The sequence below is a fragment of the Lichenostomus cassidix genome, chromosome 2, assembly GCF_008360975.1.
Source record: "Lichenostomus cassidix isolate B80296 chromosome 2, HeHo_3.0, whole genome shotgun sequence".
Lineage (NCBI taxonomy): Eukaryota > Metazoa > Chordata > Aves > Passeriformes > Meliphagidae > Lichenostomus > Lichenostomus cassidix.
In genome coordinates, this window is record NC_139482.1 from 63,853,561 (window position 1) to 63,962,168 (window position 108,608).

Sequence of the window (108,608 nt, forward strand, 5' to 3'; positions counted from 1 at the left end):
GGGGAGATAAAGGGAGGGGGGAAACTCTTTCCACTTAGACAGGAAAATAGAATCGCAGGGCTCGTACACCGTACGGAGCTCCACACGCCGCTGCGCTCGCAGGTCAGAGGCAGCCGCCTCAGCGCTCGGCCATACCATCTTGTAGGGCGGGCGGGGGGAAGCCTGTTTCCCCCCGGCGCCGTGTTCTACTCGTCAGGCTCTTCCCCCCGCCCCTCCCCTGTAAGTGGGAGAGGCGAGGCGGGGCTGGTCCCTGGCGCACGCGCGGTGAACGCTCAGTGCCGCCGCGATGGAGGAGGTGGCGGAGCGCGGCCGGGCCGGCGCAGGGGCGGCGGCGATGGCGGAGGGCGGCAGCGCCGCCGAAGGGGAGGCAGCCGATGCCAGCGCCGCCAACGCCGCGTCCTCACCGCCGCCGCGCTCCCCCCCGGAGGGCGGCGGGCCGAAGCCACTGAGCGCGGCGGAGTACGCGCGGCGCGTACACCAGTGGCTGTGGGACTCGTACTGCGGGTACCTGGGCTGGCAGGGCTGCCCGCCCGCCCTCCTCGCCGCCGCCGCCGCAACCGCGCAGCCTCCCTCGCCCACCGCCGCTGCCTACTACAGCCCCTTCTACCTCTTCGCTCCGCCGCCCGCACACGCGGCCCCCGCCGGGACGGGGCCCCGAGCCCCCGCCGCCGCCACCCCAGCGTGGCCGGGAGCGGCGGGCGCCGTGTCCCCCCTGCCCAGGGCGGCCTCCAGCAGCACCGCCGGCACCAGCGGCAGCGGCGCCGCCAGGGACGCGGGGCGGCCGGCGGGTGAGTGGGGACGGGGCTGGGCCGCTCGGCCTGCGGAGGAAGAGGAGCCTGACGAGAGCCGCAGCTGCGGGAAGCGGGATCGGGAGAGGGAAGCTGGGCTGTGCGACGTTGGGAGTCGCTGCTCTTCCGTTGGCTGCGGCGCTGGGCATGTGGCTGTGCCGTGTGACACGGGGTGACAGCCGTCATACCGAGGGTGTAAATCCACAGCTTGGGCCGTGGGCAGGTTTAGGGGGTTGACTTGCGTATACAGGTTACAGCCTCAGTGCTTCTAAAGATGTTTTCGTGGATACGAAGGAGTTTTTTGCAGTCGAGCTTATTTTTCTGGTCACAAGTTTGTAATGCGTCTAGCTTTATGAGTAGCCCGTTTGGATGATGAAATCTGAACTCACTTTGCCAGTTTTAGTGGGCTCTTGGTGCTCAAATAAAATAATTTAGTGAAATAGAAGCAGAGAAGCGGAAACATGCTGACATTGAACAAGCTTAGGCGGCAGGACCCGAGATAAACACGCTTCTGTTGCAGCTGTAAACATTGAAGGCAGTGCACAGCAGGCCTTCTGTTTATATTCGTCCAGGAGTAAAACAAACTCACTCTGATCACATCAGAGGGAAAACCTGGAGCAGCAACAATTCCTCACAAGTCGAGGAGCGCCTAGGTCACATTCCTTGAATGTTCCGTACCGCTGTGAGCAGTGGTAGAAAATGAGGAGAGCACTGCTGAAGGACTTTGGAAAAAAGCCCGATCTCCTTTCTCTGTGCAGGACAAAGTACGACATTGCTTATCTGTAACATTGTTTATAAGCTTAGTGGCTGCATGTGTGTGGAAGACATTTTTCGTTCCTTTTTCCTCCTTTTCAAGGGAAAGGAACCTAGCTTCTGAGCTTGCGTCTTTCTTAGGTTATTGAGCAAATGTTGCTTAAACGTGATTAGAACACAAAATAGTATTTTCTGTAACTATGCCCTGCTTGTGAACTGATATTGCCAGTCATTAAAAGGAGGATTGGACAAAGGCTAGCCTGATAGGACTTTGGGATTTTAACGTAGTTTTTCAAAAGCTAATTCCATATATTAAAGGTAATTTAGGGCATGAATAGTATTTCATGCTGCTGAACATGATTGTTCTGAATATTGCATACTATTGCAACACCTGGCCTTTTTAAGGGACTCTGCATGTGATACAGTGATACAATGCAGTTATAAACAAAGACTCTTGTGCTGGTGCTTTGGCTTCAGATTGCAAATGGATGTATCTGGAACAGCTAGAGTGATTATGGCTTCTTCTTTCCTGCTGTAGATTATTGCCCACACAGCAGGCTTGGCAGGGCAGGTCATGTGTGTCCCTGTGCCAATGCAGTTTACAGCCTGTGTGCTTACATAAGCTGAAATAAGTGACAGCTTATGTTAATGTTGCAGATTTTAAACTGGGATGTCAAAAGGTGGGATTGTGAACTGCCTCTGCCACTTCATTGTGTTTGCAGGAGTGTGCCAGAGCACCAGTATTAACAGCACCCAGGGCAGTGGCAGGCTCTTTGTGGACAGTCACCATGATTGAAGACACTTCCTTGCCTTGTCCCTCCCTGCCTTACTGCGAGAGATTACTGCTCATCTGTTGGGAGCAGTAGGGCAAAAGGTGTATCCAAGCCTCAACTGTCCTGTGGCTGACTGGTTGGTGCAAATCCATGTTGAGCACCAGCTGGATGCAAGATCCTAGACATTGAGCTGGATGGATGTTGCATTTGGCTGTCCTTCCTGAAGAAATAGTAACCCTTGGCAAGAATGGATTTCTGATAGGAGGAACATCTTGAATCACTCCAATGAAACTATGCCAGTCTAAGGGTTGCCAAGGTTTCTTAATGTGATGGAGTGGAGCATAATTTGAATACTTACTTTCTTAGCCCCACTTAGCTTCTTCTTTATGCAGTCATTCAATTTAATTTATTCAATGGTGAATAAATCAATCTGCCACCAACTTCACCAAATGTGCTGCTTTTAACAGAGCAAATGAAAGCTTTCACCTGGTGCTGTATGCTCAGGCCAGGATTGGAAGACTGGCTATGTTCCCTCCTGCCTTTGCAGAAGAATCTTTAATTAGAATTTAACAGACAACTTGGACAAGCTTTGACAATGCCAGTGGAATCCGTTTTAGTGCTATACGTGTAAGTCATGCTACTTGATACTGTTGATGCAGAGCTATCAGTGCAGTAAGTATGAAATGAAACTGTATTAACCCAGCTGTGTTAAAATCACATATGGCTCCTGCCTGATCCCTGCCTGATTTTCCTTACCCTATTTAAAAGTACTGTGGGCTTTTGGCTTGGCTCACACAGCTCACAGGGCCATGACTGGCAGCATCAGTCTCAGCAGCAGAACTGGGGAGGCTTATTCTAAATGAAATTTGATTATGTTTTTTGAGATTAGAGAGTGGTATGATTTTCATTCCACTTTTGTCCTTTCTCTGTGTAGGGATAGGTATTCTCAGAAATAGTAACAAACCCAGTCACTATTTCCCTCGGGTTGCATCTGCTAGTAGTGGGGCATTTCTAAATGAAATTGTGATGTGAGTCGTTGCAGGTTTCATGTGAGAGTCTTGTTTGTTGTTTGGGAAATAGAGGAGTATCTGGGTCCAGATGAAATTGTTTTGCAACACTATTTCTTTCATTAAAGAATGTCTATTCTTTAATGTTTTCGCAGTTTAAATCACCTGAGCAACAAAAGCTTGTAAATGACTCCTTACTGGGTGCCCATTTGCAATTGGCCAAATAAGTAGGAGAAATGTGTTATGTTTTCTGGCTGGGGGTAGAGCAGTATGCTGTGTTTTAGTGTAAGTAGTCTGGAGAAATGTTTATGTCAAGTATGACTCTGATATTTTCATCCATTCCTGTTTGTGTCTGGGTGGAGACAAAATAGGCTGTGTTTTACTCTGAGAACTGGTACTTGGTGCACACGGAAGCCTTGGTGCTTGAGGGATAGAAAAGTTATTGTAAATCTGATGGGATTTTCTTTTTAATCTGACCTCTCAGATTTACATAAATCTGTTCTCTGAGGTTGTTCTAAACAAAAGAACACAAAAACTGATGCATCTTCAATGTACTCAGTTCTTTAGCCGAGTATGGTTTTCCTTGTGATCCTAATTATGAGGGAACTCGGAGTTCTGAAGGACTTAAAGTTCTTAAAGAAGATTCTTCTAATTCAACTTCATTCAGATTATTTTTTACATACATTTTTAGAAGTTTTCTTGAAGAACATGTGAGCCGAGGTCAAGCTCTTGATTATGTTCTTGCAGAGAAGTTAATGTGGGTTGTTCTTCAGATGTTAGTGTTAACTTTGTGTTAGTGCAGTAAAATGTGGGTAATGTGAACTATTTCTGTTGCAGGTCGGGAGTTCCTTATCCCTTCACTGGCACACAGGTTCATAGCAGAGATGGTGGATTTTTTTATTCTGTTCTTTATAAAGGCAACCATCATTTTAAGTATTATGCACCTCAGTGGAATAAAGTAAGTTGAACAATTTAAAGCTTTGCTACATACAGCTTTAAGCTTTTCATGCTCTTTGAGGTGTCAGGTTGTATTTATGGTATGTTTATGCATATGATATCATTAAATAACTGACAGAAGTTGAGGAAAAAGCAACACTAGGCTAACTTCCTTGTAAATAAATCCTGATTTTGGGTCAGCTGATGGAAATACAGAATTTGTACAGGTCTGTAGGCTCACAGACTCCCTACTAAGGAAAGGTTAGACTTGCACATTTATGGGGGTGGGGGAGGGGGCACAAGAGCAAAGTCCTTTATAATTATTCAAAGAAAAAGTCCTTTATAATTTTCAAAGAAAAAAGCATTGACAAATAAATTTTTAAACAGCCTTTAAAAATGTACTAGATTTGGCTGGGATGAAGTTACTTTTCCTTATAGCATCTTCTCTGGTGCTGTGTTTTAGATTTCTGACCTAAACAGTGCTAACCCACACCAAAATAAAATCTGATCAAACATATCAGATATGTATGTACTTTGAAAATACAGCCTGGTTGCTAGGAATGCTGCCACACTGTAGGCTTTACTGGGTGTAAATTTGGTTTCTTAAAAAGTGCAGGTAGACACAGTTGACAAACTGTACACTAGACTGAAAGATATGTCATTTCACATTTTTGTTCACAGAGATAGTAATTTACCTCAAAGACTTCCTTGTTTAACTGCTTCTTTAACTGTAGATATCTTATTCCTTAACTCAGTTACACTGAGATCTTGGTGTAGTCAATAATTCCACTATGTACAAACACATTTCAGAACCCAGGCTTTCTGCTGAAGAGCCTTTAAATGTTGCCTGACTGTAAAGTGATACTATACAGATAACATCTTCCAGACACCTTCAGCTGCATCTTGAAAGGGCCAAGGAGGAGGGTCAAATCCAAAACAATTAATGTGTCAATATAAATGATCAGTGGGTTTTGTTCAGATAAGCAGCAATTAAAATGCCAAATGTTCATTTCTGTTTAGTCGCCACATCTCACCACCTGTAACCTGACAGCTTGTGTTTCCATTTTGGCTTTAGTAGGTGGAGAATGATACAAAATGGAATACTGGAAAGATGAGGAACAACTATATGTATACTGCTTCTCTAAAGTGGTGAAAGAGTAACTTACAGCATTTTTAATATTAATAGTTTTGTGAGAGAGTCAGTTGCTTACAGGGGACTTCAGAGAAGCATTCGGCGGGTTTTCTGCCTGACAGATAGAGTGTGCTGGGATTAAGCTGAGGTGTCATGAAAAACATACGTCCTCACAGGCTCAAGAAAGACACTTCAGACCAAAGCTGTATTGAAGGAAAATGTGGATTGTGCTACACAGTTTTATTAATTCATGGGTTGTTAGGAGGTTTTTTCAGTCCTTAAGTCTGAATAAAGAGGAGGGCAAGTAGTACAAATATTAGATGGACTGTTTTGAAGTGGGACTGCACATTTTAATTTGAGTCTTAATTAGATGAATGAGTGAAAAATTCTTGCCTGAATGTGTTGCAAGTATGTCCATTCCAGGTATCAGATAAGAATGAAAATCTCTGGAGTTCACCTTATGAAAATATGCCATTAACTCCAAATGGATACTTTGCATAGCTCTGTTAGGCTAAAAACCACAAGGTTTAAATTGCTTTATGTTTAAATCTTCCTACTGCATACCAAGGTGCCTCCAGAAGCGTACGGTGAACAGTAAAGAATGAGAATGAGGAACCCTGATGAGAGCCCTGATCATGCGAAGGAGGAGATAGGGCTCCCTTGGTTCCTTAGGGAGACTTGCAACTTCTCCCTTGCCTTTGTAAAGAATAGTGCCCTTTTCTTTTCCTTGAGCATTTGTGTAAGAAAGATACTTGGAGACTTGGATGCCTTCCATTTATATCAAGTTAGATGATTACCTGCAGAATCTGTTTACCTCCTAAGAAGCGTGAGAATTTTCAGAACAATTCTGCAGCTCACTACCCACGGACACCATTGTGCAGAAGTGGTAATCAAGAAAGATCTTTTCTTAATGAAAAAGACAAAAGAAACTAGGCAGCAACTCAGAATGAAACTGAGTGTTCTGAATTTTAATGGCTTGTTTAGTATCAGAGAGGGTAAGGAGCTTTTGTTCTTTTATTATACCAGAACTGAGGGAGTGAATTCTGGTATTAAAGGGGCAACACTGGTATTGGGACAAGGATGGCTTTAAAGTTCCGTTTTATTTTGTGCAGGGACATCTCTAAATTTGCCATGCATTACATCATAGAAGAAATAGACGAAGATACGTCCATGGAAGATTTGCAGAAAATGATGATAGTAGCTCTCATCTACAGGTTATTAGTCTGCTTTTATGAGGTAACTACTCCTAAATATTAACTCCAACAATTATGAGTTGTGAGTTGTTGAAGAAATGGATTTAAAAAATTACGTTACCATTGACCAATAAAGTAAATCCTCTTTACAATATTTTGGATTATGTTGAAGCTTATGACATTCACATAGTTCTGAGGATAATCAACTTTGGAAGATCTATCAATTACATAGTGTTGTGTGGAATTGAAATAACCTTTCTTTTACAGATAATCTGTATTTGGGGAGCAGGTGGAGCAACCCCAGGGAAATTCTTACTTGGACTGCGAGTTGTGACGTGTGAAACATCTGTACTTATTGCACCCAGCCGTGTGTTAGTCATTCCATCCTCTAATGTCAGTATGACAACGTAAGTGCTCCTGGCTCAGTCATGTTGCATTCAGGTTAATAGTGTTGAAAGCGTGTGATGAGGAAGGAAATACATGATTGCTTTGTTGTTGACCTTTGCAATAATTAGACTGCAACAGCAATTGTCAGGTCCTGTGATCTAAGAATAAAATGGTAATTATTCAATCATATGGAGTATTTTTCAGGGTAGGTGGTTAAATCTCTAGAGCTTGACTTTTGTGCTGCGCAAAACTTGGACATTGAACTTGAAAGCTAACTACTAATGTAAGCGGGAAAGTGAAAGTAAGGCACTGAATGTTCTGTTCTGATTTCAGGTCCACAGTACGAGCTTTGATCAAAAATTTTTCTATTGCATCATTTTTTCCTGCGTTCATTACACTGCTGTTTTTCCAGCATAATAGAACAGCCTATGATATTGTAGCAGGAACTATTGTGGTCAGAAGAAATGGAGTCAGATGATACCAAAAGATGAGATTTCCGGACTGGTTCTAAACATCCCCTCCAAACCCCAGTGAATAAAGACCTACCCCAGAACTGAAATGGAGGTGTCTGTTGGAGTCTTTTGCCCTAACTAAATGGGAACTGATTCAGAAGCTAAAGAAAATGTATGCTTCCTGTATGATGCCAGCAACTACCTTCGAAGTATTGGAATTTTCATAGATGCCAAAGAAATTTGGGAACAGAATACATATTAAATCCAGGAGTATTAACCTCCGACTGGTGAGACAGAAACTGTCTGTTTTAATTGCAAAAAGGAGCTGTTCTGTTTGTCAGTCTGTGGAAGGCAGATCCCCAGAAATACTCCACCTTAAAGTAAATGTTACTTCTACATTTTCGGATATTGGCAGGTAACTAGAAAATAAAGCTGTTTTCCAGGCAGTTGCCTATCAAAGGATAAGGGGGGAAGAGACCTGCAAGTATTAGATGGCAAGGCAAATGATGTTAATTAAATTGCCATGTGTGCAGAAAGAGAGATCAGCAGTGGTTATCACCTTTTATTACTGCTTCACAGATTATATTCCCTTGCCTTTTGAGTATTTTCTCACAGCGTTGATGTGAAAAGTTTTTTTGCATGATTGTCTCAAGCACTGTCACTTACTTCACTTGTCCAAGCTAATGAAGAGGTGAAACAATAGCTGCTTTTTCCTCCGGGAAGGGTATGTAATACTGCAGTGTTAGTGATCTGGTAGGTGTAAGTAACTCTGGAGCCATGAACAGTACAGACCATGCTAATGAAACATAACTTTTTTGCTTCTGTTTGGAGTGAAAGCACTTGTCTGTTTCTTGCATATACTGCAGAGCAGAAGAACTGAATGTGTTTCAGGAGCATGCAGAAAACATTAACTGAAATGTGTTATGGGTATAAACCTGCAGATGTACAAATACTGGTTATTTTCACTTTATCATTCTGGCTACTTGTTTGTATATTCAGGATAACTTAAATACTGAATAAAGAAACCTAATATTTTGCATGACTATATAGCTTTGATGATTCATTTATTCTCATATTAGTATCTTGGGAAATTAATATAAGCAGTAATAATGTTTTACTGAAATTTGAGTCAGTTTGGAATTCTTCAATCCTAGTTTTTGTGTGTTCCTCCCTTCGGCCTAACATGCCACTCAGTGGCTGAAGTTCTCATCCAGCCTTCAGTTTTGGACAATTGCTTGGTGGACATTAGAAATGTTTGAGAGCTTGGTTATCGCTCTTATCTCCAGGTGTAATAACTCAGTAATGTGTTCCTATGCTGCAATATTTTTGACAAGTCATGTTCTTCTGTGTATGCCTGCACTGTGTATGCATTTTTATCTGCATTTGGAATGATTCAGGACTAGATCCAGTGCCTTAATAGTGGCAGAATGACATTTTGCCATCCATTATGTCTCCAGACTGAGGTCACTAACTTTAGATGATTACTTTTAAATATTCATTTTTTAAGCAAAAAATAACTTGTCTTGGCTCAAACACTGTTTTTAGAGTCTTTGCTCAATCATGTTTTTTTTTTTAATACTGCCAGGGGTAATGATGCCACTGCTTACATGGGCAGCTTCTTCCAATGCTTGACAGCCCTTTCATTAAAATTTTTCTCCCTGATGTCCAGTCTAAACCTCCTGGGGCCAACTTGAGGTAATTTCCTTGTCCTGCCTCTTTTTACCTGGGTTAAGAGACCAACCCCCACCCAGCTACACCCTCCTTTCAGGCAGTGGTAGAGAATAAGGTCACCCCTGAGCCTCCTTTCCTTCAGGCTGAACACCTGTAATTCCCTCAGCTGCTCCTCACAGGACTTGTGCTCTGTTCTTTCAAAGACTGTTGACTAAAGCACTGATTTCAAGCATGGTGATGGGCCTGATGAAAGCTAAAGCTGTCAGAACCAACTTTTAAAGTTCTTTCTAGGGTGAGTTTTGCCTATTCACAATTTCAGTATGAATATAGTAAGAACTTCTCTTTACTGCAGCAGTGACCTAAAAACTGGATTCAAAAGGGGAGGAAGGGAAAAGCAACACTGTTGGCTAAAACTTTATTACTACCAAACCAAGTATAAGGGAAGGTATCTCTTACCCTGGGGAAAAATACCACCCCTTCCATAGCAGGTAAAGAAAAAATTACAATGCAAGAGCACAGAACCTGTTCATGAAAATGTGTATACATCATGCTGTTGTGCTAGCTTTTAGTTTGTCTCTCATGCAAGCTGCATCCCAGATGCTGCTTGTTTCTGCTTGAAGGACGAGTACTTGGCAGGTGATTTATGGCTAAGGGGGAGAAAGTGGAAGTCTGTGGCATTTTCCACATTTAGACATCTGGAAACATTTAACTGCATCTAATGCTTTCATGGCTACAGTGGCATGATGTGACTGACTAAACAGCAGTGGGTACGTGTGTGGTTCTGAAGGCGAGTTGCTGAGTATTGTCTATTTCTAACAAGTGACTGGAGCTCTACATGTGTAAAAAGCAGTTAGCCTTGGACCTCATGTCATATCCAGCTCTTGCTCAGAATGGCATCTCCCCTTGTACCACCAGGAGCTGTAGCTGTAGGAGCAGGGAGTGGAGCTGGGGTGCATGGCAGCAGTGCCAGCCAAGGCCCTAGCAATGCCTCTGAAGACATTTACAGCATGGACAATGACGCAGGTCTGTGCCCTTCTAGCTGAGGGAAGAAACCATGGCTGAGTCAGAGACAGACTGCTGTGACTTGGTATGAGTTCAGCTGTGGGTGCCCAGATGAACAAGCATTTCCTCTGATTTTACTAATAATGATGTCTGTTCTCCAAGAAGCTCCTGTAACTGCTACAGAAGCAGAAACTCCCCCATTACTCATTTACAATCTTCCTCTTCAGTCAGAACAGTGGTGAATGTTTACAACATTAGGTTGGTTTTTTTAATAGCACTGTAATAAATTAACTGCAGTCAGCTGACACATTGATAAGCTGCTCCAAGCTTCAGTCTACAATAAAACTCTCCTTCCTCACAGGAGATCTCTAACTTATGTAAGATCCTCTAAAACCAGTGCAAAAAGCAGAGGTTGAAGACAGCATGTGACATTGCTCAGGTCAAGGGAACCACCTTACACAGTTACAGCTCCGGCTGCTTTTATGTAGAGTTAAAATTGACAGGTAATATTTCGCAGTTTTTATTGATGGCATTTATCCCATGGTTTAACATGTTAATTATACTGTAATAAACATGGCTTTAATATTAAACTTTTCCTTATTATCCAAAGTCACCACAGTCCATTTCAGTAAATATAAAAATATATACTTAATACTTTGTACAATACTGGTTTTTGGTCCAAACAAAAATGGATCAGAAAAGCCAATAAACTTACTTTAAGAATTCCCAATTTTAAAGATTTTCTAAATGGATTTAGGCAACTTTGAATAATGGGATTTACATAAAATCTGAGACAATACTAAACAAAAATGGCTGTAACACACAAAATTAAAATTTCAATTTCACAGATTTGTTATGCCAAAAAAGTACATAGAGAAACAAAATTGTATTTACACGTTTCATAATAAAATAACAAGGCGAGACAGGTGATAAAGGGCTGTAAGAATGAAAATATAGAAATAGCATATAATTATTAAATGAAGAACTACAGATCTAACAAGTCCTTAGCATGGATCATCCTTTAATCAGTCTTCCTCTATCAGAAAATTTTAGTGCACAATACACCCAAATTCATTCACTTCACACATACACCAGCACAAACTCAGCATAGAAATCATTCATTATCAACATTCTCTACTCTATACAGCATCCCTTGCTGCTATAATTACAATTTTGAGGCGTCAGTAAACGCAGATGAGCGCACATAGTGGTGCGGATGAAGAGGTATTGGACAAGCCATTCACTGTGCAGGCTCTACTCAGGGCTACAGCCAGACCATGCCAAGTCAGTGAAAGAAGTAACTTGAGACTTTTGCTTGAGAACAGCCTTGTTGCCAACTTTACTTGCTACCAAAGAAACGTAACAGGGAGAGGGGAGGGAAGGACAGGAAAGCTAAGTTTTATACTCCTTTAGGCAGATCTGACTTCCGACAAGCCAGCGTGAGGTACAATCCCAGTAACTTAACATTTCAGGGTAGTAGCTGAACATTTCAGGGTAGTAGCTGAACAATTCAGGATAGTAGTTGCTTCCAATGTTTTTGATGCTTTACCAATCAGGCGTCTACTTTCTACGTCTAACTGCAGTCTTTATCTTCCGACCAGCAACTGAAGATCCAGAGGCAGAGAAAACATTTTTCCCATTAGTCCTATTAAAAGAAATTAGTAGTTCAGAGTTTAGGACAGTGTAGCTGAAAATTCAGTAGCAGCACTGAGTAGATATTCCAGAACAACTGTTTCATAGTCTTGTCTCACTAGTTACCAGCTGGCAACAATCAGCAAAGGACGAACAGGAGGAAGAGAGTTCCAGAAACCAATTAAATCTCTCTTATTCAGAAGGTAAGCAGCAGCATAATGGATGGATACAAGTTCTACCTTTCAAGAACAAGACAATTTCACATGTGTTGATGTGTGACATTCCTGACAGCTAGGCTCCTTTACAGATACCGGTGCTTAGTTAGCCAGTCAGGCTAATAAAAGGAAGGATGCCAAATTTAGTTTCAAACTCCAAAGTTCATCTGAGCACCTCATGATTTAGCAACAGGTAGAGGCTGAACACTGTCCACTGATATTACCCAAAGCTCAAGGGAAATTCTGATACGGTCTCTTACCCCACTGTAAATGCCGGAGGCTGGCTGAACGGAAATCCTGAAGTGCCAGAAGGCGGTGCAGGAGCTGCTGGTGCAGGAGGATTTGCACCAAAAGTGAATATTCCTGGGGTATTTGGAAAGTTGAAATTAGTAGAATTACTTCCAAACTGGAATACAGAACCTGGGAAGATGGGTTGGAAGCAGAAGGAGGTAAGAAAGTTGAAATCTAAGTTCATCCTTTCCAGCAAAATCCTCATGTTCTTCCCCACTATCTTTAAAGACCTTTTTTTTACAGGTTGCTCAAGATGATGAAGTTGAGGGGGCTCACCAGAAATGTAAGATTACTACAGGAATAGTTTATTGAATTAATACCATTCACACGGGTTGAGGAATTTTTAAAGTAATACTGCTGGCACACTGATAATTAGTTTGTTGCCAACTTCTGTGCCACCATTAAATCTATACCTATGCATACTGAAGTTATTAGTAAAGTCTTAAATCATAAATTTATATTCAGGAAAACTTTCTGGTGTTCATGCAGTTCATCTGGGGACTTCCTTTCCTTTAATGTGCTCACTGAGGCTCATCTTAAAAAAACCCAAACATTCCAACCATCAAAGTAACTGATAAGCAACAAACACAATCCAGGGAGAACTTTATCCTTAAACTGCTACCTGATTAATGAAAGATCGACTGAGTAATGTGTTGTGCATTAATCTACTTGTACTAATCTACTTGTTAGTAGAGGAGGCTATTTTGTAAACTTATGAGAGGAAAAAAGGAGGCTTTTCCCTTTCAGTACTCGATGTGCTACTAAGTAAGACATTCCAGCAGTGTTTTTGTTTTTTAATTAATGCTAGTATAGAATAGGTATTTCTTACACTTAAATTATAAGGTTCATTCTCTGTCCCTTTCCCATGGTATTTTATACTTCATTAGTAAAAAGATCTTCAAATACAGTCTTAATCCATAAAAATGCTTTAAAAAACCCCAAAACAATTCTGACTGTATTTTATACTATCACACCTGTTGAAGTCAGATAACTAAGAATTACTCAAATAAAAAAATAACTATTTTGCAGTGCTTCTGCCCTTTTGTTTTGCACAATCTTACCAGTGATTACTCCATGGTTTTCAACAATTCCTTTTAATGATTAGGTTTCTAAAGAAAATAAAGCTCAACCTTTAATAGCAGAGTTGCAACCTCAATGTCTGGTAAGTCTTTTGCGGAGAAGGCTTACTGTGAAGCCAGATACCTGTGGCACATTGTGTCTCCACAGTCAGGACTGGGACATAAATGACAACCGTATACCCATTATTTTTATGGAGGGCAATTCCTACATTTAAGTACACAATGCCAAAGTTGTCTTTCTCCACATAATGCATGGCACACTTCATGAAAAACGAAGTAACATATATAATCTCTGAGACCAAAAGGGAACAGGATGGTTGGCACTCACCAGCACTGGGGGTACCAGAGCCAAAGGCTGGCTGTTGGGTTGCCTGCTGTCCGAACACAGAGGATGGAGTGCTGCTCGTCACTGAGCCGAAGGCAGAAGGAGCAGGCTGAGAGCCAGCAGAAAACAACGTTGTCGACAGAGATCCAAAACTTGGAGCTGCTGGCTGGCTGGACCCTTGGCTTGGGCCAAATGCTGGTGGCTGACCGGCACCAAAGGCTGGGCCAGCAGCAGGTGCTGGAGGCCCAGAGCCAAACAGGAATGAAGATGACGACCCTTGGGGGACAGAGAGAGACGTCAGTATGGGCCTTTTCCCTCCTGCCCTCAAGGACGAATCCAGAAACAAAAGGCTCTCAAGCCTCAGGTCTGGTAGCTGAATACTCAGTTTCAATGTACTTGTGTGAATATGTAAAATGGGTACTACCTCAGCCACAATAGGAATTGTACCTTTTTTTTCCCTTAGAGGTTCAATCTTATTTCCAGCATACCGCATGGCTCACAGGAAAACAACTAATTTGGAGAATTTAGTTTTGTGTCATGCATTCATTAATGCAATTCATGCAGTGGAGTAATGAACATTAAACATGAAGAAACTCTGTGTTTCTTATGCCATCTCCGCTAAATTGCTAGAAAATTAACCAACACTGGCCACGATTCCTAGTGGAAAGCAACCCTTAAGCAGTATTGATTGCATGTAGAGGTACTCCATTTATATATACTTGTGAGGGAAGGACTTGGCAAATCTTGACATTATTTCCAATAGTTCAGTTTTAGATATAGGAGAGAAACATTAGCAAAGTTGTAATTCACTGACTTCTAACTGTAAACACTGGACTGATAATGAAAAGAAAGAAATTACCATTCTCATGGTGAAAATCTCCTGTACAAATTGAAATCCAGTAAAGGTTTGTCATTTGCATAAAAAACAACTCTGGTGCCAGTTCATTACTAAACTATGTTTCGCACACTGAAGAAAAATAAGCCCAAATTTACATTTCTGAATACAAATAATCAGCATTTTTCTCTACTTCCATGCATTTAGCCTGCACATTTTCCAAAGTAAAATATTCATCAAACAGCATCTCCTTAGTTGACTAAATAATGACAAAGAAGAGAAAGTAAGATAAGCATCTATTTAAAATGTACCTGTTGAACTTGATGTAGTTGTGGCTCCAAAAGTAAATCCTGAATTTGCTGCATTGGTACTGTTCTCTCCTGAACCAAAGAGAAACGGAGTAAGAGTCGAGCCAGTGCTGGAAGATGTGGTTGCTGGTTTGTTTTCTTGAGAGAAACCAAATGACTGAGATGTTGCAGATTCTGCAGGATTGCCAAAAACAGAGCTGGTCACAGTGTTGCTGGGTTGTCCAAACACAAAGGGAGTGGGAACTGGCTGAGGGTTTGAGGAAGAGAGGGTGCTGCCAAATACACTGCTGCTGTTGGCTGAAGTGGTGGGTACAGCTGTGCTGGAGGAACTGGAGCTCAAGAAGATGAAGGATGCACCTTGATCTGAAAGGAAGAAACACATTTACTAAGTCACACAAATGGAATTTAACAACAGAGACCTTTTCACACAACAACCATCACTGAAAAACTTTAATCCTCCACTGCAAACTTTCAACAAATTAAAGGAATACAAAACAGTGCAGTATCTATGAAGTAGTTTTTGTACCTTTGCAGTAGTAGAGAAACTGCAGCACAGCTGCAAGTAGATGGAAATAAGATATTCCCTCTCTCCTTTCCCTTTCAATATAAAAAGCACTAGTATGAGGCCGCTATACTGCCATATTACAGATTTCATCACCAGCTAAGCCACTATTACTGGGACAATACAACTTTGTGTTTATACAAGCAGTGATACACGTTCCTTAAGATGTGACAATTTTTTTTGTCTAAATGTAGTGTTAAAACTCACTGAAATCTATAAAGAAATTGCCACATATTGTCTACACATCAACAACCGGAACTACAGACAGGTAGTATATAAATCCCATAGATTTTCTCCAGTACAGCCCCAGAGCTACTATTTAACAGACATGAGCAGAAAAGTGAAGGCAAAAGATGTTCTGTTTACCGCAAGTACTGGTTTGTGCTCCAAATGCAAAAGGTGCCTTTGCCTGCTCACTTTCCTTTTCTGATGGTTTACCAAAACTAAAATTGAATACAGGTTTTGCTGTGCTCTCCTCTTTGGTATGCTCAGCTGTCCCAGATGAAAAGATAGGTTGTGCCTTCAACTCTTCATTGTCAGCTTTCTTTCCAAATGCTAATTGGCCAGCAGAAGTGACAGAGTCCTGCTTCTCTTCTGCCCTTCCCAAAACAAACTGTGAGGCAGGTGCAGGCTCCACACTGCCAAAAGAGAAGCCTCCCTTCGTTGAAACAGTTTCATCCTTTTTCTCATCTAACTTCTTAAACGGCAAAGCAGGTGATGCTGCATCCTTTTCTGCCACAGTTCCGAAAGCGAAGCCACTGACCCCGGTTTTATTCTCAATAGTAGCTATGGAAGAAGCGGAACTTGTAGCAAAACCAAAACCTCCCAAAACTGGTTCCTCTTTCTTTTCCTGCTGTCCCAGACTCGTTGCTCCAAACTGAAATGTTGAAGGAGCTGGACTGCTTGTAGATGGAAGTCCAAAGGTAAAACTGTTACTTTTACTTTCTTTTTTACTGTCTTCTGATTTAGAGTCTGAGGAAGAAACACCAAATTTGAAGTTCCCTGAACCAGTAGGAAACTTAAATCCACCAGTCACAGTGTTAGACGATGCAGATTCAGATGCAATGCCGAACTTAAAGCTACTTTGTTCTCCAAATTTAAAATTTCCTGTGCTACCTAATGTTTGAGAAGATTCAGAGGACGATGATGGGACACCAAATGTAAATGATGGCATTGCAGCATTTGTAGACACAGTAGCAGTACCAAAACCTGCAGAAATAAGAAATAATGTCAGGTTTACAATATAGGATGTAACACATGCAGGCTTTAGCTACATGGCTGTGATTCTAGTCCTGAGCTCTCCCAGTCAAAACTGTTCAACAAAACACCCCTCACACATAAACAAGTAAGGAAACTCCACACTTCTTATCTTCACAAATCTTTTTGCAATGGTGCTCCTCTGTACAGCACCTGGCTTGGAAAAGCACACTGGTGAGCTGTTGGAAAGACCATGGTTTTAGTCTAAATTCCAAATGAACAACACATAAGGCTTGAAATAAGCAACTATATATGTCACTGACACAAGCTCTCCTCTAAAAAAAACATAATCTTTTTTCTGGAGAATGGGTGTGGAAACACAGGCGCATGGCAATATTCCTAACAACAAACAGACAGTTTTCCACACTCAAAGGAAAAATCATTGTACTTTAGAAATTTTTGCAGAATACACATCCTTGTTCTTCTCATTAAGTATTACCTTTGAGCTCTGCTTTAGTGCCTGGCTTTGCACTTTCACAGGCTATGCATTTTGTGGCTTCTGCTTTGTTTTGGACCATGCAGACCTCACATTCCCAGCTTCCTTCAGGCTTCTTGAATTTGTCTAAATCCAGAAAACTTCCAGAAGAAGCAGAAAATGCAGGAACACTGCTGCTACTGGTCACAGGCACTGAATTCCCTGAGAAGGAAGCAATATAGTTAACCATCCCACTTAAATCATAAAGTAAACATGAACTTTTAAAGAAATACTTGCTAAATTGCAAAGCACACCAGTGTAACAGTAAAAAGCCATCAAGCTATATGTTAATTTCAAACATAATCTGAGAATGTAAACAATAGAAACACCTGGATTCTTCTTTATAATCTATGTACAATTTCAAGCACAAACTGAACTAGTGACATTTAAACAGCAACTGCAGTTCATAAAATAGAGCAACACAGCCTATTTCAGATGTAAATTTCTAAAAGAATTTCTGGTGACACCAGCTACTGATAGTCAAACTTAGCATCACTCAAGTTAATGATCACTGTCAAGTGATGCAAGGCTAAGAATCTACTAGCATGATTCATCAGCAAGTCACAAAGACAGGACACATTCAAAACTACATAGTAACAAAAGAAAATAAAAGAGAGGAACTCAAAGCTTCGAAACCCACAGTTCTGTGTTCACCACACAAGCTACACTGCCTTCAGCAGCAGTAGAAACAGCTGCTGCTGCTGAGGCCTGAAAGTCAACGCTTGCCTTCTGACTTTTCTCCCCTGTAAAGTAAGAGATGTCACTTGATGCTGATGTCCCCAAGAGCAGACTTCAGCTCCACAAGTGTGAGGAGTGAAGCAGACATCCCAAAGGCACAAAAGTATCACATAACTATAATGTTCACCTACAGTGAACCATTGAGGGTGGCATTCAAGAGAGGCACAAGATTATTACTCAAATTCGAAGCAGTAACATTTCCTAGTCAGGAACAGCTCTTCTTTTCCACAGCATATCCATTTATATCCTCCCATCTTACTTGCTTTACTCGTCTCCTTGTCAAAAGTAATGTAACTGCAATTCTCTGTACCATGGTGGTCACAGCAAACCCCTCATTTCCAAAATTTCTTTCTTGCAATGGCCAGAGTCTTGGACAAAAGTGCCAGCTGACCACTCTGAAGATGGAAGTCCATGGGAACAAGCTTCCTTTAAATTGCATTAGCTTATCTGAAGAAATTCCACTCTTACTGAACACAATGATTGTAAAACCACAATCTAGTCCATCTATTTTTTCCCCCAGGATCTATCTGCAAAGATGCTTTTGATATTAAATGATGTTAAGAGCCAATAAAAATTAACACTAAAATAATTATTTGTGCTTTAGAAAAATAAACTCTCTCAGTTACAATCACATATAACAGGAAACAACCCAGAACTTAACTAGAGAAGTCATCCACCTCCTCAAGATCTCTAAGAACCCTGACTTTCCCAAACAAGGTTACCCGTATTCTGAAAAGCTACCACAGGCATAGCACAAGATAACTAGCTGAAGACTACACTGCCTCAGAATCTGGCTTCATACTTCTGCTCAATTACACACAAATGCTGATTGGAGACATTTTAAGCCACGTTGTGTAAACAGTGTTGAAAGAGGAAAACAAAAGCCCAACAAACCCGGTAGTTTTTAGCTCCTTGCATGGAGTTCATGTTTTTCCCCTATGAAAATTAGCCAACTGGTTTTAAGGCATCCATTTTAGTCATCTTTCCTCGCTAGCTGTAAAGCAGGGTATATTTGCTTCCATTCAGCTCTGCACAAATACATTTCATGATCAGTTCAACTCATGTGACAGGCTGGAATCTGGGCTGAGACCTCCACAGTGCCTGCAACCATTCCTGCAGAGTCACTAATCCATCCTGTCTGGCATACAGCCATGCTGCTGAAAATATTTTCATATGCAACATAGTTGTGTAAAAAATGCACATAGACTAAGATTGAAACAATGAAGAAGAAAAGAACAAACCTGGTTTCTCAGACTGACAAGCTACACATTTGCTGTCTTCTGCCTTATTTTGTACAAGGCACACTGAACAGTACCAAGAGCCTTTTGGCTGTTTAAATTTGTCTCCAAAGCCCAGAGTGACTGTTGTGCCAGTGCTGCTGGAGGTGGATGTCACTGTAACTGAGTTGTCTGTGACCACTGGCACTGTCAGAGCAGGCATCACTCCTGTTCCAGGCTTTGGTGTCTCACATGCTATACATTTTGTAGCTTCAGGTTTGTTCGGGACCAGGCAGGTATCACAATCCCACGTGTTGGGTGCTGGTTTAAATTTGTCTTCAAAGCCCATCGTCCCTGCTGTAGGGACTGTTGTCTTGGAGGAGACACATTGACTCACGCTTATCGTCTGTTTCGTACTCTCAACAGTGGACACTTTAGCAGCGTCACATGTTACACATTTGCCATCTGTGGTTTTGTTCTGCAGACAAGGGTCGTGTGTGTCAGACTGCCAAAAGGAGGATGCTTGTTTAGACGTGTCTTTACTTGCAGAAAAACTGCTTATTGCGGGCCTTGTATAGACCACTGTGCTTGTAACAGGCGGTGTGGATGAACAGGAGGGTGATTTCCCAGACATAAAGCCTAGTTTAAAAAAAAGTAAATTGAGAGATTTTATTAATAAAGCTGTACCCTGGCTGCATGAAGTTACTTATAGTAGTAGACAGAACAAATTTAAACCAAGTGCCAATGGTTACAACTATACATTCCAACTAAGTGCAAGAGGAAGTCCATGGAAATCTTATCTAAAGGGATGAAATTTCATATGCTATGCTGGGACACAACAGAACACTTATTTAAAGCTTGATTTAACTCTTCTCTTCCAAGAAAGTTTTAAATACAAATCTCATTTTTATCTGCCACTACACTGGTAGATATAAGTGTAAACAAACAGTACTGAAAGCTGATGATCTGTCACAGAATGAAAATAATCCAATTTCATTTTAAGACACCATGCCAAATCTAATCAAATTGCTAAAGCTATTTCTGCCATAGTAGATGACTCACATTTACTTTAGTAGCTGTACAACAGTTGGTACTTGGAGCAGCAATCCACACAGTATTCCCGCCCAAATACTGCGTAATAATTAAGCAATAAAAACTAAGACAACCAAACAATTTTTACCCACAATCTTTGTTCAAAATGCATTGGGAGCAGGAAAACTCCTTACTTAAAGGTGCAAACTTCTCAGAAAACAAGAACCACCAACATGGAAACATTAACAAAAATGCTACAGCAACACATCTTAAATATCAGCACAATTTAACTGTAAAGCTAAAATAAAAGAGTTTCTCTTTTTGTTGTTATGTTATTGCTTTGAGGGTTTTTTTTTAATATTAGAACTGGAATCTTCTAACAGTGTTGATTTAGAACCTGATTCTCTTAAACTGATGAAGAAAACTAATGCCACTTCATCCACAGGTCTTTCCTTAAACAAAACACATGGTGTATTTTTTCTCACTTAGCTCATTCCAATATAAATAGGCACTGCCTTCTTAAGTTGTAAATAGATAAGTCATTTCATAATAAAAAGTTCTGCTGCAACTCAATGCTTAACAGGAAAGATCAAATTCAATAAAGTCCTTTTTCCTAGAACAAAAAATCTAATTTACACACACACACTTTACTAAATAGTAGAAAACAATTGCAATGACTTAAAAACCGAATTTTTTTGAAGTAAGACAGCCCACAGCTACTCAAACTATACATCTGAATCCATATTAACTGTTATCATTTAAGGCCAAAAGATATGCAGCTTTTGAAACACCTTTAGCAATGAAGTTATCTTTACCATTCTTAATTTCTGGAGAAGGTGAAGGTGGGAGAGGAATGTTTGTAAAGCACTTTACAAACATTTTCTTTCCAATTACATATATTTTATTTATTTAAAACATTGATTATTTGACTAATTCTTTTTATACTTAAGTTCGAATTACAACCCAACATGTAAAGGAGAAGCAATGCATCTGGTTTGAAGTTTCACTTTTCCTTTCAGCAATGAAGGCTGCTTACAATAGAAGGGGCATCAAGCCTAACAGATGCAGCATTTTAATGTAATGTTCTCCTTGTCCATATTTATTGCTAACACTGCCTTAACTGTGGCAAATTGTCTTTTTTGTTTGGGGTTTTTTTTGTTGTTGCTGCTGTGGTGTTTTTTTTAAAAATCAATGCAGCTATATGCAAGTGTATTCTTTGCAAAATATTTTTTAAAAGAGTTCATTATCTCACCAGGGCTTTTTAGAATGTCTAACACACTTCCTTGCTTTAAGAACTTAGCAGGTTTGCAGAACCCATCATATTCTTCTTCCTCTTCCTTCTTATTGCTGGTGCTGTTTACAGTGGTGCTACCTTTAAAAATAAAACAAAAACCACCTTTTAGAAAGAAATCTGCTTAGAATATATTCACATTTGCTAGAAACAAGAATTTCTATGTTTAATTCTTATATAAGAATCTTCAAAATTCTACCTTATATTTGCAACAGTTTATAGTTACAATTTTATTAAAAGCAGATGTGTCACTAAAAACACGCTTTTCCTGGAATTTGTAAGATGCTTAGAAATGACAGATTAACTACTTCACGTACAAAAAAAAAAGAAAGAGAATTATCACTTTATGTCTGAAATGTTAGTATTTCTGTTACCTGGATTAAGGATGGATGTCACTGGTGTATCAGTGGATCCAGAAAGTTCTGATGACTTCACAACAGGAACACTAAATGTAAACTTAAACTGCTACAAAAAAGAGATTTTCTTTTTTAGATTGTAAGAAATTTCAATCAAGTTTCACACACAAATACTAATCTGAAATCCAGTCTTCAAACTTTAGGTGGATGCTGGCTGAAAAATTACAAGTCAGAAATCTATATATTTGTTTTCCCCCTCACCAGGGCCAATTCTGCTTTATTGTTCTGCAATATTCTACTAAAGCCTCGAGAAAACATTGGGATATTTTTTACTTACAGATGATGGAGGTAGCACTTCCACCTCAGTAGATTTCACAATTGGAGATGAAAATACAAACGTAGGACTGCCAACATTACTTGCTGGTTGTACCTGTATTTTCAAAAGAATTAAGGTTTGTATTGAAAAGAAAAACATCCAGGTACAACAACAGCAGCTACCTGAATCCACTAACAGACATTCTGCAGTGACGTTGGGAAATCTGACGTTTGGTATTTCTGATCCACAGCTAAGAGTTGTAATAAAAGAAAAAGCCTGCAATGAGTGTATAAGCCATATCAAAATATGTCTCCCTCCGTACCTCCCAATCAGAACACAACCCTGTTTTATTCAACAGGTTACAAACTCAGGCTGGTTAGTTTCATGAGCACCACAGAAAAAGTTAACATTCAGCAAGGAGGAGATATACTCATCCTGAGAAAGTATTCACAATATACAGCAAAATTTTACCTTGTTCATCACTGCTTTTGAAACAGTGCTGGGTGATGAGGAGACAGCACTACTGGCAGGGAAACTGAAGTTGAATGTCGGCAGCGATTCAGTACTGATGGGCAGAGGTACTTTGGGTAGTTCTTCTTGCTCCATCTCCTAGGTGCAAATTTTAAGTGTTAATTTAATTTTTCTTTAAAGAAGTTGCAAATTATAATTTTTCACTTTCCTTACAGAGGTTGTATATTTAAATTTTTCTCTTAAAATTTTTTCTCTTTTTCTTTAAAAATTTAAATTTTTCTCTTCCTTTTATTCTAAAAAACCAACCTTAATTTATTAACAAAGTTAAATGTAACAGAAAGATCTACAGACAAGGCAAGTTTTCAAAAGGAATCCTAACCTCCCTACATCAGTCTGTCACATTATTTTTATTTATGGCAGGCTGTTTCCCTGCAATACTACATTCATCATCTGTCCAGTCAGAATATTGAAAGTAAGCTCAAAATGGTTACTTTGCAGAAGAGAGAGTGGTGTATGTAAGATTTATTTTTGGCTTTTCTACTTTAGTTATTTAAGATCTAGAAAGACATAACCATTCCAGGACTCTATTATACCCTTATCTCTTTAATAAAGAACACAACTTCATAGCAAGTAAGAAAATGTTCCTCTTGAGGAATTATGCCAAAGTCTCTGAAGTCACTTGAACTTGGAAAAAGATAATATTTAAAGAACAATGTGGGCTCCTTTGAGTACCAAAACCCCCAAATCAAACCAAAGCACAGGTGGTCAAAAATGAAAGCCTGATGAATGACATAGAGGATGATACACTGGTAAATCTAGCCTATATCATATATTGGGATGAAAATTCAAAATTCAGAAATCAGTGTACCTGAAAAACTTCTGGTCTTATCCTTGTCTTTTAAGCTCTTTGATTAACAAGATCAGATTGGTTAGGACTTACATGGGAATAGTAAATCTGTTCACAATTTGGACAGTAGTACCAGTATCTACTCAGAAGTGACTAAGCAGAGATGCACGCTGCTACTACAGACATTCAATGTCCCCTACAGCTTACATATTTCAAAGTTCTGAAGAGTCTTTCACACTCTGACATTTAAGACCATTTTGATTACAGAAACATTTCCAGAATTTACTACTTCTTTATTTTGCATCAGCCAGAAGACCGAGTTAACCTCTTTAGATTTAAGATCCAGTTGGCAGCTTACATTACAGTCAGGAAGATAATCCTTGGGATAGTAACAACCATCATTTCATTAAATGGAGTTTTCCCATTAAAACAAGAAAAAAAACCCTCTCACAATGAGTTTGACTAAGTGCAAAAAATTATGAATCATCATTAGCAAACATGCAAAGTACTGTCTTCTGATTCAGGCTCTTGGCCCATACCTTTCTATGTGACTTAAATATAACATAACAAAATTTAAAAAACTGGGGTTTTTTTTACGTGGCACTTTCTAAAAACTCTACAAACCTCTACTAAATTTATTCATTCAACTGCTAGTAAGAAACTTTATTGTAGGAAACTTATTCAAGATAATGCAACTAAATATTTAAAAATATAAAACCAAAGTTGAGGCACTTGTACCTAAACTGGAGCCTGCTCTGAAACCCACAGCAAAACACCCGCAAAACTGAAGTGGCATTATTGTAAATTACTATGAGGCAATGAAGCTACTTATTTCAGTAATCTCAGTAAGATCAATTAACCTGAGAGACCCTTACCGGTTGTTGCTTTTGTACGGGTCTTGATGTGCAGTATCGTTCTCTTTCCCTTCTCATCTTGCCACAGGCACTGTCCATTCTTCCGCCCAGACCGTTGGATGCAGGAGTATCAGGTTTGGGGTAGGTCAAATTGCTGGCACAGAATAAAAATACATGGGTTGAGGAAGGTGGATAAAAAGAAAGCAGGAAAAAAAAAATCAACTTATCAACTAAATGTTTAAAGTTATTATAGCAACTAGTAATCCTAGAACTTCCAACTGGCATCAGAAAAAACTGTCCCACAAGTTGCTGAATGCTGGTAAATAGCTGGTGATCTAAACAGCAAAAGCTGAGTAAGTGCAGCAGTGAGAACAACATACATAAAAAACAGTCACAACATCCATAAAGGAATGATGACTAAGCCAGAAGACCCGAAATAGAAGAACTTATTTAGATTGTTATTTTCTAATGCTTGCTTTTAATAGTCCAGACAGCGGAAATTTTGACTGCCAGTTCTCTGATTCTGTGACGAGCATGTCGCTCTAAAGGGATATAAAAGAATAACTAAAAATATATGGGCAGGGGGTGGGGATGTGTGTGTGTGTGTGTGTGTGCGCGCACAAGAAGCGCTGCCAACAACTCCTATGGAATTGAGAGGCCTAAACTTGTGTGGCAAGAAAATATGACAGAAGCTTCATAAGCAACTCTGGCTTTCCTGAGGCCATCAGCAGAAGCAGCAGAGGTGTCTGGGTGTGCCAACATTCCAGAAGTCTTTTCAGACATGAATACAGATAGATCCTTTTTGTAAGGCATACAAAGGCGTTTCTCTGCTCATTACAAAAGCCTAGATCCAAACCAGAAATACTCCCTAATTCAAGTGGGAAGGGGAAAGAAAAAGTAAAACCAAAAGAAAATCCTCAAAACAAACAAACGCACACTCCCCCACCTACACACAAACCCCCCCCACAACAACAAACCAAATGAAACCAAACCCATGCCACATTCCAAAATAGAAGTGAACTAAGGAACAATAACAAGAAAAAGCAGTAAGCATTACCACAAAGAATCCCTGAAAAAAATTACTGTATCAAGCTTATCCTGCAGCCAAGCAGCCAGTCATTATAAAATACATTGGATGACACCAGGTCAAGTTTATAAAGGACTGAGGAAGAGAACTGGTCTAAACTTTTCAATAGTTGCAAACATCTGCTTAGCACTGCAACCACAGAGAGGAAGCCAGATCCTTAAAGCCATATGGTCAAACTTTTCCCTAATCAAAAGTGACAATCAATTTGAATTCTGAAATAAAATCTCATGTCAAAATAAAATCTTTTTTCAGACAATTATAGCATGTCTATGTTAACCCACATTCCTCTTTTCTGTTAACACCTGTCAGCTTCTAAGGGGCAAAGACAGCTCTGTCTTCAAGCAAGTCAGTCCAAGCTACAATTCTGACACTGGTTTGAAAACTAAACAGCCTTTGTTTGGCTGAACAGAGATGTACCAAAGTACTTCAGGTTAGCTGCATGAAAAGACTCTAGCCCATATCAGTTTTGTATTCCTACTCCATAATATGACAATCAGCAGACACTAGCTTTATAAAAGAGTTAAAATAAAAGGACCATCTACTCTAAAGTCAAAAGTAGAAACACAGCAGTAAAACTTGTGAAACAACTAAAAAGCAGTATCCGTTTCCTGGATCTCCCTTCTACATGGAGTAAGGAGTTGTACTGAAGAAAATTAAGAACAGTTTGAAAACCCACAACTAAAACCTAACATCTGTTTGCGCCTCTGCCAAAACCAAAGATGGTTCCTGTAAAGTCAAACTACTGAATGGTAAAACAAAGGGTTGGTTTTGGGGTTTTTTGCATGCCAAAGAATGCCCAAGGCAACATAAGAATTGTTTGGAAGATGAATACAGAGCCAACACATTAGTAGATTCCCTACTACTGTTCTTTGAAAGGGATGAATCCTCAGAGAAAGGATATCTTCTGAGCACACAGTGTCTTAAGCATTACCCAAAAGATGAGCTGCCCAGAAGGGAGAGCCATCAATATTATCTGAAGTCATTCTATGCCAAGTGAGCAGCATAATACAAGACAATCTCCTCATGAAGAAATACAATTATTAACTCTCCTGGAATTTTTTGTTTCAGAGACAAGTTGACATTTGTCTTCAGATGACTCTGAAGGGCTTCTGTTTTTCATGCAAATTCACATAGCAGAGAAGTGACTTTGTATGTAAAGAGCATTAGAAAAAAAACTTCCTCTAGATTTTTACTTAAACAAAGAAGAACACCTAAAACTGAATAGACTCTGGAACTGGAAGACATTTCACATTATAAAGAACTTTTCAGAAATAAATTCCTGTACGACAAAGCCTTCAGACTCCATGCAATTATTTAATTACCTGAACCTAACAGCTGCTCCCCTAATGAAGATCAAGATGCATATATGGTTAAATTCCCTCATAATACAATTTTTTCACTTTTTCTTTCACTTTTCACTCACTGCCTTTTACTGAGAACTGTTACTGCCCTTCCAAAAGGAGGCAAGCATGCAGACTGTACTGACAGAGGAGAGGGCTTTCTTATTTCAAGTGTTTTAAATTAATAGATTTGTCATACCTTTCAGATGATTTTACAGGCTCTTCTGCAGGAAAACTCTCCTCTATCATGTCCTGCAAAATAAGGTTTTTTTTATTTCTAGATTTATCTGACTATATTTATAAACAAAACACAAAGGGAAGGCAACCAAACACATTTTGTGCTGTTTTGTTGGCTTTTTTTAATTTATGCCACTAAATATACATCATCCACTTAAGCTTGTTCCGTAACTACTCTGACAATCCATTTCATCTCCAGCCCATTTTTAAATACCTGGTCATTTTTACATTCAGAGTAATACTGGACCCATTTATTTTTCTAAAAGAAATACCAGTATTGTTTTCTGAAAAGTTTATCATGGACTCCATCTACACCAAAGTGATCAGAATGGGTAATTAAGAAAGTTATCTGAACTGGTAATTGTTAGAAATCTCACTTGGAGGCTGCAGTTCACCTGAAACATTTTATAAATAGCATCAGCATGTTCCATCAACTTTTTGTACAGCACCATATCCAAAGGAAATTTTTGTTTCTGTATTTTAATATTTTTTTCACTGCAAACAGCCTGGCCCAACAGCACATCACCACATTCTGAAAATAAGCACCAGCCACTTAGTGTGCCAAAGATACCATTATGCCATAAAACCTCTATGCATCTCTTTCACAATGGTTCCCACTGTCTTAATGCTTACCTCAACTATACTCTTGGTACTCTTGCAAGAAAGAGCATCCTAGTAGATTGGTTAGACACATTCCAAGCTTGCAAAAAGCACACAAATTAGGACATGAAAATTTACTTACTTGGTGGTCTGTATCTACCCTTTGGTGAATTTTTCTGGAATTAGTAGCTGGTTTCAGAGATGGTTTAAAATACGTGATCCGACTCCCTGTCAGGGAGATTGGCTTTGGTGTCACAAGTTTCTGGACAGGTGGATGTTGCAAATCCATCTTTGAAAGGGAAGCAACAATCAATTCATTCTTGCACCCACCCAAATTACCACAGCATTTACTGATGATAAAAGTTACAGAACTATAAACTTCCCATCAATCTCAGCACCCAGTGAAAAATATGTGGAAGTGTTGAAAACATTTAGCTTGCAGAAGGAAATCACCAGAAAATCAGTTATAAAATCCAAAAAGCTACAGGAATAGTCAAAGTCTGACTGCATCCTGTGCCAAAAATTGGCAGTTACTTCACAGACAAAATAAACTCTATTGCTATAAGCAAAAAAACCTCCTGTTACAATAATATATATGTTCCCATCCTTTCCTCTCCTCTGCCTTGTAAAAGTTTTGCCTGAGTCTTCAAGTGTCCTGCCAACCATTTGTTTGCTTTAAGCAGGAAAACACATAACTCTCTTCTGGGCACATACAATCCTCTCCTCCATTCTCATCAAGGGCTACCCTTTCTCCCTGCCAAATTTTATGAATTCTAGCATTATGAGTAGACAATTCATCTATTTTAACCCAGTGACAGCTGTGTGCAACATTCACTTTCTGACTGATGTCAGGGTCTATGCTGCAAATGTGGTAGATCTTTTTTAATGCCTCATCACAGGTGTGGTTCTGCATTTTAACTGAGAATCCATATCAGCTTTGTTTTCAATTATTGGGATAATATTTAAGGTGGTAAAGAACTTCTGTGCTCTACTTTTCTACATTCTTGTAATTTATCATATAGCCAAAGACAGTACAGGAAACCTGAGATGTTTATAAACTCCTAAGTGACTGCAGAATTAATTATACTCCTAATCAAGCACTTAGCATAGAAACTTCCTGAGACATTCTGTCCAACTCCTCATTACAACAGCAGATGGAAAGTTTGCATGGAAGAAAAATGAGTTTTGTTTCTTTGGTTGCCTGAGCTAAAAGTGACCTTTTGTTGTTTTACAATTTAATAAATGTGATACTCCAATATTCTTTAAACAAAACCAAGGAAATAATGATTTACCACAGCAACTATTCAGTGCTACCTCCAAACAGGAACTTAGGAGCATAAATTCATAGAAGTGACAAAATATAACAATTTTCCAATTTTCTCCTTAATTGAGCAGTAATAAAAAAAGTATGTACTAATTTTTTTATTAAAATAAACATGTAAATCTGCACAAGATCTGAACAATCACTCAATCAATATTTTTCTTTTTCTGGTTATTTCTTCAAGAGAAAGCTTTCTTAAACAGGAATGATAACACACAACTTAACCCCAAGTTGAAGGACAAGATAAAACCACTTTGTGTGTTCTAGAGAAGTTGTTCTTGACGTATCAACAAACCACCACAAAAAGATAATAGAATTCTCCACCTGAGTAATCTTCACACTCCTTTCATCTAGCGTGGATAGAAAAGACATTTTTATCAATTTCCACACAGCTAAGGCAGCTATAACTCACATATGGCTAATATTAACTTGAATTCATGCGTATGCTGTCATTGAGGTTCATGACATTTCTTCTAAGCTCTGTAAAGCAGAGAAATTACTTATCTCAGCTTAACATGTTGCTGGTTCTTACCTGGTTTTGTCTGGATTGGAAGCTAGTCATATTCAGCACACTCCTGTCCACAGGCTAAGAGGGGGAAAAAGGCCTAGTGTTAGAGAATGTTTTTTTCCCTATGAGAGGGTTCCATCCAACAAAAACACGGGGGGTTGTGATCAACTTACAGAAGACAGAGGACTAGAAACAGAAGATGGAATCCTTTTAGCATCCTGTCAAAAAAACCAGGTGCAATAAACTGAGCTGGACATGACATTAAGTAACATCTTCATCCTATACTAGTACATTTACTGTTTTTCAAACACGTGGAATAAAACATTAAAAGGAGTGCCATTTACCGCCAAAGGGCTTGACATCTTCTCCAACGTCTGCAAGATGCGCCGTGCTGTGGAACTTGTCACACCATAGGATTGCACATTTGCTTGTTTAGCTTTCATTTGTCTTTTTATCGGTGGCTGAAAAATTAGCATTGCCAATGTTACAATGCTTGATTTTGAGTTAAACACATGTATTTTATGCCCTAAGGCTACACTGGTGATACAATCAACACTCTCATAATGATAAGAGAAAAATGCACTCACTGAGCATGCAAGCCATGAAGAAGAAAAATATCCTCCACTGACTTTACAGAAGTTTAAGTGGGGCCCTGCATATCTTGCACATGGGATAAAGCAACAAAAGAAATCCTTGAATGTAAAAGGTCATAAAAAGGAATATGCTAGGCTTGTAGGGTCTCTGAAGCAGTGACCAGGAAAACAGAATTGAAGCAAAGGCTTGTGCTGCAGAAAGTACTTCCAGTAGCAAAACAGATCTCAGAGTTTCATGATGCTGTAAGCATGGCATCTTAAAACCAGAGTATACAACCATCATTGGGAATTTCTAGTTCTACTTCTCTCATTTTCTCCCTTCCCCCAAGACTGCAGCTGACTGCAGATCTTTTTACTCTGTTCAGAAAGATAAAGACCTGATTTGCACTGTAACAGATCTAAATATAATACACTAAAAAAGTAAACGTTTTAGTTGTACCACATGACTGAACCTAATGAAAAAGGCTTCCATGTGACCATTTTTATAAAATTGTTACACTTCTCAAGTAACCACATCATGCTTACCACACGGCTAAGTGAAGACAGGAAGCAGATCACATAACACAAAGAACATGCAAGTGAGACTCGCTGTACACAGCAACGAACAAGCTTGTCTCTCCTTTAAAAACCTAGGATTTGCTTCCTCTTTTCAACATAATCCACAATTTTTTGTACAAAATAAAAATTGCTGAGCAAAGAGGACTTCTAGCTTACAGGAGTTTTAAACATGCTGAAGTTTGACTCAACACCAAGTCAGGAAAACACACAAGTTTCAAGGTTTCCCTGAATCAGGAAATTGTAGGTCCCCCTGTTCCATGGTAGAAACAGACTACCCGAACAGGTCCAGAAATCTTACTTTCAGTTCCTTAAAGTAACATTTGACTTTTTTTTAATAAAGGGCATTTTCATTTAAACAAATTACAACCGAATTAGATTTTACTCACTCGCTCTTATATTCAACTCTAGCTACTGAGAGTAGTCAGGATTTTTAATCTGCTGGTTCATTTTAGACCACAAAGGACACCTGGGGACAAGCAGCTCTTCTCAAGAGCCATCTGAATGACATCTGAGAGTACTTTATTGTTTATCTTGAGATAGCATGTAGGTCTGTGTGCCTCCTTGTAAGTAACAGAAGTGCAAAGGACAAGCAAAGTTGCCTCATAGACTACTATAATAAAGAATGAACAGTATGTTCATAGTTTGAGTGCAAACACGCTTGAGTAAGATCTACAGGCAAGTATCAGGCAGGTAACTTTTTGCTGCTATAAGCAAAGTTTTCAAAGTTATGCCATCATTGCAATTATTTACATGTTATTTTACCATAATACAGTCAGAGGCAGATAATGACAGAAAATGGAAATTTTTGAAAGATGTAACAGAGGGAACCCCTACTACAAGCAACTGCCCAGCAACTATGATGCTACTGTCATTCTCAAGCTTTATGATAAGCATTTGTACATAAAGCATTACACAAGAATTTAAAGAAAGATTGTAGGCTGAGTGAGCAAGATAGGAACTGTTGCCACATTTTTCAAGTTAAGTTCCCTGCTCACAGCTTTTTTGGCAGAGCTCCCTCTTCTGTATTTCAATAACGTTTTCCCCCATGCTGCAGTACTATTCTCATACCTGATAAGCAGAAATCTGCACTTTTGTGTGCCTCGCTGCTGCAGCTGCACCACCATAAGAGGTCTTCCCAGGGTAAAATGGAGAATCCCCAAGCTGTCTTGTCTTAAAGACAGAAGTGTTTCCAAGTGACTACAAAAAGGTATTATGGTAAGTGGTTAGTAAAACGGCTACAAATTCAACTTGACTAAAATTAATATTGTGCACTACTTACAGGAGAGGGAGATCCAAAAGCAGATAAATTGAACGCAGGTTTTTTAGAGCTAGAGGCAGGATGCTGTGAGAGGGAATGAGATCTTTCAGCCTCTGGGGACCAGAGCAGGGGTGCTGAAGTAATTTTTGAAACTGTGATATCTGCCAAAATGACAAATGCTATATGTAAATGCCTTGTGTACACAGAGAACTTTAATATTAAACACCACACAAACTACAGAGTTCTCTACAAAAAAGTCTTACAAAATGAAAAAGTCCCTTAACACTCATTTCTCCAGCACTCCAACCTTCAGAGTTCTTCAAACAGATTAATTTCACACATGGTATGAAACCCAAGTACCAACTCTGAACCTAAAATCTGTTCACAGAACTGCAAACACATGACCTTTCAGTAGTCTCTCAAAAGTATTCACAAGCTAATAACCTCCTAATACAACACAACTTTATTTTTTCTTCTTTCATGGTAAAATAAAAAGGAGCAGCATGAACACTGGTGTATCTGTAATGATACAATGTTTCTCCTGTGTTGGTAGAGGGCTGGAAACCAGCACAGGACAGAACTGGCCAGGTTTTAAATCTGAAAATTACCCCAAGGCAGAATTAACAGAGTTAACAACCTATTTCCCATATGTTTTATGGAGACACACCAGGAAGGTTCTAGCGAACTCAGGTTATATGGCTATGCCCTGGCAACAGCTACTCTGAATTGTCAAATTATGGTCTCCAGAGAACTGGCTGAGCATGCCTCCATCCTCCCCATTTATATGTGGGACTAGAGAAATTTGCAAACTTGCTGTTTGCCCTTTCTCAGTGAGACACCTAGGTTGCATTCTACATGAATACAATGTTTTGGGTGTTTTTTACTTTAAAATGATGTACATTCCTTACTGAATTTGGCAAAAAACCAAGGAAGTATTAACAAATTATGCCCTCTACCAAGAACAGCAAAAAACAAAAAAAGCAACCCAAACTTATTCAATCAGAATAGTTGCTTTATTGACTCCTGGTAAAAAATACATAATAATATCTTGTGGTTTTATTTGTCATCCATATTTACTCACACTTAACCAGCTGTGAGTAAGATATGCTGACCCACTCTTCCTTCTGGGCAATCAAGCTAGCTATCATGCTACAGCAAGTCACCTTTATCTCCTACTGTCCCTGTTCAAGATCTACAGATAATTGAGCTAAAATTGTATTTATTGCACTGACTCTTCAGAATATCAGGGACGTACAAATGTATTCCAAGCATGTTCATATTTAAAAGATAACAGGATTATATACTTCTAAAATACTAAAACCTAAATTTAAGTCTAACATCCAAAGCTGATATTCACCTACTTTACTTATTAAGGCAACGTGGAATATTAAAGAACACAAAGTACTTAATGTATTCAAACAAATCAGTTAGAGAATATAAAAGTTACCTTTATCAGATGCTCTAGAGGAGAAGCCACTGGTTGTTGAGATGTTATCGTCATCATGCTGAGAGGTAGAATCTTTTATTTCCTTTACAAGGGACAGCCCAGGACTGCCGATGCCAAGTGCGGAAGATGTGGAGGGCTGACAGTGTGGGACTGTGGAATCCAACACAGTGCAGTTCAAGTGGCTCCGGTGAAGAGACGGCCTGGTTAACACATCTGAGAAGTTCAGTGCAGACCTGCTCGTGGATGGTTCTAAGCAAGAACAGCGAGACAATCAGCTTCCTTACAGACAAGCTCACAGAAGCCAAAACCTGTTATCTATCAACAGCCATGCTTATTGCCAAGTTCTCAGCACAAAAATAGAGAAGCCGAATTTAACTTCCTCACTCAGATAGGGTTTCGTCTGTCTGATTACAACAGCAACACTGCTTGCAATACTAAGCATTAATGTCGCATTAAGAAGTGCTTAATGTGCTCAAGCGCTTTAACTGTGTCTTTCACTAAATCAAACATCTATAAATTCCTTCTGCAGATAATGCTTGCAATAAGCATTCCAAAATTTGAGATTACACGACAAGTTACAGACAACTCTGCAGTTTTTATCACCTTGTAACAAAGATTATGTTGGCCTGAATAAGTAATGTGAAAACATGTACTTGCAGAGATTTTTGGGGGTTTATTTGTTTTGGTGTCATCATCCTCCCTTCCAAATTCTACGGTATCAGGTCATGCTACAGGCAAATTATCTCCTACCCACTAATTTTTGAGATTTTGGCACAAAGGAGAAGTAAGCAATGTGGCCTCAGCTGTAAGATGGGCATTTTTTCCTCATGAAAAGGGTCTGTAAACATTGTCAGTGTCCTGCAGAAGGTGGTCTCACAGCCTCAACTTGCCATGTGAACAGAACAGTTATTAATGGCCATCTTGCCTGACATCCATGCAAATCTACAGTCCATCCCAGGATTTCTGCGTATGAACATAATTTTGAGACACTATCTTCCTTGACATTTCCACTGAGGCCTAAACTAGCTACTTCAATCTTCATAAGCACTGCAGTACTAGTAGTTAATTCTCCAAAGCACTGGTAGATTTTTAGGACTGTCTTGGTTTGAAAAGAAAGAAAGCATTATCAGACCAAAGGCAGGCCAAGCAGAGGAATACAGACTCTAGCACACTGGTACCCGAGAGCTGAAGAAGGCTTTCTAAAATAAAAATACCAGTAATAATAAGAAAATATTAACTATAGCAAGAAAGATTAGACTACAACATCCATGAACTGCCAACACAGGCTACTGAAGGTTCTAAGATGTCCCATCTGCTCCTGATTTCTTGGAGCTAGAAAGTTTGCTGTGCAGCTGTTCTCACTGAAAGGTCCTTTCACAGTTCTTCAGGAAAGCCAACACATGTTACTCATTCATGAAAACCTTCTCTATTCCTTTATACAGACTTATTCTCAAGCTACAGCTACACAGAAAACAATAAAGCTCATTATTTACAATTAGATGGCATTGGTGACAAAGGTATTTCCTCGTTATTTTTCATTCTGCCAACAACAGAAGCAACTAACTTTCCATACAGATGTTTATGTACATGTCCTCAGACAAAATTTCTCTCCTAATTAAAAACTGAGTTCCCAAAACAATTAATTTAAGAGAAACTCAAATGAGAGCATATGCAAATTCACAGAGTACTACAGAAACAGTCAGAGGCACAGATATGAGGCACAGATTAATTTTTATACAGTAAAAGGTTTGTAAACTTCTTTACCATGGGTCCAAATAATTTTCAAAGACCCCACACTAGGCATGCCACACCTTAATGTTACAAAATATTAAAAAAAAAAAAAAGTGTAAAAGTTTCCCAGATCTCCACTAAACTAACAAGGAAATTGAATAAATGGATTGAAGACATTAAAGGAAAATAAAAATCAGGACACATGGAGGAGTTTTCCTCTGGCATTCTAGCATCTGGGCTTTTGTTTTGAGGACAACAAAACAAATTAATGTTTCCACTACCTTAGGCAATTAGATAAACTTTAAGTCTAGATCCTTTAAAAAGAAAATGTAATTAATGAAGTTAACTGATGACTTCCAAGAGCTCTAAGTCAACTTCCAGTATGTTTTGCAATTATGTTTAAACTTTGAAGCTAAGGGAGTTCCAAAAACTGTGTTGCTTCGCTTTTTTGCTTTGTTTTTGCTTTGTATGCAGTTATTTTTGGTTGGGATTTTTGGTTAGTTGGTCATTTTGGTTTGGGTGTTACAGGGTTTTTTGTTGTCAGCTTTTTTTGTGTCCAAATGCTCCTTCCAGCCTCCCCTAGAAATGCAGATTCAAAACTAGAAATCTGTGAATAAATACAGATGGTCAGAATCCTAAACGATATTTCACATACCTTCTAAATTAATTCTTGCTGATTCAGGCGTGGCTCTCCCATCAATTGCCATGGCATCTTCATTTGCATAATCATGGTGATAGTTTACTGGATTCTCTTCCTCGCTTGCCGATTCATTTGTATCTACACATTTATCTTCCCTTTTATTGAAATACTTCTGTAACCATCCTGGTACAATGTTTTTCACCGATTCGGTCACTCTGCTAATGAGCCCCAGCTTGAAAGAAAAATACAGCATCACAGTCAGCAGCACACTCTGGGATGCAACCTTGCACAGACCTCAAAGACAGACATTAGGCAGCAATATTCAGCTCACTAAGGTAAGAGGGTGGTGGATCCTTGACACAGAATTCCTATACTTATGAAACATGTATGAAGAAAGTGCACCTAACATTGATTTGCTACTAACCCATCAATTTCCGCACTTCCCAGTGACCTTGGCAAAGCTTCCAAATTCTGAAACTACAGCCGAAGATCACCAAAGGCTTGTCAAGCCACATGGTCATCAAGAAATTCTATTTCTAAATAACTCCTGATGTACACACTTTTTTGAGGACTTCTCCTTGTAACACCTTCACTTGAAAAAGTGAAGCCCAGAAGCTCAGCAATTATCTACAGCAATAGTGATGAGCGTTAATAACTACTAAAATCAGTGAACTTAAATATTTCTTTTTCTAATACTGAACTGCAGGAACAACATGCCTCAAAAACCCCACCGTCATGCTCTGAAAAGTGAGGGTATCCTGAAAGGATCATGGAAGAAACAGTTACAGTTGAATAACAGACTCCTCACTAAAGGACTGTTAAATAGATTCAATTTGACCAAATTTCATTTCATGGTATGTTAAAGTTTTGTATCTATAAACCTTAATATTCGGCAGATACTGAATACATAAAAGCCATTTCCATTTTGACATTTACCAATTATTCGTAATGCTTACATGCTAGAAAGAAGCATTTATTTAACATTTTGTTTTAGGCAGTCACTTGTTCCCCATCATGTCCTCAAAATTTCAACATATCTTCCTGTCAAATCTCAACCCTGTGCAGCAGACTTGCAACATGGAGCTGCCCCTCTTACACTGACTGCAGCCACAGAACCAGCTGCTAACCTCTGTGAGCTGGAAGCAAGAAGCAAAGCTCCACAATTTCAACACTTTGGAAACTGAAAAGCATCAAGAGAATTAACAGATTTTTGTTAAACTTCACTGTCAGTTACTAACACATAAATCAAGGTACTTCGATATTTTTCTGGGTTTAGGCAACAAAATTTTCTAAACATTATTATTCATATGTAGAAAATTGAGAATATCCTTTGAATATGTACTAGTTAATCTAGTAAGTAACTCTGAAACAAGAATTCCATTGTATTCAACTTTCTTTAAAAAATCAGCATACGTAAAAGAAGCCGGTATCTGTCATTCACATCTTTCATACACAGTAACACAAACACCAACTTACAGGACACCCTTGAATCTGGAGTTAGGAGCGGGGCTGGCAAACAGGAGAAAGGAAAGGTAGAAAACAAAAGTCTTTTCACAGAAAGAAAGACATCTTAATTAACAATTTGACATTTTTCACAATGATCTGTAATTTCATCTTTTACTTGCACAAAGAATAACTATCTAGGGACGGCTGAAACCAGAGAGAATACAGCATAAAAAGTACATCTATCACAATTACCAAACTAAGATGCACACTAATATGCTGCGCTCAGGGTGTTGCTGCTGTTCTACATTAATACTAAGCCTCAGCTTTCCAGCAAAAAAACCACTGTGTGCAACGCCAGAGCTCACAAGCAGTTCAGTGCACAGCACCAGCAAAGAGACAGTCTGTACTCTGTTCCCATCCCTTCATTTTCACCTTTACTTATGACACACTGTCCCCCTTTAGGGGAGTGAGTATTTTGCTGCTATGAATAAAAGCGTATCAGGAACACAGAGGAGTCAAAACTGGCCAAAATAAGCAAATGGTCAGGACACAAACTATACCCAAGGCAATGGGCTTTCCAAAAAGCTGGACATTACTACATTCACGACTGCTAGAACATCTTTCCATTACAGAATGTCCTAGGTTACAATATAGATATATTTAGTATTCTATTACCACCAGGTGCGGGCCATTAGCTGTTATCACCTGCTTATGACCCACCCCAGATAATGGACCATCAAGAAACCACTGCATGACCCATGGACTTATCCCATTGTGAGATGCTCCGCCCAGGAGGGAGGAGCCAGGTGTTCCCACCTGGATATAACCTGGCTGTGGAGCTGCCTAAGCTAGCCCTGTCTACTGGGTTCCTAGAGGACAAGAGCTACCACTGGATCTTCAGCTGGAGACCAGACCTTCACAGGATCACCGCTTCAACTGAACTACTTAATTTGGACTGCTGCCAACTACCCTAACAGGGTGTTAGGTTGTATCTGACTTTATCAGTGTTTTTCCTTGTATTATTTCACTTATTTTTAATTTTTCCTATTAAATTTTAATCCTTACTTGTGATCTCCCACTGGTTTGTTTTCAAACTAATACACAGAATAAGACATTACTGGCCATATAACAGGCGCCAGTATGATTCTCTTACTGAGGAAACCCTCCCAGGACTGCAAGTTACCTGAGACTTAAGATGGAAGAAGTCATAGGCATCCAGAAGAGTAAACACCCAATCATTAGTAATCCAAATGAGTAACTGGAGAATGTAGCTAGACTAGTAATTAACCAAGATGACATTTTACCACCCATATCTGACACCAAACTGGTTTGACCTATTTTTACAAATGGCAGCATTGCTAGTGTTCTCTACATAATCAGCATTCCAAGCTGGGTAACATGGGGTAACTTCCCAAACCAAGCCAGGAGCTGGAACTCACTCAGCACAGCCATATTGCATCAAGTACTAATGGCCTGCTCCATCCGGCTTAGGCACAGTAGACAAGAAGCATGGTTTTATACTCCAGAATAACACTGGCTTCGTGACAAAGCAAGAGAAGGCAAAATACATGTCAAGCCACCTACATTTTCTATCTGAAAAATGTATTAAAGGCACTGTGAAAGAACTATGCAGGCATTATGTACAAACCATCATCAAACACAGATCCTGTTAAAAAAACAAACACTTTCCCCCTAAAAGTATATCACATGCCCGAGGTATGCCTATTCAAATACAAACAGACAAAAAAAAAATCTCCTTTCATCATCTCTTACCTGCCCATCAGAGCTGAAAGCTCATCAATAAAGCTCTGTAGTTGACTTACTTATCAAGTCGAACTGTTAGGGTCTCACTGACCAACTACATTTTTGAACATGCATACTCCTTATTCTTGCCAGAACAATTCAACAAGATGTCATGCCTTACACTGTCTTTAAAGCTGGCATTTTAATCTCACCCTAACTTGTAGTTTTCTTATTCTTCAACTTCAGCACAGGCTTTTGAATACCCTTTCCCACTCTCTGCACATGCAACACAAGCCAACCCTGTCAGCAGCAGAGCACACTCCCTCTACTACTCTTGTGTCACCAGCTCTGCACTTTGTTCATGCCATCTCCCCACACAGGAATCATTAACCCTTCAAGAATGCTGACAAGGATACTGCACATCTCACTGATGCCAACAGATCTTCTGAGATGAAATACAAACAACACAATGAAAGACAACTCTAGTAGGCTTATTCTCCAGCAAACTGCTCAGATCCCAATCTCCTTATACCACGATTATGAACCAGTCCCTTCCACAACACCTTCATTTCCTACAACTACTCTGAAAATGCTACTGCACAAAAACTGTTCTAGTTCCCAGTCTCGGGTTGGGAGCAGAGAAAGCAGCACTGGCATGAATCTTTAATGTTCATAACTTCTCATTTCTATAGCCCACACAGGTACCAAACTTAATATCATGGAAGGGTGGAAGAAGCAGTGGGGCAACCCCAACTGTGTGACTGCACTGTTTTATTCAGTGAACGTGTTTTACTCCTTATCTAACTGATTTCAGAAGCTTGAGCTGCTGTCAGTACCAACTGCTGTCTTTGCACCTCAAACACACTCATCCCAAAAAATATCAGCAGAAAAGCTGAACAAAATGAAAATCCACTGCAAAGACCCAGTAGCTTATGAATAAGTATTTACAACAGTTTTTCAAAATCTGTTTATCATCTCAAGTATCTGCAGCTCTGCTAGGTCTAAGTCTATGCATACAAACATCACAGCAACAGTAACTACAGTAACAGCTACTCCAAGGTACATTGACCTGACATCATGGAATCACTGAACTATTAAGGTTGGAAAAGACCTCCTAGATCATTGTGTCCAACTGTTACCCAAGAGTCCAAACCCTTCTTGTTTGGACACACTCATTTCTAAGTTCCAAGGCCTGTTCCTTAGGTCCCAAAACTCATCTGAAGGGCCCAGAGGATTATTCTGAAGGTCCAAGTATGATTTGGAAGGTCCAAAGCCTCATTTATAGAATTCAAAGTCCTCTTCATGGATGTGCCTTTACAAAGGCACATCTTCAGGTCCAAACCCCAGCTTCCAAAGCCTCCATCTCAGGAATCAAAGCCTTCTATTTAGTATTCATCCTCCAATCTAATGGGCTCAAAGCCTACCTCTATGCCTCCAAAGACCTATTTCTAGGGGGAAAGCCTTTAATCATGGTATTGAAGCATCCTTTGAGTGCACATAACCCAACAAAACCCAACCTCAGGGTTCAAACCCTCATTCTCACCTCCAAAAGCCCATTTTCAGGGCCCAAAGCCCTGTCTTGAAGACTCAAATCCTTCCCTGGAGTGTCCAAAGCCCTCTTTTCATGAGGTCATATAATCATTAAAGTTGGAAAACACCTTTAAGATCATCAAATCCAACTGTTAAGCCAACACTACCATCATGTTCACCATTAAACCTCAAGTGCCAGCTCTGCTGCCCTTCTCTGGACACTCCAGCACCTGAGTGCCTTCCTTGTCGTGAGCAGCCCAAATCTGAACACAGGATTCCAGGTGTGGCCTCACCAGTGCCAAGACCAGAGGGACAATCACTGCCCTGATCCTGCCGGTCACACTACTGCTGATACAGGCCAGGATGCCATTGGCCTTCTTGGCCACCTGGGCACATGCTGGATCCTGTTCAGCTGCTGTTGACCAGCATTACCAGGTCCTTTTCCGCCAGGCAGCTTTCCAGCCATCCTTATCGAAGTCTGTAGCACTGCAGGAGGTTGTTGTGACCCAAGTTCAGGGCTCTGTACTTTGTATTATTGAGCCTCATACAACTGGCCTTGGCCCATCTACACAGCCTTTCCAAATCCCTCTCTAGAGTGCTTCTGTCCTCCAGCAGATCAACACTCCTGCCCAGCTTGGTGTCATCGGCAAACTGGCTTAGGGTTTAACTGATCGCCTTCTCCAGGTCACTGATGAAGATGTTAAACAGCACTAGCCCTAACACTGAGCCCTGAAGAACATCATGTGTGACTGTCACCAGCTGGATGTAACTCCATTCACCATCACTCTCTGGACCCAGCCATCCAGATAGTTTTTTATTCAGCAAAGATCTCACCCTTTCACACCACGGGAAGCCGGTTTCTCCAGGAGAATGCCATGGGAAATGGTGTCAAAGGCTTTACTAAATTCCAGGTAGACGACATACAACATCCACAGCCTTTTCCTCATCTACCAAGTGGGTAACTCTGTCATAGAAGGAGATCAGATTCGTCTAGCAGGACCTGCCTTTCATAAACCCATGCTGGCTGCAATACTAAGCAAAACATATGTGGACAGAAATATAAGTAAACAAACAGGTGTCATAATTTACTACTTTAAATACTGTTTCTTCAAAGGATTTATATAAATAAAGAAAAATCAGTGGTTTACGGTCACAGTTTGAATTCCAAACTTAAAAGCAGGATATTCCTTGCCCCAAAATATGTACAGAATAAGACAGTTTTTCCAATTTGTAAGGGTCTTTCACATAGCATAGGGTGGGGAAAGTGCTGGCAAGTGTACTCAGCAATGACACATTACTCAAAAACATCTGTTTTGTATGAGTTGATTTCAGTCCAGGAGGTTTAAGTATGAAAAAGTCATATATAAACTATGTAGCAGTCATACGGTCACAGTAATTTATCAGACATATAAAATACTCAACTGGATAAAAGAATTAATTTCCACTTGATTGTACACACACCTCCGAAAAGCATCAAATTTTTGCTTCTCAGAGACTTGCTTCCAATTTCAAAGTTAAAGTTATTAGAACATGTGAACCAGTAAGTCCTCAAAAAGAAAACCTGCCCCTAATGGTGAAGTTCACTGGGATAGAGCAGATCAACCAAACCACTTCCAAACACCAAAAATCAATTTTCTTGCCCTCCATCCCCCACAGTTCGCTTATGCCTGTTCTGGCACATTGCAGGCTACTCTCCACACTAGCTGAATTCATTAACCTGGCAAAAAGTATGTGTTTCTCTGCTGGGCTAATGAGTTGAACTGGTTCAGTGCACCAGATCTGGCCAGGATCAGAGGAACACGAAACAAAACTTCTCCTTTCTTTCAACCATCCTGTGTCCATACTGCCATTAGAGACACTGTCCCTTTCTCCTCTTCAACTCACCCTTCCCTTGTGCTACCATTAGCACATATAAGCAACCAAATGACAAACTGTAGCAAGACTCTATTAAACAGATTCAACCAAAAATTTGTCTATAGACTGTGATGGGGGCATCAGGCTGCTGGAGCAGCATACCATGTGCCTGCATGGATGCTCATGCAAAAGCAGGAATAGAAATGGAAACATGACATGATTGTCTCTTGCAGCCACAGACTCTGCTTTTGCTATTTAGGGAGTGGCTTCTATTTGGATGCAGGACAGAGGAGTTTGATATTTCATTTAGAAATAAAGACAATAAAACTTATGACTTAATATGAACAATATGTTTCAGGAATGTCATTAATTATGTAACATTTGAAAAACAACAATTTTATTTAAGGCAAGTGGACTAGTGCAGGTTTATTTCTGAAAGTCATGAAGAAGGGATTATATTACCAGATGCCAGTGTATTTTTTTCTTATTGCTTGAAGTGATCCTAATTTCCCTTAGTCTAGTTAGCTTTAGAATAAACATTCCAGGGAAATTCAGGTATTTTCTGGCACTATTTGCACTTTTGTACACACTAGTATCACTTAAAACTGAGAGCAAAACACCAATGTGTGCTCTGAGAGATAAATCAGTGCCTAACCCACTAGGTTAAATCCTTGTGACACTGAATGGTTTCATCTCAAGTTTTGTCCACACATTCAGATGACACAGTGACAACACTACAAAAGGCACCCACAAAGTACAAGTACCTTTCTTCCTTCCTTTTAAGAAGCACTACATTAGGTACTAGTTAACCCTCAGCAGCAATCACCAATGGGTGCTATAAACTACATTCAGTATTTCACTTTGAGATGGAAATCTACCAGCATCAAAACCAAAAAGTTAAATATTCGTAAGACTACTTTCACTTACAACTTTACAAGCAGTTTTAAAGTTCTTTCTTTCCCAATTTAGGAAGGAACTCCAAGTTGCTAGTATTTTTTAATTGAAAGACGGCCACAACTTAGCCGTCACAGTGTCTTCAGCTAAGTTTCATAGGCAGTATCTAGAGTTACATTAATTGAAATGCTGTTCAGATTATCTTCCCTATAAGGAAACCCTACAGTCTAAACTTATTGCTCTTACTGTTCTTTATTTCTGACATTACCACATGGACAAGAAGTTTAAAACTAGAATGATCAAGACGTACATTTCCCATGGCATCCAGAAGGTTTTTACAAGGCCACTAGCACAGGTTAACAGATTTAACAAAGTATAACACACATTTTATATTTAGGATTTAAATGCACTATTTAGGCATAAAATTGTTTATCTTACCTTATAGGTGTTCTATATACAGTAAGACCCAATTCATTACAGTATTTCAACATCACCAAACATAACTGATAATGGCAAACTCTTCCTCTTTCCTGCATTTACACCCAAGACGTTTATGCATACAAGCGCTATCAATACATCATACGCTACAGTATGAATTTGCTACCTTCTATAATGTACTAGGCTCCCAGCAAAGAATTAAACATTTTCAATGTCATTTTGCCTAAAAGCATTCAAAAATAAAACATGGTATCACAGGCTAATCTATGGCACATAGTGGTGAGGACATGCTATGTATTTAAAACACAAACACAGGCAGCCCAAATTCTGCAACAACTCCTGAAACAACAGTTAAATGCCATTGGAGGTCAACTTACAGCTTGCTGATGTCCATCCCTGTGGCCAGTGCTTCCTAGTGAGGACAAGGCTTGAAGATTTGAAGCATATTTTACAAAATTAAGTACTTATGCTATGAAACCTCACTCCTGACACTTCGGAAAACACAACCTTCAAACCAGAAGACTGGAATTAAATTTTTATATATAATGCAGTATTACCAAAAGACAGGAAAGTATTCACACGCTCCCTCTGAAATACCTTTTCTGTCCATGCTGATCTACAAACTGAGTTGACAGTACCACACACTAGTCATTTTGCAAAATGTACAGCCAATCCTGTTGCACACTCAATATGTCATGTAAACAAATCTGAATTATAAATGAGAATCAAGTAAGGAAATAATCACATTCAGTTATTCTCTGTGATAATTTGGTACATCAGCAAAACTCAAAGCCTTCCTGATACTTTTTAAGTATCATATACACAGGCATTCTGCAGCATATAAAGGTTAAGCCTCACAATTCATCTAAACCAGCACAACCTGCAATTACTTTAAATTGGACACATTTAACCCTGGTGCATATACTTCCTGACTAGATTTCAAAATGTAAGAATTGGTGCCTAAGATAAACCAAAGTAATGGGCCTTGGACACAGCTGCTTTAGCTGCAGCAGCATTGGGTATTGTTACATTCTTTGACATTTTAAGATAATAACGTGAAACTGTAAAGCTCAGGTAGTCTTACCTCTGTTGGAGGGTAGTAATCTTCAGTTGTGAGGGGCAGCAGTGTCTTTTTGGTCATATTTTTTCATCACACCACAACTGACAGAACCAAGAGCATCTCCCAAACAGATAACCAATATCTTCAAACACTGTCTCTTAACCAGCAACGTGAAACAGTGCCATTGCACGGAGATTTTTTTTTTAGTGACTGGAGATAATGGCATCTATGAATCTGTATATATTCTACAACTCTGTAAAGTTTAATAACAAATACTAAGGGCTGACATTCGAACACATGCACCGTTATGGATAAATTTAATATGCATCTGGTTGCATCACAGCAATTCTCAAACACAGCTACACTGAAATCGATTTAAACCTTGTTTTCATCTGTTTAGCTTAGGATTATTTTAATGACAAATGCTCCTATATTAGTCTGTTCTGCCAGTTGACAGTGGTGATTTAAAGGACACAGACATCAATGGAAAGAATGGTGTTATCTTACTATGAATATTAAGGCAACGCAACAGTGAAATGATACATTCAATAAAACTACACACTTGGCTTTAGCAGTAAGCAAAAATAAGCAAGGTAATGCACCTAATCATCACTATACAAGAGAAAGAAGAGTGATTGAGAAAGATACATCACCAATTGCCTCAATACTTTATCATCATCCAGAGTCCGCAGTCATTGGGGAGCCCCATTTCACAGCAAGGACCTTTCTGGCAATTGGGAAAACCCTATGTGGTGCACTCACCCATAGGTGAGGTCTCCAAATTCACCCCGAAAGCAGGTCCAGCTGTTATAGCCCCAAACCAGCAAGTCGAAGTGACTTGGTTATATTTTTAGCACAGAAACACCTGGATGTGATGGCACACTTCCTGACCAGCAGGGGCCAGGGCTTGGCCAGAGCTCAGGCATTGGCTGGGAGGGTCTCCCCTAAAATAATGTCAGTTGGGAAAATTTCTTAAAATTATACATTTCTTGCAGATAGCTACACAAGGTTATATGAAAGTTTCTAAAGCAGCTGGTTTGGTGTTAAACAGCTAGCATAAGCGTCTCGGTCATCTATTTTTAGCTAAATAATACTGATGGCATTAGTCACATAGTACCCAGGGTTCATCTTGTAAGTCAACTGTGGCTGAGGCCTGCTGCTTAGGCCTGAGCACATCATAGTCTCACCAATTTAATATCTTGTTACTGTAAATATTTCAGTGCCTCACTGTAATCCAGGCTCAAAGAAAATGGCAACTGAAGAGTTTAACTGTTTGCTTGGCTTACTTCAATCTTGGAGGTCACCAGACCTGGAGCTCTAATAAGGGAAAGAGTCATAAGGCATATCTATGTCAAAAAAGTTTGATTCAAAAAAAGTTTGATTCAAAATACAAACACAACTAAAAGCAAAGTCAGCCAGCTCCCCTGGATACTCACACAACTCCTTCCAAGAGCAGAAGTACCAAGACAATATCAGAGAGCCTAAGCAAGGAAAAAGAAAATCTTCTACTGGCACAGGTAGCCTTTGCGCAGGCAAAGACTGGGTGTGTGCTATCCACAGCTCTAGGACTCAATGCATGTTGGTGTCCCTGTGTTAGCATACACACTTCATCCCAGCAAACGGGAATTTAAAGATCAACTTGTATTTAGTTGAAAAAAAACCACAGTAGTCTCAACTGAGCCAAACTCATCCAAAGACCCTGTACTTAAGTGCAACATGCACAGATTCATAGAATGCTTTGGGCTGGAAGGCACCTATAGAGGTCATCTACTCCAAACTTGCTTGCAACAAACAGGGACATTTTCAAGTAGATCAGATTGCCAGGAGCCCCATCCAACTTGGCCTTGAATGTCTGTCTCCAGGGACCGAGCTTCAACCACCTCTCTGGGCAACCTGTTCCAAAGTGTCTCCATTCTCTTTTTAAAAAGCTCTACCTTAAATCCAATGTGAATCAACCCTCCTTCACCTAAGGGAGTACAAGTCCCCTTTAGGTACTCAAAGATGACCATAAGGTCTCCCCAGAACCTTCTCTTTTCCTGGCTAAACAGCCCTAATTCTCTCAGCCTGTCCTCAGGGGAGAGATGCTCCTGCTCCCTGTGGCCCATCTTTGGGCTCACTCCAACAGGTCCATGTCCTTCCTGTGCTGGAAATCCCAGAGCTGCATGCAATACTCCAGGTGGGGCCTCACCAGAAAGAGGGACAGAATCCCCTCCTTCAACCTGCTGGCCACACTGCTTTGGATGCAGCCCAGGATACATCTGGCTTTCTGGAAGCACACACCACCAACTCATATCCAGCTTCTTATCTATCAGCAACCCCAAGGCCTTGGCAGAGCTACTCTCAATCTATTCATGCCCCAGCTTGCATCGATACTGGAGTTGCACCAAGCCAAGTGCAGCACAATAAATACTGAATTGATTACAAAGAACATTAAAAAAAAAAAAAAAACCAAGATTTTTTACAACTTAGTAGCAGAAAAATGGAAAAGTATATCACATGACCTACCACTAAAAAGACAGAAGACATTCAAAAAAATTGCTCTGCTAAACAGCAAGCCTAGAAAAAAGCCTCTTAGCTACCCTTTTTTTGAGCGCAAGCTTGCAATACACTCTGGAAAAACTGTAACAGTGAGATGGAGGCATTATTTCCTCCCTCAAGAGGAGGGACAACCCTGAAGAATTAGAGGATGAACCAACGAAAGCATTACCAACCTAGAGTAACAGTGACATTTACAACGAAACCACACCTGTGTGTGCTCCTCGGTCCAGCTGCAGCAGCTCTGACAGAACCATGCACACATAGAAGCTGTGTGGCACCCCAGAGGTCACCTACTACAAACTCCTGCTCAGAGAATGGCCAAAACCAACAGGTCATCCACAGATGAGTACACCTGTTTTGATACCTCTCTGCGCAGTTCTTCCAACATGTTGGCTAGCCTCACAGTTAAAACATTTTTTTCTAATATGAGATCAGAATTTCCATTTTTGCATCTTGAGTCCATTTTCTCTTTGTATTGCTATGAATCTGCTAGAGGAGCCTTGCTACACCTTCTCTGTAGTCTCACTAGGTATTTGCTGCTCTTAATCTGAACACACTCAGTTCTCTCAGCTATGGACCTCTGCCCCAGTAACCATTTTGGTGGCTTTCAACCAGACTCACTCCAGTGTCAATTTTTTTTACTGGAGAGCCCAAAACTGGACACAACACTCCAGATGTAGTCCTAGAAGTGCTGCATGTAGGGGAAAGAACAACTCCCTTAACCTCCTTCCCACATACTTACTAATACCTCGCAGCATGCAGCTGGCCCTCTTTACCTCAAGAGCATGCTGCTGACTCCCGTTCAACTTGCTGTCCAGCAGGTAGGTGGGGTTGTTTTGTCCCACATGAGGGACTTCACATTTGCCTTTACTAAAACCCGAAAGGTTCCTAGCAGCCTATTTCTTTCAAGTTCCCTCAGTAGCAGCCATATCCTTCATCATACAACAGGGCTGAAGTTCCCCAAGGTTTGGTATTATCCAGGAAACTGCTGAGGATTCATGCCATTCCTCCATCCCAGGTTGTTAATAAAGACATGGAACATCATCAGCCTCAGTATCAACCTCTGAGAGCTCTATCAGCAATTGACTGCCACTGGATCTTTGTACTGCTGGTCACAACCCTTTGAGGTCAATGGTCCAACTACTTCTCCAATCACTTTATGGTCCACCTGACAAGTCTGTATTTCGCCAAGTGGAGAACAGGGATCACATGGGACACCATGCTGCAGGCATTGCTGAAGTCCAGGTAAACAACATCCACTCTTTGCCCCATGTCCACTGAGCCAGTCATCCCAGTGTATTATGAATTCATTACCTGATGCTATGGCAGCCCACCACCTGCACCAATCTGAAATACTTTTGCTCAAATATTTCTGGGCATGCAAAAGAGATTCTGAACTCTGTCCTGCTGCATTTGTTAGAATCAGCAGCAGCTCAGTTTGTCCATGCAAGGGGAGCAAGAACTGGTTCTAATTATTGACTGGAAGAATAAATAACTCAGAGGAAGTGATGTGTTGCCAGCAACCAAAGGCAATTTGCAGTGTCCCAGCTAACGCAGTCAATTATTTCATCTGTTTTTCCTTCTTCTGGGATACCACTCACTAATACTGTTTTTCCCCAACACTTCACAGCCACCAAGACTGTCATGACAACACTTTGAAACAAACCCCAGAATATTAATAAAATGCTACACCAATCATCATCTACAATTTGTACCACTGTACAGTACTGTTAGCCTAACTGAGAGAAAACTGTCAATATCTCAGTTTTACAAGTTCTTCCCAATTAGGATACGTTTTTGTTTACAGTAGCAGTCGAAAGCCAAGTACCAAATTTAAACATCTGTTTTGCTAATAAAAAGGAACTCTTCAGCATCAATGTGTGAAAATTTCCTTACAAAATAAACCCGGTGGGTTGTAAGATCCCTTCTGCCCACTGCCTGTAGCCACTACCAAGCAAGGCCTACTTTCAAGACAGCAGCGGGTGGCAATGCAATGCTTTAGACACTGCTGCATACAGTTTGAGTTCCTGATCCTGCAGCTAGTCCCTCTGGAAAGAACCTTACAGGATGCCTCAAGCAACTTGGTGAAAACTCACAAATACCTATATCTCCATCTTCCAAGAGAAAATACAAGCTGCAAGTCACATCCTCCAAGCAGCAACTGTTCACCTCTCCTATTTGAGACTAGTTTTTAAAAAGGCTCTAGGTAAAAAAACACACAAGCAAACATAATGAAGTATGGCTCTATTGGGCACTTGGGGAGAAAAGGGCAGGAAATTCTGCACTTTGCATGTTTATTCCAAGAACATATAAAACAAATAACTTCTGAAATCAAGGATCAGAGGCTGTGTGTCTCCACTCTTGGAAGGTAACATCTTCTTATATATTCTCTTCCTGGCTCAGTGAGGATTCTCAATCATGCATTCTTTTTCTGGATAATAACACAGTTTCAGTCAGAAAAACTGAAGACAACACACAGCTTGGCAACTGGGATATTTGCCCAGAAAGTGAAAGGTGTAGATTGATGCCCCTAGGCAAAAAAGAAATCTGAAGCAGTGTCTACCACATTCTGAAAAAATACTTCAGTTAATCATCTTTGAAAAGCAGCAGCATCTCCTCTTCCAATTGCCATCTCAAGCCAAGGTGGTACTTAATAGAAGACTGACTCTGCAGCACATGTTGGGCCTGATTGGAGAATTCCCACCTGACCAAGCTCCCTGAGAAACTCTGGCAAAATAACAACATCAAGAAAGCATAACAACACCCGAAAAGCACACGACAGGCTTATTATTGTAAGCCTGGTATCATGATACTCATCCCTCATGTAAATGGAAAAAAATCAGATACAGTAAGAACTCCAAAGGTATTGGCAAAAGGGCATTCAGAGCTAGGTCACCTTTGGAGTTTGACAAGAGACTGAGTTTTCAGGACTACAGTTTTGACCCCAAGCACTTAGAACAGTTCCAATAAAGTATTTCTATGAGCTTACTTATTGATAATAGTAGCGGGAGAGGGGGATCAGAATCAGTGATATAACCTCCCATCCAGACTGCCCTGAGCACTTCCATGTCTTCCCAAATTCATTACTGAGAGACAACTAACACCAAACCACAGAACACTTCTGCAGAGTGGATGATATATTGAAAACAGGAACACTTGTCAATTAATTCCAATTCAAGTTAGCTATCTACCCAGAGCTCATCTTTTCAGGTAATGCAGGTTAGCAAGTTACATAGGATTAAAAAGCTATCCCTTATAACCAATGCACATATCTGACACTTACAGGTTTACCTATTCACCACTTCCCCCCGAAATACATTACTTCTTGATTCAATCTATGTATTCAATTTGCAGCATCCATGCTCTGAGCTGAATCCCAGAGATATACCCAAGCACGTGTTTGCTTTGGCACATTGTTTAAATAAACCTACTAGAAAACACACAGAGATAAGAGACAATAGAATAATCAGAAAACCATCTAAGCCAATTATTTTAAATTCATCTGTAAGTTTTATCAGCTTCTACATAGTATCACCACATGCAGGATATTGCAATTTCAATGTCATTCTCTTGTTCATTTAAGAGCTTTCAACATTTGCTCTGCAAGTGCGGTGATTCTTTGGATGAAGCATCACTCTGCCAGCTTTACAAGGACAACACTGCTGATCGGTGTACTATACAAAGGACTAAGTATAGTACTTCCCAAATAATAAAAGCTAATTGAGCAACAATTTGTGCATAACACACCTTCAATTTTGCATATAACATTTAATCCCCTGTCTTATATTACTGATTTAATAATGTAAATGCTTTGGTTTTACAGTCAATTTCAGGTTCATAAATACACGTGAAAAGGCATTTCCAGAGCACTGTCTCCAGGCACACTGAAACTCCTTGACAAATAGCAATTGGGAAGGATCTTTGCTTCTACTCCCTACAGCCACCCTAAATGGCATAATATATTTTTATTGCAATTTACCAACTGTTTTTTTCTGTTATTCATCTATTCTGTCCTACAATACAAAGGAGAACCTATCTCTTATGAATTACATTTCACATGCACTGCATCAGCACGTTTAGGCAGAGGCAAGACACTGAAGAAACCACCAAATGCAGACCTAAGAGTTTTGCAGGCATCCTGCAAAAAAAAAAAAAAAAACCAAAACCCCAAAACAACAACAACAAAAAACCAACCCCCAAAAAAACCCGGAAAAAACCCCAACCACCAACAATGGAAGATGCCTAACTACCCATCACCCTCCCAGACTCATTTGCAACCGCGCATTTATTTGTCAAGGAAAGTAAATATCGGAAGCGGTGCACTTAAATTTGACGGGTAACTCTAACTTGCTAATCCAATTAAGATCAATTTAACCACGACTTAACCGGGCACCCCGAGAACAAAACCAGCATCCCACGGAGCGGAGCGAGCTCGCTCCAGCCGCGAGGCGAGGGAATGCGCACCTAGCCCTTACCGCCTCCTACTCCTCCCGCCTTTGCTCCTGCCCGGCGGGGTACAGGCGGGAGACAAAGGGGAGGCGAGAATACCCCCGCGGCCCGGCGCTGCCGGAGCGGGGCTGGCGCCCGGAAATCCCAGAATCCCCGCGTTCCCGGCGGGAAACCCTTCCCTGCTCCCTCCCGCGGGCCGCTCCACCGGGAAACCCCGGCCCGGAGCCGCGCACGTGGGACTGCGCGGAGGGCGGGGGGTGGGGAAGGTGGCGGAGGGAAGAGGCGCCTCCTCCTGCCGCTGAGGGGAGCGCCGGGGGAGAGGAGGGATAGGAAGCGAAGGGGTTCGCCGTGCCGACCCGCGACCTCACCTGCTGCTTGCCCCTCACGTAGGGCGGCTTCGCGGCTCCCAGGTGGTGCCGCCGGGTCCGGATCTTGCCGCCTCCGCCGCCGCCACCCGAGGCCATGATGCGATCCGGCCCGCCGCCGCCGGCGGCCTCCTCCTCCTCCTCCTGGTGCGGCCGCTGCGCTCCGCCGCGGCCCGGCCGCGCTGTCGCTGTCACCGTCACCGTCACCGTCACCGCGGGGACGTGCCCGGCCCGGCCCGGCCTCTCTCGCCCCGCGCCGCTCCCGCCCGCCACGCGCCGCGCGCGGCCTCTGGTGCGCGCGCGGGGGGCTCCTCCGCGGCCTCCGCCCCGCCCCTACCCGCGCGCGCCCGCGCGTCTCTCCCTCTCGCGCGTCTCTCCCTTCCCCGCGATCCCTCCGCTCGCCGCTGCTCGCTCGCGCTCTCCCGCCCGGCGGCGGGGCCCCGCGCACCGTCCGCCCGCCCGCGGCCCGAGCCGCCGCCGCACCCCCCTGCCCCGCCGACCAACCACACGGCGGCCGCCCCGGGCCGCGCGCGCGTCACCAGCCCGCGCGGGCGCGTCACACAAGCGGCGCCGGGCGGACGGCCCGGCAGCCCCCGCGCGCGCACACCGCCCCCGCTCCAGGGGAAGCAGAGGGGAGGGAGGGATCGGCCGCCTGCGCGGGAAAAACGCTCGCTGGGATCTGCCGCGTCCCGTACGGGGAGGTGGCGGGAGAAACGTCCACTCCCGGGCGCACCTCAGGGACGTCTTGAGGGCTAACAGCGGAGGTTTGTGCCGGGGTGGCGCCACGGGGAGCCCTAGAGGCGGTGGCGCGGGTGACTCCGCCGCCTCTCTGCTCTTCCCGCGGCGTTTCCCGGAATGGGTCAGGTTGGTAGGGACCACAGTGAGTCATCTAGTTCAACCTTCCTGCTCAAGCAGTGTCGTCCCATAGCACATGGCACATGATTGCATGCAGACAGTTCCTGAATTTTTCCAGTGAGAGCGACCCCACAGTCTCTCTGGGCAGCCTGTTCCAGTCCGCCGTCACTCGCACAGTAAAGAATTTTTAACTCGTATTTAGGTGGCATTTCCTGTGCATGAGTTTGTGCCCGTTGCCTCTGGACTTGTTTGGCATCACCGAGCAGAGCCTGGGCTTGTCCTCTTGACACTCTGCCCCGGGGACACAGGTTACCCACGCTTAGCTTCCCCCGTGCGACAGCGGCGTGGGGGAGATGTTCCCTTGTCCCTGACGAGGAGCTGCGTGGAGAACGCGGTAGGAAAAAAGGCACCGGGAGGTCGGCGATGCTTCCCCAGGATGCCACTAGCGATTGGGTTTGTGTAAGTAAAGAGAAACAGAAAGGTGTGGGTTTTTCATTGCTCAGTGTTGACATATGGAAAGCAGGTAGGGGCAAAAAGCTTCTCAACACAGCTTTTACTTCTTCAAAACATGCCAAAGAGTGTGTTCCTATTACAAAGTTAAAATATGTAAAAATGTGTTTTGTTTTTTTATTCTACAGAAAGTAAAGCTGAGAAAAGTCTAGGGTTTCACATTTTACTTTTAGCATTGACCTGCGCTGGAACAATTGAGTGGAGCAGTGCTGAAAAAGCACCTTCCCTATGTACAAGTCAATAAAAATGTTACCCAGAACAGAGCCATGATGCACCACACACCCCTTCCACCAAAAATAAAAGCAGTCATCCCAGCACATACCTGAAGAAAGAGTGTGTGGAACTGGGAGAGGTATGGGGGTAATTTTGAAGCTGTGATGAAATGTAAACAGGCAGCAACAGCACAGGAACAGCTTTTAGAAGAAATCTTACTGGGGATTTTGTGCTACCCCATCTCTGCTTCATACTGGCTTTTTTGAACCTCATCAGTGTCTTCCCAGCTCTCCTACATGACTTAACTCTTCAACTTCTTTGACCTATTTTCATTAGCAACAGGGGATAAGCATTACCGAATTCCCAGCAGGGTGGGTTTACTTTCCAGATTTTTCTCTTCAAACTACAATCTTACTCTCTTGCCCCACAATTGCAAATAGAATTTTTTTCTGCAGTGGGATGACTTGAAGTGGTAAGAGGATCCTTATCCTGGAACATGCATGTTTGAAGTCACCCGCAAGATCCACCTCATCTTGTGTAAAGTGCTAGTGTGCTACAGCTGCTAATTTTAGGATGGTGGTCTGTTTCTACAATGTGTATGTCAAGATCAAAACACAAAAAATAGTATTTTAGCCTGGATTTGTAACTCATTTTATCCAGGAATCAATGAGCATGCTTAGCTTCCAACTTAGGGGAGGGGAAGGAAAGGTAGCATAATGTATTTCCATTATGAGAAGAGCAAGGTTTACAAAGGGATGTAAACTGTGCCTGTTGGTAACAGACACTCATTAGTAACAATGCTGGCTTCTAAAATGGTACCTGTGTGGGGAACTGACTAAAATCACTCCTATGCTGGACAAATTTAAAACAAGCTTCCCTCTTTAAGCATGCTAAATATATTAAGGTAAGTTGTAAACATGATTTTCTCTTCCACATACGTGTCAAAGGCAGCTACACTACATTTGCTCTGTAAATTCAAGTGCTGCTTTATTTACTTATTTAGAACAATTTCCATATGGTGACATGCCTTTAATGAAACTCATGACTCAGAAATACCTGTCGATGTAGTCAAACAACATCTATTCACATGAGTCACTGAAGTTAAATAAATGTCATTAAAAATGAGACAAAACAAAAGGCAAATATATATATATCTCCAGCAGAATGATAGTGATCATCACCATTTGATCAATCTTCCCTGTGAGTTATATCTGCAAGTTACTTTGAGGTAGCGCTAGAAAGAAGCTGTTGGTCCAAGAGCATCCCTGCAAAAAGAAACATTCACGGCTTAAGTACCATTTAGTATTTTTGAACCATTTCAAGTCTTCACCGTCTTCTAGCCTGTTTCTTTCTCCCTGTTCACTGACTGCAGGATCATTAGCCCCTCAAACCATGGTACTAAAGCTTTTCTGTTCAGAGAAGTGGAAAACAAAAACATTACTCTTCTTCAAGAAATTAGTGGGTTTTAGGTAAAGGCACTATCTCTATCACAGCTAAGTACAATGAAGAGTTTATAAAACCAATACTAGATATTCTTCACAAAAACCCCTTCATCAGACTTAAAAAACCCCACATTTCAGCTGGGTAAAACACAGACAGAACACAACCAGACAATATGAACTAGTGTGGTGTTTGAAAACATTGCTTCCAATGCTTTTCTTTTTAAATGTTCCTACTGCAATCAGCTCTTGGTAGAATTGAGGGTATGTATCTATATGATGTACATGTTCAGGTCTTTGTGTAAACTCGCTAATACAGGTGAGTAGTTGGACCAGCGCTGAAGTTCCCTCAGTTAAAAGTCTCAGCAATGAATGCCAACACTTCTGATGCACTCATTTTTTCCTGAATTTGTGCTTACACCAATACAGAAGAGTTTTTTCAGTATGCCTTTACAGTAAAGAATGTGCACTGCACACAGTCTCTTGATCCCATTTATGCACTCCTAACCGGAAAGCAGGATAGACTAGAAAGGCTCAGTAGACATAAAACAGAGAGAGCTACATAAAACAGTATCACATGGGCTGCAACCAGCAGGCTCTCTTCACCTCACTTTTCTTGTATGTTGGCTGGAAGAAAATATATTCCTCAATGTTTCTAAGGATTGCAGAACTAATGGCCCAAGCAACCCCTTTCACTCCATTTCATAAACAGTACTTTCACTACATGGGTACTTTAACAGGCCAGAACAGAAGGTGCATGCATGTCTGAAAACAGTCTCTAATGCAGAGTGCAGAGACCTCACTAACATGTAAAATCTGCGTAAATATGATTTTACTCATAAATGTGAATCATAAATATGATTACAGACTGACTTTGAGGTTTATGTGCTGTAGTGATACTGTCCTGATCGAAGTGAAATCACACAGCTACATGGGCTCCTGATGACATAGTTCACATATGAATCAACTTCCCAAATGCCAAAAATCAGCGGATACGCCACAGTATTTCTACCAAGCCAACATGCATCCTCAGCATCTGATAACACAATAAAAGGTTTTCACAAATTACTTGCTGCAACTTAAGTATGGTGTTAGAGAATGCTATGCAAAGCAAGAGATGTACTTCAAAGCAGGAAGCTTCCAGGTCTGTGCCTGGTCTATAATCCTGCAGCTTGTAATGATGGTGCTTACTACATACATAATCCTTTGCCTAGCAACTGGTTTGTACTACCATGCTCAGGCACCACAGCTGTGCACTACAACTGAAGTGACATCAAATCAAGCATGGTTTTGAAAGTTTAACACCCCACATCCAAATTCAAGGGGCCCATATCTACTATCTTGAGTTTCCTTCCTTCTGCAGTCCCCTGAAACAATTTCACACAGGTACACATGTATTCTGTTTACCCATCCAGATTCTCTTTGCTTCATTTAATCAACTTTCTGTCATATTCCCATTAATAATCTCCCTACCAGCACCCTCCAAAGACTGACCTGAAAGTTCACACCAGGGAAACATTCACCCACAAAACCCCAGTTTTCAGCCACTTTGCAACTAGTTCTCTCCAAAGCAGGGAAATGGTTGCTAAGACTAGTAATCTCCCTGCCTAAATAAGGGGGCTTTGTTTTCTCTCTATGTACACAATGCACAAAATTGAGGAACAATGAAGTTCCTATAGCACACCAAAAGACCTTTCTAGTTTAGAGCATCTGTATTTCATGGGTGGGACTTTAAAAAAAAATTCCTAGCTGAATTAAATTGTGAAAAGAGGAAGATTCTGGTAAGCAGGTAGAAGGGAGCTGATGTGCCAAGTCATCACTCTGCAATGCAGTATTAGTTTCACATTTAAGAACAGTACATAGGTTATGACCACCACTTTAATGTGATTAAGGCATTAAAGGAAAAAAAAAGGCAGCACTTTATTCCTGTTATCCTAGCAATCATGATTTAGATTGCCCCAAAACAACATGGCATACCAAAGTGCCTCAAGCAGCTCTCACGTGTATTAGCTATAAGATAACTTCTACCTTTTTTTCTTTAAAAAGTATTTTTTTGTTTCCAGACTGAATTTATTTTATTGTGTGCATTAAGTAGTAAATATTTTTGCATACACATAGCTGTCCCTATGACTGGAAAACACTTTACACCCTTTCAGATAAGAACAGTTTAGAGGAAGCCACTCAGAAGTTGCTATCTTAAAGCAGAACTTTCTTCATTGCCATCTCCCCTAACCCCCTTTGACTTGAATGCTGAAAGCTGCCATCGTACTAAAATGTTATAAACCTCATCACTATGAAACATCTGAGCATGAAGACTGAACAAATAAAAGAAAGATGTTTAGGAGAGGGTGCAACTTAGTTGAATAGGATGTTGGGATACTTTAATTCCTGATGGGTTATTCTTCCTCCTTTAAACCCCAAAGTTTTCTCCAAGGATTTTTATGTTTAAGAACACACACTACATTACACCAGTTTCTTTGCTGTAATGCATCAATTGAGAAGACTAACAAGAAGGGCAAAAATAAAATTATCAGTAAGTATCATCCTTAGTCTTCAGAATGTTTGCAGCCACAGGAGCTCAAAATTTGCCCTTCTGTATGTTAAAACTGTACAGATTAAGCATGTTAAGAGCTTGTAAAAGTTTGCCTAGGTATCTGGGAAGTATGTATGTGAGAGCTAGTTCTTGGTAGTACTGATGCCCATAGCAAAGACAGGTGAAATACCCCTACTGCCTCCAGATAAACTTCACAAGCCAGAAGAGAAGATGTTTTACATATGTAAGTAAAATCCCTTGCTGGCCAGTTTGCAGAAACAAAATTTTATTTACACAGGCAAGTCTGTCTCTAGACCCCATTGAACTCTTTACATTTCTAGAATATTTACATGATTTCAAGATGCTCCAAGTGATGAACAAAACAAAAATTACAGAAACTGCCAAAAGCATAGCAAAAAAACCCCAACCTATCATTGTGCTTTAAAACTTATGATCTAGAGTAATGTAGAAGAAATGTAATTTTAGCACCTTGGTCTTAACGGTCATGCTATATAAGACACTTAAATAGCAGAAGGGATGTCAGAAGTGACCGTATCCAGAGGCTGCCAGTGACAATTCATGAGCGCATCATAGAGTTCTTCACTTGTCTCCATAAATTGTCTGTTCATTTCATCAACATCCAAATACAGCTGTGGATCTGAAAATAAAAGCCTGGTAAGTACAAGTGTCAGATCTTCGGAGGCTTGCACACAAAAACCTCAAGTGCCTAGTAAAGTGTACTTTAGCTAAATTTAATGATTTAATAAGTCTAGTAAGACATTTATTCACCTACAGTTTTAGTGAACCTGACCAGTCCAGCTTCTTTTGGAATTTGTGTATTTAGAATGCTAGGAATATACTGGTATTTCCACATGGAGCAGAGATTTAGGGATAATTAATACTTCTGAACATTATTACAAGATGTCTCTACCAATGAGTTTAACACATAATAATCTTAGCAGAATACAAAAATACAGTAAATTCTCCAATAAACCTTTTTAGAAGGAGAAAGAAGGCAAAGTTACAAAAAGCCTACTGCAATGAGCTGTTGACAGTGTGCCATTCTACTTGACATGGTGTACATTATTAGCTTTAAAATACTACCTCAGCTGTAACCAATTCTTTATCCAATAGTCACTGGCATGTACAGTTAAACGGCAGAAGCATTCAAGCTTCAGTGATAATTTTATCATTACCTTCAGTTAATAGGTCATCATTAATTTCAGTCATAGCTGAAGCTTCCTAAAAAACAAAAGTTTAATCATAGTCAATTTCAGAAAACATTACAAATCCAAAATAATTTTATTCTCCCTCCCAAATTGTTCCCTTCTCCCATAACTACAAAACAAGCAGGCACAGGTGGTTGGTGGGGAGGGCTTTTTTGTCCGGTGTTTGCTGCTTTCTAATGGTTTGGGTTTAATTTTTTTTTGTTAGTTTGTTTAGATTTTTTTGGGTTTTTTTTTTAAGAAAACCATAGTATAGTCCTGCTTGGAAGGCACTTTCAGAAGTTGTAATTGATCAACCAGCTGATCTTGATATGATCATCTCACAACAATTCTTTATTTTGCTTTAAGCAAAGCACATCAGAAAAACAGGATGAGAGACCACAACATTTTGCTGTCAGAACTGTTATTTAACATATATGGACAAATAATGCTGTATAAGTATCTAATTCTACACATGCCCTAAAGCCCTTAAAAATGCTGAATATAACCGTCACACTTAACTGAAAGCATGATTTCAGTTTTAGGACTTCTTTGCTCTGATTTACACAAGCCACACAATCTGTTATCTGTCTTTTTTTTTTTAATTAACTGTAGTGTCTTTACCTCAAAAACGGCTGGAGCCATAACAGCATCTCCTAAAGAGCAGTCTCCAACAGCTTGCATGCTATCATAGGGAGTATAGGAGCTGTAGTTGTAGTCAGCATAAGGATCGTAATTCCACTGTGAGTAGTAGTTCTGATAATCTTGGTAATAATCATTATAGTTGTATGACTGGTACCGCTGGAATTCTGCTTTCAGTCTGAAACATGAAAAGTTATACACAGTTAAGAGTTTGAGAACTAAAAACTGTAAACCCAGTGTTGAAGTTAAACAATTTTACACACTTCCAAATTTACAAGGAAGCTTTTCTAAATAGTTGCCTAAGTTTTAAGTCACAGCACAATACATCATATGTTTACACAGAAGCAAATGCTCTCACCTTCACCAATGCCAAAAGTCATTATTTCTATGGATTAACTCAAGTTACATTTATCTATGTTCAGTTTAAGTACTTTTGGTATCTGTATAAGCAAGCTGCTGATAAAAAGATGATTTATTAAGACCCTTATAAAACACAGCTGCTTTAAAGACACTTTAAACATTTAAAGTCTTAATTAGTCCTTCCATCTTTTATTAATACTAAGCCTTGTTATTTCCAGAAACAAGAAGTAAAGTCAGATCATCCATTTCAGAGGAGCATCTTACACTGCCTGTCAATTTACCATGTCTACCTTCACCTTCTCAATTTTTGGTCCATGAACAGTTACCAAAGCATAGCTGTCAGGTGAAGTCAGCACTGCCATTATCCAGAATGAAGCCAAAGCAACAGGAAAATTACAAAACTCATTAGTTCTTAAGACCAAGTTATTAGGCCAGGTGATTAGTTTTCACTGCTTTCCCTCTCCTGAGCAGATTTTTCTCAGAGAGAACTTCAAGTTGACTACTGACAAGTATCACTGAACAAGAACAGTCTGTACTAAAACAGAGATACACTACATAAAAAACATTGGGACAAATCAGCTGCACATTCCAAAAAACTCCCTAGGCTTAGATGTTTCCTCACTGATTACATACAAGCAGACCTCCTGTGCTGGCAGAGCCCAATTTCTCTGTATCTCCAGTTCATTATAGAAAATTCAGATTGGGGCTTTTTGCCAAGAACACTGAAGAAACTCAAGTAGTTTCCAATGTAAGCGACTTAATGACAAACTACTCTGATGGCTGGATATTTGGATGCTGTGAGAGTATGGCACTCAGCCATTCAGAAACAGGTAAGTGGTATTTCAGTATCCACGTTACATTTTTGCTTCATTACTGTGAAGCTACACATACATTCTAATACATAGGTATTTTATTGTCTTACTACTGTAGTAAACAAATGACTACATAATGTCTCAGTCTTCTGCTTCCAACTTCTCTCCTATATGCATCTCTGTAGGAAAGAAAAATCTAAAAATACCACTGACATTCTTCTGGATAGCAGAAGTGAGGAAAACTTTCTTGGGACCTCATTTTCAAAGCAATTTAGACAACGCAGATCTGGACAGTGCTCTCTTGGGTAAGGGCATTTCTGTTCCAAAGCAATGAGGCAACATTGGCAAAATTATCCAGGGAAGGAATGCAGGAGCTGTTATTTTTAGCCTTGTAAGAGAACAGACCAGCTAACCTTATGAATATATACTGAAATTGTTTTATAGAAAGTTCTATTTTTGTCTGTATTCTGGATCAAAGTTTATCAAATTTGATATCAAGTCTCTAATTGAATTGTCTTCAATAACTGAGAGAACTGAGCTGGCAGAAAAAAAGCCCCTCTCAAACTCAATCAACTTTAAACTTCCTGCTGCCCTAATCACTTGAGAAGCAAAGAGTAGTATTCTAAACAAACTGTTCAAGCAACATGTCCTTTGGCTTCCTCCCCTTTATATAATGTATTTTTCCACTAAAGAGTTCCTTCCTCTGCCAGCCTATTTTAAAACCAGTAATGTGCTACCTTGCCTAAACCAAGGGGAAAGATCTAGAAGAAAAGCTTTCTCGCATCAAAACAAATACTTGCTGTCCCTTCTACCTTCTTCAGGCCCAAACATGAAATACTTACAACTGTATTCAGCTTCACTACTGTACAAATTAAGGCTGGTCACAACAGCAGCTAAGCCCAAGTTATACAATCTGGCTAGACTTAAAAGATGGATTTCCCCAGCAATCCTCAAAGAGGTTGATGAATCCAGGCAGTCAAAACATAATGCTTCTGTGATTTTGTTTTTGCATCGTGTGTATAGCAATTATAGCAAGGGCCATAGTCTTTACAAAGGCAGAACTAAAAGAATCCGATTATTTAGAATTACTGTATCAATGCACAACTCATTTGTTACCTTTTAGAAATTCCTATGCTCAGCCGGATTCGTTTTCCCCCCAGACCTGGTGCATTCTGGCAGTCTTGCAGTGCCCTCATCTGATCACCTTGCTCACCAAATCTGACAAAGGCATACCCTCTACAATTTTCAAAAGGGAGAAAACAAATTCTAGTATTCATAACAGTTACAAAGCTAATGAATTCAATTTCTGTCTTCATGAAAACAGAAAATAGTAGCTACTACAGCTTCTAATACCTAAGCAACCTCTCTGGCATGTGCACATGCACAGAAGATGCTTTTGCAAAATTAAGAACTTGGGCCAGAAGCAAAGAGCTTTTTTGATAGCAGTAATATGCATCTTGCCAAAAGCCAGCTAAACAATACATATTAACTTCTGTGTAAGTAACCAGATTCCCAATTTCTGCACTTACAGCAGTTAATTTACCCATATTAACCCACTCCTACTGCTGTACAACCCTAACATTCTTCTAAAATTTGCTCTCTCAGATCTCCTTTCTCTTTTTTTCCCCCCAGGTTTCTTGAATTAGTCCATTACAGCCAGTGTTTTCTGAACAGCAAACTCACTCATCCCTGCTTGACTCACTCCCTGGCCAGTTTAACTTCCATTAAGCTTTATTTACTAGTATTAGAACTTCTGTCTCCCAGTCCCCTAAGATTTGCTAGGCCTTGCACTTCTCTTCCACATGTAAAAAGGGAATTATTTTGTCCTCAGCACTGCAGATGACTAAGTTGACACAGTGCTGTAGGTAAGCACAGCAGTCCATGCAAAGCTCTCCCTTCTCCCACCACCTAACGTCTTTCATGCAAATATGCATTTGGCTAAATTGAAGCTTATCGCATTAACTGAAATCATATTAAGCTGCTAAAACAAACCATAAAGTTTTATAAGCACATGGATCCATGTTGTTAAAAAATAATGCCAGAGACTAATCTCTCTCTTTCTGCCTCTGAAGAAAATGCAGAGCCAGTTCAAATGCAAGTTCTGACTTAGAGAAGCAAACATACTGACAGCATTAACACATTTTCACAGGCATTACCTGGAATATCCCAGCAGGTCTGTTGCTATTTTGCAGTCAATACATGAGGGATACCTCTTTAGGAAGTAGTCATAGAGCTGGAAATCATCCACTTCTGGAGTAAGCTCCCCAACAAATATTGAATAATCCGGTCTTTAAAAAGGGAAGAGAACCATTGTTAAGCTTGAAAAGAACACCATTCATTTCAGTATTGAAGTATCTAACAAGCAAGTAGTTATTACTGGACAAATAAGGAGACAAAATATGAAGAGAGTGTTAACTGCAAAACTCTGCTGAGGAGTGTAGAGAAATGCATTGTCATCACTCTAAAAAGTTCTCACTTTCTCTGAGTCCATTCTACCACTTTTTCCAAGAGAAAATATTTCAACAAAGACCCAAATTTATTAAAGACTCTTTTAAAAAAGTTGGTTTTAAAAAGTAGTATTTGTTGTCTGAAGGGCAGGGCACCCAAAAATACCAAGAAAAAATATTAAGTTGCAGCCATAATTCAAAACACTATTTTGATACCACATCTCAAGCGATTGAGACGGAACTAGGAAAAAATAATTTTTCAATTGGCAATGCAATTCTGTAAGCAAAACTTAGTGTATAGGCACCAGGTGTGCCATTTCAGGATTCTAAAAACAATTTATAGCATTCACTAGTCATTAATAATTTAAACAGATACAAAAGGCTCAGAGTTTACCCCTTCTAAAGGTCTTTACCTGGTTGCATTAGTACTACTAGGGACAAACTCTATTCTTCCTGGTTTTATTTTGTTCTTTTTCTTCCGTTTCTTCTGTGGTGTTCTCCACCAGCTGTAGGCCTGGAGACATTCTCTTTTTTTTGCCATCAAGTCCTGTAGGGAGAAAAAAAATTGCCTTTATAGTATTTAGTCTCATTTACATTCCTCCCTCCCACTCCCCATCACCACAGGTGATTTCCCCATATTCACCTTGCCCTTGAAAGAAGCCTGGGGTCCCATTTCTCCCTCCGCCTCCCATGAGGGAAAGCAGCCTCTGGGGAAAACGCCTGGCAAAAATAACAGAGCCAAAGGATTGTATGAACAGCCATATTCCCCTGACCTGTCATGCTGGCTAAAGGATTGACAGCTTCCTCTGGGAATTAGGGAAAAACCAGATAGCCCTTTGATGCTGGCCAATCCTAAATGTTAATTAGCTTCAGGACTGGACTGTGTTCCACTTGAGCTCCAGGATGCAAAAAACCCTGTTGCAGCACAATCTGAGTGATGAAGAGGCAGGGAAATTGTCACTCTTGCCTAGAAGGGATCTCCACTGTCCCTATATATCTCCCCTCACCTAGGAATTATTCTTCTGTGAGATGCCTCTCCTCACTACCCAGCAGTGAGCCACTCTCCCAGGCCAGGAACAGTAACAAGAGGCCAATTAATGGCACACAAGGAGAAAGCAGACCAGGAACAGGCATTAGCTTGGCTGAGGGAAAACTCAAACCCAGACGCAAGGCCAGGAAGAAAGAGGCATAAAAAGTGCCTCTTGGAAAAAAAATAAAAGAAAAAAAAATAGGAAAAAAACCCCTAAAACCCCAAAAACCACAGCTCAAAAAGGAAGTGACTGGGGCAACAACACAAGGGAAGAGGGGAAGCAGCCATATTAACACAGGTTGCCTCCCTCACTTTAAGATTCTGAAGAACAAGGACTTCCAAAAATAAGAGTGATGTTCCACAATATTTACTTACGCAGGCTTTAATGTTCTTCCTCTATAACACCTCCACATGTATCTTATATAGAGGGTGCTATGCGCAAGGTCTTTCAGAAGAACTCGCGCTCAAATAATCCAAACTGCAAAGCTTAACGTAATGACCCCGAACCTGCTTGAGTCGACACAGTTAAGTGTCCTGAGGACAGCCACCAATTACCACATTGCCAGAAGAAATCACAGGACTAAAAGAACACCCAACTCAGAGCAAGCTAGCTATTTTAGCTTTACATTTATTAGGAATTCTGAGTATGGTTCTCGAATCCATTTAGGCACTGCAAGCCTGTATTTCTGACTAAATGATCTTACCTGGCTTGCCATGGTTCAAACTGTCTTCTGTCTTTCTCAAACAGGATGGCTGCACAGGTTCAGCTTAGTGCACTCCTTCAGCTGAAAAAAATGTTGGGGAGAAAAAGAAGATGAAAGATTTTATCCTCAAGATTAATTAATTCCAAATATGTTCACCCCACCACATGCTTTAAATGTTATTAATTCAGAACTTAATTTTTTAAGTTCTGACTTGTTGCTGCTGAAACAATGGAGATAAGAAGGATATACAGCCAATGGGATTATGATTAGCAGTAATCTTCACTGCCCTGGACTGTAGTAGACCACAAGGTTTTCCCATGGTTCAACAGGCTAGAAAATTTTCATGATCTTTTAAGTCACTTGTACCTTACTCTTAATTCTGAAATACCTACATATTAGCAACCCAGTAATTCAGAAGACTCTGAAAGAGTTAGAAACAAGGCAACAGATACAGGCTACAATATGTTTTGTACAACCCCCCAGGTTTCTTCCCCTTTCAGCCAAATTTAAAATTAATTTATTTGTACCACAAACTATGCAGCTGAAAACAAGACGTGGTACTTCCTACCTGCTTAATAGGAGAAATAAAAGCAGGATGAGGGCACAGTACAAGCAAACATGATATTTCTCTGCAGCTTTTCCACACACACATTTCACTCATTACCATCAAGTTAGCAGCAAATAGATTTTTACGGCCACCACTAAACCAGTCAACACACCTTCTTGAAGAGATACCTGTCTTTGATGATTCCAATATCCTTTCTTTAGACTTCATCCAACAAATATAAACCAGTGCAAAAACCAGTTTCTGCATTTACTTTCACACACATATGTTACTCCTTCTAAGCAAATACTTAACTGTTGAATTTCTAATTCCCATTTCCACTCAAGAATTTATGTAACATTTTACATCTTGGCTGATCAAACCCACAGCCACATAATGCAATGAACACAGAGCATCTACAATGCCTTAAAGGCTTGCCTGCAGAGCGGAGCAGTTCAGAACACTACTTCTGAAAATGGATTAGGCTAACTTGACATAGGATAGCCATAAACCATAATTAGAGCAACCATGCATGGTGCTATTCAGAATGACTATGGACTTTATCCCCACAGCCATTCTGAAGCCAAAAGAAAAGTCAAGTACAAACAAGCCCTTAAAATGCAGCCATATACTAATAATGTTAGCATATGCTAAACTGAGAGTGTGCTTACTGCAAGTAATTGCATTCATTATAAAGAATCAGCAGCAGCAACTTCTTCCTTAGGTGGTCATTAATAATGCCAGTATCCACATAATGTTCCTCTAACATTAGTTTTTAATAAAACTTTTTATTAAACTCCTCCCTGCTCTCAACACTGAAATATTGATTTTTTAATTCATAGCTGCACAGTAACTTTTTTTAAACGTACCACTTTTCACTCGTGCAGACCTACTGGATGGCACACACGACAGAGAGCTCTTGTTGCAAGAGGCTATCAGGAGGCAAGTGATGTGACTGCTTCTTGGTCAGTTATCAGCAACTTCTATGCAAAACTGCTTTTGTACACCTCCCTGTCCAACCTTGACCTTCTCACTAGAAAACAAAAAATATTAAAAACAGTTAAAACAGCATGCATTAATATAATACATTTTTTTACATTTGCCTTAACTACAGCTAGCTTTCATTTAGGCAGTGGGGCAGCATCAACCTCCAGAATTCAAACACATCCTTAATTGGACTACACACACATCATAGCAACTCTTGATTTTATTCCACGTTTATTGCATCGTTGCGTTTATCCGGGCAGAAAGGTGGGCGAAGCTGTTGACGGCCTGAATCCCCCGTGCAAACTCCGCTCACTCAGGCAGCGAGCAACCCGCCCCTCCTTCCTTCGTCACTAATTTCGCTCACACGAGGCGCTGCGTCAGGGCTCCGGGATGAGGGAGCGTGGAAGAGCTCTCGGGGCCGGCGCGGTGACCCCAGCCGAGCCCAGGCCCGAGCCGTGACGCATTTCTCTAAGCGAGCCACTCGGCACGACGGGAAGGGCCCGAGCGACCACAAGTGCGCCCCGCCCGGCCGCGGCCCTCCGCGAGCAGCCACACTGGCACCGGGGCCGCGCTTCCCGCTTGTTGGGCCACGCGATAACAAATTAAGTAATGAAAAAAAAAAAAAAAAAAAAAAAAGACCCAACGAAATACAGTAAAGGCCGGCAGGGCCCGGGGCTGGGGACGGGCGGGTTCTCTGGCGCCTCGGCCCGACCGCCGCCGGGGCCTCCCCGCCCCGCGCGCCCTGAGGGAGGCGGGGGCCCCGCGGCACCGGGTAAGGGAAAAGGGCGAACACCCCAGCCCGCCCCGCTCCCAGAAGAGCGGTTCGCGCCCCTTTTGCCCGCTCCCAGCCCCCGATCCCGGCCACCGCTTTCCCCCCTCCCTCCCTGGCGATCCCGGCACTAACGCCTCTCGTCCTCCCCGCCGCCATCACCGCCACCGCCGCTTCCGCCCCGCGAGGCCCCCTGCGCGAGCTGCCCCGCGCGCAGCCTGACCCCGCGCCGCTCCCTCCCGCGCTTCCCGCTCCGCGGCCGATCCCGCGGGATTCTCCTCACCCTCGGGGAGTGAGCGCTGCCGCACGCCACACGCGGGGCCGGCGCGGCGCGGAGCGGAGCAGGCAGCGCGGCGGACGGGCGGGCGGGCGGCGGAAGAGCCGGCGGGAAGCCCGGGGCGGCGCCGTGCGGTGGGGGATGGAGCTGGTGGCGGGGTGCTACGAGCAGGTGCTGCTGGGGTTCGCCACGCGGCCCGGACAGGTAACGGGGATGGGGGGAATGCGGGGGGAAGGAAGAGTCACGGAACAGTTCGGGGTGGAAGGGACCTTAGAGGCCATTTAGTTCCAACCCCCCTGCCGTGGGCAGGCACACCTTCCAGGAGACCAGCGTGTTCGGAGCCCCATCCAGCCTGCTCTCGAACACCTCTCGGGAGGTGTGGAGAGGAAATGCCCCTCCCGCCCGCCCCTCTGAGAGCACACTCCGGCACTCACCGCCTCGCCCGTCCGCAGCCGCGGTTCCGTGCGCCGCCGGGGCTCTTAAAGCGCGCTGCGGGGGCGGGGCGGCCTCTCCCGCAGCCTGTGCCGCCAGGCTCGGCCCCTCGCTGCCCCGAAGGGCTCCCGGGAGCCGGGGAGCCTCGGGCTGCGGGGAGCCACGTGGGTGCGCGGGGCTGCGCTGCGAGGCTGCTGCTCCCGGCGCGGCGCTGAGGATGGAGCGCTGCACGGGGGAGGGATGCACGGGGGCTGGGGCCAGGTGGAAGGCGTGTCTCCAGCCTGCCGTGATGGAAAACGGGAGAATCCGCCTCTCCTGCCCTTGGGATTTATCTCTGTGCAGACACTTTTTCACAGACAGCTTCGTCTAAGCACAGCACTGATTACAAGGGGCGTTTCGCAAGCTTAAATCCTTTGGACTAATCTCCTAACGGCGCATTAACTCAATAAGATCTCATTATGCTTATAGCTAAGTATAATTCCTCTCCCTGTACTCAGCAGTGGTATGGCCACACCTCAAGTGCCGTGTTCAGTTCTGGGACCCTCAGTTCAGGAAAGAGACTGAGAGGCTGGAGCGTGTCCAGAGAAGGGCGATGAAGCTGGGGAAGGGTCTGGAGCACAAGTCCTATAGGAGTGGCTGAAGGAGCTGGGGGTGTTTAGCTTGGAGAAAAGGAGGCTCAGGGGTGACCTTACCACTATCTACAACTGCCTGAAAGGAGGGTGTAGCCAGGTGAGGGTCAGCCTCTTCTCCCAGTGACGGAGCAAGAGAACATGGCCTCACGCTGTGCCAGGGGAGGTTTAGGTTGGGCATTAGGAAGAATTTCTTCACAGAAAGGGTGATTAAACATTGTAATGGGCTGCCCAGGGAGGTGGTAGAGTCACCGTCCCTGGAGGTGTTTAAGGAGAGACTGGATGTGGCACTCAGTGCTATGGTCTCTTGACAAGGTGATGTTCAGTCATAGGTTGGACTTGTTGATATCAGAGGTCTTTTCCAACCTCGTTAATTCTATAATTCTGATTTTTACATGTATACTTTTTCAGATTTTGCTTTTAAAAATAAACTTACAGGACAATGAAGTGGAAACTTACTATGGTAAGCTTGAGAAAGACCTGTTTGTTTTGCATTTCATTTACAGTCCTGGACAGTCATCCCTGATTTTACACATCATGCCCGCTCTGCCTCGTTGTCAGCAGTAGCAGTGAATAACAGATATGTGGTCACTGGGAGCAGAGATGAGACAATCCAAATCTATGACATGAAAAAGAAGATAGAACATGGGGCGCTGCTACAGCACAATGGTAAGGGAGCATTTCTTTGTAAAAAGCATTAATGATAAAAAATTGTAGCTGAAAAACCAGCCCTTGCCAGAAAAACAAAACTGATATATTTTTTAATAAGACTGTAATAGTGGTGGTGTTGATGCCATGATGGTGTGATGATACAAACAGGGTAAGCTTTTGAGCATAAAAGTAAAAAAAAAAATTATTTTGGTAGTAACCCACAAATATAGCTGTGGCTTTCAATGATTTGTAGTTTTAACTGGTTAAGAAGTTATGTCCCACAAATGGCTTATGTACCATTTTTCTTCTATTAGGACAGTTTATCTAGACCATGCGTACTCCCAGCTACCATCTTTCCCAGTGTCCTTGTCCTGTCACAAGTGTATCTGAGCCACACAAAAGAGAGTTTGTCTGTGAGAGCGGGCTGCTGCTGCCAGAGGAGTTAACCTGGTACACTTCCCACTGCATGTGCTGCCTGAATTACAACTGTAAAGTACATCATAGAGTCACAAAATAGTTTGGGTTGGAAGGGACCTTTTAAAGGTCATCTGATCCAACCCCACTGCAGTGAACAGGGACATCTTCAACCAGATCAGGTTATGCAGAGCCCCATCCAATTGGGCCTTGAATGTTTCCAAGGACTGAGTATGAACCACCTCTCTGGGCAACTGTTCCAGTGTATCACTGCTGTCCATGTAAAAACACTTCTTTCTTACATCTACTCTAAATTGACCCTCTTTAGTCTAAAACCATTACCCCCTTGTCCTGATCACAAGAGGTCCTGCTAAAAAGTTTGTCCCTGTCTTTCTTATAAGCCCTCTTCAAGTACTGGAAGGCCACAATAAGGTCTCCCTGCAGCCTTCTCCCAGCTGAAGAATCCCAGTTCTTTCAGCCTTTCCTTGCAGGAGAGGCGTTCCATCTCTCTGGTCATCTTCATGGCCCTTCTCTGGACTTGCTTCAACAGGTCCACATCATTCTTACGTTGGGGACCTGTGGGAGCTGGATGCAGTGTTTCAGGTGGGGTCTCAGAAGAGTGGAGCAGAGGGGCAGAATCCCCTTCCTCGCCCTGCTGCCCATGCTGCCTTTGATAAAGCCCAGGACACATTTGGCTTTCTGGGCTGGAAGCACACAGTGCTGGGTCATGTTCAGCCTCTCATCCATGAGCAAGTTTAAGTCCCTCTCGGCAGAGCTGCCCTTCATCTGTCCAACCACCAGCCTATGCTAATACTAGCTTGCACTGTGCTTTGTGGAACTTTGAGGTTCCCATGGCCCACTACTTGAACTTGTCCAAGTGCCTCTGGATGACATCCCATCCCTCAACACTCTCAGTTGGGTGTCATCTGCCAACTTGCTGAGGGTGCACCCTTTGTCTGTATCATTGGTACAGTCATCAATTGATGGCTGTCCAAATAAATCTGTTTGGGTCACTTGTAGCCCAATCCTGCTTAACCAAAAAGATCCAGGAGCTAGACTGAGCATGGTGCCTGCATTTAACTCATGTATGATAAATCTGGTGATTACAGGGAAGCAGCATGTGCAGTAAATTCAGCTGCATGTCAGGAGCAGGGCTTTGATGTGCGAGCATTTCTATCACCGATAGAAGCTCTCTGTCATCTGTGCCACGGTGTTTGAATACTGCTGTGTGAGAAAACAGACCAGGTGGAGTTCAGACATGTTTGGGTAAAGGATGGATAGAGTACATCAGGGATTGAATATAGCAAGAAAGTTTGAGGGTTTTTTTAAGAAATACTTAGGAATTAATTTAGATTTTCTCAAGGGTAGGGTAGCAGCTGGCATGCCTTGGTAGAAGAAGCTTTTCTGTTAAGTTGTACATTCTCTGTTAATTTGTGCAATAACTGTTCGGTGTGTATGACTTTGTTAATTGTATTTCTAGGCACGATAACTTGTTTGGAGTTCTATGGTACTGCACATCTACTGAGTGGGGCTGAAGATGGATTCATTTGTATCTGGAACACAAAGAGATGGGAATGTTTGAAATCCATTAGGGCACATAAGTGAGTTTCTTAAATCTTCATATCCACATACGTTTTCATGTCTATTTTCCATGTAAATAATAGATGTGACTAATGTTTTGTTTTTATCAGGGGACATGTGACATCTCTTTCTATTCATCCTTCTGGGAAATTAGCTCTGTCAGTTGGAACAGATAAAACATTAAGGTGAGTCAAAAGTGATAAAGGAATGCTGAGAATCATAATTCAGTAACTCTTAATAAGGTGTTATAAGAAATAATTCCTTGTTGGGACTAGGCCATGCAACACTGATAAAACAAATTTGTTATCAAATGGTTCAAAGATCCACTGGTTTGTCTTTTGAAGTTCTAAGTGCCAGCAATATTTTAAAGTCTCTTAAGAATAGTTCCTGCTGTTCATCCCTTCTTCTTGTGAATTCTGACTCTTTACAAGTCAGAGATGTATAAATATGTTTGCATTTTGGAACACAATTTGCTTAAACTTTCGAAAAGTGCCAGGTTTTGTTCACTGTGATTTTTCACTTGGAGTGTTTCTGTGTTGCTGTAGATACCTGTTTTAAAGATACAAAACGCTATTTTAACAGCACAAAGTACTGTTGTCTCCTTTTGGGCTCTGTATTGCAAATGGTAGTTTAGAAAATAAATAACACAAGTTCAACATTTTAGCATGCAAGCAATATATGAACTCATCATTTTCTCTTGCATTAAGAAGGCAAAAAAATACACAGAGAGGCTTAAAAAGCTTCCTTTGGGTGCCTCATGTCAGCAGATCAGAGTTCAGTTTTGCTGTGCTGTTTTTAACCATTACCTGCTGTTGTGTTTCAGAACTTGGAATCTTGTAGAAGGACGATCAGCCTTCATCAAAAACCTGAAGCAGAGTGAGTTTATCAATCTAAATCCACTAATTAAGTGGAATTTGATAGTTGTGTATAGAAAAGTTGACTGAATTAATTGAGTCAGTTAATTGCAAACTTTCACAATGTCTTTTTTATGCAAGCATATGTAAGTTCATGTGCTTAATCATAAGCATACTACCACTAAAGTAAAAAATTTTTTCCTTGAAATTTGAGGTCAGGACATTTAAATAAATGTTTTTTAGTTTGTGTTTCTTTGCATGATTCTGTTAATCAGAAACAAACATTTTAAAGCAGAGGTGTTTATTCTAGTTTATTTGATTTTTCATAGAATATTTTCTTGGCTCTAGGTAGAAAACAGTGTCTAGCAGCTTCTAAAGGTACTTACTTTTAGATTTTCTGTATCAATGTTTACAGATGCACACATAATTAAATGGTCCCCTGATGGAGAGAAGTATGTGACCGTGATAACAAACAAAGTGGATATCTACAGACTTGACACAGCTTCAGTCACTGGCACCATTACAACAGAGAAGAGGATTTCTTCACTTAGATTTATTACAGTAAGTACAAAAAGACAGGTGTTGGGAAATTAACAGGTTTGAAAAACATGAAATTAACCACCCTTGCGTTTCTTTTTTTCCCATTCCAAGGATTCTATCCTTGCCATAGCTGGAGATGATGAAATGATTAGGTTCTACAGCTGTGACTCTCAAAAATGCCTGTGTGAATTTAAAGCTCATGAAAACAGGTATTCTATATTTGTTTACTATTTAATTATTTATGGCAATGCTGAATACTCTCTAAAGTTCAATGGCTTGTAATGTTCAGCATATTTTGCTTTTGTTTTAGTATAGAAAGTGAATTTATTTATGTGCTAAGTTCCAAATTTGGGACAGACTTCTTTGCTTTTAGTATGAGCACAAGTACTGTGCTGTCCATGCATGTTACAAAAACAACAGTACATTAATAATTAAGAACATTACTATTCCAAATTTGTGGTGGGAGCGTATGTGTGTGTGTGTTTGTGTATGTGTATGTGTGTTTGTGTATGTTTAACCAGTCTTTACTGAATCTGACTCTTTCGAATGCTTAAACAAAACAGTTTTATTCAGTTCAAACAATAAGAGTGTAGTCAAGTATTCTTTGGTTTTGAATACCAAATATTTGTCCAAATGTTGCTTTGTATTCATCCAACACAAAAGCATTAGCAATAATGTTATTGATGTGTCTAATGGTGTATGCTTTAAAGTATTAAAGCATTCTGAATTGAATCCCAATAAGCTTAGCAAAGGCAAATGTTCCTAATATAAATGACAGCACTCAAAGCAGATCACTGTTCCAAGTTCCTGCCTGTCACTTAGTTTTCTGTTCAAACTGATTTTTTACACTGTTGTCTATTCATCTTTAATTACTCTCAGCTTACTGTTCTGAAGTAAACTGCCATGCTATAAAATAAAAATTTATTACTTTTCACAGAATAAAAGATATTTATAGTTTTGAAAGAGAAGGACAGCATGTTATTGTTACTGCATCCAGTGACGGTTACATTAAAATGTGGAATCTGGATCTTGATAAGGTTGGTGTATTAAACTGCTTGTTACATTTAAGAAAAGTATCAGAGAACCAAAATTGCAGACTGTTCTGTTGTAAGAGTTAATTTTAAATCACTGAGGAAATTTTACTCGAAATTTGGATGTCTTGATCTTCTTCCATGTTATGTTCAGTAGAGATGTGTATGTCTATGCACATATATTTATGCACTTGTATATATTTTATTTTTTTTAATTAAGCAAACTATACAATCTGATGGTATTATGAGATCTCCTCTCCACTTTATGTAAAGTCATTCTTCCCATCAGACCAACCTAGCCATGCTTATGACTAGCTAATCAGTTAGTATATTCTAAGGACGGCTGTGAATTTTTGTAATGTTGATCACTGTTGCTACTCTTTTAAAAATACAAAGTCTGTGGTTTAGGCAGGGGAAGGTGGTTGTTCATGCCAGGGAAGGAACTTATCCTTTGGAAAAATTCAGATACATAAGTGTAGCAGGTACTTGTATTTCCTGTATTTTCAAACCGTTCCAAGTAGCACAGTTCAACAAGGCATCATGTCTTATCTTTGAAGTCTCCCATATTTATTGTTTGCTCCTAAAATCAGAAATTGAGTTTTAAAATTTACTGCCTAGTTACAAAGGATCTACTATATTTCATGGGAAGTATCTTGTATAGTTCAAATAACTATTTCTCAACATATATACACTTCATATCTGAATTTGCCTGTTTTAATTTCACCCACTCTGATTATTTTTATACATGTAAGTGCAGAAGTGAGAGCCCTCTTTCCCCCTCACCTTACATTTCTGTGCCCCTTGTACAGAATTGACATAGTGATCAGAGAACTTTTTACCTTCCTGTGTAAAACTGTATTTATTTTGACAAAACATGTGATTTCCTTTCAGTGCAGGCAAAGTTGTGTATAAGTATGTGGGCTGTTCTGTCCAGCTCTGATGGGTAGAATATCCTAATACAGTAGCTTCCACTGGGTTGATGCTATTAACATTGCACATGTGTTTGTGACACTTTATCCCCTGATATCTGTAATAGAATATTTGTATTCCAAGAGCTGAGTGATACAACTGCCTAAAAATGAAGCGAAGGTGGGCAGTAAGATGTTTTCTCACTTCAAATACTTCAGTAAATTTAAACAGTATGTGTTGGTTTGAAAACAAACCAGTGGGAGATCACAAGTCAAGATTGAAATTAAAAATAAGTGAAATAATACAAGGAAAAGCACTGACAAAGTCAGATACAACCTAACACCCTGTTAGGGTGGTAGTAGCAGTTCAACTGAAGTAGTCCAGTTGAAGCGGTGATCTTGTGAAGGTCTAGTCTCCAGCTGAAGATCCAGTAGTAGCTCTGGTCTTCTGGGAACCCAGTAGACAGGGCTAGCTCAGGCAGTTCCAAGGCCAGGTTATATCCAGGTGGGAACACCTGGCTCCTCCCTCTTGGGCAGAGCATCCCACAATGGGATGAGATAAGTCCATGAGTCACATGGTGGGTCCCTGATGGCCCATTGCCTGTCATGCGGGGTGGGTCATTAGCAGCTGATAGCAGCTAACGGCCCACAGCTGGTGGTAATAGAATACTTAACTACATCTATATTGCAACCTAGGACACAGTAATAAAACAAGGTTTAAATAATCTTTTTTTATGCTTTCTTCAGATTAAAGATGGGCCATCTTTACTGTGTGAAGTCAATACCAAAGCTAGGCTGACATGTCTTGCAGTATGGCTTGACCAAGCTTCAGAAATGAAAGAAAACTCTGATAAAACTGCAGCATCATCTCAAGGTAACAAAACTGTTTGTATTTTCAACTGTTAATGTGACTGTGAAATGGAATACACCAAGTGGGAGGTTTCTACTATATCCATTGGGAAATGGTCTGGTGAATTGAAGAGCTGAGGATATGACATTGGCAAGTGATACAGATACACTTAGCAATCTGATAGTCTCAAGCCCATACGTTTGTTGGAGAACATAAACCTCTTTTCACTTTTATTGAAGTTTTCTTTCTGTTTACTGGGATAATGCTGAAGAAGCCACTGTGAAGTTTTTGAGACAGATAAGAAAATAAACAGTTGATAGAACTGCATGTCTTGTTTTCCTATAAATGAAATCAGGTCTGAGGCCATTGTAGCTGGGCAAACTTAAGAAATCTAGCTCAGATTTGTTTGGGTTTTCTGCTGCTCTTTTCCTGTATTGTAATCTGCTTACATACTTGATCTTCATATATTTAAATTTCACAGGCAAAACTAGAATAAATGGCACTTTTCACTGTAAAATAAAAAGCTATTTAAAACCCTTTCTTTTAAATGAGATACAAATAAGTCTCTGTGCCATTTAGACTGCAAAGACTGGATATAAAAGTCAGTGTGAATAATTTCTTGCTTTTTTTCAGAAACAGAAGATGACAAATCATCAATAGCCAGGGACGACAAAGCTTTTTGGTCTAATAAAAGGGTTAAAACAGCAAAAAGAAAGAGAAAAATTATTCCAGAGAAACAAAAGTTGAAAGCTCCATTGCAAAAGAAGAAAAAGAAACAGAATAGCTCGGCATGAAGGCACCTACTTTCTCTTCTGTATGAAAAGTAAACGTTGGTGTTGCCCTAGTTTTTATAAGAATGTAAACTCTAACAGGACATATACCTCTGACCTGATGTTTTGTTTAAAAGTAATTAATGTTCTTACCCTAATAAATTGACTGATCATTCTGGGACCTTTCCCTAAGTGAACAAAGCAAAAATAAATTAATAATATATAATGTTTATATTTTTCTATTAAAAATACCATACACTTTTTAACTGGCTCTGAAAAAGACCAGCTATAATAATAAAAATAGCCGCATCTGTCTCAGTTACATTTTTGTCTCACTTCAATGCATATTAAAAGCATGTACGCTTTTTCATTTTAGTGTTGAAAATGTTACTGTTCATTTGACTCAAGGTATGATCTGCCTTTCTCCTGCATTTCTTTTCCTACTGTAAGAAACAACATGTTAAAATTACTTAAAATATGATGATCACATTCCATTCATACCCTCACAGAAAACTGTAATTTCTGGTTCTTGACATGGACTTATACGTGGACTTTATAAGGACAATGTTTGGCTTTTTTACTGTGTTCATACTTAATATATTTAAGTTTTTAAAAAATCTTTCCATCTATAGTTCACATGATTGAAACCTTTTGTTCAGAATATGATACATAATTTTAGGTGGAAGAGTTTATATCAATAAGGTTTTACCTTTTCTGCCCCCTTCCCACTGTATTTTTTAAGACCTTGATCTGAGCCACATTGTTAAAAAAGAATTATATAACATTTGAAATGTATGATGTGCTGATAAAATGTCACCTATCTGTTTTGCCCTTAAACAAAAGGTGAATTCCTGATCCTCTCAGTCAATGGGAACAGGAATTTATCCTAAGCCTTATTACAAATATGTAGTGGGAAAAACAAAGTTGAGCTGGAGAGAAGAAGGTCAAAAAGCTGTACTAACACCTTTATATTAAGCTGTAAGGCATGTTGTTTTCTGCACTACTGGAGTAGTCATTACTATTTCTGTTTTCAAAGAGTAATTGGAATTATGCTTTATTCTGATCCACTTAATCTGTTCCTCCTTATTTGTGTAGGAAGAGAAAAAGTAGAGAAAATCAGAAAAAAAGATCAAGCTAAATCTGGAGACAGGAATGCAGGCTGGTTTACACATATAAAACAGGATGTAACTCCAGTTCAGCTCTGTGCTCTGACACTGAAACGGAGTGAGCAGCATCAGTGCGGTTACAGAATTTTTCATGTGGCAGCGGCAGTATTTTCTTGTAAGTGGGTGTCCATGTTTACCTTCTGTAACTGTTTTCCTTATTTAGATAAATGATCAGAGCCGCTTGTCTGGATATTCAATATAGTTGATTCATACAAGCTCAGTTGAATTCAACATTAAAGAGATTCAGTTTGAGCTTGCACAGCTTTTAATGATCTGCTAAATGTTTGTGCTCATGACCACAGGCAAATAATGCAGAACTTCAAATGGTTTGTTGACTTGACAGAAAGATGCCAAAACAGATTTTTACTTCATAAGGCTTCTACAGTAAATACAGGACTTGAAAGGTATAAGCTTAAAGAAGGGAATTGCATACAATGTTTTCTCTTGTAAAGTGTTATGTCTATTTGATAGTGCTTATCTTATGTCCTTGACAAAATGGCTGCCACTACTAAACCAGTTTCTGTTGTTTGAATTTTTAAGTATATGAGCTCATGGCCACAGTTATCACAACTGCAGAAGTAGGCTTGCAGAAGCACCAGGAAAAATCTAGTCAGCATATAATGTTAAGAATTAAAAAGCAAAAATTCCACAGAATTTGGGTTCTAAAGTTTGGATTTAGAAGTAAATATTAGACAATTGTAAAAATCCAAACTCCCTGTGTAGTAACAAAGAATTATGCATCTCATGAGACTCAGAACAATTTGTGAACTGAAGACAGAGAACTGTCCTTAGGGGATGTGATATATAAGGATTGATTCTCTAAATCGAAACAGGAAAACAGGGCCCCCACGGGCCAAAGACCTCCTGCTGGCATAAGCAGAACTTAAGCATCCTGTTTACACAAGGCTTATACAAAACTTGCAAGGTTTAGGAAGAAGGGCAGGCTGCGAACATGACTACGACCTTTCGGAAGGCAGCGGAGGACCCTCTAGCAACAGTAACAGACTACGCAGACACAGCCTTATCTCCAGCAAATGACACGTAACCCGGAAAAAGGGACTGCATAAAACCTTGGCACACACAAACCTCTGCGCGGTGTGTCTTTGGCAGAGCGAAGGAGCCTGCCTAGCCCGCCCAGCGCTGCTTTGGCCTGTATCCACTTGCTTGAATAAATTACAAATTACTGAATTGGAATTGTCTCTGATTGACTTATTGAGACCCAATTTATAACAGGGGAGAACCCATATTTTTTATATCTTGAATATATACTGCTACTTGAATATATACCTGCTACTAATGAGTACTTGGCAATTTGTTGTCATTTCCTTGTCTACATCTTCCTTTTCAGTATATTTTCCATTCTAGTTTTCAGGGAACTGCTTAGAATGGTAGAGGAGAGGCAGCAGTGCAGAGAGAGGAGATGTCAGCGGTGAGAAAGCTGTCTCTGTCAGAAGGGGTGGGTGTGCGTGGCAATGCGAGCATAGATGGAGTCATAGCTGCAAGAAACAGCAGCTCCACAAGCAGCGTCTTTGCTGAGCCCCAGGTGAGTTCAATAGCTCCAGCAGCTGTCGATTTCTTCCAGTTTTCCTGCTTCACCTCTTTGGGAACCCCTGTGTGGATTACAAACCAGAGCCCAGTGAAGGTTGAACCTCATAGCTATTACACAGCTAAAACTGAAAAGGAAGCCCCATCCAGTGTAGCGTAGATATGTGTTGGTTGTGGCACTTTGCAGGGAGAGAGATTCCTATTGAAACCACTTAGGCCAACAAAGGAATTAAACTGCCTCCCACTTTCTGATCATTAGGCTAATTCAAAAGGATGGGAAAATTGGAAATGCAGCCACAGAAAGCTGCATTTTGCAGAAAGTACAGGCCTCTCATACCTTCTGTTCTAGGTTTTATGCCTGCTATTATGAAGTGAAGCCCCTCAGCTCAGGGATCTGGCTACAGGAGTTTTTCTTTCAATATGGTTTAATGTCCATGGGAGGTAAGTGTATGGACGACTGGAATAAAATCACAGAGAACCATTTACATGAAGGAAGTCAGTTTCAGCACTCAGAAGTTTATGTGTAGGCAAAGATGTACAAACATCTTTACATTTTTTTTTCCAAATTAAAAAGACCCAATGCATTGTCTTTACAAGATGTTTTCATCTCACGCTGTTGCACAACTTCTACAGTGGAAGACTCCCTTTTCTGTTGCACTGTCTTGTAATTTGGAGGTCCTGGAAATCCTCTACATCTTCCATACAAGAGCTATGAAATTACTGATCAAAGCCAGAAGCAGCCTGTAGGCTGCCCAGAGTTGTAGCTCATGTTACACCAAAACCTAATCCCAAATTCTCAGCTGTACCATGTAACCCCACTTCTGGATCAGGACCGGGATGGACTGGGTGCACAGGACTGCATTTCTGGGAGCTCTGCCCCTCACCGACCATAAGCACAAAACCCGGTCTGTAGTGAGCCATGTGTAGGCAGCAGGGCTTGCTCGGGCATCCTCGACATCCTCTCGCCCTGCCGGGGGATTCCCGGGAGCTCTGCAGGTAGCTGGGAAGACACCCACACCTCTTCTTCTGCAACCCCGGGCTTCCACCCTGCCCTGCCTCTCGGGTGGCTTTTTGGTTGAGTTCTGTGCTTAGGGCTATTTCCCCTTCTCCTAGAGCAGCCGGAAAAGGGAAGCTCTGGGCGGTGCGTGGCTCCTCACCTCCCCTTCCGCCGCCTGCTCCGCCCCGGTTCTGCGGAGCTGGGCTGCCTTCCCGACGTAGCAGGTGAGACCCGCCGGTGTCCCTGGCAGTGTCCCTATCCCCCGGCGCTGCCTTCCCAACAAAGCCCGTCTCATCGCCTGGGCTCGCTTCAGGGCTTTAGGCGAGCCTTGCTCGTGGAAAAGCCCGTCACGTCAAAGTGCTTTTCTTTTTTTTTTTTTTTTTTTCCCTTACAAAGGTTAAAAGATGCTGATCCTCACCCCAGTTTTCTCTTCCAGCTTTCGGCATGGCAGTGGACTGGATCGGCTTTGGCTACGCCGCCCTGGTGGCATCAGGCGGGATCATTGGCTATGCAAAAGCGGGTAGGGTGCCGAAAGGTGCTTCTGTCTCCCTCCCTCTTCCCCCCCTCTCCCCAATAACTTGGTGTGAGCTGGGCAGCTTCTTTCGAAAGCCTCCTATCTCGAAGTTGACCCAGATGTAAATTTTATCAGTTTGTGCCATGTGCTGATACCTTGCTGCTGTTGGGGTGTGGTGGATTTTGAGTTGAGCTGGTGCTCTGGGCTGATAAACCCATAATCTGCTTTCTGGTGGATGCTGATATCTGCACTGTGCTCTTTGGGTGAACCGTCATAAGTTAGCTTCAGAAAGGCTTTTTCCCTGGTGGTTAAAATACAAGCATTTTCTAAGTGTTCTGTATCTTCAAATGACATAAATCACCATATTTGCCCCTTAGAGATTTATTCCCATTTTAATCTTTGATGATAACAGTATACTGCAAAGTGCAGAGAGTTTTCAGAATTATCCTTTTTCCAAGTAGAGCCAAACAGTGCAAATCAGTCATTAAACTTGTTCCTCTTCTGGGCTCTGCATCCTAAGCTTACTCTCTGACCTACTGCTTTCATTTCCTGGCCTTTTTCTTAGCTAGCCCTCCTCCAGTCAGAATGATGGATTAATTCCTGCTGCAACACTGTCTCTTTCAGCTTTGAAAATCCCTAAGCCGTTTTACTTTTTGTGATAGGAAGGGGCGTTGCTGAAGTCAGTAAAAGTCTTACTGGTGTGTTTGACTACATAGATACGAGTGCCTATTCCAGTCTGTTTTCCATTGGCTTGATTTATCCTTTGGGTGGTGAGTGGAGTTTAGGATAGAAGGGACAATACTGAGAACCTAGGTAACTAATTGCATCTGTATTTCTCCGAGGCCATTATGAAATGATTGGTGTCCTTCTTGTCCTCTGGTCACAGATGGGAGGCCACAGTCATGCTCAGGCAAGACAATCTAGGTCACAGGGTTTTTGAAGGGGGAACAGAAACTCGTATGGTGACTGGTAGAGAGAAAGAAAACCTACAAAGGAACTATTGTATCTTTACTAATAACTTGGAGAAACCAAAACAATCGGAACTTTCATGCATATAGCTGAGCTGGTGATTTGATCTGTTCTTTTACAACCAGGTCTACTCGCCCACACAGACAGGGGGCAGCACCAGAAGCCTTTGGAAGAGCATGAGAACAGGGCAATGAAAGAGTGATTGACTGATTTACTGATTGATTGATTTTTCTGTCTTCATTTAATAAGTTCTCTGGGTCATTGTGTTTTGAGACATAGTAACTTCTTGAGCTGGAGGCATGTGTTTGTCATAGTAAGTGTGTGTATCATAGCTGCTTAAACAATGCCTTGTGGTAAAATTTAAGGATATGATGGATGTTTCTTGACTCCCAGACTTGTGGAAAGCATTGTAGCTGCCACATGTTGGTTGCTAAACCGTATTCTGGGCAAAGCAGCTACTTACTAGAGTGTGCATCTTTTCCTTGCACATGTGTAAGTATATCAGGTGCTTTCTACCATCTTTGTCGCTTGCTTTTTATTTCAAAAGCAGTATTTAAAGTAACGTTTTGGCAACCTTGTTGATGACTGAAAAATTATTACCTTCTGGAAGCAATATGCAATCCTCCTGTAACATTGAGAGGAGATCTTTATCAGCTTAGCTCTTTAATCTCAAGTCTTTGAAAGGTGACCTCAGAAATGGAATATGTAAAGAACCAGCCTAAGTAGCATTAAGTTCTTAATTCTCCATTAGCCTTATGGAGGGCGTTCACCACTCACAGTGATTATGCCACTTCATTACTTGATACATTCTATAAATCATCAATTGAGATGTGGTATCCTTTTGTCTTCTGGTAGTTTGGAATTATCATTGATACTGAGGACTTAATTCAAAGTTTAGGTGGGTCCAGGGAAACTTCTTCCAAAGTCTGCAGTTAGCTTTGGATCAAGTCTCAGGTGTACTTAGAGGTATGACCTCTCTTGTTCAATTCTGCCCTGCTCCTTGGCAACTGTTTGAATGCCCTCCTGCCCAATTCCACCCACATGTCCTTTCTTCTAGTCTTAAATCCTTACAATTTAATCCATCTACTTTACTGCCTCTCAAGAATTTTTCATAATACTATTTTGAAACAATGTGCTTTAGTTTGTGCAAGGAAAACACTGATTCTTTTGTTTTTCTCACTATTCTTTCAATCATAAATGTATTAATGGCTTTGCTATTAGAGAACTAAATACTAATGCTGTATGTATCTTATGCAAGAGTAATTGAACTGTTTCTTGGTGCTGATCACCATGGTCTCGGTATATTAAAAAAACCCCTCTTCTTTAATCTTCTTTATACCAATGAATGATGAATGCCCATCTTTTTTTTTTCATTATTGTTGGTGTTTTACAAAACAGGTAAGCTGATGGCCAAGTTAATTTTTAAATTTCTAATAAAGTTTCTAATAAATTATCTTCTACTTATTCAGGTAGTGTTCCATCACTGGCTGCTGGCCTTTTCTTTGGGAGTTTGGCTGGACTGGGTGCTTATCAAGTCTCACAGAATCCACACAATGTTTGGGTTTCTCTGAGTAAGTAATTTAAAATTTTACTTAGAAAAGATTATATGTACCCTGTATATTTAAAATGAATACCTAAAACCCTTTGCAGAAGACTTATACACAGATAGTGTTATAAATCTAATTTCAATCCTGTCTATACTTGACTGAACTGGTGGCTACCAACGTACATCTGTCTCATACTGATGTGTTTAAAGGATTTGAGGGATCATAGTGCAAGGGAAGTGCTAATAAATGAATTTCTGACTTCTGTGTGCCATCTTTCTGCCTAGATCCTCCTACTTTGAGCATCCTGCAGGAGGCTGGAACATTTTGGGAAGTGAGATTACCCTTCAGACTGACAATACCCCTGGCAGATTATTTTATTATGACAGAAAATGGCAGAGATTGTGATTGGCTTATTTTTATGTATGACAAATATGTGGAATTACAAAGGTGTTGATGCCTGGGGAGATTAAGAGAGAAGTAAGCTTCAGTAATGCTGCTGTTTCTTCTCAGAACTGGAGCTTCCCTTTCCCCCCAGTCTGAGAAGGTAACTGTGGAGAGTTACTGCTTAGTCAGTGTTTAATGAGACAACACTGACTACAGCATTTTTTCACTGAAGCAGTGACATAGCATGTGGCTCTTTGACATGTGAAAGTCAGGAGTGAAAGGGGAAGGCACAGCATTTTTCTCCACTTCAGCTTTGTTTACAGGCTGTCCACTTCCATACCTACTGGACAGGCAAAAAGCTGTGCATGGTCAAGCCTTAATAACTGGAATAAACTGCAAATACAGCAAGCTTAAAAAGCGTGAGACCAAGCGTTTTCCCAAACGTGAGAGACAGATACATCTCTGTAACTCAGTAGCATATGGAGTCTTTTCCTGCTTATGCTTTAAAATTTTTGGAGAAGATGTATTCTACTGCTGTCTGAAACAAAATTGCATTGTCAGGTGTGCATATTTTGAAGACTGGCTACTAATTAGAGCCTGAAGCATTTTAATATGGAAATATTTTAGTTTTATTGTGTGTTAGACTATGGTCCCAGTCTCTTACATATCTCCTTACATGGGATTCGTAGATGTCAGTGACAGTATTCAGGCTCATTTTAGGAAGGAAAGATGCCATGGCTAGGACTGAAGATAAACTGGATCCTGCAAGACCAGCCATCACTTAGAAGCAATGGCAGGGGATAAAAAGGTTGTTGGAATAACGTGTGTAGCTGTTACCACTGGGTAGCAGGTGCATACTAAGGCTAAGGATTTCATCAGTATGTGTTTTCCTTAAAGGTTTTTTAGCATTCAATCTTTATTTGAGATACCATGTTCCAGGGTCTGTCCTTGCTGTTTTACTGGGTCAGTGAAACTACCTGGCTCCTGTCTTTATGTCAAGTGTCAGTGACAATAACTTTAACTCTCTCCTTAGTGGAAGGAGGTGCAGGGCTGAAGTGGATTGGTGATGCTTAGCACTTTTATAGCACAACTCCCTTTTGAAGCCTTTTGAAAACATAAATTAGTTAATTCCTAGAACATTACTACAAATTAGACATGAAAGTGCTCTCTCGCTTTTATGAGGAGTGGGGAAATTATGTGTACAAGTTTAGTGATTTGCCTGTGCGGCGAAGGAGTGAGTTCCAGAGCAGTAAATCATAAATTATTTCCAGTCACAAAAAGAGCACATTTTGAAAAACAAATTTGAGGGGTGTGTGCACAAGCACATGGAGTGTACTGTCTGCTAGAACTTGGTGTAGAATACTTACTCTTGACAAACTGAGGCATTTTAAAATTTACACAGTTTATTGACTCTCTTAGTCCATCAAGTAAAGTAAGCCTGTTTCTCTCTTAACTTGATTCTGCTATTTCTCTCTTTTCTGTTAGTTTTTAATTGTGTTATGTTTCTCCCACACACACACCTCTCCTGACTGGACTGTACAATCTCATTTAAGTTACATCTGGAGCACTGACTGCTGTCATGGGAACAAGATTTTACAACTCCAGAAAATTCATGCCTGCAGGGCTAATTGCTGGTGTCAGGTACAATACAGTATACCTTTTTTTTTAACCTCCTGTGTGTGATTTCTTATTTGCTTAATTAAACTGAGATGGAGTGAATCATATTTTGTGTATAATTTTTGTTCTCGTGCTCCACTTACATGAAGTATTTGAAAATGAATTGACAAATTGATGTTATTGTTGTTTAATTATATGGTTTTCCTCCTTACACAGTTTGCTAATGGTTGGAAGATTAGCACTGAAGATGTTGGAAAAGCCCCAAGAAAAGTAACTGTTCATTTTACATCTTAGTATTTGAAAAAGGAAACCTGATAATGAAGTTGAACACAGAAGTGAGAAGATGGAAAAATTTTCTGTATCAAGACATTTTTTTTCCCTTTTTTATGTAAAGGGAAAAAAGGGGGAGTAGAATGATGGGACAGATAGTTTATACACAAGGTGCCACTTGTTCTAATGATCAGGTAGAGCTGTTTGTGTACAGAAATGGATCCTGGGTTTGATTTTTCTGGACATGTTTCAATGTATTTTAACACTTCCAGTTTTTATGTGCCAAAACATACTGCTGACATATATGAAGCAGAGAGAACCTGTAATGAAGAAAGTATCCACAAAGAGGCACCCGGAATAACTGGCTAAATACAATAATAGTGTATCTCAAACCTTTTATACTGAGTATTACAGTGTGCTTTACCTGTTCTGAATTGAATTATCATGTCTTTATAATGTCAAACAGATCTTGCCTTTTTATTGTGAAATTATGCTAAAGTTACGCTTTTCTATAAGTAAAATCTTGTACAAGCCTTTATTTGGTGTGGTTTTTGTATAATTTCTGTTTGGGGACAGGGATATTTTTTCACTTTGTTTTCTCAGTGGAAGTCTTTGCAGTGGACTGTTAGTATCCAAGTGCTGTCTTTCAATGATATTTAGAAATCACTTTATAAATGGAGGGACAGAAGATTAAATTAGGGGCCTTCATTAACACTGCATTAAAACAGTTGGTTGAAAGGAATTTACCCTGTGGATTAATTAAGTGAGATTTGTGCTAGACTAAATGAACAGTTGAATGTTATCTAGACTGTATAGCTGTCTAGATAAAATACCCTAAACACTACCTAATTGTGATCTTACAGGCTTATTTAACAATAGAATGTATCAGCATTTTATTTTTATCTCTTAGGAGAGTGGCTGTGCCTCTTCAAATCTGTCTTTACTAGGAAACCTTAGAGTCAGGAGGGTTCCTTGTTCTGCTGTGATGCCTGAGGACTGAAATGTGGAAGAGGCATCAGGTGGCATCTGGTGCTTTTGTTGTCACTCCAGCCTTGATTGCTTCTCCTGCACTGAGTCTTGCAGCTCTATTAGTGCAGGCACAGCTTACATGGGCTTAGCACTGTGATGGAAGGGAGAGGCAAGAAATGTGTGAAAAAAGCCTTTATCAGCTTGCTCTTTAGTGATACATGATTATTGATAAATTAGGATTCTTACAGTGTGTAACTTTATTTTAAAGTGATATTTTATGTAGTTACTATTTAAGATTTTACTTTGGGACCTTCATACCACTGATAGCAGAACCTTGTCAACTGCTTAACATGATTATGGCAAAACAGGTTTAAATTAACTTGCATCTTACACACTTTCCATTTTGTAGAGTTTAAAGGAATTTGTAAAAATTCCCTAAAATCACATAAAGCAAATACCAAACTACACAATTGCTCCATTTTGTTGGTCACCTCAGTGTTTGTATTTCCTTTTCTGAAAATGGCATTTAGTAGTATTGAGTCAGAGAGACATTTCTACTGTTGTGAATCAATGGTCACCCATATGGTAGTAGACTGGAAGCTGTTGTAGTAGAAAGTAGTAATTATAAGCAGATCTATAGATGTTGGGCCAGTTGTACTGTGTGTTACCAATTCTCTTGGAAAAAGTTATAAAATTAATTCCAGGTTTTTGAATATATTTCATACTGTAATCTTTCTTGTTTTCAGTCACTTAGTCTGTAAATAACCTTATCTGTACAGGATGAATCTTCAGGGAGCAACACTAAAAACTTGTTAAAGCATGTATGAAATTCTAGTCTCAGTTAAATTATAGTCTCTTTTGACCATACTGTAAGCAAAATCTAACAATTTTGTAATTACCTTTTTATATTTTTAAATCACCACATGTAATTGAATAGAAAATTCCATCATTGATACAGAATTTTCTAAAGCCATTCAAGAATTAAAGACATGAATATCCTTTCTCCAGACTGCCCCTGCTTTTAGTCTGATTGTTAGCTAAATCGAAAAGATTTCTTTCTGGAGGGTTTTGCACTGAGAGTTGTCCCTATGTAAACTGACATAATTACTTTTGCATTAAATCCACTGTGGCTATGCCATGACTTGAGTCAGCCTGTATATGGATTTTGGAAAGAATGATTTAGTTATTTTTGGGAAATGAAGCTAAAATAAGTCTTAAATTAAGGCTGCTCTGTTCAAAGCATGCTCTGAAATAAAAATATTAGTTTAATATTTCTTACAGTTTCAGCTGTCAGCACAAGCTGAAATGAGTACTGTTTTTTTTAAAAAGGTCCAGGAATAGGAAACTAGTTTTACTATACACATACTGAGTCACGAGGATTCAACAACTCAGAATTTAATCATGCATCCAGAACATTACAGAATTCAGAGAAGAAGGGAATTTGAGTTATCAAATCCTCACTTCCTAGACTGAAGGGCAAGGTCCTCCATTCCACATCTACCAGCCTGATAGAAGCTGGATGGCAAGAGGAGATGTCAAGGTATTTTACCTCTCTCTTGAGTGGCTCAGTCAGGACCAGAGGAGAGAATTTCCTATTTACTTTGGTGGGTAAATGATCTCTTAAAAGTAGGAGTTGGCCCTCAATGCTAAAAGGGGATTGTTTAAGCCTATCTGTAATAGCAGTTTCTTACCTTAAGTCCTGGAAAGTGAGAGATGTTGGGTTCCCTTCACTTCTTGCTCTGGGTGGGTTCAAGTTCCCTTCCCAGGGAAGAGCTCCTTCCCTCAGGCCATGGGATATCCTGAGGGAGAATATTGCCTGGGGAAGCCACACCACAGCTGAGAAAAGATTGCAAAGTTCCTGGCATCTGTGGGAAAAGGATCAACTATTTTTAATGTCTTCTTGTAAAGACAAATAGTAACTGGCAAAAATGCAGAAATAACCTGAAGCTGAGCAATGGAATCCAGATTTGTCTCTGCCCAGAGTGGAAAACCCAAGGGACAGCCTGGATTTCACCAGTATGTTTACTTCTGGCTAACTCTAGGGTCTCCTAATTCTAGATCTTACCTGTGCTGCCCCAATTGCTGACACTGAGGCAGCATCAGGTACGTACAGGTTTGCAATGGAACACTCAGTTAGTGAAAGAGGTGAGCAAATCTGGGGGGGATGTCAAAATCTTGGGCAATTGAGTGCCTCAGTTATGGCTTAGTCTTTACAGGTACAACACTGAGACTCTAGTACAGCAATAATATACTCAGGCTCAATTACATCACTGAGTTGAGGTTACTCACACATTGATATGTGTCACACCCTGGGCTGTCCTCACAATTAATGTGACATTTGCAGGTACCAAAGTCTCTTTAATTTAGTACAAATGTGTGGTATAGTGTAAGAATTGAAGTGAATTTACACTTGCAGTACAGGCAGCTGTCTTTCACAAACCAGCAAAGGAGTATGAGAGGAGGATGAAAGATGTTTCAAGTGGAACGGTTTAGAAGGGAAGTAGTCATGTGCTGTCCTACTTTGTCCCTCGATCTAAGAATATGGTACGAGGCTGTTTTAATGCAAAGTGAGTCCCCTAACTCTCGTTCTGCTGCAGGCTTCGAAAATGTAATTTGCCATGTCCCAGTTCTGTCAGTCATTGAGCTGGGAGCTGTTGGCACTCTGTCATCACCAGCTGAGGGTCAGTCTGTGCTGAAACTAATATGGCCTGAAGTATTACACAATTATCCTTTTGTGGTGTTAAAATTGCTGGCTTCTTCGCATTATAGTCATGCTTTCTGACTGCACAGCTTAATCACCTGGAAAAATAGGAGGGGGAAAAAGGTCAGGACAATCTCCAGGCAGTTACGACAGGAGGAGGAAAGTCTTTGTTTCTCCAGAATCCCTACAAATAAAAATGAAAAATGTTGCATCAGCAATAGCAGAGGCACCTGCCCTTATCTCCTGTCCTGCTTCCTTGACATGCCATGCTGGAATAGATCAAAGTGATTATGCAACATCCCCAGCTCAGTCCAGTGCACAAGTGACTTTGGGTGTTCCCTTTAGTCTTTTTGTGCTTCTCTTCTGAACTGTGAAATGGAGATAATGTTTTCTGTATCCCTTCCCTCTCTGTCTTTCACATTGCTGTCTTACACAGTGTGTGGTGTAACATGTTCCCTGCCCCAGGAGCAAGAATTGGTAGCTGGAATTGATTCTGTTTTATTGCTGGTACTTCATACACTGTTTTGATACTCTTTTAGAAAATACCTAATGAGCAAAAATGTGGTACAACAAAAGTCTACTTTCCTTATTTCATTAAATGTTGGCATTTGCTAATATATTGCTATCATATTTTGAGATCCTATCCTACAAGCTCTGTAACTAAGTGGGATTGAGCTTTAGTACTAATACTTTGAATCACAGAATATTCTCAGTTGGAGGGGACCCATAGGGATCCTTAAGTACAACTCCTGACTCCACACAGGACAACCTAAAAGTCTAAATATATATCTAAGATCATTGTACAAATATTTATTGAACAGCAACAGGTTTGGGACCATCACCGCTTCCCTGGGATCTTGCACCAGTGCTTGGCCACACCCTCTAGGAAGCACAATCTCTCTCCCTTCCTCTCTTTTCCTTTTTTTCCCCCTCTTTTTAATTTTTTTCTTTTCTCTTATGTTTTTCTTTTGTTTCTTTTCTCTTTTATTTCCTTCTCCCCCCCTTTTTTTTTTGCAATTTTCCCCTTTTCCTCTTGGTGTCTTTTTTTTTTTTTTTTTTTTTTTTCTCCTGGTTAGTCGGTGGCTGCCTGTGCTGGTGATGCCGAGGTCTTGAAGAGCTTTTCCAGCGCTCAGAGCCGGGAGAGGGCGGCAGCGCTGCTCCGATGCGGGGGAGAAAGACACCCCACCCACCCTGAGAGATGGAGACAAGGATAAATAACAGTCAGCTTGCTTCTGATTTAGGGTTTGCCCACTTGTCGCTGTCTGACCTGGAACAACAAATACTGGAACACAAATGCTTGAACACAAATGCTTGGCTCTCTCGGCCGAATTGGTCTTTTAGCTTCTGTATTACCTTTGCTCTGGCCAGAGGAATGAAAGGAAATTTTCCTCCGGCAAAAGGCTTTTCTCACCAAGCATACTATGCAATCCAAAGATCGTGCTGCCGAGGAGCTGATAAAAATCCCGTGAAGAATGAAAATAAAACCCTTTTGCCACTCTTCTTACACCCCCTAAAGGAAACCGCTTATCTGTATTGGAAGATCAGCCCAGTCTTTCTCACTTATTTACAGCAAGAAACAAAATCTGCGTGTTGCCAGCCCGAGTCACAAGCAGAGGGGATTTAGCAGGACAGGCCTGCTTCTCTAAGCACTTTTAGAAAACACATAAATGTTGCAGTTTTGTAAGCTTTTGGAATAAATATATAATGAGGGAGAGGGCGTTGGATAAGTTTCTTTGGATACATGCTCTTTCAGCAGTGATATAACAATGGAAAACGGCTGGGATCCAATTATGTGCTGTTACCTGAAGGCATCCCATCAGTAGGAAAGTTATTGGATGCGCTGAAATTCCTTCTGACCCCTCTGTTCCTCAATAAACCTGCATGCAACTTCCTCTGGGGATGGGCCAAGTATTGCTCCATTAGTATGCAGCACCACAGTCAGAAAAATACACACCAAGAGGAGAGAAAATAGATGAAAAGCAGCAGGAGGAAAGTAAACGCTTTAAAATTCTGGACTGAAATTTCCCTTTACTGAGATTCCTGCAGGCCTGTGGTGTCATGACAAGATGTAAAATATTCTGAGATGAGAGGAAGGGGGATCCACTTATTCAGGTTCCGTTTCTGTTAAAAAATGAAGCCTAAACTGGAAGGCAGGAAAAAATTTTTGTGATGGGCGTAGGAGCCCAAAAATCGCGACAACAGACATGGAGTGGCAATCCTAAAATCTTCCGAAAGTATTCTAATCCATAAAGCTGTTGTGAAAATGATCATTCTGGTTCTCTGTGTGGTTACATATCCCTGGTGTTTAGCAGTGTGCTCGATGCTCCTCTCTGCATTGTTTGTCCTATATCCAGCAATATCTTCAGTTCCCAGACACTACCTCACCCGGCAACCCAGCAGCATTTACATCAGCTTAGGGCCTGTCGCCAGGTTTTCTCCTTCATGTGCTGCTACTGTCGCATCCCTGCCAAAAAATAAGGACACTGTGTTCGACTTACTCCTATAAATATCATCTATATGAATTTATTTTTATATAAATTAATTTATTTATGTGAAGGACAGTAGGTTGTTTAGCAGCCAGTTTCTCGGGCAGCACAGAGAATCCCTGATCAACATAGACCCAACTTCAGCTGCATCCTCCTTATGGCCAGGTGTGCAATTAATACACACATTCATGCTTCTGCACAGCAACAGGCAGTACCATGATTGCACAGGAATTTTATTTGCACTTTCAAAAAGCATTTTGTTTGCTTATCTATGGTTTTGGTATTTATCAGTGATAATAAGGAGTAACAGTGATAAAAAGTGACATAACAGAGACAAAAAACAAATAACATTTTCTTCTGTATGTCCCATTCCCATACTGTCAAGCAAGCAAATATTCCCAATGCTAAAAGGCATTGTGACTTTCTGAGACAGACGTGGTATCAGCCTGCAATTATTCTTGTTCCTCTTAGCTGTCAACCATTACACTACCAGCTTCTTTAGGGAATGGTGTGCTGCATGGAGGCAGGAAAGATCCACAGATTCAGTTATGACATATTTGATGTACAGAATATATCCCACAGGGTGCCCTCCAGGATCAGGACTTTCCTCAAGAGTATTCCCTGCATGTGACTGTCAACTGTGTGATGTCACCTATAGAAGCTCTGCTTGCTTTAGTCAGGGCTCTCTATAGCAATGCACCAAAAGATGTGCTAAAAAATGATGGTAAATGCATTCAAATCTTCCTTTATCAACATCAGAGTGTGATGTGTATGTTAAAAATGAGGAGAGTTAAGTGTTTAAAAAAACATGTTACGTGATACCTAATTAATTAGTGCTATTCTCAAATGTTTCTTTCTCTCTCTGTCTCTCCCCCCCCTTTTTTTTTTCCCAGGAGCAGCAAGTGTACACAGAAGAAGAGGAGGTTTGGGGGAGGAAGGGTAAGAGAGGTCAGCCTACTGTTAATTGCATCTTGTTTAGCTGGGTCACTGCAGTTGACCTCATTCAAATCTGTGATGGGTTGACCCTGGCTGGATGTCAGATGCCCACTGAACCTGCTCTTATCACTCCCTTCTCAGCTACACAGGGGAGAGAAAATACAATGGAAGGATACAAGGACAGGGAGAGAACACTAATTAACATCATGAGCAAAACAGGTTTCACGTGGGGAAAATTAATTTGATTTATTACCAATCAAATCAGAGTAGGATAATGAGAAGTAAAACCAAATCATCAAACTACCTTCCATCCACCCCTCTTTTCTTCTGAGGCTCAACTTCAGTCCTGATTTGCTCCACTTCCTCCCCACAGGGGCCCAGCTTGATGTGGAATGGGGGTTGAGGTCAGCTCATCACACGTTGTCTCTGCCACTCCCTCCTCCTCAGGAAGAGTACTCTTCACACTCTCCCATGGGGGACAGACCTCCAAGAACTTCTGCAAAGTGAGTCCTTCCCATGGACCACAGCTCTTCATGAGCTCCCCCAGCATGAGTCCCTTCCAGAGGGTGCAGTCCTTCAGGAACAGATTGCTCCAGTGTGGATCCACCATGGAGTCACAGCTCCTGCCAGCAAACCTCCTCCAGGGTGTGCTCCTCAGTCCACAGGTCCATCAGTCCTGCCAGGAGCCTGTTCCAGCATGGGCTTCCCAAAGGGTCACAGCCTTCTTCAGGCACATCCACCTGCTCTTCCACAGGCTGGAGGAGGATCTCTGCTCTACTGTGGTCCTCCATGGGCTGTCAGGGCACAGCCTGCTTCACCATGGCCTACAGGGAAATCTGGGCTCCAGCGCCTGGAACACCTTTCTCCTCCTCCTTCTTCACTGGCCTATGTGTCTGTAGGGCTATTTCTCTCAAATATTCTCACTCATCTATCCAACTGCAGTTGCTCTTCTTTCTACTTCTTAAATGCCTCAAGAAGTAACTTCTTTCCACTTCTCAAATACCTTATTCCAGAGGTGCTACTGCTGTTGCTGATGGGTTTTACCTGACGGCTTTGCAAATAGGGCATTGTTTGAGCTCTTTCATCCCATTCCAGGCAGAGCATTCTGCTATGTGTTCTACAGGCCCAGATCTTTCGTTTGTTTCCTGAACTGTTTCCCTACTCACTGATCTGTGTCCTTGCAAAGCATGTGAGCAGAAGATACATTTAAGATGAGCATTTTCCTTTATACTTCTGAAATACAAGATCTGCTGATTGTATCAATAAGTAAAATAATTGCTTTCTGTCTGGAACAAATCTTTATAAATGATTAAATGTTCTGGAAATATGACTCCAGATGGAAATTCTGACCCTCATCTCAAAAACATTTCTCATATATTCCTACAACAAAGTGCACAAATACCAGCAAGCTGTCTCTGGTAATAAATGCAATTCAGGTGAAAAAATCAAATATGATTTATTTCTTCAGAATCACAAAATGATATGATGGGTGCAGCATGGTGGAGCCACTATAATGCACTATAAGCTTAAAACAATAGGTGATGTGGAAAAAACAGTAAAGGTGACTTTATTTGGGTTATGGACTCAGTGAAACCCAAATACCAATAAGCCTGCTTTTGCCGGGTCTATTGGCTTTGTATGGCCTGGTTTTATGCCTGGGAGCATCTACAATGGTGGCTTCTGTGAGAAGGTGCTAGAAGTATTTTCCATGTTCAGCAGAGCCAATCCCTGATGGCTCTAAAGACGGACGTGCTTCTGGCCAAGGCTGGGCCAATTAGAAAGGGTGATAATACCTTTGAGATAACATGTTAAAGAAGAAATAAAAAAAAAATTTGGTGCAGTTGAAATTTCAATCAGAGAAGAGCTAAGTGAGAACCTGTGAGAAGAATAACTCTGCAGACACCAAGGTCAGTGGGGAAGGAGAGGGAGGAGGTAGTTCGCGTGCTGGAGCAGAGATTCCCCTGCAGCCTGTGGTGCAGCCCATGGAGAAGCAGCTGTGCCCCTGCAGCCCATGGAGATCCACAGGGGATGCAGAGATCCACCCACAGTCCATGGAGGAGCCCGTGCCAGAGCAGGTGGGATGCCTGAGAGGAGGCTGTGGCCTTGTGGGAGTCCTGGGGAGAGAGTGGCCTTGCTCCCAGGCTGGAGCAGCCTGTCCTTGAAGGACTACACACCATGGAAGAGTGACCCACACTGCAGCAGCTTCAGGAGGACTGTTGTGAGCAAGAAATGGTCAAATAGAAAACCCAAATCTATTTGCACTTCAATCATCTCTGTTTCTTTGAGCTTTTGCCCCCTTCCACCAGCAAGGCATCTGTCCAAGGCTGAAGGCTGAATTCAAATTCAAATTGTAGGTAACAGCTCTGGCCTGATGGCTTATCAGCTAAGCATGCATTTGAAACTAGCACAGAAACCGCTGAATCATCCCATGGAGGACCTTCACCCTGGAGGGGTCTTTGGGGGTCTCCAACGACCACCATGACATACAGAGAATGCATGGTGCACATGCTAATGATATTAATGACTTCTGAGAAATTATTTGTATAACCACTCTTATCCTGAAGAATGTAATGAATATTCATTAATTTTACCTATAACACTGTGTCTTTGGGGGTACTGAGGTGTGTGTTTGATGGAAACAATTCCCACACACCCGGTGCATCAAAAAAAGCAAATACCCACTTCTCTGACTTGGTCTCTGAAGTGTCTCTGGGCTCAATTGGGGCGAATCAGTTGCCTGTCAGAGGGACTCACATTGCAGTAATTTGCACAGAGCTGTTACTCATGAAATGGACTCAAGTTGGAGAAGTTCGTGGAGAACTGTCTCCCATGGGAGGGACCCCATGGTGCAGCAGGGGAACAACTCCTCTCTCTGAGCTGCAGGAGAAGCCTTGGGTGATGAACTGACTGTAACCTCCATTCTCTGTCTCCTTGTGCTGCTTGGGTAGGAGGCAGAGATGGAAGGAGGGAGGGGTGTAGGGAAGGTGTTTCTAAGGGCTTATTTTGCTTCTCATTATCCTGCTCTGATTTTGTTAGCAATAAATTCACTTTATATCTTTAAGTTGACCCTCTTTTGCCCCATGATGGTATTTGATGAGGGATGTCTCCTTGGTCTTATCTCAACCCAAGAACCATTTGTTAAATTTTCTCTCCACTGTTCTGCTGCAGAGGAGAATGAGTGAGCAGCATTGGTGGATGGATGCCTGGCATCTGGCCAGCACCCACCCCTGGCACAAGGTTTGTTCACATTTTAGATTTCCAGCTGAATTGCTCTGCATACATTGCTACCAAGACCACACCTGACCCCAAATGTTAACCCAGTGTAGCTAAAGTGGAATCTGTCTGGGTGGCAGAATGGGCTGAATTGGGAAATGGAGATGGCAACTCATTTCTCCCCATTCCTGCTTCCCCTCCCTTAACTAATTTCTTGCCCTTGTTTATGTAGACAGGACTCTTTCCAAAAGAAGCAGCAAAGTGATAGCTTGTAGAAAAAGCAGTCTCATGATCTTCAAACATTTGTTCTCTGCTTATGTAGTCTCTTATATGTGTAATTTGGTGACTTTGAGTGCCCAGACACGTAACTAGGACTGGACATGTGTGTAAGGTTGTGCCAGCTGGAGAACTGCCAGGTACAAAGCCAGGTAAAAGACACCCTTTCATGGAAATGTGGGAGGGGCCGTGCGAACTTGCAGTCAAATACCTCAGTGTGGAGCAGCGCAATGAGCGATGGGGAGCAGGAGCTGCAGAGGCAAAGTTCACTCCCCAAAATGCAAATCTCATGGGGCACCCATTGATTCCTGCACACTGTGACTGGAAACCCTCAGTCATGGGTAGTTGCTACTCCAGAGAAAACAGCAGCCCTAAAACCTTCCCAGAGCAGCAATAGATAGGTGCTGGCTGGCTGGGTACCCCTGGCCACCTTCATTATGCTGCTTCCTGGGGTGCACCACCACCTCTGGTGTCATCCTGGCCTGTCCTGAGTGGACAGCAGCCTGTTCTCTCCAGAGTAATTGACTAAAATGAATTAAATGAGTACAGATCAATTTGCATTACCATTTTCCTGAAGCCAGCTGTTGTGTGACCTGTCCGTGGCTGGGATCTTCCCCATTTCCCTTGGGAAAATGAGGCCTGAGGGTGCACTTCCCCTGCCAGAGTGACCTGAACTGTTGTGCTTATTAGGTGAGAGGAAGGGGATTATTTAGAGGAGACCAGTGCTTAAGTGAAGTTGCTTTGGTAGGCTACATAAAGAACTGTAAAACATCCAGTCCTGAAGCAAAGTGAATTTCCTGCAGTGCTTCTGGCAGTGAACAAGTTGTTACATGCTCCTCATTATTTTTTCCATCAGCGTGAATGTGCATCACTTGTGCAGTTCAAGGATTTGTCCATCACTTGTGCAGTTCAAGGATTTGTCCATCACTTGAGCACTTCAAGGCAGTCACAATGCTGAGGCAGAGGAGAGCTGTACACAGGGAGGAAGGGGCTGCTGGCTCGCTCAGGGCTGGGGCTGGCTGTGCCACACTCTCTGGGCTGGTGAGTGTGGCTGCCATGGGAGACTCGCCCCACGAGGGAACAGCAAGTGGACCTCAGCAGCCACAAGCCTGTGGCACCTGTTTGTGGTGTAAGATGGGCTTCCTGCCTTGCTTGTGGGCCAGTGACTGCCAGCTCCACATGGTGGTTTGAGGTGTTTCACCAGTGTTCCCCACAGGGAGCAAAAATGCAATTTCATAAAAATGGAAGGAAGGCAATCAGGGTGCAAGGGATAAAACCCACCCTGGCTGGTCAGTTTTTGGTAGAGACCTGCCCTGAAAAAGGAACCAGCTAAACCCAACCAACTGAAATAGTGTAATTCTAAGTTCAGACTGAGTTGCTTTCTCAGTGTTTTCTGGGGTGCTTGGGGGAAGGGAAACAAAGAAAGATGCTGGAGCTGCCACTGTCTCACTCTCAGGGGAAAATACTGATCTAAGCATATTCTGTGCAGTTTGTTTGTATTTTTGCTAACGTGCATGTATTATATATACAAGGCTATACGCTATATTTTAAGGAAACATATCTCTGAGGAGAATTAAAAAAGCATTTACTTAACAAATCGTGTTTGTTTCTCAAGTAAGTCTCTGATCTAAGGCAAGGAACCATACATATTTTAACTTGGAAATTGTTTTTCTATGTATGATTAACACTGATTTCTAATGTATACAGTGTCACTTCTACAGCTTGCTGCAATCTGCTTCATAACTTATATGGGAAATTTCAGTGCTGTCTACTGAGCTGTGACAGAGACAAAGGAAATTTTAGAGGATAAATGAAGGATGCTCTTGAAAACCAGGGCTGTTAATTGGTACTCTGCTCTGTATTGATCTCACTCTTCTGCTTCTGAATTTGACTTGTCGCTGTTGAGCCGCTAGCAGAGTAAGGAAGTCAGTTCTCAGTGGCAAGAAGGAAAAGGCCTTTATTGTTTTGATTTCATCATATATATAGAGTTTTCAAAAGTCACCCAGATTGGTCAGTCAAAAACCTCCCCCTAGGCCTGATTGGCCAGGTCTGCACCGTCCAAGTCTTGGGACACTGTTTTTAATAACATCCAAACCTTATCTTTATTTATAAAACACAAAAGGATTTCTCATGGGAAAGACCTGTGCTAGCCACATTGACTGAGATTTTGTAACCTAAACTCAGGCAGGTTGCTATTAAAGGGTTTCTTCTTGCATTAAACCAGCAGTATTAAACCCTCAGTTGTTCTCATATCCACCTTCTGAAACACCAGAGATGCCCATCCAACAGACTTGCTTTCATTCCATTTCCTGCCATAAAAACTCAGGATTTTGCCCATCCATCTGATCTAATAAAATTAGCCAGCATCTCCTGAAAAAAATCCACCCATATGGCTTCCAAAGCATCAATTAGTCTTTTTGCACTGTTATGCTTCATTCTGCAGCATTGCTGATGGTGTTGTAGCTTCGAAGTTTCTCCACATTAATTGCAATGATATTTTTCAGTCTTTTCCTGCCAACCAAGCTGCTGGCTTTTTATCACATGTGTTCCAGAAAGATGCAGTGGATTGCTGTCAGCTGGCTCCTGTCTGTTTTGCCATGGAGGGAAGGGTGAAGTGCACAACATGGGACTTCTGCAACCGAGGAGAAAAAAGGGATGAGATACATGGATTAAATAAAAGTACATGGTAAATAGGAGCTTAGAAACCCCAATAACCAAGCCCAGGGGCTTCTTTTTATACAATATTGGACTTGAATGGAGTAGAAATTGTTTCTATCCCTGGATTCACTGCTGAGTTGAGACTGACTGCAGCCTTCCATCTTCCTGTACCTCAGTGTCCCTGTAGATGAATCAGAGATAAAAACACCAGACTGCGTTGTAAAAGTCCTTTGGAAACTGCTGATAAAAAGCATCATTTGTCATTATGTGCCCTATAGGCACATAAAAATTATTTCTTTGAAATGAAAAGGCAGTAATATATATGTAACAAATAGGTGAAGAAGCAGTCAGAGATAAGTAAAGATCAACAGAGCTCCCACTATCTTGTCTGAAAAGAGGCATCATATGCAGCCTGTGGGAGCACAGCCTGTACACCAGATGAGTTATGGATACAGAGACATGCAGAGGGTCTTTCAACAGGGACAGAGAAGCCTGTTGATATCTGCAGATAAAGGAAGATCCATGCTGAGGGCTATCATGTTTCTTTCTAGGAGATTCTGGGTACAAAGATGCTCATATGTGTGACAAAATGCCTCCTTGATAACCCCCCAGTTTCTGGGAGGCCATGGGCATGTGTTGTATGGATGGTTTTGTGTGCTGGGCATGAGCAGTGCACCAGCAAGTGTTGAACTTGTGGTGATGCCATGCCCACACATGTGAAAGGCTGTGCTTACTGAGTGTCCAGTGGATGGATGTCTGATCAGCTCTTACCCTCCAGGGAAGCCCAAAATTTCCAGATATTGCTCCCATGCAGAAACGCCAACTGGTCTGCCAGACAGCCAACAAGATGATCTTGGATAAAAGTAAAAACCTAAAATCAAATGCTGATTTGGCATAGTGTCCATGCAAAGGCAACAGGAGATATCCAGGCACCTTATCTGTGGCTCCTCTTCTCTTGCACTTACTTGGTTGTTGGGACCTTCTGGGTTCACTTCTCCCCAAGGAAAGTTTTGTTACGTGTGTATGAGTTGCCCACCTGAAAAAAAATACGCTATTTTGGGTTTCACAAGCAAGGTAAGAGCTGCATGGCTAGACCTCTGCTGGGGATTTGGGAGACTTCTGGGCTTCATGAGCTGATCCTCAGATGGGTGGGCAGAAAGCATTTGGAGCAGGGCCATGGCTGCATGGGCTCACGGCTGCAAGGCAGGTGACCCAGCTCTTGCACAGCCCTTTGGCACCACTGCCAGGACATTGCTCATGGAAGACATGAGCCCTGGTCTCCTCTCAGCCTCTCAGGAGCCTCTGTCACTGCAAAGACTTGGATTTTGATTTCAGGGGGAAGGGAGGAGATCAATTACCAGGTATGAGATTATCTCTGGCTCCTTTGCATGTAGGTGTTGAGAGGAGCTCATTTCAGATCAAAGGAAGAGGGATACATCAGGGAGGGAAAGATTACCAAAATATTCTGCAGTCCAGCTCACTGCCAGCAAACATTATACTTGCCTCTTTCCTGGGGGAGTTGCAGGGAGTCCTGCTTTGTTTGGAAGGGAGGTTTGACAGGACTGGTGTGATGGATAGTGTGAAAAGTTTCCAGAGAGCAATTAAAAAGGGGTAGAGGCAGGCAGACTCTTTCAGCATTTTCCCATTACTATTTGGGTAACTGGAAGAGCTACTTGTGAAGCTCTGCAACAACAGTAAATTCCTGGAGGGAGACAAGATGCTCCAGACATTTTGTTCCTGACAAAAACTGTTCTAAGTTTTGCTCCCTACAAAAAAAAGTGAGCAAATGCCAAACCAGTCATCCAAGTAACTGTACAGTTCAGTGCTTGTTTTATGCCATCTCTTTTGGGCACCTCTTCTAAGCAAAGCCTTTTTTCAAGTTCTCTTCTTCCCCTGTCTGACTTGACATTTCTTTAGAACATCTTCATATTCCTTTTGTAAGGCAACAAATTCTGTTTCTGTTCTATTTTGTCTCTCCTCTTCCCTTGTGTCTTCTGTGAAGAGCACAGAAATTACTTCCACATATTAAGCAGACATTCCTGCACCAGTAATTTCTGTTTTGTCTCAGGCAAGCCATCAATCTTGTGTGATTAAAAGGTAATGCCTGTATGTGGCTTATATCTCTCTACTGAGAAGATTTTTCTACACTAATATCGTGGGCAAGGCAAAGTTTTTCCAGGTATGAATATGAAATGAATGTAAAAAAATTATCCATTTGAACCAGACTTTCAGATGTCAGTTGAAAGAACACTAAACAGTTGCAAGCAAGAAACTGGCAAGATCACTGTTTTGCCATGCAAGCTGAAATTTGATTAATTTGGCAGCTGTTTGACTAGAAATTAGGAGAGAGTTTTAAGAGACATGAGAGGAAACCAGGCAATTTTTAGCTTTTAAAGCTCTTTAAAACTCAGTGGTACTCCTCCTCCCCTGGAGGTTTATAAGCGCACAGCAACTTCTTATTTAATAAAGAATGCATGCATAGCAGAAAGATTGAAATTGTTTTCCAGGGACAGTGGGGCTCAATCTTCATGTGATAACAGACCAGAAAATGTGGTTTCTGGTAATCTAGTCCTCAGCATCTTGGTTTGCATAGTCCAAACACGCAGTCATGTATCTTGCTTTATCCAGTGCTGTGGTCTAATTTAGAATCACTCCACAGTGTCAAGCACTGGACGTGGCTTGACTGACACCTCTGGAAATCTCCTTGACCTCAAAAGGGATTTCTCAGGAGGTTGGACTGCCTGGCCAGAATGAGTCTTGGTTCCCTCCAGAGGTAGGAAGGTAGCCAATGCATATGAATGATATGGAAGAGTGGGTCCCATGGTATGAATAATCTACTCTCCCTGTAGATCAGGGAAACAGGATGGTTCTAATCAACTTATTACGAAAAAACCCCAAAACCCAAAAACCCCAGGGAAACCTGTTTCCTGAAAATGATCAACATATGCCATCTGTGTGACAAGTCTAATTCTAGAACAGTACATTGGGAGTCAGTCAGCAGTGTTAAGGATGCCTTGGAAGCTTCTTGGTGTTAATGAAGGTTTCACTGGGAATTAGAGACTTGAAAACTGTGCTTTTCTACCAGATGTGGGAAAGCAAAATTAATGCAGGTGCAGTAACCATGGCCCAGTGGAGAGGCTTTGGGCTGAAACTCAGAAGATCTGGTTTCTGTTTTGGGGTGTGCTGACTTGTGACATGGAAAAATACTTTACGCTAGATTTAGGAAAGTTTAATGTTTATGGCAGTCACAAATCCAGTTTTATCCTTCTGTGCTCCCAACCTTTCTGCGCAGTTAGTTTTCCAATTGTTGAGTCCCCAAAGTCAAAACTTTTTAACCTCCAGTCTGGAAGCTACTAACAGAAGCTCGAAGGTGATCTGTGGGAAGTGCCATGATTTAAAAACAAAATTAAATTGTTGCCAAGGCAGCATGAACAGACAGAATGGGGAAAATACAAATAATGAACATCCCCAATGGTATTTGGCTGCAAAGAAAAGCTGCTATGGTAGTGTCTGCACAGAACAGCCTTTTCATTTGTTTCCTGAAAGATGTAAGTTGCTCTGGAATTGAGGAGCAATGTATGCCTTTGTCACCATGGTGCCCAAACTGGTGTTTCTCAACCTGTTCTACATTTGGAGTAAAAGTTCATCTCACCTCCCCCAACAGCAAATCTGGATGTGATGAATTACATGAAGCATAGTTCCTGAATCGTTAGAGAAAGCAGGGGGCTTTTTAATTTGGGATGGTTCTCCTTGAGGAAGTTCTTTTTTGGTTTGTGAGGATAGTTCTCTTTGCATGAAGCTAAGAGCACTTCCAGCCTTTTCATAACTGTTATGCCTGCAAGCATATATCAAGCAACAAGTTTGCACAGCCCCCTACAGGGAAGGCGAAGAGCTTTCGGCCCTGGCAATAAGGAGTCACCTAGCAACAGCACAACGCAGACTGCGCAGACCCGGACATCTCAACGGCCAATCACGAACAACCAAGAAATATAAACTGTATAAAAGCAGCTGTGTGTATCCTTGGGGGTGCGGTGCCGTGGGTGCAGCAGGAGACTCACCCGGCCGCGCAGCGCTGTTTGGCTGATACCTGCTTGCTTTTAATTAATAAATTCTTTAATTCGATCCAAGTCTCTGATTGGCTTTTTGAGACCTAATTTATAGGATGGAGATGACAATATGTTCCCTTTTATGCATGAACTCTGTAGTTAAGGCATTAGTTCAAGTTGTAGAAGAATCAAATTCAAACCCCCCATCTGCACTGAGGGAATTTGAAATCCCATCTCTGACCTTTTGGAAGGTTGTTATTGCATTCAGGCTCCCAGCAGCTCTCAGCCTCTCCCTCCCAACCTCTCCCTCCCTCTTCCTATGGAGTATTTCCATCTTTCCTAAGCCAGCCATGACTTTGCAGCTCACAAGAGAAGGCCCTTGCTTGTGAGGAGGTGGGGACACCTGAGGTGCAATGTTTGCTCAAACTAAAAGCTCAGTATTTTAGTAACATATTTGTTAACAAGGTTCTAAAGAAAGGCAGAACACTGAAATGGGGAGCCAAGGCATGAAGTGAATTGGGACAACCACTTATTGAAGTGATAAACAAGCCTTTTTCACTTGGAGCCCTTATTGCAAGTGAAGAAAGGGTATTTCTTGTATTTCAGTTTCTTCATTTTAGCTTGGCCAACCCCTTTTTCATTAGAACTGAGAAATTAATTACAACTTAAAAGATCTGTAAATTTCTTTTGCCTACCCACCAGTCTATGAATCAGCTGAGACTCCTGGACTAAGATCTACCGATGCCAGGCTGTTTAAGCACTAGTTAGCAGTTATTTAATGAGCACCCGTTTTTTTTGTATAATACAGTCAACTTTAAATACAAAACGTGTTTTGACATCTTCTTCTTCTTTCATATCCAAATCATTTGATATGACTTTATTTGATAATGGAAAGCAATGCTGCCTTTTGGTATGTTATTATAGCCTAATTTTTATCCAAAGGCAATTCAACATAACTTCTAAGACAAAAAATTGAATTACCTAGAAAGTACTAAATATAATTTTCCCTTTTCTACTAGAATAAAAGATAAATATTAAACATTTAAAAGGTAAAAGCATAAGCATTTGAATAAAAATGCCAGTTGTTTCAGTATCTGAATATATACATATCACATTCTGAGTTAGCAAAACAAGAAAGTATGAAATACAGCAAAAATCTTCAGGTGCTGTGGAAGCAATCTCAGTGGTTACCAACTACTAAGCATCAACTGCTCTTTGAAAAAATGATTAAATACAAATGTAAAACAGGAATAAAACCTGATAATATCAGCCAAGGTCACTTGCTTTCTCCTTTAAGTGACAGTTAAAATAGATTGTTTAAATCCCACACATATGAATCACTCCACCCAAGCTCATTTTTCACAACAGGAGGTAGCGAGTTTTTGTGTCTCTGCGGTCGAAAGGGAGGAGGAAGGAGGCAAGCTGCTAACCCTGTCACTGCTGGCTGCTGTTTCGCTTCACCTCTGCCCACTCCCGGCCCTTCCTCGCCAACAGCTTCCAGCAAAAGCACTTGTCTCACCCTTCCCTCTATTGCTTCTCCGAGGAGCAAGGCACTTGTGTTTTCTGCCCGGCCTTTCACCTCTCCAAACACACATCTCTCTGCCCTTGTCCCGTTTATGTTCCCCGCAGATCTCTGGTGATGGAGAGGTGCTGCTGGAACTATCAGATTGGTCTGACCAGAAATACTTGAAAGAGCCTGAGATTTCCATGGAGTGGCAAGCTGCAACAGGTCAGATTTCTAGGACATCCAGGAAACTGGGACCTACTGCATCTGAAGGGAGGAAAACAGAGAGATGGGGTTTGGCATCCTGGGAAGTCCGAAGATGAAGAGCAAAGCAGCCTTGATACGTTGGTCAGGGAAAGAGAGCCCAGGGAAAGAGAGGCTGCTCAGTATGGTGCTTCTTACCTGGGACTTACCCACTTCCCTCCTTTCTGCCTGACTCTCAGAGTCACTCCAGAACTGAACATCCTGCCCACATTTTGTACTAAACCAGCCCAGCCCAAATGCAGCATAACTCCCCTGGTTGCCTGTGGGAGAGTTTCAAAATCCCACCAAACCACTCACTGCAATTATACCTCCTTCCAGGAATAGGAAGTGAGCTCTGGGGCATTTCCAAGAGCATGTCCTTCTGCTGGTATGTTGTTGTGCATGCGGGTTCCTAAATTCCCTGATGCCAGTTGTTGCTTCTGAATTATTCCAAGACTGTTTGCCATTGCTTTTGGATTCTGTTGTTTTGGTTTGACTGCCTGGTGGTTTTGTTTGTTTGTTTTGTCTTTGTTTGTTTTTGTTTTGTTTGTTTTGTTTTGGGGTTTTTTTGTCCCCGCCCCATCTTCCCCCAATAAACATGCTGAGTGCAGCATGCTGGCAATCATCAATGTTCAGATCAAATACCACTGTATGATGCACTGCCAGGGGGATAAAGAGAAACAGGAGATGACATTGGGTGCTGCTAAAACTTGTTATCTACTGCTTAGCTCCACTGCAAGGCTGATGGCAGAGAACTGACTGAGGGCAAGTTTGTCTGACTTGACTGAAAGGCATAACTGCAGGATTGTAAAGCCTTGTGACTGTGCATATTTCGGGAGTTTAATGCAGAGAAGAACAGGATTTGCACCCACGTGAAACTGCTTTGAAACTAGGCTTAGGGCATTTTCTGTGAGAAAAGAGTTGATATTTCCTCCTTCTTAATTGTCATGAAAATGAATCACAACTTAATTCTGGACCATTTTCTGTGCCAGATGAACAGCACAGCGATTCTTTGTTCAGATATCTGAAATGATAAAAACAATGCAGGGATAAGAACATCAAATTCCAGCGTTCAAATCACAGAGATTTTTCTTCCCTCAATTGGTATCTGACATGTCTGCCTTTTTGCAAGTGTGAAATTAATGCAAGAAAATTCAAGCATCTCTCCTTCTGAGATGTGCATCATTTCATGGTAAGTGCTTCATGCATATTTTTGTCTTGCCATTGAGCCTTACTCAATCACAAAGTTCACTACACTGGAAACTATTTCTGTGGTCAAATCTGGTTAAGTCTAAAGTCTGAGGGTAAATGCTCTAACCTGGATTTGTAAAATGCTTTGCAAATGTGATTAAAACCAGCCTAGCTTTTCATGGTAAATTATAAAAATTATGCATCTGACAGAGATATTAAACTGAGCACTGCCAGTGATTGCATTGCTGTATTCAGCACCCTCTTTTGTCTTTTTTTAGGACAATAGGAGCAGAGTAATATACTTGACAGTGTCCCACATAGGGTATATGTGGGACACAGCCTGATGTATACTGCATCAGATCCATGATTCCATACTATCCTTAATAAAGCTGTCCTACTTTCTTTGTTGCCACGATTTTCTAATATTAGAAGTGCTGAGTGCTATCATGTAGCCTTATTAATATTAAAAAAAATAAAAATCTTCTGTTACTGGGAGATCCTCATTCATCCACTTCTGCTCATTTGTCCTACATTGAAAGGTGATGTGTCCTTAAGCATCAGAAAGGCATGTACACAGTAGGAACACTATCCTGTGCAATATAGGTGAGACACAGGACCCCTGGAAGTTCCCTGCCATAGCCTTGACTCAGATGAGAAATTATGAACTCCTTTCATGAGGGTTTATTTAATAAGCCACAGTTGCTGCACCAGTTTCTAAAATGCTAGGTATCCATTTTATTCCTAATGATTATCGCCTGAAGCCTGATGATGTCATATATAGTTATCTGAGGTATTAAAATACTTTTGAAGAAACATTCTTCTCTTAAATGAAGTTCCTTTGAAGGACATATTTTAATTTCAAGAGGAAGATTAAGTCTTGCTTAAATAACAGGGAATTCTGGTGTGGAATTTTTATCTGTTTGAGTTGGGAGTGAGTCTCTAGCAGTTGTGATTTCAAAGACCATCTCAAAAGTATAACCTCATTAAAACCAGTGCCTGGTAGCCTGCCTCAGTTTGCAGATTTCATGAGAGAGCCGCTCCCTCCTCTTCATTTTTACAGTGATGATTCAGACCTGAATACCAGAAATCATTTTATTGTGTTCCTTTGGGCACACCAGGGCAGGACCTGTTCTGAGCGATGGCAGACACAGGGCAAGACAGAAAGAGGAAGGGGAAGCAATTAAGCCTGATTTCAAGAAGGAAGTCTCCAGCTTTGAAAAAACCAAGAAATACCTTTGGCTCTTCAGAGGGAGAGAATTAAAAAAACAGCTGATGGTTTCTTTGTTATAAGGAAACCAGTGCTACAAGTTTCTGATCCCCTGAAGCACTTGACATTGTACTCCCCTCACCCCATTGTGGATGGAGACCCAAGGGATCCCAGGCCTGGACAGGCTTTCCTCCTCTGACTAGCAGACTTTGCTGCTTTCCTGAGGATGACAACACTCAACTTCTTCACTGCAGACATTGCAAAGGTTTAATATTTGCTTGGATTGAAGAAAGAACCTCCAGAAATAGCCAAAAATAATGGATTTAGTACTGCAGATAAAGGAGAAATCGCAATGAGCCAGGAGCCTAGATACTGGACTGGACTGAATTTACCCTTTGTGTAATTAAACAAGACATGATTGACCATTATTGATTTAATGAAGCAAGGTCACGGAGCAGGTAATGCAGGCCAGACTTCAACACAATCACATCAGTACAGCTGGCAAATCTAAGGCCTGAGATTTACCAGTGTTACAGTCTTTAAGAGCATGATTTTAACGGAGCAATAGCTGTGCAGTGGAACACCAAAATCTGGAAACGTCTGAAAGCAAACTGCACTAACCTTGCTTGTGCTACAGTGCTAGTGTGGACCTAGCTAATGGTTTTTATCTTTTTTTTTTTTTCTCAATGCATAAAAAAGGACTCATTAATTTGCATTTATATTTTCAGATTAAAAATAATCACAATCCACTGCTCCAATTGCTTGTGCCATATATTCAAAATGGAAATGGAAACAAATGAGGAAGGCTGTCTAGGATCATAGGATCATACTTCAGGCTGGCAGGGAGCTCAGTAGATAAATACGCAGTAAATACCACTGCCTCAGTTCATTTCCCTTCCTAGCAGGGAAAGAGAAGGCTGGCATTTCAATGTGTCCAGGAAGCAAACAAATCTGGATCTTTGGGTAGATTATAGGAAAAGTGCAAGCTTCTGTACTGAATATCATTAAAATATATATATATATGTAAAGACCAGCAGGACACAAGCCTGCATGAGATGAGAGCATTCTCCAGAGGCAATTAGCTGGGTTTATTTATTTCCAAGAATGAGATGCTCCTGGGATTCAGTATGTTTCTAGTGTGCACAGGATATGGGTTTGTTTCAACAGGTAGACGGACATTCCTCCCTACTCTGCCTGAATCACTGAGCCTTTGTTGTACAGCAGCAGCTTTTCCATTGTGAAATGGAGCTGATTTGCAGTATCCTGAAAGGAGGTCCAAGTCTGTAGTATTTAGCATATCTGACAATTAAAAATTATTCATGCAACAGATATATTTTCCTTTAAAACCTGTTCCATAGGTCTCTCCATTATAGTTTCTTGCAAATCACCTTGAAATCCCAGCTGCTTTCTGAGACAGGATGGTTAAAGAGGGAGGTGACTGATTCCAGCATGGAGCAGTCTTGAGTTACATTCCTTGGCCACTTCTCAAAGAGTGCAAGAGCTCTTTATCCTGATGTGTAGGAAATCAAGCAATGTAAGCAGGAAAACAGCATGGCTGAGCACAGATTTGCTCTTCAAACTGAGGAGTAAGAAAGAAATGCACAGGTAGTAGAAGCAGACAGGTGACCTGGCAGAAGAGTACAGGGATATGGTTTGAATGTGTAGGGATGGGATCAGGAAAGCCAAGGCAAAGCTGGAAGAGGACTTGGCAAGGGATTGAAGAATAACAAGAAGGAATTCTGTAAGTACTTAGGTCATAAAATAAAGGCCATGGAGAGTGTACTCCCCTTTAGGAGCAATAGGGATGAACTGGTGGCTATTGGTACGGAGAAGGCTGAGGTACTCCACGAGTTCTTCGTCTCAGCCTTCACTGGCAGTCAAACTTCCCGCTTCTCTCAAGTCCCTGATTCTCTGGGTGGGTGTGGGGGGAATGAAGTGCCTCCCACTATAAACAAAGATCCGATTTGGGATCACTTGATGAAGCGGAATAATCACAAGTCTATGGGACTGGATGAAATGCATCCCAGGGTCCTGAAGGAACTGACTGTTGCCACTCTCCATCAATATTTGAAAGATGACGGCAGTCAGATGAAGTTCCTGGTAATTGCATAAAAGGTAATGCCACTCCCATTTTTAAAAAGGTAACGTCACTCCCATTTTTAAAAAGGTGAGAAAGGAAGATCTGGGAAATGAGAGAGTGATGAGCCTCATCTCTGTGCATTGAAAGACCAAGGAGCAGATTCTCCTAGAAGATATGCTAAGGCATATGGTGTGGGTCCAGAGGAGATCATAAAGATGATCAGAGAGCTGGAGCACCTTTTCTTGAAGACAGACTGAGAGAGCTGGAGTT

At 41.2% G+C, this 108,608-nt stretch overlaps 5 protein-coding genes across 12 annotated transcripts; 3 read left to right on the forward strand and 2 right to left on the reverse strand.

Annotated features, from left to right (window-relative positions):
- The first annotated feature begins 247 nt into the window (after nucleotides 1-247).
- FAM8A1 (family with sequence similarity 8 member A1) lies at nucleotides 248-8,466 on the forward strand. The gene is made up of 5 exons (XM_085051870.1): nucleotides 248-788; nucleotides 4,159-4,279; nucleotides 6,502-6,625; nucleotides 6,850-6,989; nucleotides 7,303-8,466. Exons 1-5 carry the CDS (start codon nucleotides 287-289, stop codon nucleotides 7,445-7,447), a joined length of 1,032 nt encoding a protein of 343 aa, XP_084907996.1. The 5' UTR covers nucleotides 248-286; the 3' UTR covers nucleotides 7,448-8,466.
- Nucleotides 8,467-10,590: 2,124 nt separating this feature from the next.
- On the reverse strand, nucleotides 10,591-52,295 carry NUP153 (nucleoporin 153). 2 transcript variants are annotated; one of them, XM_085051869.1, is made up of 22 exons: nucleotides 51,836-52,295; nucleotides 35,531-35,747; nucleotides 33,145-33,393; nucleotides 31,719-31,858; nucleotides 31,508-31,636; nucleotides 29,633-29,749; nucleotides 29,462-29,506; nucleotides 29,313-29,366; nucleotides 27,602-27,748; nucleotides 26,822-26,874; nucleotides 24,217-24,349; nucleotides 22,495-22,632; nucleotides 22,045-22,137; nucleotides 21,726-21,813; nucleotides 21,313-21,432; nucleotides 19,053-19,667; nucleotides 17,038-17,235; nucleotides 15,708-16,550; nucleotides 14,783-15,142; nucleotides 13,640-13,912; nucleotides 12,202-12,361; nucleotides 10,591-11,739 (listed from the first exon to the last, which is right to left on the reverse strand). In XM_085051869.1, the coding sequence occupies exons 1-22, from the start codon at nucleotides 51,929-51,931 to the stop codon at nucleotides 11,655-11,657; spliced, it is 4,353 nt and encodes a 1,450-aa protein (XP_084907995.1). In that variant the 5' UTR covers nucleotides 51,932-52,295; the 3' UTR covers nucleotides 10,591-11,654. The 2 variants fall into 2 exon arrangements, with proteins under 2 accessions (XP_084907995.1, XP_084907994.1); XM_085051868.1 differs by having other exon boundaries at nucleotides 21,726-21,816; nucleotides 51,836-52,294.
- Nucleotides 52,296-54,371: 2,076 nt separating this feature from the next.
- Nucleotides 54,372-80,076, reverse strand: LOC146441506 (tRNA selenocysteine 1-associated protein 1-like). 7 transcript variants are annotated; one of them, XM_085051877.1, is made up of 11 exons: nucleotides 67,018-67,141; nucleotides 65,996-66,159; nucleotides 64,583-64,663; nucleotides 63,492-63,568; nucleotides 63,262-63,395; nucleotides 62,558-62,689; nucleotides 61,518-61,637; nucleotides 59,212-59,407; nucleotides 58,579-58,624; nucleotides 57,872-58,040; nucleotides 54,372-54,675 (listed from the first exon to the last, which is right to left on the reverse strand). In XM_085051877.1, exons 4-10 carry the CDS (start codon nucleotides 63,519-63,521, stop codon nucleotides 57,904-57,906), a joined length of 795 nt encoding a protein of 264 aa, XP_084908003.1. In that variant the 5' UTR covers nucleotides 63,522-63,568; nucleotides 64,583-64,663; nucleotides 65,996-66,159; nucleotides 67,018-67,141; the 3' UTR covers nucleotides 54,372-54,675; nucleotides 57,872-57,903. The 7 variants fall into 7 exon arrangements, with proteins under 7 accessions (XP_084908003.1, XP_084908002.1, XP_084908000.1 ...); XM_085051876.1 differs by lacking the exons at nucleotides 54,372-54,675; nucleotides 67,018-67,141 and adding an exon at nucleotides 79,946-80,076 and having other exon boundaries at nucleotides 57,652-58,040; XM_085051874.1 differs by lacking the exons at nucleotides 54,372-54,675; nucleotides 67,018-67,141 and adding an exon at nucleotides 67,594-67,768 and having other exon boundaries at nucleotides 57,652-58,040.
- On the forward strand, nucleotides 67,236-76,141 carry PAK1IP1 (PAK1 interacting protein 1). Its single transcript, XM_085051871.1, has 10 exons — nucleotides 67,236-67,363; nucleotides 68,727-68,889; nucleotides 70,766-70,886; nucleotides 70,977-71,051; nucleotides 71,690-71,742; nucleotides 72,136-72,281; nucleotides 72,372-72,469; nucleotides 73,198-73,297; nucleotides 74,947-75,073; nucleotides 75,683-76,141. The coding sequence occupies exons 1-10, from the start codon at nucleotides 67,301-67,303 to the stop codon at nucleotides 75,841-75,843; spliced, it is 1,107 nt and encodes a 368-aa protein (XP_084907997.1). The 5' UTR covers nucleotides 67,236-67,300; the 3' UTR covers nucleotides 75,844-76,141.
- Nucleotides 79,970-85,366, forward strand: LOC146441508 (transmembrane protein 14C-like). The gene is made up of 4 exons (XM_085051880.1): nucleotides 79,970-80,047; nucleotides 82,480-82,581; nucleotides 84,495-84,582; nucleotides 84,775-85,366. The coding sequence occupies exons 1-4, from the start codon at nucleotides 79,972-79,974 to the stop codon at nucleotides 84,830-84,832; spliced, it is 324 nt and encodes a 107-aa protein (XP_084908006.1). The 5' UTR covers nucleotides 79,970-79,971; the 3' UTR covers nucleotides 84,833-85,366.
- Nucleotides 85,367-108,608: the final 23,242 nt, after the last annotated feature.

Excerpts from the sequence above, each read along its gene's own strand:
- NUP153 (XM_085051868.1), bottom strand. The coding sequence starts at position 51,931 with ATGGCCTCGGGTGGCGGCGGCGGAGGCGGCAAGATCCGGACCCGGCGG. Across the intron at positions 31,859-33,144 it reads CTCTAGAGCATCTGATAAAG|ATATCACAGTTTCAAAAATT; the intron begins GTAACTTTTATA and ends TCATTTTGGCAG. Across the intron at positions 16,551-17,037 it reads CACTAAAGCAGAGCTCAAAG|GTTTTGGTACTGCTACTGTG; the intron begins GTAATACTTAAT and ends TTATTTCTGCAG.
- FAM8A1 (XM_085051870.1), top strand. The coding sequence starts at position 287 with ATGGAGGAGGTGGCGGAGCGCGGCCGGGCCGGCGCAGGGGCGGCGGCG. Across the intron at positions 789-4,158 it reads GGACGCGGGGCGGCCGGCGG|GTCGGGAGTTCCTTATCCCT; the intron begins GTGAGTGGGGAC and ends TTTCTGTTGCAG. Across the intron at positions 6,990-7,302 it reads TCTAATGTCAGTATGACAAC|GTCCACAGTACGAGCTTTGA; the intron begins GTAAGTGCTCCT and ends TTCTGATTTCAG.
- LOC146441506 (XM_085051877.1), bottom strand. The coding sequence starts at position 63,521 with ATGGGACCCCAGGCTTCTTTCAAGGGCAAG. Across the intron at positions 63,396-63,491 it reads AGGCTTCTTTCAAGGGCAAG|GACTTGATGGCAAAAAAAAG; the intron begins GTGAATATGGGG and ends TTCTCCCTACAG. Across the intron at positions 58,041-58,578 it reads TGATGACCTATTAACTGAAG|ATCCACAGCTGTATTTGGAT; the intron begins GTAATGATAAAA and ends TTTTATTTTCAG.
- PAK1IP1 (XM_085051871.1), top strand. The coding sequence starts at position 67,301 with ATGGAGCTGGTGGCGGGGTGCTACGAGCAGGTGCTGCTGGGGTTCGCC. Across the intron at positions 70,887-70,976 it reads AAATCCATTAGGGCACATAA|GGGACATGTGACATCTCTTT; the intron begins GTGAGTTTCTTA and ends TGTTTTTATCAG. Across the intron at positions 72,282-72,371 it reads CTTCACTTAGATTTATTACA|GATTCTATCCTTGCCATAGC; the intron begins GTAAGTACAAAA and ends TCCCATTCCAAG.
- LOC146441508 (XM_085051880.1), top strand. The coding sequence starts at position 79,972 with ATGGCAGTGGACTGGATCGGCTTTGGCTACGCCGCCCTGGTGGCATCA. Across the intron at positions 80,048-82,479 it reads CATTGGCTATGCAAAAGCGG|GTAGTGTTCCATCACTGGCT; the intron begins GTAGGGTGCCGA and ends CTACTTATTCAG. Across the intron at positions 82,582-84,494 it reads CAATGTTTGGGTTTCTCTGA|TTACATCTGGAGCACTGACT; the intron begins GTAAGTAATTTA and ends ATCTCATTTAAG.